This window comes from Gordionus sp. m RMFG-2023, chromosome 1 (genome assembly GCF_954871325.1).
Source record: "Gordionus sp. m RMFG-2023 chromosome 1, tfGorSpeb1-WG-v2, whole genome shotgun sequence".
Taxonomy (NCBI): Eukaryota; Metazoa; Nematomorpha; class Gordioida; order Chordodea; family Parachordodidae; genus Gordionus; species Gordionus sp. m RMFG-2023.
In genome coordinates this window covers 19,842,269-19,986,447 of record NC_088775.1, presented here as the reverse complement: position 1 = coordinate 19,986,447, position 144,179 = coordinate 19,842,269, and the positions used below count along the sequence as shown (strand labels likewise).

Below are 144,179 nucleotides of genomic sequence, written 5' to 3'. Positions count from 1 at the left end.
AAACCCTTATTTGTTTGTGATTAGCTTACTTTTGTCTATTAAAATTTTAAGTCTTGAGATTTCAATAATATGATGTAGGAAGAAAACTTGTATATATTAAACAAATAAAATTTATATAGGATATTAAGAATTGTAAAATAAATAAACTCTTAAAAAATTATATAAAAGAATAGAAAATCATTTAAATCTATTTTAAATAAATTTTTACAAATCGAAAATGGCCGCCAATATATTTGAAGCGATGAAGAATATATATGTCGTAATTTTTAAAGGGATTATGATTATCGGGGATCTTCACGGGATTTAAAGGGATCCCTTTAAAATTTCAATTTTTTAAAGGATAAAGAACTATACAGTATTATCACTGGGGCAGTGATTGACCTCCAGTTGAATAAATCTTTTGATTAGCTATCGAATGATACCCTATACTAGACATATCTTATATCATAAGGCCAAAAAAAACAAAATTGAAAATTAAGAACGCAACGAAACTCGTGGAAAACGCTTTTAAAATAAGATTCCTCTTTATCTCGATTAATACGTGATAATCCCGTATTATCAACCCTAATTTAGTTATCCCTTTAAATCCCGTGAAGATCCCGGATAGTCATGATTCCTTTAAAAATTACGACATATATAATAAAAAATATTTTATAATTTTAATGGCCGCCAATATACTTGAAGCGATGAATAAATATATAATAATATTTATTTTAAAATTTTAATGGCCCCCAATATATTTGAAGCGATGAATAAATATATAATAATAAATATTTTAAAATTTTAATGGCCGCCAATATATTTGAAACGATGAAAAATATATAATGAATAGATATTTTACAATTTTAATGGCCGCCGATATATTTGAAGCGATGAAAACATTCCTTAAAAATCAATACGGTATTGATTCTACAATACAAAAATATCAATACGGTTTTGAATCTACAATGATAATATCAATACGGTATTGAAACTACAATGGGTATTGATTTCACAATCCTACACCGGCTTAGCCCAAAATTTGTCCGGCCTGGTCTGATTCTGATCCCAAACAAATTTTTTTTTATTTGTCCCGAAAAGCCCGATCCGAAATAAAAATTATCTTCCCGCTAGGCCCGAATTCATTTAAATATAGAAGAAAAAAAAAATTTTAATTGTAAAAAAATATTCTACAATTAAAAAAATTGACACCTTGTCAAGAATATTAAAATCTATCAATTTATTTAACAAAATTGAATATACTAAATTTTAAAATTTGAGCATAACCCGGCCCCTATTTTTTAAAAAATATTAGGTCCGGCCAGACCCGGAATTATTTTTGAAATATTCGCGAGCTCGCCAGGTCCATATTTGCAGATCTCTAATTTGAATATTTAGTTGTATTATTTTTATTTATGATAATATTGATAGACGAGTTATATATATATATAATATTCATTTGAAGATGCAAATTATAAAAGTTTCATCACTTTTGGACAAGAAATTTTTATTCATCCTTTTTATTTTAGTTTAAAATCTAAATCGCGATCGTTTTGTTAATGAACGATCTTTCGATCCTTTTAAAAATTGACTTTTTCACATAAAATATATAGATTTTTTAAAATAAAAATCTATATCTATCATAATTTATATTAATTAACCGCTCATTTTTCGTTTAAATTTTAATCAAGATAACATTTATTCACAGCAGAAGTTATTTCATAAGTTTTTTTAACCCTTTAACGTCTCATGATTTGTTTTGACACCATATAATATTAATATATTTTTTAAATTTATAAAAGCCTATAGATTTAATTTAACATCATATAATATAAATATAATAAAAATACTTTCGCATTTTCTTAAATTAATAACGTATATTTTTTTATTTTTAAATTTGAACCAATTATATTTTCATAATTTTTTTTTTCCATTTTACTGAATTTTAAGATTTTATAACGACAATAAAACAAATTCTGTGGAAAATATATATTATTCCTAAAATTCTTATTAATTATTAAAGGTAAGAGTATAATATTATGATCAATTATTTTATTAAAAATGACTATGCTCTTTTTTATATCAACTCAAAGTGCATGATGCCAAAATAAGTCAATGGGATTTTAGAATACAACTTTTAAATATTTTTTTTCGTTTTATATTTATAATGGTTTTCTATAGTTATAATTAAATTTTACCATAAAATGTATTCTAAATCCAATCAGACCATACCATTTTTGAATTTGGCATTCATAAGACCTATATCTTCTGACTTATATTATAATTTTACATTTATTATATTTTTTAAAATGATTCTATATAATTTATAGATGGCAAATAATTTATTAATAGTGGAGGGAGATATTTCGGAAGCTGATATCGATGAATCAGATCTTAATTTGCATACTCTCTACGATAATTCCCCTTCAACTTCATCAACTCCAATACCTAATAATCTTCAAATCGAGATAGAGGATAGAGAAATGAATGATAACATTATCATTCAAAATAATATGAAATGGAGAGTAGGTGATATACATCAATTGGACACAAATTATGCTAATAATTTTCCACTTCAACCAATATATTAACTCCGTATCAATACTTCAAATTATTTATTTCAAATAATATTCTAAATAATATATGTGAACAAAGTAATTTATACAGTTTTCAGCAAATAAATCGATCGCTAAATCTAGATATAAATGAATTAGAACAATTTATAGGCATACATCTTTTTTCTTCTTTGGTCAAAGTTCCTTCATATAGACAGTATTGGTCTGCAGAATTAGCGTTCCCTCAGGTTACGGAAACTATGTCTCGAACCAGGTTCCAAATATTGCAAAAATATTTACATTTTAATGATAATTCTCAACTTATCCCAAGAAATCAAGATGGATATGTTAAATGTTTTAAAATTAGGCCATTTATTAAAGAGATTCAAAATAATATGCAAAAATTAGAGATGGAGGAAAGAGTCTCACAAATGGGGTATCAAAATTTTTGCATTAGCTGGATCCTCCGGTATTGTATATGATTTTAAGATTTATGCGGGAAAGCAAACTAATCCAACAACCTCAGAATTAGGGATAAGTGGTGATATAGTCCTCCAATTGGCTAAAAATATCCCGAAATTTCAAAATCATAAACTCTTTTGCGATAATTATTTTCCTTCAATAGCATTGGCTAAAAAATTAAAAGAAAAAGGTATATTTATGGTAGGGACTATTAGAAGTAATCGTTTGAATGATTGCAAGTTAAAATGCGATAAAGACTTATAATCTTTGTATTAATTTTTTTTAATTTAAATTTTCATCCATTTGCAACTATGTCCAATCTAGTTTAAAAAAAGGATGAAGTATAGTTGCCAAAATATTTTCATCTTCAAAAATTGTCCCAATAAACCTAGAATTATTAAATACTGATTATTTATTATTAATTTATCTTCAATTCCTTTAAGTAAGGCATTTAGAGTGGTAAACAAAATTTCAGGTTCATTTGTTTAAAATTTTTCAATTTAATAATGAGCTGGGAAATATGTTTACCGGCGATAGGCACTCCAACAATTGCATATTAACGATGGTTCTATTAGTCTTTTAATGATTTTTTTCTTTTCATTCTCCCATCTTTGGGAAATTCTAGCAACCACTCTCTGTCTGCAAATTATATTTTTTTTGTGGAGCTAATGTTTTGATCATTTTTATAAATGATGGAGCAACAATTGAAAATGGCTGAATGCTATCTATAATAAAATCAGATATTAAATCATCTAAAATGGTTTGTTAAAGTCTGAGGTCTCTTGAAAAAAAAATCAATGGACGATGAGCCTAGTCGAATATTTTCTTTAATAAATTTTTTCTCCTTCCCCTTTTTTATTTGGATTAAGAGTGTTTGATGTTTTCTCTTAAAATTTAAAATTGTAAACATTTATTAAGTATCTTTACCCTTAATTGTTTTACAATGTTGCAAGCAGTGTTGTTAAATGGCTCGCTTTGAGCCGATTTTTAAAAACGGCTAACTCAGTATTTCATTCAGGATAGTATTACGCAAGCCTGAAGATTTTGTTTGTAGAAGGAACAAAGGTTTGGACATCTCTTAGCGAAATCTCGAGTCTTAAGTAATTTTTTTCTGGCTAAAATATTGAGTTAGTCGTTTTTAAAAATCGGCTCAAAACGAGCCGTTTAACAACACTAGTTGCAAGTTGAGGTAATGCTAACTGAAATTTTCATATTTTTTGGACATGGCAAACATTTTACTAACAGAGATTTGTTTTCTTTATTTTGAGATATTATTTTAAAATATAGTCTATAAATTGGCCATGGAATGTCGTCATTTTTGTCATCAATATTAATCTTAAAAATTAATATAATAGAATAAAATAAAATACCAATTCCATTGCAATTAAAAATGGCAAATTTCTTGAGATGGATTGTAATGTCAGAATTTGCTTGGAATTGATAACTCGGATATAATATTTATCAGAGTTGTTAAAGTATCTAGATACAAGTATCTAGATACTGTATCTAGATATAAAAATGTAGTATCTGTATCTGTATCAAGATAGATTTTTTAGAAAGGTATCTGTATCTGTATCTAGATATTTTTTTAGAGGTATCTGTATCAGTTTTTAGATACTTTTTAAGATACATTTTATATACCCCTTTTTTTATTATAAATAAAAATATTTGACTGTAAAATTTATTTTATTTCATATGAGCTTATGAAATAAATAAATATATTATATATTAATATTTATTAATACTATAATAAAGAATTATATATACATAAAATATTAAAACTTATATATAAAAAATATATATAAATATTCATTAATTTAAATATTATGTCCTAGTTTATCAATAAACCATACAAATTTTAATATTACAATATGGAAATGGTAAATTTTATTTAATAACTAAATTTTTAAGTTTATATATTTATTTAGATCTATATCGATGAAGAAGAGGAAGCAACAAGTTCTATTGCTTTACCATGGCCAAATTGAGCATATTTTAAAATAATATCTCAAAACAAAGAAAACAATTAATTCTCTGATGGTAAAAGGTTTCCCGTGTCTACCTAAAAATACAAAAATATCCGTCAGTATGACTTCAACGTGCAATATCGTGAAGCACATAAGGGTATAGATATTATATATTTAAAATTCTAATTAAAATTTTAAGAGAAAATATCCAACCTTGTTAACAAAAATAAAAAAGGGGAAGGAAAATAAATTACTAAAGAAAATATTGGCAAGGCTCATCCTCCAATAATATTTTTGCTAAAAGACCTTTGACTTAAACTCAAGGCACTTTAGATGATTTAATTATTGCTTTTATTATAGATGGCATGCAGCCATTATAAAAGAAAACAATTGATACAAAGATTAGCTGGTGAATTATCAAAGTCATCAACTGACTGCAAGCAAATAACCTGCCAAAAAAAAAAAAAATTTAATTTCAGATTTTTTTCAGTACCCTACAGCAGATATAATTTCTAAATCAACAAATTTTAAATAACTTTTTCAAAAAAAAATGTAGAGATTTTAGCATTTTTAAAGAACTGATATAAAATTGTTATTTATTAAATATAACACTACAATTCCTTCAAGCGCCCCTGTGGAAAGACTATTTAGTGTTGCTAAAAATGTCTTCACAGATAAACGAGGATGCCTAAATGATCAAAATTTTGAAAATATTTTATTACTGAAATCTAATAATTATTTAATCATATATTTTCATATATTATATTAAAATTATAATTTTAGTTATATTCTGATAAATGTTATATCGCGTCAATAAATTTTTAGCTCATTTCATGAATTTTTACAATATAATATTAATTTAGGTTTATGCAAACCTATAAGAGCATAAAAAAATGTATCTATATACAGATACATTTAAAAATTGTATCTGTATCTTGATAACTTTTTAGACGCTGTATCTGTATCTAGATAACTTTTGAGACTATGTATCTGTATCTGTATCTAGATCCAGTTAAAAAGTATCTTTTAACAACTCTGATATTTATATATTCTTTTTTATATATAAGTTTTAATATTTTACATATATATATAATTTTTTAATATATATATTAATATTAATTTATATGCTCATATGAAATAAAATAAATTTTATACTCAAGTATTTTTATTTATAATATAAAAAAGCGTTAAATAAAAGTATATCAAAATGTATCTTAAAAAGTATCTAAAAACAGATACAGATACCTCTAAAATAATATCTAGATACAGATACCTCTAAAATAATATCTAGATACAGATACATTAATCAAAAATTTATATAGATACAGATATCACATTTTTATATCTAGATACTTTAACAACTCTGCTAATTTGGAAGATCAACTTGATCAACAATATCAAGATTCGAATTCCAATAATAATCATACACCGTAGCTCTGTTTAGATAAGACATTCCTAATGAAAAACGTAGGCGTTAAAATAACATTCAGATTTTAGAAAAAATATATGCATTATACAAAAAAGATCGCATCCTTTTAAATTTTTTTAAATAAAGATCGTGATCATTAAAAGGGATTAAAAAGACTGTTATAATTAATAAATGAGTTAAAAAATGGTTACATTATTACTCTTCTTTTGGTTTCCATTTTTAGAATAAACTTAATTCAGGAATTTGATTTATTGTATTACATGTTAAGTAGAGATCTGTAAAGCCCAGCCTATCCGAAAGCCCAGTCCTTGGCCAGAAATTTAAAAAAAAATTAAAATAAGCTGGGCCAGTCTAAAAATAAAATAAAAAAGATCAGGATGGGCAAAAAATTTAACGGGTCAGGATGGGGAATTCGCGCAAAAAAATTTCTAGCTAGGTCAGACAATTTATATACGAAATATCATATTGAGTCATGCAAGATTTTTTATAAAATTTAGGCCAGCCTGGGCATTAAAATTTTGATTTATTTTTTAAATTTCAAGCTAATATTTTGATAATACTATTTAAAAATAAATAACTAAATCTAAGAATATAGCAAATGAAATTATAACTGTTATATATATATTAATTTGTAGAGATTGGGGGGCATATAGATTCTTTTAACATTGAATATTAATCCAGTGGGAAAAGATGATTTCGCTAGATGTATTGTGCAGATATACAAAGTAGTTTCCTAATTAGTATGTCTAAGAAGTTTCCGCCGATTTTTTTCCCTTAGTGCATATTGTTATGGTACAGTATGTTGGTTGAGTAAAATGTGGCATTCTTGCTACAGATTACTAGTGTTATGATAGTCTTTGCTTGGAAATATTTGTTTACTATTTTAGATATTAACTTCAACTTGAATCTCATTCTCATGGTGCTTTATAAGTTTAAATGTCTAATTAATAATTGCAATGATGTTGTAAAATATGAATTTATTGAACCAATTTTAACATCTTAAAATCTTTAATCAAATAATTTTGCTAATTACTAATTTTAAATAAATGTTTATTAATGAAAATATTAAATAAAAAATAATTACATAAAAGAAATTACTTGCAGTTCTGCAATTGGGAATCCATGGTCAAACTTTTTTGCAAATTTTCTTCTAGACAAATGATAGCTGAGCAATAAAATTCATTGATCTATTTCTATTTCACTGCGAAATAATAAACATAAATTAATTGTTGATCCATTTTGGGAGGTAAGAAATTATACAGTATCTGAATGGATTCAGTGACAGGGTTGCCATGTCTCACCCCATCAGCGGGAGACTACCCCATCAGCGGGAGACTCCCGCAATTTTTCAGAAGCAGACATCTCTCTCCCGCAAATCTACCGCAATTGGAAATCTCCGGCAAAAATCTACCGCAATTTTTTTTTAAGTATTTTAACGTTTTCAATATATAAATAATAATTTTGAGAGACATTAATTGATTATTTTTATATTTTTAAAATAAATTTTAAATATTTATTCGAAAAACATGTCTAGTTTGTAAATTTCTTTCTATCCTGTTTTATTTTTATCCAATAATAAATCAACATCATTTCATTCATACAAGTCAGTCAGGACAGGGGAGTATATCAACATCGATTGCAATACAAAAATATTCTCAAAAATAATAAATAATACAGATGCAACTACATTTGCGGAAATCGTATACATCTATCATGTAGTTCAACATTCGTAGAGCTATATCATCAGAATGTGGGTCGAATCTTTTACTCATGATATTTAACGACTCCAATATAAGTGCAAACCTTACTTGTGGCAGAACAAAAATGAGCACAAGTGTTTTAGTACCTGAATCCTAGAGGTCAATTCTAGACGATTTGAAAGATGGGCATCCATATGCAATTCTAATAGATGCATCTAATAAGGGAAATATTAAAACATTTCCATCGATCCTTCGCTATTTCAACAAGAATAAGAACATTTTCATAAAACTCTTAAAATTATTTCTTCGGATAGTGAAAAATTCAACGATGTAGCTAGCCACATAATGGTAAATATAGCTGATTTAGGGTTATCAATGATTTGCATGTCAGCTTTCTGCGCTGATAATGCCTCTGTAAATTTTGGCCAAAACTAAAGTTACCGAATTGAGACAGCACAATAATGAATTAATACCAATTGGCTGTATATGCCATATACTACATAATTCTTGCAAGAAGGCAGTGAATGTACTATCTGTGGATGTCGAAATAATTGTGATGAAATGTTTTAACGAATTTAGTTCATCAATTAAATGAGTTAATGAATTAAAAGAGTTGGTGAAGTGATCTGACTTGGAATGGCGTGAGTTGTTGCGATATGTACTTATCAGGTGGTTATCATTAATACTTGCCAATGTAGAATTAAAATTTTACGAACCCTTAAAAAAATCTTTCTTAAATAAAAATTTTAAAAGCTGTCCTAAAATTTTGAAAAATTTTTTTGAAGATGAAATGGCAGAAGCTTATTTGGGATAAGTTTCACATGTAGGAAATCTACTTCATACAGTTAATATTCAGTTGCAATTAGAATATTCTTTATTAAAAAAGATTCACAAAATCATGCTACAGCCCTGTTCATCTCTACAGTTAAAAATTGATAATAAATTTTATGACGCTATTGCTAGAAATATTATATTAAAATGTTCAAATAATACTCTAATTAATACATTTTTAAATGAAGCAGATATTTTTGTTAAGACAATTTTAGAATATTTACAATCAAGATTTTAATAACTTTACAAATGTATAAATATTATGACCTTGGAACAGAAACCATCAATTGATGGTTTTTATAATTTAATAAATATATTAAAAATACCGAAAGACATTGATGTCTTGTTTGAGGAGATTGTAATTCTCTCTATTTTTTATGATTCGCCAAAATACTTAAAGGTTGATGGTCTAAAAGCAGAGAAATGGGTAGAATATTTTCGTAATAACGATAAATCCCCATGCTTGGAAAAAATATGCGAGTATGCCTTCTCCTTACCTCATTCTAATGCCTCTTCCGAGCGCATTTTTACCATGATGAGGACTGCCTGGAAAAAGGAGAGAAATCGGATTGATTTAACATTAGATGCCGAACTAATGGTTAAACAAATATATAATATGTCATGCCAGGAATTTAATAAATATCTCAATAACGACGGTAAACATTTAGTTCTATTATTTAAATCTCAAATAAAATATAATTAAGTTTTAGCAATGGCACCATAAAATTTATTGTCAATTTTTAACTGTAAAGATGAACACATCTGCAGCATAATTTTGTGAAACTTTGTTAAGATTCTTCTGACTGCAGCTACACATTAACAGCATGTAGCAGATTTCCTACATGTGAAATCATTCCTAAATATACCTCTGCCATTCATTATTGAAAAATATTTTCATGTTAGGATAGCTTTTATAATCTTTATTTAAGAAATATTTTTTAAAGGTTTATAAAATTTTAAAATTCTATCAATGGCGGGTATTAGGAACATATCGCAACCTTGTGCTGACTCAATTCTGTAAATACATTCTGTTTTACCAAATTCACTGAGGCATTATCAGATCAGAAAGCTGATATGCAATTTATTGATAATCTCGAATCTGCTATATTTACCATTATGGTTAGCTATGTCTTAGGATTTTTCACTATTTGAGGGGAAAAAATTTAATAGTTTAATTTTGTTGAAATAGCGGAGGATCAAGGTATTATAATATTTCCCTTATTAGATGCATCTGTTAAAATTGCATATGTATGCTCATCTTTCAAATCGTCAAGAATTGACCTCCTGGATTTAGGTATCTCTGTGAATGTTGTACTACAAGAAAAGTGATTACAATTGCCGCAACTGTAGTTGCATCTGTATTGTTTCTTATTATTTTTGGAGTATCTTATTATGTATTTAAACGTGATAACTAATAATTAAGCGCCTATCCCTATAATGTTATACACACACGGTAGATCTCTAATTGTGGTTGTTTTGCGGGACATTCGCATAAAATATATTTTTAATTGTAAAATTAAAATCTTTTTTTTTAATAAAATTTTATCTTGTTTACATTCTTTTATATTTAAAAAAGATGTTTTTTTTATTATAAATTATTATATTTTAATAAATCAAGATGTTATTTTATTTTGAAAAATAATTACCGACTTTGTATTTATATAAACTAATTATTAAAAATAGTAGATGGATATTTAAGTCAATTCAAAATCCCGGCTGGCCCGCAAAAAAATTTATTTTAGCAATTTTTATATTTCTACCGCAATTTCCATATTTCTCCCGCATAATACCAAATTTCTCCCACAATTTGAAAATTTTGACCTGGCAACCCTGTTCAATGATGTGAATAGTTAGTGAACTAGATCCCAATCAGTATTGGAAAGTTTTAATGATTGTTTCCTTATTTTATTTATCTTATTTATAGGATCATGGATATTTTCTGTAAAGTTTAAAATATCTTTCTTAACTTTGTAAAGTTTTTTCACATAGAAAAACTTGTACCAAGAATTATATATTTATATCCTATTAAAATAAGCTATTAATTTTATAAAAACAAATAAATTAATATTATATAATTATAAAAACACTTTCTAGCATAATTAATATGCTGCGTGAATAGATAGGGAATTAAATTTAAGGTTTTATATTAATTTGATCTGATTCTACATTGAAATTTATATTACAAGCATCACCAGAGACATCAAAGTATGAATCAGAAACAACACCATCTAAATGGCCAGTTTTATAAATTGATTGCAGGCTTTATAATGCTCAACCTCAATTTCACATTTCATTCATCTACTTGATATATGAAATGACTTCTCTAGTTTTTTTTTTAACATGATTAATTCTTGTATTTTTTATGCCATCAACTGTTATTAAATTATGTAGGACCAGAGTACAGACCGAATATAGGAAACGATCATTTGATTCCACCTTCTATAATTTAAAAAATGGGTTTTATTGCATTTCAATAAAATTTAGTTTTGTTCAAAAATTTGATTGTTAAAGCATGTCTTCAAAAATTGGTCATTGTCTAGCAAATGGTTTTACTGAATTTATTACTAGTCATTATATAGTAATATAATTTATAATTTATTAATTTGAATATTTAAATTTTAAAATAAAATTGTAAGAGCCAGGGGCATAGCCTATCTTAATCAACAGCTTTACCAGCATAAGCCAGTGGTATAAAGATGGTTGACTTTTCATTAATGGGTCATGCTGGGCCTGAATTTTCATAAGCAATTTTTTTTTAAAAATTTAATGGGCAAATAATTTTTTGGCCAGGCTGGACAACTTGTGCAAAAATTAACAGTCTAAAGTGGACTGGGCTAGACTTTGCAGACCTCTAATGTTACTATGAATAAATAATTAAATATTACAAATCCTAAGATTACAAAATTGAATAAATTGTGATCTGATCATTTCTAACCTGTATATAAGGATCTGATATCAAGGTTCCATATATAGTCCAACTCAATGAAACAAGAGAAGCAACCATTGAAAATGTAAAAGACATTGATTTAACACTTTTTTCTTTGAATACGGTAAGCTAATAACTTTTATAATATGGTAAATAGTTTTATGTATAGTACCACTGATGCCAAAGGAGAGGCAAAAAATATTAGTGCCAATGTACATGAACTAATACCCAAATATTGAATAGCCAGGTATTCATTTTGTTGTTTGATATGAAAAACATATAATGATATTAAGCCAATTATCATCAAAGTTAATCCAGTCATTTTTAATAATTGTTTCTATAAATTCATTAAGAAAATATAACAATAGTTAAAATACCTTCTGCATTGAAAAAAATATATATAATACAACATAGCTTGATTGACATATTATACCAAATACATTAGTACAGATTATAGACTTATCATCTTTATATATTCCATACTCAAAATTAATTGCAGCACTTTAAAAGAATATTAAATAACAAATGATTTTATTACCATAATAATCCAAATATAAAAGGAAACGGGGATATACCATCAGTATTTTTTTGTTTTTTAATTTTAGAACAGGTGGTTCTATAGATAAAATTTATATATAAATACTAGAATAAAAGTAATTAATTTTTACAATCCAGCGCTATAGAGGGCAAATGTAGCTAGCACGCTTACAATTCCAAAAAACGTTAATAGAAGCATGGTTTATGTAATAGTTTGAAAACGTCAGATAAAAATATGACATATATTGATAATTCAAATTTTCGGGCAATTAACAATTTGCTAAGATAAATCATTACTAAAATACAATTAGAGTAAAACCTATTTATAATTAATATATAGAGAGATGATTATTATAGGCTTCCATGTAAACTCAGTTCAGAAAAGTGATTTTATAATATTAAAATATGTTGTTTGCTAAGGAGATAAAATAATAGATTTAAATTATTAATTAACATTATTCTTTTTTAACATAAAAACCGTGATAATTATAAATGTATGTAGTAATATTGTTTATTTTCAGCTAGTTTATTTCTATAATATTATTTTATCTTTAAATTGTTTATTTTTTTTTATTATTTTTTTTTTATTTTATTTTTTTTTATATTCGACTTTTTTATTATTTTTTAAAAAAATTTTATAAAATAAATTATATAACTTACAGAGGATTAAAAAAATATATATTAAAAGATACTATAAAAAAAAAATCTTTTTATTAATGGTATGATAAATTTTATTTAACGAATAATAGGTTAACTATTTTTTATACAATTGGCTTCCATATTAACAGAATGAAATAAATTGTGTGCGATTGTATTGAATAATTAAGGAAGAATGATGATTTTATTTTTAACTATGATCAAAAAAACAAAAGGTGAAAGTAATCATGATCATTTTAGTATATATACAAAATTAACATCTATTAATATATAAATTTTGAATATTAAAACTTATACATTTTTCAATTTAAATTAAATGACCTTTTCGAATTCTTTCTTATACTTTTTATAAAATATAAGGAAGACCTTGACGAAATTCTTTTTTTTATATAACCTTTTAAAAAACTTATTATTTTTAATATGTATATTTTAAGTCAAAACAATAGATTCTTTATTATAAAATTGTTTCCTATATATAGACTTTTATAATTATGTCATTTAACTACAACTAATATGCAATTACATTAACCTCCATAAGATAATATAAAATGTAAGAAATATTTCAAATAGCGTAACCTTTTAAAATATATATAAACCAATGCATTGATATAAACATTCAAATATAACATATCTTCTTTCCCACCAAGTTAAGATCGTCTATCAATCTTTTTATTACCAAGTTCAAGTTCATCTATTAACCTTTTTGTTGGTTTTCGTTCCCCTTGTTGGATAACGCGGTTGCCTTCCTTTTTGACTTGGTTCAATTGGTATTATTGATTTGGTTTCGTCTGGTTCTTCCCTTATTCGTAGTTTATCTGCGTGTTTTCATACTATTTTATCTTTTTTCTACGTTATACGAGAATTTTGCTTGTTGATTTATTATTTTTCCTTCATGCCATCCTTTTTCAAGTGGATTTTTTATCCAAACTAATTCGTTTTCTCCAAAATCTCTATGTATGCCTTTGTTTAACTGGTCGTGTTTTACTACAGAGGTTTCTAATTTTTCAGAATTGATGGTTTCACCCAGTCTAATAAAGTATTTAGTCTTCTCCCCATAAATAGTTTGGCAGGTATTCGGCCCCTTGAGGAATGTTCGGAATTTCTATATGTAACTAATACTTCATTAAGGCATTTTTCCCCATCATTTGTTCTCTATTAGCAAAATACCAATTTTTTATAGTTTGTATGCATCTAATCCGTTACTTCTCGGATGGTATGGTGTAGTTTTTATGTGTTGTATATTCTTATTTTTGCACCATTTGTAAAATTCATTTGAAATGAATTGTGGACCATTGTCTGTGACAATTTGACGTGGAACACCATATCGTGTCAGTCATTTCTAATCTATTTATTAAATTTTTACTTGTGGTATCTTTGATTCTATTGATCTCTATCCATTTTGAATATGCATCGATTCCTACCATAAAATCCGTCTAGTGGTCCGGCAAAATCTAAATGTCCCTTTCCCAGGGTTGTGCTGGCGGATTCCATGGATATACGGCAACTTCTGGTATATCTCTGCGATGTTTTTGACACCCAATACAGCGGTTGACTAATTTTTCGACATCCCTATCTAATTTTTCCCACCATATATAATGTCTCATAATGGATTTCATCGATACCGGGATGACCTGTATGTAATATCTGTAAAACTCGTTTTTGTAGTGAATATGGAATTATTAAGCGACCATTCCAAAATAGGATACCGTCATCATTTTCTATTTCATCTATTCTTGTTCTAAAAGCTTGTAATTCTGGTGCTTGATTTTGTATATTTGTCCCATTTAATAAGATTTTTACTCTAAAATTGGATCTTTCGCAGTTTCATCTCTAAGTTCTTTTCTTGATAGAGTTAATGTGTCATAAGTAAGATTTCGTATATATTTCAATGTTTTATTTTCAATTTCTACTTTTAAAGGCAACGGTACTCTTCTAGCTGGCAATGCAATTGGTTTTGTATTTTCTTTCAATTGTAGTTTTACTGGTTCGACATTTTTTATTAATCCTTTTATTGTCAAACACCGTAGCAATTCTTTATATAGTTTGTCAATATTCACGTTACCATTATCATTATTATTATATTTATTGTTAATCATATTGATTTTTACAATTGTTGGTAACGATAAATCAAATTCTATAGTTCAATGAAATCCAAATAGTGATGCATCATTTGTTTTTGTAACTAATAACGGAAGCTATTTTATTTTATCATCTAATTGCACTTTAACATAAGCTTCGCCCATAATTTTTATTCTATTATCTCCATATGTAGTTGGAGCTCTAGCCATTCTAAGTTTTGGCCTCCCAATTTTATTCCATATTGTTGCATTAATAATGGTTACTGCTGAACCTGTATCATATTCCATTTAATTTCGTGGTTGTTTATTAATACCGTAATTGTTGGGTGCTGTCCATATTTGTAGATTTTTCTTATTGAGAAATCTGAATAGTCGTCATTATTATTGTAATTTATACCGTAAATTTTTCCTCTAGTTTTACAACACACGGCAAAGTGGTTTGATTTCTTACATTTGCTGCACCTTTTCCCAGATATGCTGGACAATTTCCAATAGCATGAAAACGATTACAAAAATTGCACGGTTTTCTCATATTATTTTTATTTGTGTGGTAGTTATTATACCCTTGCAATGGTTCTCTTTTTACGTATGTTTTATTATCATTTTGATAGTATCTTCAAATACGCATCTTCGGGCTAGCTCCTTTATATTTTTTAAATAGCTCGTTACGGATTCAGTAGGGCCGCGACTTAATCTAATGAAATCAATTCTAGATGCCAAAACAGTTCTTTCATCTTTATAAAGTTGTTTTGCAATTTTGTATATATCTGCCCATACTACATCATCAATTTTTCTTGAAAAGAGTAATTTTTTTATATCAGTTTTAATATTTATTCCTCCATAAGCTATAAATATTTTTTTCAAAGTGGTGTCAGTTTGAGGAATATTATTAACATTCAATATGTATTTTATATAGTCAATGTAGTCGTCAATAGAACATTCATCTTTTTTAAAATCATTTAATATTATTTTATCCATAATTTCTAAACAGATCTAATATTTTTTTTATAAACAAAAAAATATTTATAATTCTATATATTATTAAACTTGACCGAAGACCGAAAAACCGCGCGACTTTATTATTTACATCGTCGTCATTTTTTGTAATCAAAACAATCGGTTCTTTATTTTAAATTTTATAATTATGTAATTTAACTTCTAATATTATGCAATTATATTGACTTCCATAATATAATATTAAATGTAGGAAAGTTATAATAATATAATATACAAATAACGTAACCTTTAAAATATATAAGATATTAAAATATAACAAATATAATCTAGAATTTTGGGTGAATGTCAAAATACACAACAGCAATTTCAGAATGGAATTAGATATCTGAGCTGGGGTAAGCATAATTAACGAAATAGATTGGAAAAATAAACTTAATTGTCCTGGATTAACAAATTGCATTCTAAAACCTAAGCTATACAGGAACCAATATACCACTGTAGTAAAAGTACAATATAAAGGACGAACATTAGAACTACTCTTATTGTTAATATGACCGATTAATACTAACCTTTAAATTGTTTTTTTTAATGTTTATATAAATAGTTTTTTTTATAAATTGTGTAGATTGATTTTTTTTATATAAATTTTGATATATTAATATGAAAATTGTTATAAAAAACCAGATTTTTTTAGTTTGATAAAAAAATGTAAAATTTTAAAATATATTGTATAAAATTAAATTATTAATTTAAAATAAAATAAACAATCTTTATACTAGAAAACTCGTATCATTACTTCAAATATATTAGAAGTATTTATGGTGGCAGTTCCGCTATATATTCGAGGAAATCGTAAATAAATAAATAAATATGAAACAGATTCCCAATAATAATGTTAATATAAATATTGAATTTCCAATATACGCAGGCAATGGCGATCTTTTTTTGAGTAGATTCGAAGACATCTTCAAGGACACTCAGATCTTGGACATCGAAAAAGCAGGTTCTTTTACAAGACTACCAGATGAGGTATATATCAAGCTTAAATCGATATGTTCACCTACCGACTTCATCAATCCATCGATATTGATTGAAAAATTCAGGTTATTACACCTGAGGAAATCCACAAGTTCCAACTTATTATTATTTAACGCAGCTTTACAAGGTAAAAACAAAAGTTACATCAATTGGGTAGGTAGATTATGCATTTTAAAAATGAATGTTTGCTAAGTGATAGTAGAGTTATTGAAAAAGTAAAAATTTCGTCAATCAGCAAAAATATTAGGCAGAAAATTACGTTAAAAGAAAACATTACAATAGAAGAAGTTCTTACTTTAAGAGATGATTTTGAAGAGTTAGAATTGAAAGAAAATATAATTGCTAAAGTTGAAAATATTTCTTTAAACGAAAAAACAGAAGATGATACAACCGTGAAACATGTAGAAAGGCAAAAAGGCAGGAAAACAGAAGAAAATAAACAATTGGTGAGATATGGAGACCATGATGAACGATAAAATTTACAATCTAATTACGATAACAGACAACGATGGACAACAAGAGGCCATGACTTTCAGAGAAATATTTATCAAGGAAATAGTTATAACCCCAGATATCAAGGAAATAATTACAACCCTAGATATCAGAATTATAATGCGAATTATTACAACAACGTCTGAGCAAACTATCCAGGATCGTACAATAATTCTTCGAGATTTGATAATAGAGCTAGTTATAATAAAAATGACTATAATAATAATCAGAGACCTGCAGGCCCGACCCTAAACCCGGCCCGGCCGTATTTTAAATTTTTTAAATATACCCGGGCCGGGCCTAAAAAAACTTTTTAAACATATCCGGGCCGGGCCTAAAAAAATTTTTTTTAATATATCCGGGCCGGGCCTAAGATTGTTAAACCCGGGCCGGGCCGGGCCTTAATATTTTTTATAAAAATTTTTACATTCTTAGTAAATGGTTATAAGATTATATTATATTATAGTTATGATTAATATAATATTGGGTGATGGTTAACACTACCTAACAACCCACAGATCGAAAAGTATTAATATATTTTTTTTTATAATTCATATCTAAATTTTTACAACATATTTTACCAAAACAATCAAATAAAGGAATATCTTAAATAAGCCCCAATATTCAAGTATTATATATTTTTTTATAATTCATATCTAAATTTTTAGAATATATTTTACCAAAACAATCAAATAAAGGAATATCACTTCTTAAAGTTTGTAATACCCTTCAAAGCGAAAAGGAGAAATAAAATTGATTTTACTTAATATAAAGCATTTTTTAATTGTAAAATTTGTTTTACACAAGTATCATTTTATTTCTCTTTTTCTCTGTCCCAAATTCAAGCAATTACGTATGTAGTCAGGGACAGATCGCAAAATGACGGAAAACTATATAAAAGATTATATTAAATTACAAGAGGCTCAGGAAGTAAATGAAATACCATCGACCAGTCAAATTACGACTGTTGTTAAACAAACTGAATCGTTTTATGACAAATGGGGCGATGGTAATTCTGGTAATATGTCAATACCTGATGATGAATATTATAATTGCATAAATAATAGATAAAACATTTAAGGTGGATAATTTGTTAGAGTGGTGGGCGGCTCATCAAAGCGAATTTCCAATTTTAGCAAAATTGGCAAGTGCAAGCTGTGAGCGGAATTTTTCCACTACTGGGAGAATTCTTGAAGAAAGAAGAAGTAATCTTCAACCTGAAAAGGTAGATATGCTTCTCTTTCTTCATGATAATTTGTGAATTTTTAATATCTTTCTTGAGTATAGGGTTTCGTCAATCATGCTGGTTTTTTACTTTGCAAACTGTCAAATATTTATTGCATTTATTATATTTACCTTGAGTCATGAAAGTTTTTAATCCAACATTTTTCATTATTTTTTTTTACAATATTATATAATACAATTATCTTCTTTTGTTAAAAATTTATATTATAAAATAAATTATATTAATATTGTGCAATTAGATTATATTTTCAAAATACTATTTATTATACATGCATTTTTTTAAATAGCGATTTATTTTTATTTTATAAATTAAATACAATATATTATATTCTCAAAATATTTTCCATTTTTATAAATTAAATATTAGTTTTATTTTTTTTAAATGTAATATAAAATATAGTATATGACAAATATTATTACCATTTTTATGAATATTAGTTATATTTTTATAAATGCAATATAAAATATAGTATATGCTCAAAATATCCATTTTTATAAATAACAGTTTTATAATTTTTATAAATTCAATATAATATTCTCAAAATATTAGCTTTTTACATGTATTTTTTAAATAATAAGCGATAATACTCGCTGAAAAATATGGTAAAATACCTCATAGGTGAATTTTTGTATATACCAAGTCGAATATAATTTTAAAAAATTCCGAGCCGGGCCTGAAATTTTTAAATCCGGGCCGGGCCGTAAAAATTTTTTTTAAAAAATATCCGGGCCGGGCCTTAAATTTTTAAATCCGGGCCGGGCCGTAAAAAATTTTTTTTTAAATATCCGGGCCGGGCCTAAAAAATTTAAAACCGGGCCGGGCCGTGCAAATGGTACCTCCGCAGGTCTCTGATAATAATAGATTTAATATTATAATTATAGATATAACAGACATTATAACGATTCAAGATGTATTCAAAGATATAACGATAATCATAATATTGGAAATCGATGAACAAATCAAGTATGCAATTGTAAATATCATAACAACGACAATAATCAATTACGATATACAAATAAAGTAAACACTGTAAATATAGAAGAGATAAAAGAAGATGATAATGACAAACTAGAAAGAAAAGAATATAATTTATACAATTTAGACATAAACAATATGGATACCGATAATAATTACACAGCTAACGATGCTTATATCTATATTTGAACGACATGCCTATTTTGATGCAGATTGATACCGGCTCGCGGTATAGTATTCTACCGATTCATATCGCGAAAAAGATTGGAGTAAAAATCTTAAATAAATCAGATATTAAATTAACTGGATATGATGGAAACACAATAAATGTATTAGGTACTACCAAAGTCAAGGCAAAATTCGAGGACAAAAGTCAAATCTTAACTGCTTATGTAGTCCAGAGTGATAAGATTGCACTGTTAGGAAGGACCTGGATAACAGTTTTTGGGAATAACTAGATAAATTTGTGAATATTGTCGAGGATGATTATGATAATACCATACAAGAATTAATCAAGCTTTGCAATTTTAAACTTAACAAAAAACCAATGCTACGCAGCTATGTCAAATTAGGTTTAAAACACGATGCCACACCGAAAATCATACCGCCAAGGCGTATACCATATTCTAGAGTTGATTTGATTTGATAACAAAAGAACTTCAAATAAACGATAAAATTATTGAACCTGTTGAAGATATTAGATGGGCTAGTCCTCTCACTCCCGTTTATAAGAGCGATGGCTCACTTAGGCTCTGCGCCGACTTCAAAAATACTATCAACCCTGCTTTACAAGATTTCAAGTATCCTAAACCACGTATAAATGATTTAATCGCTTATTTCATTAATAATGGTTACTGCCGAGCCAGTATCATATTTAATTTTAATTTTTTGGTTGTTTATTAATACCTCAATTGTTGAATGTTGCCCATATTTGTATTTTCTTATTGAGACATTCAAATCATCTTCTTTTTTATTGTAATTTGTTCCGTAAATCTTTTTTTTAGATTTACAACATAGAGCGAAGTGGTTTGGTTTCCTACATTTGCTGAACAATTTTCCGTAGGCGGGAGAATTTCTAATAGCATGAAACCGATTACAGAAATAGCATGGTTTTCTCCAATTACTATTATTATTTGTACGGTATTTATTATACCAGGGCACTTTCACTTTTTACATACGCTTTATTATCCTTTTGATAGTGCCGTTTATCATTATCATTATTATTATACTGCCGATTATTTTTATCATGTTGATTTACCCGATTATTATTATCATGTTTATTCGGCTCTTTGATTTGATATACCATTTTAGCAGTATTATTTATTTCTAAGTTAGGCTCGTTCCATCGCTAAAGCCAATTCTACCACTTTGTTTAAGCTTAACGGTTGGTCTTCGTCTTTAGTATCTGGATATCTTAATCGTAGTTCTTTATCCAGTTATGACATCTTTAGTCCAGCGATTAATTGATCTCGAATTCTCAGTTCTACATTGTCTTCAAATTAGCATCTTCGGGCTAGCTCCTTTATATATTTTAAATAGCTCATTACGGATTCAGTAGCCCCGCGACTTAATCTAATGAAATCAATTCTTGATGCCAAAATAGTTCTTTATCTTTATATAGTTGTTTTGCTATTTTATATATGTCAATCCATCCTACCTCCTCTATATTCCTAGGATAGAGTAATTTTTGATATCAGTTATAATGTTTATTCCTCCATAAGCTATAAATATTTTTTTTAAAGTGGCGTCAGTTTGAGGAATATTTTTCACATTTAGTATATATTTGATATAATCAACGTAGTCCTCGATAGAACAATCTTCCTTTTTAAAGTCCTGGAGAATAATTTTATCCATAATTTCTAAATATATAAAAAAAAAATTTTTATAAACAGAAAATTTTTTTTATAATTCTATATATTATTAAACTTGACCGAATACCGAAAACCGCGCGACTTAAATTTTTTTTTTATTTCGTCGCCATTTTTTATAGTCAAAACAATAGATTCTTTATTATAAAATTGTTTCCTATATATAGTCTTTTATAATTATGTCATTTAACTACAACTAATAAGCAATTACATTGACCTCCATAAGATATATAAAATGTAAGAAATATATAATTCAAATAGCGTAACCTTTTAAAATATATATAAACATTCAAATATAACAGTAAAAATGTAAATTTAAAATGTATATATATAGAGCACAAAATGTTAAATATTTTAGTGTTAATAAAAATAAAATAAATTTAAAATATAATTTTTAATTTTTATAGCCTTCCATTAAATTATTAACATGAATTTAATATTTAAATAAAAAATCATTGTATAACTTTTCAAAACATCAATTTAATATTAAATATAATATAATATATCGTTTTAAACCTTAAGTCTTCTACAATACAAAATCCATTAATAAAATTGTTACTTATATTTAACAATAATTGAATTACTTTACTTCATAATATCATCAGTTATTTTGTATTCAATTACATTTAATAAAAGTTTGTTTAATTACATCTTAAAATCCCTTCATAGTGGAGAGAGGCACCAGCTTGTACAAGCTGGTGGAGAAGAAACTCCTTATATTCTACACTTGTATTAAACTAAAGACAATTTAACGATTTGACATGAAAATAATTCCCATCCATTTCTGTACTCGCATGGAACTAAGGTCGATTAACTGCAGCTTGAATGCAATTTCAGCACTCGTATGGGACTAAAGACGAATAGCTGCTACATAAAAATAATTGTATTCATGATATTCATCTTTCCCTTTCCCTTTCTAATTAATTTTATACATTAAATATAATAATATTAATATAATCGAATTATGATAATGTGAAACCATTTCAATTTTAATATTTCCTGGAATCTTATTCTCAATATATTTTTTTTATAATCTCTTTGGTTTTCCAGCTATTTCAATATCATATTTTATTTTTACCTTAACAATATTCCAAAAATTATTATAGGGTACAATTTTTAATATCCAATTCCACCCCATAACTTAATTATTTCTTCCAATATCCATAAATCCAAAAAATGCACTGTATCTTCATCAGCACATTTAGATTTACCCTTCCTAATAACACAGTTATAAACCCATTTAAAATGTTTTACAGCCATTTTAACTTTTATTATATATTCACTTGGCCACAATTTATTATCATCACTATTCTTTAATTTTTAGACAAATTTATAACCACGATATTTTTATATTCATTAAATTTATAACGATTATTACTTAATTAATTATATAATATCCTATAATGGATAAGGAAACTTTTGTAATTGTAAATACGAGTAGATAAGAAAATTCTTGTAGAATTTATTATAGTACTAGGGATATTCTATTTTAAATTTAGAAGTAACGCCGCGGATGGCGATATATTTTGATACTTTGCTATGATAATTTTTTTTCTTTTTATTCTTTTGAAATAATTTAAAACATAAATATTTACAAATAATCAAGTAAATAATCTTACAATTTCTTTTAAACTTAATAAATATAATCAATTGGCTCGATATTAATACATCTTTTAAAATAAATAATTTTATCAATTATAATATATGTAATATTAAATCACAACCTGTCCACCTTTACTAAACCCGAGTGTTAGGGGTAATTGATAAGAGTTAGGTAGGTCCTCCGGAAAAAAAGAATCTAGATACAAATTCTTTATAAAAAATCTTAGCTACAAATACTAGTATCTTTTTCAAAATATCAAAAAGATACAAGATAAAAGATACATGTATCTTTTGCTACTTAAATACAAGATACTTTTAAATTATCGTTACCAATTAAATTTGAATAGTTTATAAAATACAGTTTTTATTATTTATTGTGAAGAAATACGCATATAATAAAAATGAATATTTAAAATAATTAATAAAATATTTATTGATAAGTTAATTATAATATCAGGCATTTTAATATTAGTTTTTGCCCATTAATATCATAAACAAGAAAGGGAGAATAATATATTTAATGCGAGTTGAAAATTTTCAATTGTGTAAAAATAAATTAAATCAAATGATTATTTTTTAAAATAATCAATTTTTCAAAAAATTTATCATTGAACCTTTGTTGTTTTGGCATATAATAGGAGCTGATAAAGGTATGGCAGTAATATATTTTTAAATATTTCCTTAATTAAAGGATAAAAATTAAGCATTTCTAGTGTTATTCAGCAATCTTTAATATAATTTAAAACCTCCAGCTCAATGTTGTTTGTATTATTGAACTCAACAACATTTGTTTCACCAAAAGAAAAATAATCATCATTTTCTTTATTAAATATTAAATCTTTTGGTGATACAGCTTGAACTTTATCTATACTATTTATGCTAGATTTAAGGCTTCGTTTAGTAATATATTTTGAAAATATTTTTTCTATCATCAGACTCAATGCATATGGATGTGATCGTGATGCCAAAAAGGCCTCATTATATTCATCATAAGAAAAAATTTCCTTAATCTTTTGCCCATAGCATTTAGCTTTTAATAAAGGTATACAATATTGTGAACTTGAATGTTCAAGTTATCTAAGTTTCTTTTAACCACAAATAGTATAGGCGCTAATTTCCCATAAAATGTACTATTCTGCCCTCGTAGTTTGCCTAATGCAATTGCTATAGGGCCTGAAACTTTACAATTCCTCCATATAAACAATATCCATTTCTTTTAAAATAGGACAATCAATTGTTTTAAATAATAGTTTTAAATTTGATTTATATTTTCATAATGAAGTCATACTATCATATAAATTGTTCCACCTCGTTATGCATGGAATCTTTATCTGAATACCACTTGTTATCTCCTTTATCTTTTCAGAAGATTTGGGGCTTCCATATGCATTCCATAATTTTGTGCATTTCCCCATTACTCCATAATGAATCCTTTCAAGATTCTTTGAGCTTGATATTGATGAAATAATATCTTTAGTTGCAATTAAGGACAAAGTGTTATAGGCACACCTAATGTGCTTGGGTAATTTTATTTTGTTTATATCATCTAAATATAAAGATTTTAAAAAATCTGTACTAACCATTATTGATTTTATTAAACTCTAATAGGTCACCCTCATCCTCAAAATCGTTGTCAAGAGCATTTAATTTCACAATATTCATGTGACTTGACAAAATTATGCATTATCTGTGACAGTAGTAATTAGTTTATCAGAAATCCCATACTCTCTATAAACTTATTCCAATATCTCAGCAATTTAGTTAAGTGAATATGTGCCAGGTATTCCTCTACACTCCAAGGCTTATGATTGCCTTTCAAGTGTTTCTCATTCTTAAAATAATTTTTAAATTTTTTTTAAAATAAGGTATTAATATTACCCAGTGAGCTGTTATTTCCATAAAACTTCGGGTTTTTGTAGACCCCAAATCTGCTGTGTTGTAGATATATGATTGGGCTTTTAAAATACTTTATAAAGTGTACATGATTTCAAAATTTCCTCTATTCTTCTCGTAAAAGACTTCCTCAAAAAAAATTTAAATGATCCAATGTTACTATGAATATTTAGAATATCATATCAATTTATATATATATAAATTATCTAACCTTCCATCACTGTAACAAATTTAGGCTGTTCAACTAGATCAAAGAGTGTAAAGACTAACAAAATGTACATATCAATTTATCAGATTTTTTGGGGGTAATTGTTGGTCTTATTTTATTAATTGCATTAAATGATTCTGATACTAGGTTGAATAATTTTTTTCATGGTATTTGAATTTGTAGGTTTTTTCTGTGCTGTTTTAAATATAGCTTATATTAGGCATATATGCCTAAATGGCATCTCTAATAAAAAAAAATATACTTGTTTATATTATTCTTTATCTTTAATAAGTATATATCATTACTTGTTTTTGATATTTATGTATTTTATAAATTAGTTTTATTTTCTAATATGACTCATTATTCTGTGTTTGTTGCTGCAATTAATGTTAAATTAAAATGACTAAACTACGAATTGCCGTAATTAATCTTAAATTAAAGTGTCTTAATTGAGAATTGCAGTAATTAATGTTAAAATAAAATGACTAAACTACGAATCGTATTTAATGCTAAATTAAAATGAATAAACTAAAATTGACGTATATAATGTTAAATTAAAATGAATAAACCAAGAATTGCTGTAATTAATCTTAAATTAAAGTGTCTTAACTGCGAATTGAGGTAATTAATGTTAAATTAAAATGACTAAACTACGAATTGCCGTATTTAATGTTAAAATAAATTGTCTAATCAATATATGATGTTAAATTAAAATTAATAAACTACGGATTGCCATATATAATGTTAAATTAAAATTAATAAACTATGAATTGCCATATTGTTAAATTATAATAGTGTTGTTAAATTGCCGGGTCGGGTCGGCTTGGCCAAAAACCCAGCAAGGTTTGAGCAGAAAAAAACGACCCTAAACCCGAGCCAATCAATTTGGCCATAGATCAGACCCTACCCGACCCAGGTCTCATGAGCCGACTCATCGGGTCGGCTATGTGGGTTGGCCTGCTGGGTTGGCTGGCTGTGTCGGCCTGCTGAGTAGACTTGCTGGGTTAGCTTGATGGGTTTGTCTGCTGGGTCGAATTTTTGGGTTGACCTGCTGAGATGGCTTGCTGGGTCGACCTTCTGGGTTGGTTTACTGGGTCGACCTTCTGGGTTGGTTTACTGGGTCGACAAAATATATAGAAAATTAAGCTAGTTTGTTTTAATCTGGGTTTATTGTTTTTGATATTAAAAAAATGTTCAAAAATCTTTGGTTCTAGTAATAAATTGGTACTGCTATTATATTTTACTCCACGAGGAAAAAATAAATTGTGAAAACTTTTTAAAAACATATCTAGCCTAGTTAAAAGTTTTAGATACTTGAAAGATGTTCCTAAACCTTTTGGTCTTGTAATAAATTGGCACTGCTGTTATATTTTACTCTACAAGGAAAAAATAAATTGTGAAAATTTTTTAAAAATTTATCTTAAGTCTAGTTAAAAGTTTTTGATACTAGAACGATGTTCTTAAATCTTTGGGTCTTGTAATAAATTAGCACTGCTATTATATTTTACTCCACGAGGAAAATTTACGAATTTTATCTAAGACGTTGTTTTAAACCTAGTTAAATGTTTATGATATTAGGAAGATGTTCTAAAACCTTTGGGTCTAGTAATAAATTTGCACTGCTATTATATTTTGCTCCACAAGGAAAAAATATATTGTGAAAATTTAAAAAGAATTTATCCTAAGCTTGGTTAAAAGTTTTTGATACTAGAAAAATGTTCTTAAACCTTTGGGTCTTGTAATAAATTGGCAATGCTGATAATTTACTCCACGAGGAAAGAAATTAATGAATTTTTTGTAAGACGTTGTTATATACTTAAATTGTGATATTAGAAAGATGTTCTAAAACCCTTGGATCTAGCAATTAATTGGCAATGCCATTATATTTTACTCCACAAGGAAAAAAAAGATTGTGAAAATTTTTTTAAATTTATTTTAATCCTAGTTAAAAGTTTTTGATAGAAAGATGTTCTTAAACCTTTGGGTCCTGTAATAAATTGGCACTGCTATTATATTCTACTCCACGAGAAAAAAATTATGAATTTTTTAACACGTTATTTACTAATTGAGCACTAAATAATGGCAAAACCTGATGTTTAGTACTACTATAGTTTATGTTTTGGCACGTCGCCATTATTTGGGTTTTTCGCAAATAACTTTTTATTCTTAATTTCGGCTACAAAAATGATTCAAGCACTAACCTCTAGAAGGATATAAATTTCATCGTTAATGCTTTCATAATTTTCTGGCCAAAATTTGACCTCTAAACATTTCTTTAACGTATTACAATTTTTTATAAAGACGGTTAACCAAATTAATTATGGAATTCAAATTTACTAATTGAGCACTAAATAATGGCAAAACCGGATGTTTATTACTAATATAGTTTTTGTTTTGGCACGTCGCCATTATTTGTTTATTTTTGTTTTTTTCGCAAAAATCTTTTTATTCTTAAATTCGGCTACAAAAGTGATTGAACCACTAACCTCTACTAAGGAAGCCCTAAAGAAGTGTATAAATTTCATCGTTAGTGCTTTCATATTTTTCTGGCCATAATTTGACCTCTAAACATTTCTTTAGCGTATTACAATTTTTTATAAAGACGGTTAACCAAATTAATTACGGTATTCAAATTTGCTAAGCACTAAATAATGGCGAAAACCGGATGTTTAGTAGTACTATAGTTTTTGTTTTGGCACGTCGCCATTATTTGTTTATTTTTGTTTTTTTCGCAAATAACATTTTATTCTTAAATTCGGCTACAAAAGTAATTAAACCCCTAACCTCTACTAAGGAAGCCCTAAAGAAGGATATAAATTTCATCGTTAGTGCTTTTATAATTTTCTGGCCATAATTTGACCTCTAAACATTTCTTTAGCCTATTACAATTTTTTATAAAGACGGTTAACCAAATTAATAACGGAATTTAAATACACTAATTAAGCACTAAATAATGATGAAAACCGGATGTTTAATACTCCTATAGTTTTTGTTTTGGCAAGTCGCCAATATTTGTTTAATTTTGTTTTTTTCGCCAATAACTTTTTATTCATAAATTCGGCTACGAAATGGATTGAAGCACTAACCTCTACTAACGAAACACTAAAGAATGATATAAGTTTCATCGTTAGTGCTTCCAATCGACTTTTAGGCGTGAAGTTGGCACAAATTTTTATTTTTGCCTATAACTTTTTTTTCCTTAAATTCGGCTACTATACGGATTGAAGCACTAACAAGCACTAACGAAGCACTAAAAAATGACATATGATTCATCGTTAGTGCTTCCAATCGTTCGGCCAACTTCACGGAGCTGCTGGGCATCACCAAATTTTATTTAAAATTTTTTTTATTTATTTGTTATAAAATATCTATTAATAAATATTGTAATAAATACCAAAAAAATATCTTAAATCATAAATCATATATATTAATCTTAGAGAAAAATCTTTTAACTATGATAATCTAATAGATATTTTTATAAAACAGTAAATATAAATTAGACAAATTAATTAATTTTATTATATAAATAAATAAGATAAAACAAACTAAACATGCGCAAATACAAAGAGGAATAAAATAACACATAAATATAATAAAATTCATACTGTTTATGTTTAAAGAGATATAGAAAGGAAAACGAAATTATTTTCTAATATTTCAGGATTTAATTTAGTTCTCTGCGCAGAGAGTATAAACTTAAGGTTAGAAAATTCTCTTTCTACGGATACCTGCTGGAACTGCTAGGACAGGTATAGCTAACTTATAAATTTCTGGCTAACTATTTACAGTTTCCCAATAATTCAAAAGATTAGTATTTTTTTCTAATCTATATATGACCGAATTAGGGGTGACCGGGGATGATTGGGACATTTTTCTTTCAAACCTTAATAATTTTAATATTAATAAACTAATCTGAATAAGTGAAACATCTTCTGAATCCCAAAATTATAAGCTATTAAAATAATTATTATATATTTTATAAAGAAAATATTTTTTTAGAAAATTGGATTTAAAAGATTTTTTTGTCCTAACCATGACAGACTATGGATGATGTGAGTATTTCTGATTTTATCTTTTATATAAATGCTTTTTTTCTACAAATTTTAAATTATGGTCATTATTTCAAAAATTACAAATTCTTCAAACATTTTTGAGAGAAGAGGTTGCGAATGGAGGGATGGTTTAGAAATTTTTTATTAGCTTGAAATTAATTTTATTAATGCTTTACTTGAGTTTATTTTAGGCTTATTAAGGAAATGCAAAGATATAATTTCGTTTGCAACAATTTTAATAAGTGATTTTAAAAAGAGGATGTCTAAAAAAAGTATAGGTATATATTAAAAACTATATTATGAAATATTATATATATTATTTTATATTTTTATTTTTGTTATAAAATCGCCTCGGGAGTCAACTCGAATCGGAGTAGTTTTTTCGACTAGAAACTAGGCTCAAGTCGCAGCTAAGTCGACTCGGCTTAGCCATTTAACAACACTAAATTGCACAATTATAATTATTGATTTCACTTTTAAAATTATTACATATAGTACTATAAAATTTAAATAATACAAATCATATTAAACCTTTAATAAGATTGATTGTACAAAATCACGCATCCAAATAGAATTTAAATAAATAAATAAATTAAAAAAATGATAAAATTCTTAAAACTATTATATCTCATTAATTTAGAACTTTAGCGTAAATAAAGAAAATTATTTCTAGCAACAATTTACTAAGGATTTCAATAAAAAATGTATTGTGGTCTGATCTTGTGTTGCATAAATGACGAAAAACTATGCTAATTAGGCTTAGTCTAAAAATATAAAAATTTAAATCATGAAAATTTCCTTTCAAAAGAAATGAAAACAAGGATTACATTAAGTGACACACAATATATTGCCAACAGAAGCTCTTCGTTACATTTTAAAAATGGGAAAATAAATATTATTAAGGTATGTAATTTACGATATTTTAAAATTTTTTCCCAAAATCTGCACACAACTGATTATAATAATCTAGATTATTTTTATGAATATTTTAACATTATAATTTACGGTTGGTATAACTTTCATATAAAAACCTTTCATATAAATAATTGCGACTATTGTTAATGAGTGAATGTATGGAAATATTCTAAATACCAACCTAATTTTCTAAATACCGACCAAAATTTATTAAAATGTAATAAAACTCTTATTATTTAATATATTAATACGGAATCAGGTGGTCGAGTCCGGCCTCCTATATATTATCCCCACAAAAATGGAACCACCAAGTTAGAATAAGAAAAAAACATGACCATTTCCGGGGTTCGAACCCGGGACCATGGGAAAAGTAAGCCAAGCTCTTGCCTACTAGGCCATAGAGGCTTTCCAAAAAGCACGATTTTTCAAATATATATTATAAATACGTTTAATTTTTTATAACCAATGGGTATAAAGTCGCAATTATCACAACCAATCATAAAAAAGTCGCAATTATTCTCAGTCGCAATTTTTTATATGAAAGGTTTTTATATGAAAGTTAGGGAAACGATAATTTACACAATTGAATTGTGAAAGAACGTTTAGTAAATTTAAAATAGGCTTAGGGCAAATATGAGATGTTGTTAAACGGCTCGTTTTGAGCCGATTTTTAAAAACGGCTAACTCAATATCTTAGCCAGAAAAATATTGCCTAAACCTCAAGATTTATATGTGTAGACCCTTGTTCCTTCTATGAGCAAAATCTTCCTGCTTGGGTAATATTTTTCTGGATGAAGTATTGAGTTAGCCGTTTTTAAAAATTGGCTCAAAACGAGCCGTTTAACAACACTATGAGATACAATAATTTTAAACTAATTAGGCATTGGCTAAGGTTTTCTGCTAATTATGCGTTAGCATTACACAATTTTTATTTATTAAAAATTATTTTATTTATATTTATAATATAACACTGAGGGTGATTAGCAGAAATCCCTATCCGATGTATAATTTTTTATTAATTAGTTTTGGCTATTTTTTATCTATAAACAAGGCTGAGGTTAAACAACTTTGATTAGAAAATTTTTTTTATTATTCAAGGATTAAATATTTTATTTCCATCCATTTCTTCTAGAGAGTCTGACCTGATCCACTCATTTCATGCAATGTCTCTCATAGCATCTACTTGGATTTTTTATCCATTTTTATTATATTCGTTTTAAATATTGCATTTACTTTTATTAATGGAAAAATATTTTATTTTTCTTTCGGTTAACAAATATTTTAATGATTTTGAATTAGATACTTTAAACTAAGTTTAAGACAAATTTTTTTAAAAATTAATAATTTAGTTCTTCGTGGAGTAGAATATAGTGAAAGTCCAATTCACAAAGGTTTTAGACAATCTTTCTAATATCACACACTTAACTAGGTTTATAACAACGTCTTAAAAAAAATTAACAATTTTATTTTCCTTATGGGTTAAAATATAACAGGAGTGCCAATTTATAACAAAATCCAAAGATTTAGTATCAAAAACTATTAACTAGGTTTAAGTAAATTTTTAAAAAATTTTCAGAATTTATCCTTGTGGAGTAAAATATAATGGCAGTGAAAATTTATTACTAGATCCAAAGGTTTTAGAACATCTTCCTAATATCATAAACATTTAACTTGGTTTAAAACAAAGTCTTAAAAAAATATAAATTTTTTCCTCGTGGATAAAAATATAACAGCAGTGCTTATTACTAAACCCAAAGGTTTTAGATCATCCTCTTAATATCATAAACATTTAACTAGGTTTAAAACAATTCTTAAAAATAATTCGCAATTTTTTTCCTCGTGGAGTAAAATATAACAGCAGTGCCAATTTTATACAAGACCTAAAGGTTTAAGAACATATTTCTAGTATCATAAATTTTAACTAGGCTTAAGATAAATTTTTTAAAAATTTTCACATTTATATTTTCCTCATGGAGTAATATATAATGGCAGTCCCTATTTATTACTAGAACCAAAGATTTTTGGATTTCCGTGCCTATGATCGTATGGACACTTCATCGTAAAGTTTCGTCCAATTCTGTGATTGGTCCATTAAAGTGCGGGAAATACAAAAGTGTAAACATATTAATTTAGTTTTAATTTTAGAAAACAAAATTACTAATAAAAAATCCAAAAGAGGACGTGATATTTTATGTTTTAATGATTTAGAATATACCATCCATAGAGTAATAAATGCCACATCGTATTACAGGTGTAGACAAAGGAGTTGCTTAGGACGGGGTATTTTACAATCAGGTAGGTTCACAGAGATGCAGGATCATACCATAGAACAGTGTAAAACACATATTGGTAAATATTTTTATAAATAAATCACTAAATCAATTTATTTTTAGGCAATATGTTTACTCCATGTCCCCTTAGTAACACAGAACATGCAACCTGTTAATGCCATATCAAGTTTCACAAATTAAAATTTCTATAATCAATTTAATTTTAGGCAATATATGTGCCCCATCTCAACTCTCTGTAGCAAACTACCAAACAACTATAACTAGTTTCATCAATTTAGGCAATATGTTTACTCCATGTCAACCCTTAGTAACACAGAACATGGAACCTGCTAATGCCATATCAAGTTTCACAAATTAAAATTTCTATAATCAATTTAATTTTAGGCAATATATGTGCCACATCTCAACTCTCTGTAGCAAACTACCAAACAACTATAACTAGTTTCATCAATTATTTTATTTTTATAAACAGTTTATTTTTAGGGAATATGTTTTACTCCATGTCAACCCTTAGTAACACAGAACATGCAACCTACTAATGCCAGATCAAGTTTCACAAATTAATAAATTTTATAATAAATTAATTATTATTAGGCATTATATTAACTCAATCTCAGCTATTACCAGCATTTAATATACAACCTACAATATCTAGTAATTTTTTATAACTTATTTTATTAAATTATTTTTTAAATAGGTACAGAAGATGTAAATAATGCCCAAATGCTATTAGAATTACAATATGCTAGCATCCAAAATTCAAGTAATAAATTCATGATTTAATTATTTTTATTTATATATCATAGATATTCAATACATTAAATCCTCAAAGGGTAATTATTGCCTTTACTATCAAGGATTTCTGTACATAAGAGATTATTGTAGGAAGGATTCTATATATTACAAATGCCGTCAAAATTTATGTAATGGACGTGTAATATTAAGAATCCAAGATTCTAGAGTTGATATTAAAAGGGAACATACACATGAAGAGGACAAGGATGAATTCTTGGGCCTTGAAACAAGAAACAGTCTTAAAACTGCAATGCAAGCAAACCCATTAGAATCAAGAAAGACAATATATAATCGAATTTTAACAGAAAGGCTCCATAACACTCCAGATATCTCAGACTTCCCTAATGCAATTCCACCATTTGAATCAGTCCAAAAAACAATGATTCGAATGATCAAGCAGTCACGGCCAGCTTTGCCTCTTACAACAGGTGAGCTAATATTACCAACAGAATACATCACATTTGAAGGGGAACCATTCCTCTTAGCCAATGATAATAATGAGATCCTAATATTCTCAACACATGAATTTATTAGAATCCTTGCAGAGGCTGAAACCATCTACATGGATGGCACCTCATTTCCCCCAAAATTTACAAACAATTATACACTTTTCATATTTATTATAAAGAGCATATGTTAGTAACCATATATGCTTTATTGCCAAATAGTAAAGCTACTTATATAAAACTCTTCCAAATGATAAAGAAGATATGTGAGGACTATAATTTTATACTTTGTCCAAAATATGTTCAATTAGATTTTGAACAGGCAGCCATAGAGGCCTTGTATGATGTATTTATAAATATACAAATCAAAGGTTAATTGATAATATTCTTTATATTTTTTTAATTTTATAATTAGACTGTTTTTTCCACTTTACCCAAAGTGTTTGGAGACAAGTCAATTCCTTATTGCTAAAAAAAATATATCATGAAAATCCTATCGCCAGAAAAATTGTAAGGAGGATGTGCATTTTACCTCTTCTCAAGCTTGAGGATATTGATGATGTCCTAGATATAAGTAAAAGTTTGGCCCAAATAAATAATATAGACCTAAATCTTTTGTTTCTATATACGGATAAAACCTGGACAGGTAAAATAAAAAATATATATTTTTTTCTTTATAGGGCGTAATTCAATGTTCTCAAGGGAGATCTGGAGTAGATATGCAATAGGTGGCCCGCGCACAAACAATCACCTTGAAGGATGGCATTCAGCCTTAAATAAGTTGGTGAAGTCATCTCACCCAAATATTTATTCCTTTATAACGCTAATACAATTGGACCATAGGAACCTCAAGCTAAAGAAGGTTCAAATTGATCTAGGGATGATGCTTAAGAAAACAAATACTAAATATATATTAAAAGAGAGAAATTTGGAAAAATTGACTGTACAATACAATAATTGTATCATTAATAAATTAGAATTTGCTGATAAAGCATCAGCTTATATTAAATTAATATATAATTCAAATTTATTTGATAATATATAATTTTTATTATTGTATTTTACATTGTAAATAATTTATATTTGTTTTATACATGCGTTGTTTATATTTTTGTATTCGATTTATACATTTGAAATAATTAACATATGTCATATACATTATAAATTTGAATAATAAAATAAGCTTCTTAATTTGCTGTAAAAATTGTATCCTAGGTTGTTCTTTTGATATTGTGTAAGAGCTAAGATAAATTGTTACCATTTGAAACCTGCTAAATATTCTATATTTGAATAATAATATATATTAAATTTTACCATTTTAAACCTATTAATCTTCTTAATTTGCTGTAGAAATTATATCCTAGGTTGTTCTTTTGATATTGTGTAAGAGCTAAGATAAATTTTTACCATTTGAAATCTGCTAAATATTCTATATTTGAATAATAATATATATTAAATTTTACCATTTTAAACCTATTAATCTTCTTAATTTGCTGTAGAAATTATATTTTGCCATAAACCTGCTAAATATTCTATATTTGAATAATATATATTAAATTTTACCATTCCAAAAGAATTATTAACATTCCAAAAGAATTATTAACATTTAACGTAAGATTGTGGTAAAAAATTAAATTTTACCATTTCAAACATATTAATCTCCATTTTGAACGAATTGGACGAAAAATACGATGAAGTGTCTTACTATCAAAGGCACCCCTACCGATTTTTGAACATTTTTATAATATCAAAAACAATGAACCCGGATTAAAACAAACTAGTTTAATTTTATATATATTCAACAAATTGACCCAGCAAGCCAACCCAGCAGGCCGACCCAGTAAGCCAACCCGGGTCGGCTCAAAAGGTCCAATGGGTCGGGCGGGTCGTGGTTGATTTTTCGACCCTGGCTCAGGGGCCAATTTTTACGACTTCGGCTCGGGGTCGTGGTCGAAAAAAACCAACCATTTAACAACACTAAATCAATGACATATAATAATACCTAGACTGACGATTCATTCATTAAAAGTGTACATCAATACAAATCAGCTAGAGACGCCATCTTGGTTACTGTAATAAATATTAAAATTTTAAACGAGAGCCTAATTTTATATTATATCTGATGCAAACTTTATTAAAGAATTGCCTGTTCATCGAGATAATAAGAAAGTAAGTTATCAAAATATTAGTTTTTAACATGAAAATAATTATTATAAAGGTTACCAGGCGGGTCCAGCTGATTTGCTTTTAACGACGCTTAAAAATGCATTTTAATGAATGAATCGTCAGTCTAGGTATTATTATATGTCATTGCACTAAATTATATGACTAAACTACGAATTGCCATATATAATGTTAAATAAAATGCCTAAACTACGAATTGCCTTATTTAATTTTAAATTAAATTGTCTAAACAGTATATGATGTTAAATTAAAATAACTAAACTGAGAATTGCCGTATTTAATGTTAAATAAAAATGATCAAACTACGAATTGCCATAATTAATATAAATTGCGAATTACCGGTAAATTTTAAATTAAAATGGCCAATTACTAATTGACAATGTTAAATTAAGATGACTAAACTGTGAATTGTTGAAATTAATGTTAAATTAAAATGACCAAACAGCGAACTGCCGTAATTAATGATAAATTAAAATGACTACACTATGAATTGCCGTATTTAATGCTATATTAAAATGGGTAAAATACAAATTGCCGTATTTAATGTTAAATTAAAATGTCTTAATTGCGAATTGCTGTAATTAATGTTAAATTAAAATGACCAAACTGTAAATTGCCCTAATTAATGTTAAATTAAAATGACTAAATTAAGAATTGATATAAAATTAATTTAGACTAAACTAATAATTGTGGTAATTAATGTTAAATTATAAATGACTTAACAATATAGTATTTAATGCTAAATGAAGATGAGTAAACTACGAATTGCGATAATTATCGTTGAATTAAAATATCTTAACTGGCAATTGCGATAATTAATGTTTAAATTAAAATGACTAAACTGTGAATTGTCGTAATTAATGTTATTTAAAATGACTAAACTACGAATTGCGGTAATTATTGTGATATAAAATCACTAAACTACGAATTGTCATAATTAATATTGAATTAAAATGACTAAGCTGCTAATCGATCTAGTTTACCCTGCGTTTACACTACCTTTAAAACAAAATTTAACTATCAACATCTATTAGTAAAGTATATTACTACTTCTTCATAAGTATTAATTGCAACAAGATAATTATGTTATGATGGTAAATTTTCTTAATATAAATATTTTATTGCAAAAATATATATTTAGACTAGTGTTGTCAAACGGCTCGTTTTGAGCTGATTTTTAAAAATGGCAAACTCAACTTTTTAGCCAGAAAAATATTGTCTAAGCCTTGAGATTTTGCAAATAGATGTCCAAACCTTTGTTCCTTCTACAAGCAAAATCTTCAGGCTTGCGTAATATTATTCTGGGTGAAATATTGAGTTAGACGTTTTTAAAAATAGGCTCAAAACGAGCCGTTTAACAACACTAATTTAGACCTAATCCTTTTTATTTATTCAAATAGATATAATTTACATTTAAAAATTAAGATATTAAAGAAGTATTTATTTATACAATTTTAAAATATATAAAATCTGAAAAATAATATAATTAGTAAGGATTTTTATTTTATTTAATAAAATAAATTATAAACAACAAGATTAAATATATATTTGTTTAGGATGGATTAAATATCCTCTGCTTAGATCCTTTTGAATTCTTTACGATTTAGTGATAGGGAACGTTATGTCGCTAAATGTTAAATACAGCATTTATAAAATTATATTTTATGTTATACTTATTAAATAGAAAATGAATTCTACGATAGCAATTTTTTCACTTGTTGAAAGCTCGGGTTATCCATAGTTCTACTAACAAATTAAAAAATTATATTCATAAGTGTCAAGACTCTATCTCAGTTTTATTTTATAAATATTAAATTAGTAAATATAAATAGTTTAGTATGGAAACGAACGTTTTGAAATTAAGTCCTCTTATTACTCCTTTATCATAAAATAATATTTATAAACCTGATAAATTATCTTAAATTATTAAAATATTTTATTTGTGAAATATACTTTCATTTAACATAATCAATCAGTGAGCTAATAATATTCTTAGAATTAAAAAAATTTAAATATTAAACCTCAAAATGTGAGATTTGATTAAAAAGTATTGGTGCTAATAAATTGTTTTTTGCGATGTTCTTCTGAATTATAATTTTAATATAGCATAGATAGGACCCTGTCAGCTAAAGTTCTTTATATAAAAATGTTAAATCTAAACCCTTACGATTTTTGGTTAAGAATGGGGGTTTTTCTTTTGAACAATATACAGCTGAAAACCATTACTAGGAATTTATTATTTGCATTTTTAAATACAAGTTGAAACGTTAAATATATGAGCACTATAAGAATCATCTACTTATATTAAAAAATATATTTATAAATATAAAAGAATTTATATCATATATATAATGACCAAGGCAACGAACGTTTACATATAATCGTTAACCAGTTATAATACTCGCGGTTATGATTTATATTTAAACAGATACACACGACAATTCTAAAAATTCTGTTTCTTCATAGATATAGAATTTCCTATTTAATGATTCGTAACACTTAAACATATCTTTAAACTTTGGAATTGAAAAAAGACATCACCAGAGTTTGGATTGGTATACGATAATATTCTTCATCAAGGGTGCCAGTTAGCTCAAACAATAAGTCGCAACTGTATATGGCGGAGGGTATGCTCAAGATTTTAAATATATACATCGAAATAAGTATTATGAAAAAAATATTTTTTTAACCTTTATATAAGTTGTTATCATGTTAATTTTCCCCACTAAAACGAATTGGAAGAATTTAAAAAAATTTAAAAAATTATCCGGAGAGTTTTTTTCACGGACCGGGGCACCATGCTAATATGGTCTTATAAGAGTTAGGTAAAGGTAAAATGAATTATATTATTTTATTTTCTAAAATATTATATAACTATTTTTGTAAGAAGGATCACTGGTATTTATTTATAAAAAAATTTGTACAATTTAATTTTTTTTTATCTTTAAATATAATTAAAAAATCAAAATTCCACCTATCCATGCACCAAGTCTTTAGTCCTGTATTCACAGCTTTTTATAAGGTTATAAATAAAATAGTAATATAGTATCTAAACAACTATCAGTCCTTGATCATATTCATACCATGCTGCAATAATGTCCTTGGATCTTTCTCTCCCAAACTAGCAATAACCAAGCTTTTAGCTCTTTATTCACAATCAGCTGTTTATAAGTTTATAGTATTTTTAGGATCCTGCTATAGCTATATATGAAATCTAAACAATTATATTATCAACATGAATCATTCATTTATTATCATACCTACATAATTTTAAAAAATAACCAATTACTCAAAAATTCTCCTGAATTCTTATCATTATTAATGAATTTATTCAAAATAATCAATAATAACCTCATCATTCAAAATTTTTGCTAGCCTATAGCTATTGTATGAGTCAAATTAATTTTTTCTACTACATGAATATTTAATTTACCATTCTCTGTATGTCATCATCACAAATCTGTCCCTCTTGTCAAAAAACAGTACATATAAGGAAAAATGGATGCTTACAAGTCCATGGTCCTCCTTCACTCAGATGCTCACACTCTGGCCACGTTCCTTTTTTCTTACCAATACCTTGATTATCCCCACAGAAAATTCTGTTCCACTTCACCACAATTCAAATTCCAGCTTCTCAGATATTTTTTTTGATCATTCCAAACCAAATATTATTTCAAGGATCCCCAACCAAATATTATTTCAAGGATCCCCAAAGGTCCTAGATTGTCTGTTGCTAAATCTTTTGCTGACTGCCTATTTTCTCTTTTGCAAAACTTTAGTAATGAGCAAGAATGGCTAAAATTCCTATATTTTGGATATAATACTTTCAGAGTGCCTGACAAAAATTCACCTAAATCCCTCACTCAGCAAATCAAGGATGCTGCTTCGATGAAGACCCCCCATCTTCATGAAAACAAAATCTCACAGTCAGTCTTAAACAAAAGAAGATTCTCACCAATAGAGTTGAAGGCCAATTTGATCTGCAAGAAAATTGACAACCTCAATATTAAAGGAGCACTCAGATTGGTGTCCACACATGACTCTTTAGCTGAGCCATCCATGTCTACCTATTTATGGTTATGTAAAAAACACCCCTTAGCCTACATCATCCCTATTTCTCCTCAACCTCACTCCACTTGCGCTTCTCTTTTTACTTCTGAAGAAGTAAGGAAAGCCATTCTCTCCTTTCATCGCGATTCCGCTCATGGGCTTGATGGCATATGTCCCATTTTTCTCCAGGAAATCACTTCCCCCTCTACATGCTCACAAACATCTGTTCTCCCCAAACTAACAAACTTCTGCAACAAAATTTTAAACTGTGAGGTTCCTAATTTCGTTTCACCTATCCTTTTTGGTGCTAGGCTAATTGCACTTCAAAAACCTAATAATGATATCAGACCCATTGCCATTGGTTCTACCTTTCGTCGATTAGTAGCCAAGATGATATCATCTCGAATTAAGCATGATGCTTCACGTTAAGTCCCTTCCAACTTGGTGTTGGAATCCCCGGTGGCTGTGAAGCTGTTGTACATTTGTCCAGATTATATCTTGAAAATTTACCTTCTAATGAACCCTTATAAAAATTGATTTCTCTAATGCTTACTACAACACACTCTCCCGGAACTCCTTTTTGAGTTCCTCAAGTAATCTTTTTCCCAGTTACACTAAGTTTTTTTATTCGTGTTATCAACAGCCCTCCACTCTTCTGTTTGATACCTTTAAAATCCCATCCGTCGAGGGCATTCAGCAGTGAGACCCCCTAGGTTCCCTATTCTTTTGTTTAGGTATTAATGACATCATTAAATCCATTAATTCGGTCTGCTCATTATCCTTGCATTCCTGGTACATTGATGATAGTATCCTTGGAGGATCCAATGTTGAAGTTAATAAAGCTGTGAACATTATCAAGGAGGCCGGATCAGCTATAGGACTCTCCATTAATCCAGAGAATCAGAATTTATCCCTATCAATACAATCGAACCTAATACTAACAAATTCAAACTCACGACTCTTGACGGTCTCTATCATCTGGGAGCCCCTGTTGGTGGTAACTCTGCTATTTCTTTCTTTCTTCAGTCCACTTTGGATACTTTATTAGAGCTGGAAGATTTATTTTCCCTTCTTCCTTCTCATAAAGCCTTTTTCCTGGTGAAAAATTTTTTCAATATTCCCCGTATTCTTTACGCACTTCGCTCAACTGCCATATTTAAATTCCCCATTCCACTTGGAGTTTATGATAATGGGATCAAAATCCTTATCGAAAGCATTCTAAATCTTAAATTCGATGAAATTGCTTGGACACAAGCTTCTTTACCCACAAAGATGGGAGGTCTGGGCCTCAGATCTCCATCCGATCTCGCCTTAACGGCCTTTATATCCAGTTGTCTACTAACTAAAAACATAATAATCCCAATTATTTAAATCCCGAGTCTTCTTTTAATGATGCAATCATCGGACACGAATTTATGCGGTTCACCCCCTTCCTGAATCTAATAAGCAGGAGGACTGGGATAGGCCTATTATTGCACTCTGCGTTGAATCACTCCTTTCCAGAATGCAATTATCTGACCGTCCCTTATTCTCTTCTTTGCTTAATGGTTCAGGCCATGAGTTTCTCGAGGCCATTCCGTCTATTAATCTGCAATTACAACTAAATAAAAACGAGCTCTCACATGCAATCGGTATCCGTTTAAATTGCCTTATTACCCAACCCCACATATGTTCAGGTTGCGGCTCCGCAGTTTTGGGCAATGGAAGACATAGTCTTCATTGTCGCTCATGTAAAGGTCGAATTGTAAGACATAATCTATGCAATTCGATCATTCTTAGAGCTCTTAGATCTGCTCAAATCCCCTCCACTCTTGAACCATCCGGTCTTTTCAGATCTGATGGGAAACGGCCTGACGGTATTTCGCAAATTCCTTGGAAGCGCGATCAATTCCTGGTCTGGGACTACTCTTGTATTGATCCACTCGCTCCATCAAATCAAACAGTCAATATACTCGAGAAAAAGGAGACACTCAAAATAGCGAAATATTCCGAAATCTCTCAAGAATATATTTTCATCCCCATTATTTCCACTACCCTTACTACTTTTGGGAAATATGCCTTATCCTTTTTCAAGGAACTCAGCTCCCACATTCGTCAACTAACCGGTGAACCCCGCGAGGGCTTCTTCTTAAGGCAAAGACTCGCCATCGCAATACACAAGGCTAATTATATTAGCTTCATAGGCAGTCTCTCCCCACAAGATTATCCTTCCTAACCTCAATATTTTTTTTTAACACCGTCACAAACATATCCTCCAATACTATATTTATTTATTTTCTTAAAATGTTTTTTTTTTATATGTATATAAATATATATACAAATATTAATTATTATATATTTTTTTAAATTAATACTATCATTAATTTAAATACAAATAATGATTTACAAAAAAATATAAAGTTAGTTTTACAAATAAAAAATAAGAACAAGTCAAATCTAAATAGATAATAAAATATAATATAAGTTTTATACAAGAATAAAAATTTAAATTTAGGATTAAGAATTTGACTATTCAACATTTTTAACATTATATACGTAAATTCGTAGTTTAATCATTTTAATTTAACTTTAGTTGCCGCAATTCTCAGTTTAGACATTTTAATTTAACATTAAATACGGCAATTCGTAGTTTAATCATTTTAATTAAACATTGAAGTTGTTTAGTCATTTTAATTAAACATTATATATGGCAATTCGTAGTTTAGTCATTTTAATTTAACATTAATTACCGCAATTCGTAGTTTAGTCATTTTAATTTAACATTAAATACGGCAATTCGAAGTTTAGTCATTTTAATTTAACATTAAATACGGCAATTCGAAGTTTAGTCATTTTAATATAACTATGACAATTCGTAATTTAGTCATTTTAATTAACATTAAATACGGCAATTCGTAGTTTAGTCATTATAATTTAACATTAATTACCACAATTCGTAGTTTAGTGATTTTAATTTAACATTAATTACCGCAATTCGTAGTTTAGTCATTTTAATTTAACATTATATATGACAATTCGTAGTTTAGTCATTTTAGTTTAACATTAATTACCGCAATTCGTAATTTAATCATTTTAATTTAACATTAATTACCGTAATTCGTAGTTTAGTCATTTTAATTTAACATTAAATTCGGCAATTAGTAGTGTAGTCATTTTAATTTAACATTAAATACCGCAATTCGTAGTTTAGTCATTTTAATTTAACATTAATTACCGCAATTCGTAGTTTAGTCATTTTAATTTAATATTGTTATATAATGATAACTATGGATTCGGTACTAAAAATTCATTATATTAATAAAACGTATTTTTATTATATTATCTAACTAATAAAAAAACTAACTAACAATGAGGTATATATATATTACAAAAACAATTTTAACAAAAAAAAGTTACAGGTTAAAATAATCGTAACATATTAAATAGGTTATGTTCAAATTATACCAATTGTTATATAAAATATCAATACAAATTTAAATATATATAAAAAAATCAATCTCAATTAACAAACATTATATATGACAATTCGTAGTTTAGTCATTTTAATTTAACATTATATATGGCAATTCGTAGTTTCATTTTAATTTAACATTAATTACCGCTATTCGTAGTTTAGTCATTTCAATTTAACATTATATATGGCAATTCGTATTCTAGTCATTTTAATTTAACATTAATTAGGGGAGACCGGGGTACATAGAGTACAGGGGAAAGTTAGGACACTCTAATTATAATTTGAGCTATTATTTTATAAGACCGGAAATTTGAGCCTAACATATATAATTACGTCATACATGATTGGCTAAAAAAGATTTGAAAAATATTAAGTATTTTAATTTTTACAGAAGAAAATATGTTTTGGCATACCAAAAGTAATAAAAAATATTTGCAAACTTTAACGTTTATATTTATAAATAAAGCTTTAAAAATCATAATAAATAAATTTTAGGAAAGTTTAAACCCTATTTTCCAATCTGGCAAACTTTCAGAATCAATAAACATGAATTAATATAATTTTGGATGATATTTATAAAGTTAGTGGGCTCGGTCATAGTTGGTCATAGTGTAGTTGGGACACGCCATTTTAGCTCATTTTATCATTTACTAGTGATGCGGAATTACAATAAAAAGGAAAGAAAAATCTTTTGTACAGAAGATTATCAAAACGCCTTAATTTTATATCCAATAGCCTCAGACAGAAAGTTATCATTACTGTTGCATTATGATAATTTTTATTACAATATAAATTTTATTTTTGTTATAATCTAATTTTTATTATTTGATTTTTATTATGTGTTATAATCTAATTTTATTTTATAAACGGTGTAACCTTACTTTTTTATATTATTTTACTTTTTTTATATTTCGTTTTATATTCTAATTTATTTTTTAGAAAATGTATATATACCTTTAGAAAAGAAAAAGAAAGGAGTTAATAAAATATATTTTTTATTTAATAAAGTTAATAAAACTTATTTATTATTTACCGGCACATATTCATGTTACTCTACATGGTGCCTCCAGTTTTGGCAAAAGAAACTCGCCTTATGGAAATTTTTTTTTAAAAATAAAATTTTTTTTCCCTTTGTAAATATGGTTAATAAAAAAATTATAAAATGGTACAAACAATTCTATATAAGATGGATAAAAAAAAGGGTAAGTCATTTCAAAATTATTTTCATCAATTATGTTCGCCTTCAAACTACTAAATGTACCCCATCAAATCTCCATCTACGATATTTTATTTGAGTTAACTTATAACTCTGATGTCAGCTTTTATAGGATAAACGGTACGGAGGATGTACTGTTTGAATTTATGAACTTAAGAGACATGATAAATTGCTTTGAATTATTAAACGGGAAACACTATATTTACGGCGATAGTGATTTCATTGAATTAATTTGTATATTCGTTAAATCATAAATAGTTATACCAAAACTTGAATTAATAAAATAATAAATGTTATAATTGCTTATTTATGTGTCTTATTAATTAAATATGGAAATTAAACAAGAATTTACACATAAGATCCCAAAGTTAGTGGGTCCTCTTACTGAAATTTATTTAGACAGAATATTAAATTACTTTTCGACCAGTACATTATCGGACTCTATTAAAATTAATACTTTGCTTAATAATTTATCAGACAAAGTTTTTGATGACATTAAGGCAATTTGTTCTGATACCGATATTTTAGATCTTAAAATTGTGATTAAAAAGTTAACCTATCTTTTACCAGCGCTAAATTTAAATACTTTAATTAATAAATTTAATCTTCTTCAACAAAACTCATCAGAGAGTTTTATGTTGTGGAACATTAGAGTATCGAAACTTCATAAGAAATGTAATTTTTTGGACGATAGTAGATTAAAAGAGAAATTACGGACATCTACTTTAAACGATAAAATTAAATACAAATTCTCCAAAAATTTTGACCTTACATTGAATCAGATGGTGGAATTAGGGGTGAAACTGGACTCTAGTAATATTAAGTCTGAGGATAATGAAATAAGTTATATAAATAATGATAAAAAGTCCGATAAAGATAAAAATTTTTGCAGTAGAAATGATAATAATTTTAGAAATAATTTTAGAAATAATTATGATAATAGATATAGAAATGGGAATTACAATAATAATTTTAGATACAATTATGGTAATAATAATTTGCGATACCACGATAATTATAACAATTATAATTATAACAATTATCGCTATAATAATAATAATCAATCGAATTATGGTAGAAATAATACATGGTATGATAATAATCAAAGAAAACAAATCCAATACGGTGACGGAAATCGTAACAATTACCAATCTTATTACAACAACTCAAATAATTATAGAGGTAATGATAATAATCAGAGAAAGCAAATACAATATAACAACAACTCAAATAATTATAGAGGTAATGATAATAATCAGAGAAAGCAAATACAATATAACAACAACTCAAATAATTATAGAAGTGGTGACGAAAATTATAGAAAGCAAATACAATACAATAATGATTACAACATGAATATTGAAGAAATTATTGAAGAGAAAGTTGATTCTACAAAGAACAAAGATGATAATAATTTTAATATCAACAATTTATCTGGCGATATGATTAATGACAAAGAACGCTTTTATGACTACTTTAAAAGTGAACGACGTTGTTACTTGTATGCAAGTGGACACTGGATCCAAATACACTATCATACCTCATGGTCTGGCTAAAAAACTTGGTATTAGAGATCTTAAGAAATCCGAGCTACAACTTACTGCTTATGACGGGAATTTAATCAAAATCATAGGAACTACTCAAGTTAAAGTGACTTATGATGGTATTTCGAAATATTTACAAGCGGTAGTGGTTGAATCAAGTAAAAATGCCTTGTTGGGACGTACGTGGATCAATGCTTTCAAAAATATTTTAAATAAATTTATAGCAAATATTGACACTAATTACGAAGATGAAATAAAAAAATTGATTAAAGAGTGTGAATCGAAATTAACTAATGGGCCAATCAACAAAGCAAGTGTCAAGTTACATTTAAGAAGTGATGCCCAACCTAAAATTATACCGCCTAGACGTATACCTTATTCAAAAATTGATCTTGTTAGTAATGAACTCAAAAAATGGATACATGATAAAATAATTGAGCCGGTGAATGATGTCCGATGGGCAAGTCCTGTTACCGCTGTCTATAAAGAAGATGGGAGCATTAGGCTTTGCGCTGATTTTAAGGATACTGTAAACCCAGCTCTAGAAGACTTTAGATACCCTCTACCACGAATTAATGATCTAATTGCTAAACTTTCGGAAGGAAAGAAATTTACGAAGATTGACTTTAAAAATGCTTTCTTACAGATTCCAATTGATAAAAGTTGCAGAAATATTTTAACCATATCTACGCATAAGGGATATTACCAATTTACTAGACTTCCTTTTGGGCTTAAGACCTCATCTGCAATTTTTCAACAGATTATGGATCAAATCTTCGGTGACATGGATGACGTTATATTTTATATTGATGATTTACTTATAACTGGAAAAAACGATGAAGCCCACCTTAACAACATAAAAAAAGTATTTGATAGGATATCATCGTATGGGCTAATACCTAACTTTAATAAAAGTGTGTTCTTTAAAAACAAAGTGAGGTTCCTGGGTCATGATATTGACGCTAAGGGGATTCATGCTAATCACGACAAAATTGAAGCAATAATTAATATGCCAGAACCAAAATCAGCTGCTGAATTATCAACATTTCTGGGAATGGCTGGCTACTATAGAAAATTTTTGAACAATTTTGCGGAAATTGCCGATCCTCTTTATAAGATTGTCAACAAAGAAAAATGGGCTTGGAACCTAGAACACTCTAAAAGTTTTAATGATCTAAAGAAGTTAATTAGTCTTCCACCTGCTTTGACATATTTTAACCCTGAATTACCTATAGGGATAGCCACTGACGCATCAAAATGTGGTTTAGGAGCTGTACTATTTCATATTGAAAAAGATGGTAAAGAAAAACCTATAGCTTTCGCGTCGAGAATTTTATTAAAATCTGAAATGAATTATACCAATATTGAGCGTGAGGCTCTCGCTATAATGTTTGCCATAAAGAGATTTCAGGAATATTTAATCGGCACAAAATTTACAATTATTACTGACCATAAGCCTCTAGTTCACATCTTCACCAAGGGTCTTAAGGATAATAGCACCATGTCGTTAAGACTCCAGGAGTGGAATATTACATTAGGAGGATATGATTTTAATATAAAGTATAAAGCAGGTAAATATAATGTTGTTCCTGATTGCCTTTCGAGATTACCACAAGAATGTCGTGATGAAACTATTGAAAACGTAACCATTATAAATGAATATGAGGATTTACCTATTAACTTTGATCAAATTCGTGATGAAACTTTAAAAGATACGGAATTAAAACAAGTCATAAATGATATTAATAACAACAGACCTATAATGAATAATATTTATAAAAACATTGAATTGGAATTAAGTATAATTAAAGATTGTCTTTACAAAAGCAATAAAATCATAATTCCGTCTAATATGAGAAAAACTATACTACAGTCATTACATGAAGGTCACTTGGGAGCAGGAAAAATCAAATCCTTAGCCAAAGATTACATGTGGTGGCCTGGCATAAATAATGATATTGTTATGGAAGTGAAAAGTTGTGACGATTGTAATATATATCACGATAATCCTATAAAGATACAAAAACCATGGGTTTCGGCAACCAAACCGTTTGAAAGGATACATATAGATTATGCGGGTCCGTTTTTCACAAAAAATTGGTTGATAATAGTCGATGCCTACAGCAAATTTCCAATTATTATTCCTGTTAAAAATATTACACTATTTCGCTATACGGAATACCTGAAACTATAGTTACTGATAACGGCACTAACTTTACGAGTAACGATTTTGAAAAATTTTGCAACAATTTTGGTATTAAACATGTGCTTACATCTGCTTATCACCAGCAATCCAATGGCCAGGTTGAACGCATGGTTAGAACGTTCAAAACACATATGAAAAGGAATATTAAAATAGACCCAGATATCGCACTTAGCAAATTTTTACTTAATTACAGAAATACGCGTAATGATACTACAGGAGTTACACCATCACAGAGAATGTTTAATCGAGATATTAGAATTAAATGGGACTTATTAAAACCGATGGAGGAGAAGAAGAATAAAATAAACGTTACTTTACCACCAAGTATAACTTTTAATGTAGGAGATTTTGTTTGGTATAAAATACAAGGTGATGATAAATGGTGCAAAGGTATGATCACACATAAAGAAAGTGATATGATGTTCCAAATTAAGACTGAGAAAGGTATTTTGAGGAGATATTTAGATCAAATAAGAATTAGAAACTGTTTTAACACAATTATTAACTATGACTCTAAGGATTCTTTTAAGGAGGGAAGTATGGACAAAAATATAAAAATTACGATAATAACGATATAACACCTATCTCTAGACCTGTGCGAATAAAAAAAAAACCTGCTTATTTAAAAGACTATGTAACTTAAAATATAAAATAAATGTTAAATTGCATAAACTAAATTAAATATTAAAACGCTTACATTAAAACGCAAAAAAAATTAGAACGCTAAAAATATAACAATCTTATTGATTTATCATTCTTCATTTATTCTTATGATGAACTATTATTTCTTATTCGCAACTTATTTATGATAATAACAATTTCGGAAAAATGATAATAACAATTGAGTACTATCAAACAAGCTATGATTAATGGAGACAATTTACGATATGGATATCAAGCTTGTGATTAAACAAACCAACGTGCAAAATCGAATTGATCAAACCAACGATTGGGACAAGCCAACGTTATGATGATTTATGATACAACTTGATTACCAAAATGATAAACCACTTGGACAACAAACTCTCTATGACTTCTCCGATGGAATTATCAGAAGAAGGAGAATGTTGCATTATGATAATTTTTATTACAATATAAATTTTATTTTTGTTATAATCTAATTTTTATTATTTGATTTTTATTATGTGTTATAATCTAATTTTATTTTATAAACGGCGTAACCTTACTTTTTTATATTATTTTACTTTTTTATATTTCGTTTTATATTCTAATTTATTTTTTAGAAAATGTATATATACCTTTAGAAAAGTAAAAGAAAGGAGTTAATAAAATATATTTTTTATTTAATAAAGTTAATAAAACTTATTTATTATTTACCGGCACATATTCATGTTACTCTACAATTACTTACAGGTAAGATTATTTACATTATTATATATATTTTTTAGGCATTCCAAAATCTAATATAGCAAGATATTTATCAAAAAATAGGAAAAATGAAAATAATGTAATACCCACAATGGGATATTCAAATCACAAATGTGTTTTTAATAAAGTGGAGGAAGACAAAATAGCTAATTATATAAAAATCCTCTAAAAATTTTTATGGGCTTACCAAAAAAAAGGTAAATAAGAGCATTTAATTACTAGATTTTAATTTAATATTTAATATGTAATTATTAAAGTACAATTATATTCTATTCCTTTAGAGGCTTAATGAAATTTATTTATTCTTATCATGAGATTTCTCATCATTTAAAATAATATCATTATTAACAATAACAATACTAAATAATTCATTATTCACAATACCAAATGATTATTTATTCACAATACTAAATTATACATTATTCATAATGCTAAATTAATTATAAAATTGTTATTGTTAATAATGAATATCATTATAATTATTAATTTAGCATAGTGAATTATGAATTATTTAGTATTGTGAATTATGAATCATTAAGTGTTGTGAATAAAGAATCATTTAGTATTGTTAATAATGAATCATTTAAAATTATTAATTTAGCATTGTGAATAATGAATCATTTGGTATTGTGAATAATCAATCATTTAAAATATTCATTTTCATACTTAAAATTTATTAACTTGTTTCTCATATTTTATTATTAATTTGAGAAATAGGATTATCAATGATATCATTGTGATAATCCCATTTTTCACCATTAAAATTTTTTTTTATAAATCATTTAATTTATATATTATGTATTTTATTTAGGTTGAAGAATTGGCCTATCAATTAGCAATAAAATATAATAAAAAAATTCCACCCAATTGGGACGAATTTAAAATGGCCGGAGATGATTGGTTTTCTGGATTTATGAAAAGACATCCACATTTATCTATACGAACTCCAGAAGCTACAAGCTTGGCTAGGGCTTCTGGTTTTAATAAATCTAGTGTAGATTTATTTTTAGCCTTTACAGAGATATTCTTGATAAACATCAGCTATGACATCTGCTGAGAGAGGAACGCTTGTAACAATAGCTCTCGCTATTAATGCAGTAGGAAATACCATACCACCAATGTTTATTTTCCCAAGGAAAAAATTATTTGATCACTTTATAATAGATGGGCCTAATGGTTGTATAGGTCGCTCAAATGGGTCCGGCTGGATGCAAGAAGCTGAATTTATGGTTTACTTAGAACATTTTGCAGATCATGCAAGGTTACTACCTGAAAGGCCTGTTTTATTGATTATAGACAATCATAGTTCGCACCAATCTCTTGTGCCATAGATTTTTGCTTAAAATCTGGTATTATCTTACTCCTTACCTCCACACACCACTTATAAAATGCAACCTCTTGACAGGTGCATTTTTGGGCCATTAAAAAAATATTATAATAACTCTGTAGGCTACTGGATGCGCAGCAATCCAAATAAATTATTTAGTATTTATGACATTCCAAAAATAGCTAGAGATATATTACCTCAAGCCCTAACTATTAAAAATATTATTAAATCATTTGAGGTAATCCTTATAATTCTGATATATTTGAAGAAATTGATTATTTAAGACAATAGTCAGACATCATTAGAAAAATCAACAACTGAACCCCCTGTAAATTTAGAAAATAATATCTCTTACTGGCCTCAGAGTCAGAGCCATAAGAACTACAACTTCTCTAAATTATAATGATAATAGTCAATACAAACAAGATAATTTATTTGATATTGAGAATATATATCCACTTCCCGAAATTGTGAGAAATATAGGCAACAAAAGAAGAAGAAAATCTGAAATATTTACATCTTCGCCTTATAAATACTATTATCAAATATAAATAAAAAAAGTAGAGCTAAAATCTCAAAAAAACTTATATTATCTCTGGGTAATAACAAAGAGAATGAAAAGAAAACAAAAAATATTAAAAAAATAAATGAAAATATTTGTATTTTATGTCACAAAAAATATAAAAAAAATTATGAAAAGGAAGATTGTTACCAATGCATGGGTTGTAATGGATGGGCACACAGAAGTTGTGCCAAATTTGATAATTTTTTTATGTGCAATAAATGTAATTAAATACTTATCTTTCACTATATTTATGATTAAAAAAAAAATTTTTTTACATTTTTTTTTTACAATTTTTTTTTCCCCAAAATAAATTTCCTAAATTTTGCTAAAATTTTTTTTATATAGTTATTGATTATGAATTATAATATTATCAATAAAATCATATGTGTCATAGTCTCTAGTCTTACTGGATTACTGATTTTAAATTTTTAAATTTATTTAGACCTCTATTTCACGAGTGTCCTAACTATCACATATGTGTGTACCAATGTACACAGAGTCTGTCATGGTTGGGACAAAAAAAAAATTTTTTTTTAATTCAATTTTCTAAAAAAATATAATTTTCATAAAATATATATTAATTATTTCAAATAGCCTATACTTCTGGGATTCAGAAGATGTTTTAATTATTAATTATTAAGGTTTGAACGAAAAGTGTCCCAACCATGGTCTCCCCTACCGCAATTCGTAGTTTAAACATTATATATGAAAATTCGTAGTTTAGACATTTAATATGGCAATTCGTAGTTTAGTAATTTTAATTTAACATTAATTACCGCAATTCGTAGTTTAATCATTTTAATTTAACATTAATTACCGCAATTCGTATAGTCATTTTAATTTAACAATAATTACCGCAATTAGTAGTTTAGTCATTTTAATTTAACATTAATTACCGCAATTCGTAGTTTAGTGATTTTAATTAAACATTAAATACGGTAATTAGTAGTTTAGTCATTTTAATTAAACATTAAATACGGTAATTTGTAGTTTAGTTATTTTAATTAAAGATTAAATACGGCAATTCGTAGGTTAGTCATTTTTATTCAATTCGTAGTTTAGTCATTTTAATTTACCATATACGGTAATTCGTTGTTTAGTCATTTTAATTTAGCATATACGGTAATTCGTTGTTTAGTCATTTTAAAATAACATTGACAATTCGAAGTTTAATCATTTTAATTTAACATTAATTACCGCAATTCGTAGTTTAGTCATTTTAATTTAACATTATATATGGCAATTCGTAGTTTAGTAGAATGTCAATCAAAAAAGGAAAATTCCCATTCAAAAATGGAAAATCGTAATTTTTTAAATTTTTTCACATTTTTATTTATTTTTCTCATTCCTCCTTATTTTTTATTCATAAATTAGAGAATATAGTCTTAAATATAACTATAAAAAAAGTACTTACTTGCTAAAAGGTGCGTCTTGAACAGTGGCGTAGCCACGGGGAGGGGGTGTTTCGGGCTTTACCCCCCCCCCCCCCCCTAGAGCAATTTTTTTAGATTATATGTTCAAATGACTTTATATCAAATAAATACAATGAATATTAATATTTTGTTTTGATGTTTGTGGAAGGTTATTATATTACTATTGAAATAATTCTGGATAATATTATTATTTTAAGTCATTGAGAATAATCTATTTAATTATAATAACATATTATTGATGCATTTAAAAAATATGTTTATTATATATTATCACTAATTAAAATGATCAATAATTCTAGGACTTTTATACGGGTAAAAGGGCCAAAGGCCCGTTAAGAAGTGGTATGGGGGCTTTGCCCCCCAGATTTTTATATGTATGAACCCCCTTTAAGGAAAACTCGTAGCTACGCCACTGGTCTTGAATAAATATTAAAATTTTAAAAATAAGAATTTAAAAATGATAATATTTTATTAATTTACATATCGATCGATTAGCATTTCAGTTAAACTTATTTAATTTTAAAAAGGTACATTATAACCAAACGATTAATTTAATTTAGCAATTGTAATTAAATTTTATGTGTAAAAATGGTCTGCCAAAAAAAATTAAATAGTATAATTCTTAAAAATAATTATCAAAAATTAGAAGAAGAAAAATTGAGAAAATATCAAAAAAATTAAGATTAAATGACTTAAAGAGATTGAAAAAGTTAGAAATGTATGTAATAGATTACAATATAAGGAGAAAAAATCATAAAAAGAATATTGTATGCATGGTGAAAAAAAGTGAAGAATTGTTAAAAATAATGAAGCAGAGAGGTGAAAAAAAATAAAGGAAAATTTAAAAAATAATTTTAAAAAGACAAAAGAATTATCAAAAATGTGATAAAAAATAAATTTGAGAAAAGATACCAATAAAGTAAAGAAATCGCAAAAAGTTAGAAATAAAATAAGAAGGAATGACAAAAATAAATACGGCAAGATCAGAAGGAGATCCGTTACCTAGTTCATCCTTCTTGGTGGGTAAAGTGGGTTCGAGCTATTTCACTTAGTTTAAGGTTTAAAATATTTTCAATGAATTGAGATTGACACTTTTCCTTTCTTTTTGGGAATTTTCCTTTTTTGATAGCACTTTTTCCTTTTTTGTTTGACACCTTTCCTTTTTTTAATCGGACTTTTCCCTTTCTTTTCAAGGATTTTCCTTTTGATTGATTTTCCTTTTTTGATTGATTTTCCTTTTTTGATTGATTTTCCTTTTTTGATTGATTTTCCTTTTTTGATTGATTTTCCTTTTTTGATTGATTTTCCTTTTATGATTGACCCTTTTCCTTTTTTGATGGGATCTTTTCCTTTTATGATTGAAACTTTTTCTTTTTTGAATGGGAAACCTGTAAATAACATTAAATACGGCAATTCGTAGTTTAGACATTTTAACATTAATTATCGCAATTTGTTGTTTAGTCATTTTAATATAAAATTATATACGGCATTTCGCAGTTTAGTCATTTTAATTTAACATTAGTTACCGCAATTCTCAGTTTAGACATTTTAATTTAACATTAAATACGGCAATTCGTAATTAAGTCATTTTAAAAAATATTATATATGGCAATTCGTAGTTTAGTCATTTTAAAATAACATTATATACGGTAATTAACAGTTTAGTCATTTTAAAATAACATTATATACGGTAATTTACAGTTTAGTCATTTTAATTTAACATTAATTATCGCCAAACAGTAGACAGGAATATTCAGCTAGGGGGGGCCAGCTGCTTACTTGAGGCGGCCACTATTTTTTTTAAATAAAACAAATAATTAAGCATTCATAGAAATTTTTTGCTATTTTTATTAAAAATTTATTAACGTAATACCAATACAAAATTATACTATAATATGAAAATACAAAATAATACTCTAATATAGTGATCTGCATCGGGCCTAATTTTTCAAGCCCGGCCCGGCCCGAATTTTTTTTATTAAGTTTTGTCCGGCCCGAAATTGAATTTTTTTTTTAAATTTTGCCGGCCCGGCCCGAATTTATTTAAATATAGAAATTAATTTTTATAATTACTCAAAATAAAAGACATATGTTATATGGCGTCTAGTTCTATAAATATAATCAAATATTTTTATTTTACATAAAAAATTCAATATAAAATTGATAAATTTAAATATATATAAAAAAAATTCTAATGCCCGACCCGGCCCGATTTTATTTAAAAATATTAGGCCCGAGTCCGGCCTGAAGCCCATTCGGGCCGGGTACAGCCGGGTCTTCTTTTGCAGATCTCTACTCTAATAAAATAAGACTATTTTTATTTTTCAATTTTAACATAAATGAATTATAGGATAAATTTTGTGTTATTTTTTTTCATAAGCTATCAGTACTAAATTTAGCTTACGTTGATCTTTTATCGACTCTCTAGTGCTATATAGAACTCTCTTATTGTAAAAGAGGCCACACGAGAGGCTGTTGCTACCCTAATGATGATAATAGCGGCTGAGTAGCATTTATACAATTCTTTAAATGCATGATGATATTTTTTTAATATGTAATATTTGGGATATTTTCAAAGTTATGTGTTTCTTTAATTTCTGCAGCTAATAATAGCTATTTTCATTTCATGATGTAACGTTTCCATATTTAAGTTAATAAGAATTCTAATTGGGCCATTTTATCCGATAAAATAATCAGGGTAAAAGGAGGACAATGTATTAAAACATGATAGAGGATTATAGTCATCTTGTGTAAATTTATCTAAAAAACGATCAACACAAAGTAATCAATAATTTCAAATAATTCCTTTTTAAACAACTACAATTGAAGTCTTTTTCACAATCAAATTGTAATTTAGTCTCGATAAATCTTCAAAATTTATAGGCGTTTTACGTACCCTTGATGAATTGTGGGTAGTGAGATTAAATTTTGCTAAAGGTTTATCAGCCTTAATTCTAATTAAATCAAAAGAATTATCGATTCTTTTATTTTTTAATATATTGATAGTGGAATCAATACAATTTTTAGTGAAAAGGTTGCAGAAATCAAAGGCAGAGATCAAAACGTATATTACGTCAATTTATTGATATTTAAATTTAAAAAATATAATGATCACATAATTCAAAATAGTTTCCTATATATATTGACAATTTAATTAAATAAATTGATCTTTTTTTTTAAAAGTTAAAAATAAAAAATTGAACATTAGTTTATTAAGTAAATTGATTTATAAAATATAAAATTTAATATTAGTTTATAAACAAATTGATTTTTAAAATAAAAAAGTTGTTTTTAACAAAAAGAAAGAAACAATTCTTATTACATTTGAAATATATTAAGTTACGCCATAAATAGCTTAAGGATGTAAAAAAAAACAATTTTTTAAAGTTAAGATAAAATACATGAGTGTCACTGTTTAACATATCAATTTTTTAAAGTTAAGATAAAATACATGAGTGTCACTGTTTAACATTTCACATTTTTTTTTTTTATTTGCCCTCTGTCTATAATTTTGTCGTTTGTCATTCTTGCTCGTTATCTTTTTTTGTTGTACGTATTATCTATTTAGTTCCACACACACAAAAAAACTAATTTTGTTTTAATATAAGGAAGAGGAAAAAAAAATTTATTATCAAATTTAATTCATTATAAAATTTTCAAATTTTCTAGGCAACACACTATTTCTAACTGGTCTTTGAACGTTGCGATTCTGATCATTCACTTGTACATTTTGGTTTCTTGGTTCATCACTTCCCCTTCTAAAATCAATGTATAAGGTGATGCATTATTATTAACATTCGCTTTAAAAACTGTTGCACCATTAGAAGAAAGTTCTACATTAGTTGATCTTTTTTTTATTTGGTCCAAGTGTCTTTTTATAATTTTGTTCCCAGTATCTATATCATACAACAAATTTCCGTTTTTGCGCATTATTGTACCTTTTTCCCAATTATTATCTTTAAAAGTTTTATACCATATGCTGTCTCCTATTTCTATATCCCTATCTATTGATATCTTGCGATTTAGTATATGATCTCTTTCATCCCTCGGTTTTATCAACTCCCATTTTGTCCTAATCATTCTGGAGAACATTACTTCGCTTGGTATTTTGTTGGTCGTTGCGTTAGGTGTATTACGATAATTAAAAAGAAACTTTTCTAGAGCTATGTCTACGTCTATTTTATTATTATTTTCCATATTCCTTTTCATATTCATTTTCATTGATCTAATCATACGCTCACATTGGCCATTGGACTGTTGGTGGTGAGGTGCGGTGAGTAAGTGTTCGATTTCGTGATCTTCGCAAAATTTCTTAAATAATTTACTAGTAAAGTTAGTTCCATTATCACTGACTATTCTATTAGGTATACCAAATAAACTTATTATTTTCATCAATTCTTTAATCGTTGATTCCGTAGTTGTGTTTCTCATTCTCCTAATAATAGGAAATTTGCTGAAGGCGTCAACACATATCATAAAATTATTATCTTTGAACTCTGCAAAGTCTATGTGTACGCGCTCGAATACTTTCGTTGCTGTTTCCCATGGGTTTTGAATATTATGAGGATTGTCTGCGTATTTATTGCAAGCATCGCAATTCTTTACCTCCTGATCTATTTCTACATTTAAACCAGGCTACCACAGATACTCTCTCGCTAATGATTTTGTTTTTCCAGCACCGAGATGCCCATTATGCAACTCTTGCAAAATCTCTTTTCTCATACCTTTCGGTATTATGATCCTATTCTCTTTAAAAAGGCAACCTTTGATTAAACTCAATTCCAATACCATATTTTTATACGTTTTGTTCTTTATCTGCTCATGATTCCTTATATCGTTGATTACTTCCATTAGTTCTTGATCAATATTAGTTTCTTTAACTATTCTTTTAAAATTTATTGGTGTGTCCCAAAAATTGTCATCAATTATTTCGTCATCTAACTTTTGTACCATCTCTTCTGTATTCATTAGTGGTAATCTGGACAAACAGTCTGGTACAATATTTCGTTTCCCGGGTCTATGAACTATCGTAAAGTCATGCGCTCCCATAGCCAAGTTCCATTTTTGGAGTCGCATTGATATGGAAGAATTGTCCTTGAGTCCCTTCGTAAATATATACACGAGTGGCTTGTGGTCGGTAATTATTACAAATCTTGTGCCTATTAAATACTCCTGGAATTTTTTAACCGCGTAAATTACCGACAAAGCTTCTCTTTCGATATTGGTATAATTTAACTCTGATTTCAATAGTGCTCTTGACGCGAAAGCGATGGGTTTTTCTTTGCCATCACCCTCAATATGAAATAAGACTGCGCCTAAACCTTTCTTTGAAGCATCAGTTGCAATGCCCACTGGTAGATCCGGGTTATAAAAATTTAACGTAGGCGGAGTGCTTATGAGTTTTTTTAGGTAATCAAAGCTTTCTTGATGTGTACTATCCCATGACCACTTGTCTTTATTTACTATTTTGTATAAGGGATCGGCGATGTCAGCAAAATTGCACAAAAATTTTCGATAATAGCTCGCCATCCCCAAAAAAGTTGCCAACTCTTCTTTTGTTTTAGGTTCCGGCATATTAGAAATAGCCTTTATTTTATCTGCGTTCGGATGGATTCCATTGTCGTCTATATCGTGACCTAGAAACCGTAGTCTTTTCTTCAAAAATATACTCTTTGTGAAGTTTGGTGTAAGCCCATACTTTGATATTTTGTCAAATACCATTTTTATGTTGTTCACGTGAGCTTCATCATCTTCCCCAGTAATCAATAAGTCATCAATATAAAACACGACGTCTTTCATGTTCCCGAAAATATTATACATAGTTTGTTGGAATATTGCTGACGAAGTTTTTAATCCAAACGGAAGTCTTGTAAACCTGAAATAGCCTTTATGAGTTGAAATAGTGAGAAAATCTCTTGATTCTTTGTGTATTGGAACTTGAAGAAATGCATTTTTAAAGTCGATCTTTGTAAATTTCTTGCCTTTCGATAACTTTGCCATAAGGTCATTGATGCGTGGAATTGGGTACTTGAAATCCTCTAACGCAGGATTAATAGCATTCTTGAAGTCAACACATAGCCGAATTGAACCATCGCTCTTGACAGCAGGAGTGAGAGGACTGGCCCATCTTACCTCTTCAACAGGTTCGATTATTTTGTCACTTATCCACTTCTGTAGTTCTTTTGTAACCAAGTCAATTCTTGAATAAGGTACACGCCTGGGAGGTATGATTTTCGGTGTAGCACCTTGTTTTAGATGTAGTTTGACATAATTGCGTAGTATTGGTTTCTTGCTAAGTTTTGACTCGCATTGTTTGATCAGTTCTTGAATAGTATTGTCATAATCTTCTTCGACTAAGTTTACAAATCTATCTAGTATATTTCTAAAGACTGCTATCCAGGTCCTTCCTAACAGTGCAATCTTATCACTCTGGACTACATAAGCAGTTAAGATTTGACTTTTGTCTTCGAATTTTGCCTTGACTTTGGTAGTTCCTAAAACATTTATTGTGTTTCCATCATAACCAGTTAATTTAATATCTGATTTATTTAAGATTTTTACTCCAATCTTTTTCGCGATTTGAATCGGTAGAATACTATACCTTGACCCGGTGTCGATCTGCATCAAAATAGGCATGTCGTTCAAATATACCGTGACCTTATAAGCATCGTTAGCTGTGTAATTATTATCGGTATCCATATTGTTTATGTCTAAATTGTATAAATTATATTCTTTTCTTTCTAGTTTGTCATTATCATCTTCTTTTATCTCTTCTATATTTACAGTGTTTACTTTATTTGTATATCGTGATTGATTATAGTCGTTGTTATGATATTTACAATTGCATACTTGATTAGTTCCTCGATTTCCAATATTATGATTATCGTTATATCTTTGAATACATCTTGAATCGTTATAATGTCTGTTATATCTGTAATTATAATCATTATTAAATCTATTATTATTATAGTCATTTTTATTATAACTAGCTCTATTATCAAATCTCGAAGAATTATTGTACGATCCTAGATAGTTTGCTCTGACGTTGTAATAATTCGCGTTATAATTCTGATATCTAGGGTTGTAATTATTTCCTTGGTAACTGGGGTTATAACTATTTCCTTGATAAATATTTCTTTGAAAGTCATGGTCTCTTGCTGTCTTATCGTTATTCGATCGTGGATTATGTCTATCGTCGTATCTGACCACCTGTTTGTTTTCTTCAACTTTTATGCCTCTTTGTCTTTCCAAATGTTTTACGCTTGTTTCTTCTTCAGTCTTTTCATTTAAAGAAATGTTTTCAATATTATATTTTATTTTAATTCTGTTTCCTCAAAATCATCTCTTAAACTAAAGACTTCTGCTAACGTAATATTCTCTTTCAACGTAATTTTCTGCCTGATACTTCTGCTATTTAATGAAATTTTTACTTTTTCAATAACTCTACTATCGCTTAACGAACATTCATTTTGTAAAATACATAATCTACTTACCCAATTGATGTAACTTTCATTTTTACCTTGTACAGCTGCATTGAATAATAACAATTTCGAACTTGTAGATTTCCTCGGGTGTAATAACCTAAATTTTTCAATCAATATCGATGGATTGATGAAATCGGTAGGTGAACATATCGATTTGAGCTTGATGTATTCTTCGTCTGGTAGTCTTCTTGTGAAGGACCCTGCTTTTTCGATATCATAGATCTGAGCATCGTTGAATATGTCTTCGAAACGACTTAGAAAAACATCGCCATTATTTGAGGTCTGTTTCATAATTTATAATTTACAATATCCTTGAATTTTTCTATTTTATAGTATTGGATTTTATAAAAATTTTAAGAAGTTAATTTATATTTAATATTTTAGAAAATTTTAATCCACCATGAAAAGGTTGCAGAAATCAAAGGCAGAGATCAAATGTTATAAACGTATATTACGTCAATTTATTGATATTAAATTTAAAAAATATAATGATCACATAATTCAAAATAGTTTCCTATATATATTGACAATTTAATTTAATAAATTGATTTTTTTTTTAAAAGTTAAAAATAAAAAATTGAACATTAGTTTATTAAGTAAATTGATTTATAAAATATAAAATTTAATATTAGTTTATAAACAAATTGATTTTTAAAATATAAAAGTTGTTTTTAACAAAAAGAAAGAAACAATTCTTATTACATTTGAAATATATTAAGTTACGCCATAAATAGCTTAAGGATGTAAAAAAAAACAATTTTTTAAAGTTAAGATAAAATACATGAGTGTCACTGTTTAACATAACAATTTTTTAAAGTTAAGATAAAATACATGAGTGTCACTGTTTAACATTTAGCATCCCCTAGATTAGTACCTACTTAATGTAGATACTTATTTGGTTGGATCTATTGTTATTACATGTCATAAATTATAATGGCTATTATAAAGTAATTTATATTAATGCATTGAGATTAAAGACCAGAAGCTTCGACTAAATCATGATTGGAAACCTATGAATTAAGAGTTCTATTAGAAAAGTAAAATATACTCCAATAGCCTCAAAATTCTCATAAATGATGGGAGATGCTTCTAAATGACCAGTCCATCTCTGGTCTAAAAATCTTCTGAGAGTAAGGCCTGCATATTTACAGGATACGTCAAAATGCCTAAAAATTATACAACGCATTGGATAAATTATAAAAATTAGAAATGATAACAATACAAATTTTGAACAACTAGATGCAACGTGTGGTTGTAGCAATGTATAAAAGGAACTTTTTTATTAAACTTTTTTGAAATAACGTTCACCTCATAATTTGCCTGGCTTATTATATTCGTTGAATTAATATTTGACTCATTGCAATTAGTAATGTTTTCAGCAGAAAAACACTGTAAATTAATAATTACTCTTATATTTTTTGAACTTCTCCAGAAGAATAGATTATCACAACTTTATACATCTTTTGTCTCATCAGCCTTAAGACAAATAAAAGGCATCTCACGGTTGTTATATTTATCTGATATATATTTAAGCACCATAGCTGCCATATGATTTATTATTTAATAAAAATAAAACAGGATAGAAATAAATTTAAAAACTAGACATGTTTTTTGCATAAATATTTAAAATTTATTTTAAAAATATAAAAATAATATATTACAAATTTTTTATTTAAATTTGGTGGGCCAAGTTTGGGGACCTAAAAAAATTTTTAGGGGGGGGGCTGGACTCTCCTGTGGCTACGACTCTGATTACCACAATTCGATGTTTGGACAATTTAATTATACATTATATAAGGCAATTTAACATTAATTACGGCAATTCGTAGTTTAGTCATTTTAATATAACATTAATTACCGCATTTAGTAGTTAGTCATTTTAATTTAACATTACGACAAATTCTAGTTCAGATATTTAAATTTAGCATTAATTATCGCAATTGTTAGTTTAGTATATTTTAATTTAACATTATATATGGCAATTTGTAGTTTAGTCATTTTAATTTAACATTTTATGCGGCAATTCATAGTTAAGTCATTTTAATTTAACATTATATAAGGTAATTCGCAGTTTAGTCATTTTAATTCAACATATGTTAGGGCAATTTTCGGTTTAGACATTTTAATTTAACATTAAATAGGTCAATTCGTAGTTTAGTCATTTTAATTTAACTTGAAAATTCGGAATTTAGTCATTTTAATTTAACATTAAATACAACAATTCGTAGTTTAATCATTATTTATCATTAATTACCACAATTCATAGTTTAGTCATTTTAATTTACCATATAGAGCATTTCGTAGTTTAGTCATTTTAAAATAACATTATATACCGCAAGTCGCAGTTTAGTCATTTTAATTTAACATTATATATGGCAATTCGTAGATTAGTTATTATTTTAATATAACATTAATTACCGCATTTCGTAGTTATTCATTTTAATTTAACATTAATTACCGTAATTAGCAGTTTGGACAATTTAATTTGACATTATATACGGCTATTCGCAGTTTAGACATTTTAATTTAACATTATGTGCAATTCGTAGTTTAGTTTATTTAATAAAACATTAATTACCAAATTTCGTAGTTTATACATTTTAATTTAACATTATATTTGGCAATTAGTAGTTGAGTCATTTTAATTTAACATTATATACTGCAATTCGCAGTTTTATCATTTTAATTTAGCATTATTACCGCAATTCACCGTTTGGACAATTTAATTTATGTTGAAACATGGATTATTATTTTATTATAATGGTTATTATATAACGCAAATTTTTATATGTTACATTCATTTAACACCAGTTATATTAACTTAACTTAATAGTTTCATTTAACTTAACTTAATAGTTTCATTTAACTTAACTTAATAGTTTCATTTAATTAGTTAATAGTTTTGCTTATATATATAAAGGATACAGGCTTGTTAACCGATCTTTTTAAAACGATCGAATCCCGATCACAATCTTTTCAAAAAAAGAGGATCGAAATCCAGGATCGATCTTTTTTTCTATTTAAATTTCTGAAGGAAATTTCTGACCGATGCAAAATTAACTAATATATGTTATAAATTTATTGTAATTGAATAATAATATAATATAACCGATGCAAAATTAACTAATATAAAAATAAATTAAATATGGTAGAAATTTATTGAAATTGAATACTAAATATAACAATTATAATATATTTATTTATAATTAAAATTAGCTTTTAATAATAAAATTTTTTCTAAATTATCATCATTTAAACATCCGCGTCTTTCATTTAAAACATGTTTAGCTTTACTAAACAAGGCAAAGGTGTATTATATTCAATAAATATTTTTTTAAAATTAATATAAGTATTAAAAATATTCATGGAATCATCATTTGAATAAAAGGAACAAGCATTTTGTACAGTATTTTTCCCAAAAAAAGCATCAATGTCATCCATACATTCATTTGAGGTATCCGCATATGGTTGTTCCTGCATATTTTCCAAATAGGCAACTAATCTTTCTTTTACCATCATATTTTGTGGCAGATTAATATAAGGCCAATTAAGTTTAAATTTAGGGTGAATCATGGCTGCCAAAATGTTACTGTCTTCATACAGTGAAGGAAATCTATATTATGAAATGATAATTAATTTATTATTAAATAAGTGTTCATTTTATTCATATAAATCAAATCAAGTATCTGCAAAACTTAACCCTTTTAAATTTTACAGTCAAGTCTGGCACATCATCTGTATGGTATTTATTTATATTTGGGTCATATCATAAATATTGATTAAATGTAAACAATACTTAATATACAAAGAAATTAACATTGTAATTTATATACAACGAATATTACTCAAAATATTAACTCAAAATTCAAATAATCTAATAAATTTTTAATGTCTTCAAAGGCCCATTAATATTTTACTAGATATCAGAGGTTTAGTAGAACTGGCCTGTTATAAATATTTTACTAAATTTGCCAGATCTTTGCAATTTTTTAATATATTTTGCAGATATCTGATAATATAAAATAATTGCATAAAAAAATATTACCTTTTATCAATACCTCTAAGAACACTATCTACAAGGGGCTGACAATACCGCAGGCAGCTAAATTTCGTTAATTTATCTATTAATATCGATAGAACGGGAGTTAGATATCCCTGCTCCATATTATACTCCCGTTCCAAGATTTTTAACGAGATCGCCAAAGGTTCAATAACCTATAAAATTTAAATTTATTTAGAGAATATCATTGTATTACTGTTGCATACTCTTTAACAAAAAAACATTACTCTTGCCTAAACATTGCAAATTCAATTTGATCACATACTTGTTCTACTTCTGAAAACTTTTCAGAAAGCATCTTATCTATTAATTTCATGGATTGGTAATAAGAATTCCATCTTGTCTCGTTGGGAGCTATTAAATATCTTCCCAATTTCTCCAATAAAATATCCGCCATTTTTGACGACATATTTTGTTTATTAACTAAAGCAAAACATTTTGCAAAAGTGGATCTAGATATTCGTTTATAATTGAGATCACTATCTGCCATCTCCGCATCTGTTGTTGCAATAAGGTTAAGATTATGGCAACAAAGTTGATGTTTTGGTAGGCTGATAGTAGGAATAATTGGGTCATCAACGGATAATATGTCATCCAAATTTATCAATTCCATATCCTCACTAATATCTTCTTCATTTTCTCCAAAAACTCTAGAAAAAATAAATTTATTTAAATATTTTTTGCTAAATATAAATATTAATTAAATGCCTTGACAAAGTTGGTTCCATTGTCAGTCACCATCTTCACCACCTTTTTATGAATTTTATAGAACTTGTGGATACCCATGATTTCGTTGGCCAAAACATCATGTTTGCCTCCCAATTATCCTCCTCAGTGCCAAAGCGGCTGACCTTCTCTTGAGGGTTAACGGATCCAGCCAATGTGCAGTAAGTCCAATAAAAGCCCTAATAAAATCAACATTATAAAATTTATATAAATATAATATACCTTCGATGACCACTCCAACAATCAGCAATGGTGCATACATAAGAAACTTCAGATAAATCTCTTATAAGATTTGTCGTAATATAAGAGAAGGAAGTAGATATCCTGTTGCCCAGTGTTTGGCGATAAATAATTTTTGTCGCAGGAGAAAAAGTTTTAATCATTTTTTTAAATGAAGGATCATCAACCAGAGACAGTGGTTGGAAGGTGTCAATAATAAAATCCATGATAACCTTGTCTGCTGTTTTTTGCGATACAGCTGGAATGTTTAGATTGTTAAAATTTAATTTAGATTGTCTGGATTTGCAACCAGAACCACTTTGGTTTTGCAGTGATATATTTTTTTGTGTAGAGAATTCGTTGATGTGTTTGGTAATCTCATTTTTAAATTCACTGTGCTTTTTCTTTATAAAAGATGAAAATAACTTCTCCTGAATCAAATTTCATTTTTAAAATTTTATATGGAAATTTAAAGTTAAAAAAAACAATGTACAGGCTGAATGTAAAACCTATATTAACAAAAAAATGATAAATGGTTTAACACAAATTTTGTTAAACATATTAAAGTATATTATTAAATTTATATATGGTTAAAAAAGGTTCATATAGGTTATTTTAAATTTTAAGTTTACAATATTGTCTTTGTCTATCATTGTTAAAAGTTGCCCAAGATGATATGGGCTAAAGATTTTGATAAAATATTTTCCTATATATGAATATAATGAGCCTTTATGGCATTTAAGAACTATGGATGGGTTCAACAAATTTTGTTAAACATATTAAAGTATGTTTTATTAGTAGTTAAAAGGGGGATCTTAAAAATTTAAGTTTACAATATTGTCTATCATTATTAATAGTTGCCCAAGATGATATGGGCAAAGATTTTGATAAAGTATTTTCCTATTATGAATATAATGAGGCTTTTTGGCATTTAAGAACTTATGGATTGAGTCAAATGATACAAAAAATACTTTCAATTCAAAATATATTATTAAAAAAAGCCCTAAAAATGTTGTCAAGAGGATTATATAATCAAGCTCAAACTGAAACTATAATACTAATTGATTAGATTTAACATATTATAATAAAGAAATAATAGAATAGATATTTATTTTTATTTTGGTGAAACATTGCTAAGTTCAATATAAATAACATTGAACTGGATGTTTTAATTATATTAAATAAAGTCAAAATACATTATAAAGGCTTAATTATTAGTTATTACACTTCCATTTATTATAAATACTCTTCTTTTGAAAATTAAACTAATATAATAGTAATATTAAAAAATAAATGCCTAATTATTATATATAAATTACAAAACCAAGATTAACTCTTCATCAAATATTTTATTAATTATACTGTATCTAATAATTCATTTTTTTTATAAAGAATCTGTATCTAGATTCCATTTCTGTAGGACCTGCTCAACTCAGGAATGTAATAAATTAAATTTAAACATGTTGACATTAAGATTATCAAATAAAAAAATTTAAAAGAATTACTTGTAAATGTCTCTTTAAGTTCGAGGATGATATTTTGGAAGATGATATTATCTTCTTACAGAGACGGCATTTGGTGCTGATCATATTATAAGAGTTGCTTTCATCCATTTCATATAAAGTAAAATATTTACGTAATTTCAAAAATGGTAAAAGATTCTAATTCTCACTTATATCTGCTGTTACATCAATAGTAGAAGCAATAGAATATTCTAAATCTATAATGGACATTTACATTTACCTATTAAAATAAATATTAATATATTATTATAAATTTATATTAAATAACTTGTAAGAGTTCTAAATCTCGTAAAATTTAGGAAATGAATAAATATAACTATAAAATAAATGGTGGAATGGAAGTTGATAATGAAAGTTGATAAAATATGAAGATAGATATTTTTTTTAAAAAATTATATTTTAATTTAATTTTCAAAATTTTTATTTTATTTATTGCTTTTTAAATAAAAAATTAATTCTTAAAAAGATCGGGATCGAATTTTAAACAAAATTATCTCGATCCTCAATTTAAGTCAGAATCATAAATCTCGTAAAATTGACAAATTTGCGATCGAATCCAGGATCGTCGATCTTTTGATTCGATCTTTTAACAACTCTGAAAGGATAAAATTTTTATAGTTTTTCAGTGATATTGTAGTTAAACATTTTAAAATATATTTATTAAATAAAAAATTTGTCTTATCTTCCTTACTCCCTGCTAACCTTAACATGGTGGCAGCGGAATTTACAATTTTAAAATCTTTTAAATTTATTTATTTTATACAAAATAGAATTTAGATCAAATGGATAAATCAGCAACGAGTACAATTTTTAAACTAGATATCAAACTAGACGAACTTATTAAAATTGGGCTATGATGACTCACAAAATATTCTAAATCCATATACAATATAATTTTAGCTACTGGTACATAATCAAATTGATGAAAAAGTTCTGATTTCATTCTAAAAAAAAAACATGTTAGAAATAATTAATTTGAAAAAGTAAAAAAAAATTTATTAAAATTTTAATTATAAAATCTCTAAAATATTTATAAATAAACATATTATAAAAATAAACTATGATATTATCTTTTCCGGAGTATAGCGGCAACATGCAGTCTTATATTGCTTAGGCTGAGAATTTTTTTAAAGATAGTAAGATCAACAGTAGTTGTGAGGCTATGCTATTAACTGTTAATTTACCAGATAATATCTTTAGCTTAATTAAAGCCATGTCGACAGATGAGGAGTTTTAATCTCCAGATGCTTTACTGAAAAGGCTCAAATGGAAAAATTGATGACATAAATCTTATAAATAAAAATATTGATAAACATATAATTAATACTTATAAATTAAAGGAAATTGTTATTGACATAATATCATTTGAAATAATTTTAGTATCTAAATATAAAAATGATGAAAATATAAATATAACCATAAGATCACATGGTGAAATTTTAAAAGAGTATTATGACTGTAAAAATAATGATATAAATCTTAGTATTGAAAAAAATAATGAAAATGAAATAGATGAAATTCCCATACACAAAAATTTAAAAAAAATAGAATCCAAATCATTAAAGCTTGACACGTACAAATATAAAAAAAATCAAGAGAATAGACAATACAAATAAACATTTACCTTATATAATTAATGATAAAGTGGACGAATCTTCCAAATTTAACATTTTAAATACAATGAAATCTAAATTATGTTTTAAGGACAAAACATGTGTAAGTAATAATGACTACTTTAAAACATTATTTTTATTGAAGATAAAAGAAAACAGTAATTTTGAGTTATTATTTGATTTAAAAAATAAGGGAGTAAAATTTAAAAAATAAAAATAATTGAAATATGATATTAATAAAAAAAAAATTTTATATATAAAACGCTAAAATTCAAAATATTCCATTATTCTATATCCCAAATGATAATTCTTATTCCATAAATGATTCCTATAAATTATTTTTATCCCATTATTTCTATTATTCCGAAATTATTTCATTTGAGTTAAATTAATCATGATTATAATATCAAGTGATAAATAAATAAAAATGATAATAAACAACGAGATGATGGTCAAGCAAACGATTAGACAATCAGAATAAGAAGCTGAAAATAAGCCAAAATGATACTGAACCAAACAAACAACACATCACTATCGATTATTTTTTGCAACAGCACGGATACTTCATAATTTACCAGATGACAATTTAAAGATAAACAAAGAATTAGACGAAACTGACATCGAAAGATATATACATAAAATTGTTATCAAAGAAAATACACACTCTGATCTAAAACGTTTGGAGGGAGCAAGACAAGATAAGATGCCATATTTTTCAAGACAAAACTATGACAGAAGATGCCACATTTTTCAAGACAAAACTATGACAGATTTTATGATCAAAATAGATGGGAAACTCCTTGAACACGAAAGATTTGCATTTAAAGAGAACTTAGGCGGGGTTCCTGTAGAGGGTGGAATGTTGAACATGGATTATTATTTTATTATAATGATTATTATATAGCGCAAATTTTTATATGTTACATTCATTTAACACCATTTATATTAACTTAACTTAATAGTTTCATTTAACTCAACTTAATAGTTTCATTTAATTATTTAATAGTTTTGCTTATATATATAAAGGATAAAATTATTATAGTTTTTTCAGTGATATTGTAGTTAAACATTTTAAAATATATTTTTTAAATAAAAAATTTGTCTAATCTTCCTTACTCCCTACTAACCTTAACAATTTAATATATGTCAATCGCAGTTCATACATTTTAATTTAGCATTACATACGGCAATTCGTAGTTTAGTTATTTTAACAAAACATTAATAACCGCCTTTTGTAATTTAGTCATATTAATTTAACATTATATAAGTCAATTCGTAGTTTAATCATTTTAATTTAACATTAGTTACCGTCAGGGTTGCCTGTCTCCCCCTATCAGCGGGAGACTAGCGAAATTTTTTAGTTTACACGCAGATATCTCTTCCGCAAAACAACCGTAATTGGAAATCTCCCATAAAAATCTACCGCAATTTTTTAATTTCTCCCGCAATTTTTTTAAAAGTATTTTAACGTTTTTAATATGTATAACTAATAATTTTGAGAGACATTAATTGATTATTTTTATATTTTTAAAATATATTTTAAATATTTATTTGAAAAACATGTCTAGTTTGTAAATTTCTTTCTATCCTGTTTTTATCCAATAATAAATCAACATCATTTCATTCATATAAGTCAGTACAAGGGAGTATATCAACATCGATTGAAATACAAAAATATTCTCAAAAATAATAAATAATACAGATGCAACTACATTTGCGGAAATCGTATAAATCTATCATGTAGTTCAACATTCATAGAGCTATATCATCAGAATGTGGGTCGAATCTTTTACTCATGATATTTAACGACTCCAATATAAGTGCAAACCTTACTTGTGGCAGAACAAAAATGAGCACAAGTGTTTTAGTACCTGAATCCTAGAGGTCAATTCTAGACGATTTGAAAGATGGGCATCCATATGCAATTCTAACAGATGCATCTAATAAGGGAATTATTAAAACATTTCCCTCGATCCTTCGCTATTTCAACAAGAATAAGAACATTTCAATAAAACTGTTAAAATTCTTTCCTCGGATAGTGAAAAATCCAACAATGGAGCTAGCCACATAATGGTAAGTATAGCTGATTATCAATGATTTGCATGTCAGCTTTTAGCGCTGATGATGCCTCTGTAAATTTTGGCTAAAACCAAAGTTATTGAATTGAGGCTGCACAAGAACGAATTAATACCAATTATCTGTATATGCCATATATTACATAATTCTTGCAAGAAGGCAATGTATGTACTATCTGTGGATGTCGAAATGTGATGAAATGTTTTAACTCTTTTAGTTAATCAACTAAAAGAGTTAATGATTTAAAAGATTTGGTGAAATGGTCTGGCTTAGAATGGTGTGAATTGTTGCGATATATACCTATCAGGTGGTTGTCATTAATACCTGCCATCGATAGAATTTTAAAATTTTACAAACCCTTAAAAAATACTTTTTAAATAAAGATTTTAAAAGCTGTCCTAAAATTTTGAAAAATTTTTTCGAGTATGAAATGGCAGAAGCATATTTAGGATTCGTTTCACATGTAGGAAATCTACTTCATGCAGTTAATATTCAGTTGCAATCAAAATATTCTTTATTAAAAAAGATTCACAAATTATGCTACAGCTCTGTTCATCTCTACAGTTAAAAATTGATAATAAATTTTATGGCGCTATTGCTAAAAATATTATATTAAAATGTTCAAATAATACTCTAATTAATACATTTTTAAATGAAGCAAATATTTTTATTAAGACAATTTTAGAATATTTACAATCAAAATTTGATTTTAATAACTCTATTTACAAATGTATAAATATTATGACCTTGGAACAGAAACCATCAATTGATGGTTTTTATAATTTAGTAAATATATTAAAAATACCGAAAGATATTGATGCCTTGTTTGAGGAGCTTGTAATTCTCTTTATTTTTTATGATTCGCCAAAATACTATGGTCTAAAATCAGAGGAGAAATGGGTAGAATTTTTTCGTAATAACGATAAATCCCCATGCTTGGAAAAAATATGCAAGTATATCTTCTCCTTACCTCATTCTAAAGCCTCAATCGAGCGCATTTTTAGCCTGATGAAGACTGCCTGGAAAAAGGAGATAAATCGAATTGCTTTAACAACATTAGAGGCCGAGCTAATGGTTAAACAATAATATGTCATGCCAGGAATTTTATAAATATCTCAATAACGAAGGTAAACATTTAGTTCTATTATTTAAATCGCAAATAAAATATAATTAAGTTTTAGAAATGGCGCCATAAAATTTATTGTTAATTTTTAACTGTAAAGATGAACACATCTGCAGCATAATTTTGTGAATCTTTGTTAAGATTCTTCTGATTGCAACTACACATTAACAGCATGTAGTAGATTTCCTACATGTGAAATCATTCCTAAATATACCTCTGCCATTCATTATTGAAAAAAAATTTTCAAAATGTTAGGACAGCTTTTATAATGTTTATTTTTTTTAAGGCTTATAAAATTTTAAAATTCTATCGATGGCGGGTATTAGGAACATATCGCAACCAACATTGTGCTGACTATAATCTGTAAATACACTCTGTTTATACCAAATTCACTGAGGCATTATCAGATCAGAAAGCTATGCAATTTATTGATAATCTCGAATCTGCTATACCTATATTATAATTTTCCGATGTCCTCACTACGTCATCTTGACGTCATGTCATCGCAACGTCATGTCATCGCAACGTCATGTCATCGGTACGTATTTATTTTTATTTTTTTTATTTGTTGATTTTATTTATTTATTTTATACAAACAGTTGAATGGAATTTAGAGAATTGATGGTGTACACATACCTAACATGGATTGAGAGATTTGAAAAATCGTCTTGGAATTGATATAAACAATATTCTATCAACTTTCTAAATATGAATGAAATAAATGATGTGAATAAAAAGATTCAGGCTAATATTTCACTTAATCCTTTCTTTATTTTTTAGATTACCTTATCAATTTTCATCTCCTATTATCAATCACACATTAATGAAATATCTACAAGATACTCAACTTGTATATTTATTTTGTACATACTCACAATTTTTGTCAGTGCTTACATTACAATTTTTTATACTCATATTTTTCTTTCATAACCAACAATTAAGAAGATGATCAAGTATATTCAAATATTTAAATATTCTTATCCTAACTTATTTATAAACTCTTTCTTTATTTTTTTTCCCCTCCCTTAATTAATTTATTTATCACTAAATTTTATTATCTCATTCTTTTCTTTCTATCTCTATTATCTATTAACCACTATTTCTCAAAACCTTATCAATTCCTTTAATTTAATTTAATTTAATTTTTATTATTTTTATATTATAATAATTTATATCTTCTTTTTCCCCCCTTTTTTAATCTTATTTTTTAATTACCTTACAATTAATTAACCTCTTAATTACATTACATTCATCATGTTATTTTTTAACTTTTAGAATATCATAATAGGCTTGATAAGTCCCCCCAAAAAGCCCTCCAACTACTAGAAATATGCATCTAATATTGACCCATCTACCGGTTTTACATTATTTTAATGTTTGTTTAATTTCAACAATAGTTTATTTATATTTTTGCCTGATTTCTTTATTTGTCTAGGCTAACCCTAATCCCTCACATTGCTACAAAACTTGATGAATCTATTATTAAAGATAAGCAAAGAAAATAATGACGATTAAACAAACGCCTTAACCGTTCTAGAGTTACTGGTAGACAAAATAATAAAGAACTACGCTTGAAATGAACTCATCTGGAGGTTTATTTTGTTTTTTTTATCTTATGTTTTATATCTATGTTTATTTTATTTTCACCCAGTTCTCCAAATGATATTTTTATCACCACTACCACAATCCCTAAGCCACCTCCGCCTATTTTTTAACAAATTTAAACATTTAATTCTGTCCTATCATTCACTTCACTAGGAGTTAATATAAATATTACTTTATCCGATTCTCTGAGAAACTTTCATGAATATTTAGAGGAATGTTCAAACTTGAATGTACAGTACAGCCAATTTCATCAACTTTATTAATGGAAAAATATGCAGTAGTTCTGTCGTGGCCTTTATAACAATACTTACGACCGTTTTATGGTTAAGTTAACATTGTCGTTCATGATTCTATTTTAGAAGGGGATACCAATGCTGACATTGACAGAAATATCGTTTTGAGTTTTACTTTTACCAGTATCCCAAGGCATAGGCATATCACCTTTATCAGGACGCAATGTGTTTTGTACACTGCTTTGTTAATCCGTCATTACTTTCATCTACAACCCTAAATGATATAAAATTATAAAATTATTATTTCCTCTCCAGACGACCGCCCAGATTAATTTTGTCACTTTTTCCATCAAAAATTAAAATGTCAACAAGGATTTGCTCTTAATTTTATCAAATACATAATAAATAATCCTCATTATTTTTTAAAAAATTATCCTAAATTTATATGTCAATAAAAAAAAATATCATAAAAAAATATATAAATAATTTGCATATAAATTTCATTAGTGTTTAATGCCATTTTTGTAATTTAAATAGACAGCATTTTTTTTTACTTAATAAAAGAAACTAAAAGAAACTATTTAAATTATTTCTTTTTTTAATCAAATTTATTATTATTTCTTTATATCTAAAAACATAGTATATATATAAAAAAAAAGTTAATTGAAAAATATATAATATCACGTTTTTGTGAATAGTTAAATTATATCAAACACATCAATTTATAATATAAGATTAACTATTCAAATTTAAGATTAATTCTTTAAATTTATATATGATCAATCAACACTTAACATGAAAAAATATATATCCCTTATCAAATTCTTTGACAAATAATTTCAGAAATACAAGACATACATTAAATTTATCTGAAAAACAACAATAACCTTATATAATAAACAACATATTTTTTAGATATAATTTTAATTGATCATATTACAAAAAAGTATAAGAGTCGGTTATTTTAATTTTATTTGTCATGATTCTCTAATAAGTGGTTACCCAGGCCTTCCCAGTTTCCCTTAATATGGAATTTACATGTTTTTTTTCCATATTAGACTAATTGGTAAATAAGATATTTCCCATTCATGTGATGATATTAAAAATTTAACTATCTCCGAGGCGGGAAAAATTTTCAAAATTATAATGGGTAAGACTGGGCTTGAAACCTCAAAATTAATATTAGCTTGCACCTGACTTGGGAATATCTTTTACAAATTATTAAGGGTTGAGCTAGGCTTGATAAACTCCTAATATTGTGAGCTTGAACCTGGCATGACGTCTATAGTAAAAAATGAATAAAAATCTCATTTCCCGCCATTTTTGACGGGCTTTCTACTAGTTTACCATTATATGGTTAGCTATGTCTTTTGATTTTTCATATTTGAGGGGAAAAAATTTAATAGTTTTATTGAAACGACCTTAATTTTGTTGAAATAGCGGAGGACAAGGGAAATATTTCCCTTATTAGATGCAGCTGTTAGAATTGCATATGTATGCCCATTTTTCAAACCGTCAAGAATTCACCTCCTGGATTTAGGTCCTAAAACATTGATGATGGCCTATTTTTGTTCTACAAGTATAGTTTTCATTTATATTAAAGTCGTTAAATATTATGGGAAAAAGATTCTACCAACATTGTGATGATAATCTCAGTGAATGTTGTACTACAAGTTAAGTGATTAAAATTGTCCCTACTGTAGTTGCATCTGTATTATTTCTTATTTTTGGAGTACCTAATTATGTATTTAAACGTGATAATTAAGCGCCTATCCCTATAATGTTATATACACACACGGTAGATTCAAGCGGTCTTTTTGCGGGACATTCACATATATTTTTAATTGTAAAATTAAAATCGTTTTTTTTATAAAATTTTATCATGTTTACATTCTTATATATTTAAAAAAGATCGTTGGTTTTTTTATAAATTAATATACTTTAATAAATCAAGATGTAATTTTATTTTGAAAAATAGTTACCGACTTTGAAACTAATTATAAAAAATAATAGGCGGATAATTAAGTCAATTCAAAATCAACGCAAAAATTTATTTTAGCATTTTTTATATTTCTACCATAATTTTCATAATTCTCCCGCAAATATCAAATTTCTCCCGCAATTTGAAAATTTTGACCTGGCAACCCTGGTTACCGTCGCCGTTAAGACATTTCAATTTTACATTAAATATGCCAATTCGTAGTTTAGGTATTTTTATTTAACATTGATTATGGCAATCAACAGTTTATACATTTTATTTTAACATTAAATACGACAATTCGTAGTTTAGTCATTTTAATTTAACATTAAATAGGGCAATTCGTCGTTTAGGCTTTTTAATTTAACATTATATATGGCAATTCGTAGTTTAGGCATTTTTATTTAACATTGATTATGGCAATCAACAGTTTAGACATTTTATTTTAACATTAAATACGTCAATTAGTTTAGTCATTTTATTTAACATTAAGTAGGGCAATTCATCGTTTAGGCATTTTAATTTAACATTGATTACGGCAATTAACAGGACATTTTATTTTAACATTAAATACGGCAATTCGTAGTCTAGTCAATTTAGTAACATTAAATATGGCAATACGTAGTTTAGTCATTTTAATTTAACATTAAATACTGTAATTCATAGTTTAGTCATTTTAATTTAACATTAAATACTGCAATTTATCGTTTAGTCATTTTAATTAAACATTAAATACGGCAATTTGTAGTTTAGTAATGTTTATTTAACATTAATTACCGCAATTCGTAGTTTAGTCATTTTAATTTACCATATACGGTTTTTCGTGGTTTAGTCATTTTAAAATAATATTATATACGACAATTCAAAGTTTACTCATTTTAATTTAACATTAATTACCGCAATTCGTAGTTTAGTCATTTTAATTTAACATTATATGTGGCAATTCGTAGTTTAGTAATTTTAATTTAACATTAATTACCGCAATTCATAGTTTTATCATTTTAATTTAGCATTATACACAATAATTCGTCATTTAATTATTTTAACAAAACATTAATTACCTCATTTCGTAGATTAGTCATTTTAATTAACATAAAATACGGAAATTCGTAGTTTTGTCATTTTAATTTAACATTAATAATAACTTTTAGCAGTTTAGTCATCCTATTATACATCATTTTATCATAATTTAACATTAATTTCCTCAATTCATAGTTTAGTCATGGCTATTCGCTATTTACCTGGAAATTTGTAGTTTTTAGTTATTCGTATTTTAGTCATGAGTCTATAAAATAATAATACTTCAAAAATATTAAAAAAACGCATGCTGATTGTTAAGGATCATTATGACAAAGTTTAAAAAATAATGTGTTCAAGAGACATTTAGCGATATTATAACTAAGAAATTTTGTAAAGATGTAATAGATATCCTATAAATCCCACAAAAGTTTTAAAGAGGGTTAACTATATATAAACTATAATAATTATATAACTGAATGTAGCCAGGATTTTCCTAAGGGGGAGGGGCAGACCCCATTTTGGAAGGGCCTTTGGCCCGCTTTCCAACGGTCTTCTGCCGGGTTACCTTAGTCTATATATATTCATAAAATATTTTTACAAGAGAGTAGGTTATTTTTAATAAAAAAAAGAATCCAGGAACAAATATGAAATATATTTTTATTAGTTTATATAAAATATAATTAATTACTTGTATATACATTAATATAAAAGGTAATAATTTATTCCAAATAAGTATAAGAATATTATTTATAAAAAATAAGTACACATATAGTTGATATTCCACTATTATAAAGAATTGGTTACAAAATACTAGTAAAATTCAACTTTTGAAGACATATTTGACAGTTAAAGAATATATTACAGTTAATATTTAAAAAAAATTTACTAATAAATGCTTTTGATAATAAATATAGCAACAATTTGCATTGAATTATTTAACGCTATCTATTTATTTTAAATAAAAAATGATATTAAAAAATAATCTTCATATTATTCATCCATTAAAGATTTTTTCTGATGTCCTTATCAATATTTTATAGTTTTCTGTAAAATATATATTTCGCTATATTGGTAAAAAATATTTGAAAGTCATATGATAATTGATAAAATTAGATAGTAAATCTACGACATATAATATTCCATTGTTTGTATTGTGTTTTAATTTTTTAATTTAATTTATGATTTAATTTTATCAATAGTTTTATAATTATATTTTACTTTTATTAAAATAAGTAAATTAAAATTACTCACTTTATAAAAAATTATATTTGATATATTATATTATTTAGTAATTTTATGGATCTATTATTAATAATAATTATAATACATTTCACTTATGTTTTAAGACTTATCTTTGGCTTATATTCCATTTCTTGAAAAAACATTTTTGGTTCATTTTTTTTATTTATAAATGCTTTTTCAAAAATGTATAAATTATGATGAATTGAATAGTTTTATAAAAAAATATCAACTACATTCTTTCTTTCAAATTATTGTTTAAGATATATGCATACATTTTTGGGGGTCAGAGAGTGGGAAGGAGGACTAAGGGGGATATTTTTTTATTAGCTTAAGATGATATTCATAAAAAGTGATAAATTTCTGAAGGGGGGATTTCCCCTTGCCCCCCCCCTTTGGTTACGCCTAGGAGTGAATTTAACATAGTCTAGAAGAGAAAAAATAAAGTCAAATTAACTTCAATCAAAAGTACACCAATTTGAACAAATATTTAAATGTTTAGAAAATGAGATTAATTTTTTCTTAATTTTCATTTATCCGAACCTCGGGTTTGAACCCCGGGTCTAAACCACAGGTCTGAATCCCGGATCACAACCCCGGTTCTCGGGGTTCGTGCTCAAAGCTGGTTTAGTAGATTTTTAGACCCAAATCCCAGGTCTGGGTTTTACATAACCAACTAATTAACAACATTTTATTCATGTTGTAAATTTCTAAATGTAAAATATTTTCCTTTCAATTATTAAATTTTAATTGAAAATTAAAATGAAATTCGAATTTGTTATAAAAATGACATCTGTCATTGTTATGTGAACTTATATGTATAACAGGATTTAACTTCTTTCTGGGTTACTTTGAATTCATAGTGGCGCGATTGCGATTTAGACGCGATAAATACAAAATACAGTAAATATGATATGGCATTCATAGTTACCGATCGCGCGATTTGATACGCGAAAGCAAATCGCCGCGATTTTTTCAAAACACAAATCATTTTGTGTTTATCGCGAGATTTTGAAATAGTGCTTCGTTAAATACAGATTTTGGTGAATATAGCTCAAAATTTTTGATTTTGTGCTACTTTTAAATTTAGCGCTAATTTTTTATTAATTGAAATGAATTCAATGACAACCTTTTTTGATGATATAAAACCAAAGGATCAAGTTAAAATTATGATTTAAATTTAATTTTTTTAGAAAATAGATAAAATAGCTTTTATAGATGCAAATGATATATTAAATGAAATAACAGGAGGTATACATGAATGTAAAATATATCATTTTAATTGATAAAATTATTTAGGTGATCTCATTGATAGTGAGAATATATCAGATGATATATTTATTCCCAAAGATTCTGCAGCACTAAATCTTAGTAATGATTCTGGTAATTATTAATATCTAAAAATTTATATTATCTTTTATATAGAATCTATGTCCTAAGAGAAAGAACAATAATATGGGTAATTAATATTTTTTGATTTATTGATAAATTTTAAATAGATGACTATAGGAAATTAATGAAAATAAGAAGCAGATAAAGCATTAATAACCTTGGAAGTGCTTAAAAATAAATCAACAGAACATGCAATATGTTTAATGTTAAAAGAAAAATTAGATGATTGTACCAAAGAGGAAAAAAAAGAAATAACAAATAAAATACTTGATATTATAAAAGATTGATTAAAATTATTTTGTATATATTTTTGTTATTTGAAATATATATTTTGTATGTATTTATATTATTTGAAATAAACATTTTGTGAAATACATTGAAGATATAATTATTCCCAAAAGTCCTGCATTAATTAAGCCTTGTACTGAGTTTGGTAATTAATAAGGTCTAAATATATATAATTTATAATGAATGATCTTTATCTTAGAGAAAGTTTAATGACATTGGTAATTTATGTTAACTTGCTTTATAAAAATATTTTCTATAGATGAATTTAGAACTATATAGCTTTTTTAGTGACATTCCTACATATATATTTTATGAGTTTAGACTATATTAATAATAACTTTATTTTTTATTATAATATATATAAAATAAAAAACAAGATATTTATAAAAATTAGATGATTGTACCAATCAGGAAAAAAAAGAAATAACAACTAGAATACTTGATATTATAAAAAATTATTGACTAAAATTATTTTGAATATATTTTTGTTATTTGAAACTATATTAATAATAAATTTATTTTTATTATAATATATAAAATACAAAACAAGGTATTTATATAAAATACAAAACAAGATATTTATATAACATACAAAAAAAGATATGATTAAATCTATTATTTTTTTTTTTCTCTTTAGCTTTCACCTTTTCTGGTGGTAAGCTCCTTCAACATCTCTCTCCACTTTATGTTATTCATACAATCTCTTTTATCTATTTTATACTTCTTTATATTGGCTCTAACTTTATGGCCCCATTGAAGTTTTGGCCTTCCTCTTTTACGTTTGCCCATCACTTCCAAACTTTCAACTTTATTTCCTATGTAGTTCATAGGCCTTCTCATTGTGTGCCCATACCACCTAAGTCTGTTTACCATTAACTTAGTCTTAATGGGCACTACCTTTAAACTATTTAGTATTCTTGTACTGCGCACCTTATCCTTTCTTGTTACCCAAGCAATCATCCTCAGCATTCTCATCTCCATAGTTTGTAGACTTCTCTCGTCTGATTCTTTGGTTGGCCATGTTTCCGAACTATATAGAATAGTTGGTTGTACTATGGAACTGTAAATTTTTCCCTTAAATTAGTGTGGGATTCTTTTGTCAAATAGCACTCCAGATAAAGATCTCCACTTTAACCACCCTTGATTAATCTTATTTTTTATCTCTTTTTCTATTGTGCCGTTTGTTTGTATAGTGGAGCCCAAATATTTGCAGCTTTTAATTGCGGATATCTGCCAATCATTTATATCAATACTCTCCGTTTCATCTCCTCCTATCACCATATACTCCGTCTTTTCTTTATTTACTTTTAATCCGTGCGTTTCTAGGATATTTATCCAATTCACTAACCTTTCTTTCATTTCATCCTTGGATTCGGCAAGTATCACAATATCATCTGCAAATATCATATTCCACTGGACTGTTTGAGGTATAGACTGTGCTAATACATCTATTACTGTAATTAAGAGAAGTGGGCTGAGAGCCGACCCTTGATAAACTCCTTCGGCTATTGTGAAGCCTGCTGAAGTACCTGTTGTGCTACCGACCATTGTTGTATGTCCCATATACATATCCTGTATTATTCTTATATATTTTTCGGGAACTTTTTTGTGGCGTAGCGCCCACCAGATAAGTTTTCTTGGGATTCTATCGAAGGCCTTTTCTAGATCGAGAAAGACCATGTGTAGCTTTTTGTTCTTTTCTCTGTATTTTTCACTCATTTGCCTAATTGCATGGATAGCATCGGTTGTTGATCTTCCAGGCATAAAGTCAAACTATGTCTCTCCTATTTCGATTATATCTCTTAATCTTTTTTCTATTATTTTTTCGTATAGTTTTAGACAGTGTGACATTAGTTTTATGCCCCTGTAATTTTGACAATTGTGTGGATCCCCTTTATTTTTGAAGATAGGAACTAGATAGCTCTTCCTCCATTTTTGGGGAACCTCTTCATTTCCAAGTATTTTATTGTACAGATTTGTGAGGAGATGTATTCCATCATCTCCTAGTGCTTTAAGGCTTTCTATTGGAATATCGTCTGGACCCCTAGCTTTGTTGTTTTTCATATGCTTGAGGCATGTGATTATTTCTTGTTCCGTAGGGGTGTTCATCGAGATGCAATATGTGGGAATTAAAGTTGAGAAGCTCCTGAAAATATTCTTTCCATCTATTCATTATTTCTTTTTCCTTTATTATCAATTTCCCATCTTTATTTTTGATTACTTTCGGAGCTCCGATCCCTAGAGTTCTTTTCTCGCTGTTTGGCTAATCTGTATATTTTATTTTGCCCTTCTTTGGTATGTAGATCTTCGTACATGTCATCGTATGCCATAGATTTGGCCCTAGCCACCGCCTTTGTAGCTAATCTCTTGGATTTTTTGTATCTTGACTTGTCATCTGCATTTTTGGATTTGTACCATATTTTATAAAGGGCTTTTTTCTCCTGTATAGTGGTTTGTACCTCTTGATTCCACCACCATAGTTCTTTGTGTGATTTGTTGCCTCCTCTTGTCAAGCCTAGCGTCGATTTTGCAGTGTCTATTAATCTGGATGAAAGGCCTGTCCAGATTTTTTCACTGACTTGTGAGCAATTTATTGTTTCAATGTTTGCATTGATTGCAAAGACATCTGTCATTGTTTTTAATTTGCCCCATTTGATGCATGGTTCCAGTTTTATCTTATTTTGAGTGGATTTATTTGAGATTTGTAAATCCATGATTAGTAGTTTGTGTTGTGCGGCGATATCTTCTCCTGGGATGACTTTGCAGTCTATTACATCTTTTAATCTTCTGCGAGAGATTAGCATGTAATCTATCTGTGTTTTCCTAGTACCACTTTTATATGTTATTAAATGACTGTCTTTTTTCCTATAGTAGGTGTTGGTTAAGGCAAGGTCGAAGGCTTGCGCAAATTTCAGTACGTGCTCTCCTTCATCATTTCTTTCTCCGTATCCAAAACCACTCTATTATATAGGACTTTTATATAAATATAAGCATAATCATGGAATGAATCAGAATAGCAGTGTTGATTTAATACTATATGAATCTTATGTTGCTAAATACCTAAATAAAAAATATATTTAAATAATAAATTGCTTTATTTTTACCTTAAACTAACCATAAGGCTTTTCTTCAACACTTATAGGATGTTTTATAAAATTGGTACATTTGGTATGTAATTAAGGTTTTACAAGTTTGAGTATATAATAAAAGGTTTCCTAAATTAAAATGAATTATAGATAAAATAGAATAATTACTTTTAGTCATTTTCAAATAGTTGAAAAATTTAGGCTCATTTTAAAGGATAGTATCTTCTCTTCAAGATCATTCTGTAAAAAAATAATAATTTGAGATGGATACCATTTTGAATTAATAACGCTTTGCACTGCACTATAATGAAAATCTGCGATAACACGGCGAAATCGCAATCGCTCTTCACTATGAATTCAGGGTTAGGAAAGAGGACATAAAATTCGCCCTCTTGCGATATCGCGGCGAAATCGCAATCGCCCTTCACTATGAATTCAGACTTGAGCATATAAATTTTATGCTTATCCGAAATTTACCGAAAAGTTTACCGACAAAATACCTAATTATAACTAAAAAAATAGTAGGCGGTACGATACGTCTTTCTGTTATATTGAATAACCTTTTATTGTTGGGCATTAAAATTTAAAAAAAAATTTATAAATGGGTATTCTTGAAAAAATTACAGAAATTGAGAGAGAAATATCTCGAACTCAAAAAAATAAAGGCATGCATAGATTTTTAGTATATTTTCAATATTGTTTTAGCCACAGAATACCATTTAGGAGTTTTAAAAGCCAAACTTGCAAAATGCAGACTCCAATTATTAGAACCTTCTAAGAAGTCAGAAAAAGTGCTAATATAATTTATATATATTTATTATTCTAACCTAATAAGGGCGAAGGGTTTGATGTTATGAAAAGTGGTGATGCAAGAATAGCATTGATTGGATTTCCTTCTGTTGGAAAGGTAATAAATAATGCATAATATAACATTTGATAATCCAATTATAATATATATTGATCCCTTTATTTCTTTAATGCTATTATACATAATCATTAAAATTAATTATAAATATATAAATTAGCCTGAAATGTATATTCTTTTTAATTTAGTCAACTTTTCTTAATACTGTGACAAACCAACATAGTGAACAAGCTGCTTATGAATTTACCACCTTAACTTGTATTCCTGGAATTATAAATGTAAATTAGGCTTTATGTTTTTATATGGTTATCATTATTAGTATAATGATGCTAAAATACAACTACTTGATTTGCCTGGGATAATTGAGGGAGCAGCACAAGGAAAGGGAAGAGGCAGACAAGTTATTGCGGTAGCAAGAACTGCTGACCTAATACTTGTAATGCTTGATCCTACAAAAGGTGATACTCAAAAGTAAAAAAAATAACTATCATAAATTCAGGTATGACTTAAAATGCAAATATTATATAATAATATAGATTCCTATTTAGCTCTTTAATATGATTTAGAAAATGTTTTTAGTCAGATATTTAAAAAATTTTTTTTTTACAAAACTGAGAATTCCCTAATAAAAAGGCCTCAAATTAAAAATAAAATATAGATTCTACTAATACTAGACCTTTGTGCTGACAAAACTATTGGTGGCTGGTGTTTCAAAAAGTTAATTTGTGGCAAGTGGCACACCAATTTTTAGCAGTTGTCAACATAGGTAGCGTAAATTGGCTCACCATTATAAATTTTTTATAACATATTTTTTTATTGCTAATTAATTTTTTTTAATTAAAATTATACACTACAGATATCTCGCATATTCTTAGACCTTTATTGAAAAGAAAACTCATTATAAATTCAAAATCAATTTTGTAATTTTTTGATTATCATGTGTAAAAATTATTAATTTTATTTAAATTTTATGGACATATTGATGATCTTGAATCCTACGTTAACCCAATGGTAGAGAAAACTCTTTCAAATGCGCCAGTTTCCAAAACACAAAGAATATTTTTTAGCTAGTATGGAAATATTATGAAGTTCAATCCTCTTGTCTCCCAAGAAATTTGGAACATCCATATCTTGTTAATGGCATTTCCCAAGAAGAATATGCCATTCTTGTTCTAAATTACATAAAGTGGCATAATTTGTACTGTTGAATGTGTTAATTGCTAATTTTGTCAAATAATATGAATTTATTAGTGCTGTAAATGTTATTACAAAAAAGAAAGACATTACCGTTACTTGGGAAAAAGAAATGTACTCGTTACCTTTTTAAAAAAGGAACGTGCATTACTGACTATTCAAAAAAGTAACGGGTTACTTGTTACTTAAAAAATTAAATATTATATATTTTTTTCTTATTAGCTATCACCATTTCTGATGGTAAGCTCCTTCAATATCTCTCTTCTTACTCATGCTATTTTTATCTAATTTATATTTCTGATCGATTCCATTTGGATCTCCCATCGGAGTATTGCTATCAAGGCCAAAGCAACTTGATCTCGCACTGAAGTATCAAATTGACAGATATCCCACCGGAGTATTTTTATCGATTCCATTTCTTCCACCAGAGCATCAATCCCAATGGATCTCCCACTGGAGTATCGTTATCAAGTCCATTGCAGCTTGGTAGACATTGAACTTGAATGGCCCCTGAGGTCACCATTATCCTAGTGCTGGCCACAAAATTGTTATCATCTTTTAATGACCCACAAATTCAGCTGGCTGTCTTATTTCGTTTATTGGACAAGTATCCTAGCACCCAGCTGTCATCCTGTTGGTGATCGGGATGGCATTTCTCAACTCAGAAATTTATCATATCATGTCTATACACATCTGTCATCAAAGAAAAACTTAAAATTTTTTAGTTGCTTACCAGGATTGAACCTGGAACCTTTGGTTTCCAAGCCTACAACACCACTGGAAATATTATATACAAAAAGAATATTTATTTTTTTCCTAGAATATATAATATAAATAAAATTATAATATAAGAATATATAATAAGATAAGATCTGTTTATAAAAAAAATTTTCATATATATAATTATAGTGTAAATAAAATTATACCAAAATAATAAATTATATATAAGATAACATCTTTTTGTAACAATTTTATTGATTTTCAAAATTTTGACCAGACAAACAAGAGTGCTTAGTACCCAACAAAGCTTGCTAAACACAGGTTGAATTGGTGTAGAGGATGGGAGAGTTGTATTATATTTAATAAAAAAATTTACTGGGAATTTATTAAAATTTTTTTAAAGAATTATCTTTATAATGAAAAAAGCTTAATAGATCATCTTCACAAGGATCTTCATTCATTTACTCAAAAAAATTTTTAATATTCTGGTATGCGTGTTAGATAAAGGAAAGGAATTACGTCTGCTCTTTCTTTATCAATATCTTTTCTCAAACTGAAAATTAGTTCTAGCATTCTTCCTTTGTTGACCTCTAATTTGATCCAGGGCCAATCCAATTTAAATAGCGGGTGAATTATTGCTGATAGTATATATTCAACTTTATAGATGTGTTTGAATCTATTGAAAATAAATTAATAAAAATACAAATTGTAAGCAATATTTGAACTGTATACCTTTTATCTACACCTTCCAGGATTGAATTAATAAGTGGCTTACAAAACTTGAAATTATTCAAAGCCTTTTGTTTAAGTTTTAATAATATAAAAGTTATTGTGGGAGTGAGATATCCCAAATGCATTTTTTTTTCGCTCTCAAAAATTGAAAGAGCCGTAGCAATCGGTTCCATAACCTATAAAATCATATTTCTTAATTAACACTAACCATACAATATTCATCCATGAACGTGTCATTATCTGAAAATCTCTGTAATTCAGATAGGATTCGTCAAATTTTTGACAATTCTCCTTAATAAGACTATTAATTTCACGTTATAAAAAGATTTCCACCTTGTTATAACCGGTTTAATCAGATATCTTCCCATATTTTTCTTAAAAATGGATGCACAGTTTGAAGATTGTCCATGTTTATTCCACATTAGCTTACAATTACAAAATATAATTTTTGTAATGTTTTTAAAATGGACATCGACCTGCCTTTTCAATGTCAACACTTGCTATGAGATTTAAAGGTGTGTTGAACAGGAATGATGCTTAGGTAACTATACACTACTACTATTATAATTAGTATTTTGATTTCCAAAATGATCAAATAATGGCAGAGGAACTATTTCATCATCCGATTCCTCTCCTTGTTCATATACTCTAATAAACTTTTAATAAATATATTATATTTTTTTTACTTGAAAGTTTTACATAATTTCTAGCCTTGTTCGTAATGCATTTGGTCACTTTTTTTTGTATTTTATATGGTAAAAATTTTAAAGATTTTTTTTGCTAGATAATTAAATATGTTTGGTTTAGCCTTTTACAAGCTAAGCAGACTGAAACCCCTCAAGAGTGTCTAGGTGTAGCCAGTGTACCGTCATCCCTAAATAAGAACTTTTTTGAAAGACATTATTATCAATATATAAAATTTATTTTTTATATACCGATGATAGTTGCAAAGACAATTTTTGGGGTACATAATAAATCCACTAATTTCTTTGCCATGGTGTCATAAGCTTTGTTAATTTTTAATACGAGGGTAGACCTAGCTAGACATCACATTTTTAGTTGGCTGCAATTTTTAGATAATATTAATAAATGCAGTACTTTCTACAATTGAAAATGGTTTTAATTCTTTAATTACAAAATTAAAAACTAAATCATCAACAACTGATTATTACTATTCAAATGTTCATTAATCTTTTTCATTTTTGAGGAATGTACAGTTACAGTCTATAATTTTTTAATTAAAATATTATTAATTCCTGAAATTTTTATTAAAAATAACTTAACTTTATTAATAATTGAAGATAAATCTTTTAAAAATTTTTAATTGCATTAATCTAGTGCTGTAAACGTTACTACAAAAAAGAAACGCGTTACCGTTACTATCTGAAAAAAGGAACGCGTTACCATTACTCGTTACCTTTTTAAAAAAGGAACGCGCGTTACCGACTTTTTAAAAAAGTAACGGGTTACTTGTTACTTAAAAAAATTAAATATATACAAAAATAATATTTATTATTTTCCGACAATATATAATAAAATAAAACTATACAAAAAGAATATATAAGATCGTTTTATAAAAAAAAATTTCATATATATATAAAATTATACAAAAATAATATATTATAAGATAACATCTTTATGTATCAATTTTTTATTTATTTTTAGCAACAATTGATTTCAAAATTTTGATCAGACTAACAAGAGCGCTTAGTGCTCAACACAGCTGGTTAAATATATTTATAATATTTTAATAATAAATAAAATCTATAATGAAATTATCTGTAAAATTTTATTATTGGATAAATCCTGGCTACGCCACTATTCCATATATATATATTATTTAAACAAAGTTATTCTTTAAATTTATTAACAATTATAGTCAAACCAATAGCAATACTAAAACATGAAATAGAAGATATTGTTTAAAAAACTCAATATAATACTTTGAACCAAAACCAATATTTTGTTAATCTTGGGTTTTTAATGTTGGTCAGCCCAATACTGCAGTATAATTTAATTGCTTATATTTAGGGCTGTGCCGATTTACACATTTTCACCGATCCGATCCGATATTGCTCCAAAACTGATGCGATACTGATACCGATTTAATATTTTAACACCACTCCCCTTTTAACCAAAAAGAAATTAATATTATTTCTACAATTAAGACTATAATTTAAAAAACATATATTTGATAATATCTCCATTTTATGTTGGTATGAATTATAAAATTGTATTTTAATATATAAAATTATAGTATATTAGATTTTTTAAAATAAATACGAGAGCCTCTAGATTTTCTGGCAATAAGCTTCTACGATATGGAGTATCTATATCCCCTGCCGTACTGAAGGTAAACTCAGATGATTCCACAGATAACCATTTTGCAAAATTATCTTTGTCTCTTGTAAAATATTTCCATAATTCAGATACCATATTTAAAAAAATTCTTTTATTTAAAGTATAAATAATAAAATTGGCGTTATTATTTAAAAAGATTTAAAATAAATAAAACTTTGGGTGTTCATTTCTATTTTTATAAAAAAACTTTTAAAATACTATAAATCTATTTTAAAAAAGAAATAAATTTAGAGGGTGTTGTGCATTTGCATTGTTTAAAAAAATATTATTTAGAAAATATTATAATAACGTAAAATAAATATACATAACTTAAAATAACAAAAAAAGAAAAGTAAAAAATCGGATCGGTTTTTTCCGGTATCGGCCAGATCCGATATTTTTGGAAAACGCTAAATATGGGCGCCGATCCGATATTTAATATCGGACAGCCCTAATTATATTTTAATTCCATGATTAAGCTTTTCAAATTATGAAAGAATATTATTCTATTATTAAAGTAATGTTTAAAATAATGATATATTAATTCATGTTTTACCTATGCTTTTTAAGTTTGAACTGCTGGATATTGAGGTTGAAATATTTACGTTGGGATATAATTTACATTTACAAAGTGTAGACTTGGTACCATTAATTTTCTTTATTGGTTTAAAATATATCAAAATGGGCCAAGGAAGGGGTAAATCATCTTCATCTGAAGAAGTAAGTACTATGGACATAATATTCTTAAAATAAATTATAAGAATAATAATATCATTATAAACATTTACTTTGAATTTTGATTGATTATTAATTTCGACAGAAAATTTAACAACGAGAATTTAAAATAAAAATGAAGGAAGTGTTGATATTAATTAAAACTCAGCTTAAATTATTAATATTAAGAATTAAAAAATAAATAAAAGTAATTTTATAATACAATGAAGTATGTTTTTCTTTTTATTGATATTTTTTAAGAAAAAATATCAAGTAAGGAGTAACGTTTTGCTTTATCGTTACTCAAAAAAAAGAAACGCGTTACCGTTATTCGTTATTAAGAAAAAGGTACCGAATGGCGTTCCTTTTCTTTAAAAAAGTAACATGGTTAGTAACGACGTTACTTTTTCGACGTTACATCACAGCACTACATTAATCCTTCACTAAACTTATTATCTTGCCAAAAATAATTTTTCAATATCATATCTATTTCAGAATTCAGAATTATCATTTAAAAGGAATTCAGGAAAAATATCTGGATTCAGTTCTCCAAAACAATATTGCTTCATAGTTTTATTTCATATATATATTTATTTAAAAATACTAAACAAAGTTTTTTTTAAATCACTATTTTATTCTTTAAATTTATTAACAATTTGAAGTTAAAGCAATAGCAATCTAAAACAAGAAATAGAATATATTCTTTAAACCCAATAAATATTTTAAACCAATAATATTTTGTTAATCTAGGGCTTTTAATGTTTATTCTCAGCCCTATACTATAGTATAACTTAATTGCTTTTATTTTAATTTCATGATTAAGCTTTTCAAAATATTATGAAAGAACACTTCTTTTAATAGTTATTGTATATACCCATGATTTAATACTATTATTATAGTATTGTTTAAAATATTTATATATTATATCCTCTTTTTACCTTCATATGCTTTTTTAAGTTTGTACTGCTGGACATTGAGGTTGAAATATTTGCTTTGGGACATAATTTACATTTACACAAAGTGTATACTTTATACCCTAATTTTCCTTATTGGTGTAAAATATGTTTCAAATTGGGGCCAGGGAAAGGGTTGAATCATCTTAATCAGAAGAAGCAGATACTATGGACGCAATATTTTTTAAAATAAATTATAAAATAGAATAATAATATTATTATAAACATTTACTTTGAATTTTGATTAATATTAATTAGATTAACATTCAACTGAAAATTTAACAACGAGAATTTAAAATAAAAATGAAGGAATGGTGGTTATAAGAATTAAAAAACTGGGCTTAAATTATTTATATTAAAAAATAAATAAAAGTAATTTTATAGTTACAATAAAATCAGAGTTGTTGACGATCCTTTTTAAAAGTAGCTAGCTCCCGCTCCCGCTCCTACCTTCTCAAAAGGAGCTAGTTCCCCCTCCCGCTACTACATTTTTAAAAGGAGCTAGCCTCCAAGTAATGGAGTCCACTCCATAACCGTTTGATTTTCATTTTTTTAGAAGGTATACGAAACAAAATCATATTTTTTTTATCTAAAAGCTTTATTTATATTAAATGATCTATCAAAATATTTATAACCTTTTGTTAGCTTTTAAAAGTAATAAATTTTCTAAATTAGAATTGTTAGAAACGTAAGAAGTAGTAAGAAGGCAATTTTTAATCTTTAGGATTTTCTTAGAGTCAAATACGAAATATTTTTTAACACACTTTTATTTTTCTTTATTATATATATTTTTCACAATTTTTAAACCAAAAAAAAATAATTATTTTTCTTTTACAATTTCGGAAAAACATGAAAAAAAAACTATGTATCAAAATTATAATATCAAAAAAATATATCAAAATCGCGAGCGAAACTATATATATAATCATAAAAATCAATAATATCCAATCGATATATATATTATTCTTTACACTTTAATCGATAACCTAATTTTGACAAAAAATCAATACATTTTCATATCATATTACAACATGTACCCCCTTCTAAGGATAAAATCCAGGGTACCTACTAAAATTTATTTATATATAAAAAAAAATATTTACAATACAACAAAAAAAATCATGGGACCGGAGCGTTTATGAGGGATTCCTCTATTGAATCACTCATTTCCACCTCCGTTCCATTCAGCTCCTGTCCATTAATATTAAAATCTATATTTTTTCTAACCAATGACACCTTTTTATTTTCCGCTGCTTGACCGAATTTATATAACCAACGTCTTTTTGCAACTTCTTCTGCTTCCCTCGCTATTAATCGTGCATCGTCCATTATTCTCCGCTGTTGACCTCCAGCCCAATGATCAAGCCCATTATTCAACGTATAAGATGTGCTTACCCCGCTTGCGCAATCCCTAGCTTTATGTCCCCGTCCACCACAATTGAAGTAGTTTATGTTGGTTCCTCTCATCCCCAGTTGTCGCATTGGAATAGTAGCCGGTCCAGACGCGTATTTTGCATGTAACGCCACCTTTCCTTGCGAGGACATAGTACCATACGAGTATGTTTGTGTTTTATTAAAAAGGAAGAAATAATAATAATAGTATTTTATTAATTTTGTGGGTAGTAAAAAAAAAGAAATTTTAATTAAAAAAAAAATTATTGTGTAGTATTTATTTGTGTAAATTGTTGTGAGTTTTTTTTTTAAATCAAGAGAAAGAAAAAAATTTTGAATCTATGGAAACCTATTATATAAAGTCCAATAGAACTATGATTCAGGTGAATTCTTTGGATATGTCTAACCCATTGGCTGACAAATGGCATAATTTGTAGATTGATCAACAAACAGGAGAAAGAGCAACACAAACATACTCGTATGGTACTATGTCCTCGCAAGGAAAGGTGGCGTTACATGCAAAATACGCGTCTGGACCGGCTACTATTCCAATGCGACAACTGGGGATGAGAGGAACCAACATAAACTGCTTCAATTGTGGTGGACGGGGACATAAAGCTAGGGATTGCGCAAGCGGGGTAAGCACATTTTATACGTTGAATAATGGGCTTGATCGTTGGGCTGGAGGTCAACAGCGGAGAATAATGGACGATGCACGATTAATAGCGAGGGAAGCAGAAGAAGTTGCAAAAAGATGTTGGTTATATAAATTCGGTCAAGCAGCGGAAAATAAAAAGGTGTCATTGGTTAGAAAAAATATAGATTTTAATATTAATGGACCGGAGCTGAATGGAACGGAGGTGGAAATGAGTGATTCAATAGAGGAATCCCTCATAAACGCTCCGGTCCCATGATTTTTTTTGTTGTATTGTAAATATTTTTTTTTTATATATAAATAAATTTTAGTAGGTACCCTGGATTTTATCCTTAGAAGGGGGTACATGTTGTAATATGATATGAAAATGTATTGATTTTTTGTCAAAATTAGGTTATCGATTAAAGTGTAAAGAAAAATATATATATCGATTGGATATTATTGATTTTTATGATGATTATATACATAGTTTCGCTCGCGATTTTGATATATTTTTTGGATATTATAATTTTGACATATAGTTTTTTTTTCATGTTTTTCTGAAATTGTAAAAGAAAAATAATTATTTTTTTTTGGTTTAAAAATTGTGAAAAATATATATAATAAAGAAAAATAAAAGTGTGTTAAAAAATATTTCGTATTTGACTCTAAGAAAATCCTAAAGATTAAAAATTGCCCTCTTACTACTTCTTACGTTTTATTTTTCTTTTACAATTTCGGAAAAACATGGAAAAAAAACTATATGTAGCAAAATTATAATATCAAAAAAAATATCAAAATCGCGAGCGAAATTATATATATAATCATCATAAAAATCAATAATATCCAATCGATATATATATTTTTCTTTACACTTTAATCGATAACCTAATTTTGACAAAAAATCAATACATTTTCATATCATATTACAACAAGAATCTAACAAACATCCACGCCTCTCCCCTAAGACCTGTCTTGCAATGCTAAATAGGCACTCCACAGGAGCACTAGAGGAAAGCATGGTATTGTATTTTATAAAGATATATTTTAATTCAGGGAATTTATCAAAAATAGTAAGTTTGGTATCATTATTTAAAAAATATTTGTCCAATATATTATCTTCCTGATGATCAATTTCATGGAATCCAAAAAAATCTTCTAAATTAATTTGTATTCAAAAGAAATATTTTTTACTTTTAGATGCTTTTTTAGATTGAAGCTGCTCACTTTTGAAAATTAAATAGTTTTATTTAAACACAAAAGACATTTTGCCCTTAAATTTGTTTGATCATTTTGATCAACATCTTTTAGAAGTTTAAAATATTTTTTGTATGATGGAAATTCGATTTCTTCATCTATGATCTCTAAATCCATAATATCTAAAACTATTTTTTAATATATATCTATAAAATGAATATTAATATGACTTACAAGATTTTCCAAAAAATTTCAATATAAAAAGGAAAACTTGATGTTTAATATTTAAAATGATTAGATGAAAAACCAATATAAAACTCGGCTAAACATTTAATAAGGGATAAATTTAAATTAAATAAAATTTCATTTTTATTGAATTTTAATTAATAAAATATTATTAATATTTAAAAAATTATTTAATTTATACATTAAATTTAAAGGAGCGTGGAGCGGCGCTCCTCTACTCCAGCCCTAATAGGAGCTAGCTCTCACTCCAGCTCCCCAATTTTAAAAAGGAACTCCAGGTGTTTTTGAAAAAATGTAGCGGCGTTCCAGGAGCGTCGCTCCATAACAACTCTGAATAAAATATGTTTTTCTTTTTTTAATATTTTTTAAGAAAAAATTTTAAGTAACGTTTTTCGTTACCGTTACTCAAAAATAGTGTTATTAAATGGCTCATTTTGAGCGATTTTTAAAAACGACTAACTCAATATTAGCCAAAGAAATATTGCCTAAGGCTCTAGAGTTCGTTAATAGATGTCTAGACCTTTGTGCCATCTATGAGCAAAATCTTCAGGCTTGAGTAATATTTCTGAATAAAATATTGAGTTAGCCGTTTTTAAAAATCGGCTCAAATCGAGCCGTTTAACAACACTACTCAAACCAAGAAACGCGTTATGTCGTTTTCTTTAAATAAGGTAACGACATTAGTAGCGACGTTACTTTCTTGACGTTACTTTACAACACTAGAATTTATTATTTCTCTTTATTTGCTGCCCTAATATCATCATGATCTATACGTTTAAGATGTTTAATAAATTCTGACGCTGTGTAATTTTGTTCTATAATATACATTGACACAATTTTCAATTTTTAAAATCTTAAGCCTAGAGAAGCCAACACCTAAATTATTTTTGAAATATATTAAATAAATGAACAAACCTATATATTATTATTTAAAGATCACAAACCTGAAAACGAAAATTATTTTTATGATTTCTGATCTATCATTATCATTTGCTCTTAATTTGTTTTAATTTGACTTTCTAAAAATGATGACAAGTTTAAGGTATGCCTTTTTGTACAGTTAGAAATTCTACCTTTTCTTTAAATTTTGAAAGAAAAGTTAATAGTTCTTCTACTTAATCTGATTCATAGTTTGAGATAGTGTTTCCAATCAAAACGTTATTAATTTAATTTTTATTTGCTCCAGATATGCTTTCAAGCATAATTAATTTACTATGCCACCTCGTTGGGACATTTAATATTAACATTTTCATATGTGTGACATTATTGTTATTATCATCATTGGATGCCAATTTGAAACGAGTATATCAATATCTAGCATATCTGATGTTAGATCTATTGTACTTATTTTCTTTGATCTGCCTCGAACTCAAATTCAATCTCTATAATTTTATATCTTAGAGCAGTAATCGTTCCTCTTTTTGATAAAATATTCAACAAAAGGCACCCACTGTAACTGTGTTGAAACCAATTTTTATTATAAATTTAACAACTTTTACCTTTTGTACCGCAGTATATATATATATTTTACAAAACAAACAATTAATCGTCGTACACAATTAATAATATATATATTTTAAATTCATCATATATTTAATTGCCTTTGAGGCTAATTGTTTCTATTACATCTATTCTCTCCTTTTTTGGGCTCTCGATTTGAAACGGTATAAATTGTTTTCTTATCCGTTTTGGATAAGGGCTGCTTGTACTTTCGTTCTCTACCACCGTTTGCTCATTACTGTCTATTTTCATCTTATCATTTATGATGGTGTCTTTGTTTATTGAGTCTTGTATTGGGTCCATGTCTTTGGTCACCAATTCGTGTATAGGATCTATGTCTTTTGCTATCGAATTTTGTATATGATCATTTTCATTCATTTGTGGTGTAGTTTGCATCGTTTCTTCTTCTCTTCCCTCCTCTCTATTTTTTAAATCGGAGTTGTCGAACCTATGTTTTAACTGATTAATATGTCTTCTCCATACCCCTAATTTAGTTTCAACTAAAAACGTCATTGGTCCTGTTCTTTTAACGATGATACCTGGTATCCAATTATCTTTTTTAAAATCTTTTGCATATATTTTTTCATTTATATTAAAAAAACCTGGTAACTGAGGTATATATGGATGAGGATAAATTGGTTTTATTAATTGTAAAGGTCCTATGGGTTGAAATTTAAGCATAATTGAACTTGGTGATTGTTTTGTGGTTATTTGTGGCGTATTTCGATAATTAAACAAAAAACCTTGTATTTTATTATAATCATTATGTTTTTTTAAAAAATTTTTAAAAGTTTGTACTCATCGCTCCGCTTCTCCGTTGGTTCTAGGGTGGTATGGGGCACTATATACATTTTTAATTGATAATTGTTTGCAAAATAAACTAAATTCTCTACTTTGAAATGGGGGGCCATTATCCGTAACAATCGTATTGGGGTAACCGAAAATAGCAAAAAGTCTTAACAACAATTTTCTTACTTCAGTAAAATTATTCGTCGTCATTTTTTGTATTTCAGGCCATTTACTAAAACTATCTATTATCACTAGATATATATCTCCGTTAATTGGTCCGGCAAAATTTAAATGAATTCTTCCCCATGGTTTATTTGCGGAGGGCCATTTCCCTATGATCGTTTTATTGCCAGGATTATTTGTTTGACATAATTCACAATTCTTACCGCGTAATTCGATATCTTCGTTAATATTCGGCCACCAAACGTTCTCTTGTGCCAATAATTTTGTTTTAGTATAACCCTGATGCCCCATATGTAAAAAAGACAAAATATTTACTTGTAATTTTTTTGGAATTATGGTTCTTAATACCCATAATATACACCCGTTCATTTCGGCGCTGGAAAAACGGTTTTAGATTTTCCTCTATTATCTTTGGTCATCCAGTTGTAAGGTAACGTGAAACCTTTGATAATATCGGGTCATTTCTTGTGTGTGCTTTTATATCTAACGCTGAAATAAATTGTGGAGCATCCGATACTATTAAATTAATATCTAACTCTTCCCAAGCAGATGGTTTACCGTCAATTGGAAGCCGGGAAAGCATATCCGCATTGCTATTTTTTTCGTCCCTCGAAGTTGCAATTCATAATCATAATTTGCTAGTAGTAATGACCATCTTACTAATCTTGATGACATATCTGTTATTCTTTTATGTGGATTAAATAACGATATTAGGGGTTTATGGTCAGTAATGATAATGAAATGTCTGCCAATTAAATATTGTTTAAATTTAATTAATCCATATATAATTGCTAAAGCCTATCGCTCTATCTGACTTTAATTTCGTTCGGTAGCATTTAATGTTCGAGACGCGTATCCAATCGGTTTTTCCACGTTGTTAATGATATGAGATATAACTGAGCCTATTCCATGTTGAGACGCATCAGCATCTAGAATTATCGGGTTTTCCGGATTATAATGTGTTAAAATTGGTGCTTCTGATATTAGTTTTTTAAATTTATTAATCACAATTGTTTCATTATTTGTCCATTTCTATGGCACATCTTTCCTTAAAAGCCTATATAATGGAGCGGCAATAGTCGAGAAATTGTTTATAAATTTTTGATAATAATTTATTATACCGATAAAAGCATGTAATTCTTTGACGTTTTTTGGTAATGGTGCGTCTAAAATTGCATTGACATTCTTATTTGTTGTCGTAATTCCCTCTTCGCTAACGGTATGACCTAAGAATTCAATCTTTTCTTTAAAAAAATCACATTTTTTAAGATTTAATTTCATACCGTTTATTTATAACGTCTTTAATACATTTATCAAATTTTTCTTATGACTCTCAATTGATTCCCCCGTAATTATTATATCGTCCAAATATACCGCTACTCCAGGTAATCCCTTTAATAATGAATCCATTGCTTGTTGAAAAATCGCTGGCGCTGAGGCTACCCCAAACGGAAGTCGTGTGAAACGATACAATCCACTAGGCGTGTTGATTACTAACAGCTTTTTTGCCTCCTCATCTAGCTCTATTTGAAAATATGCTTCGGATAAATCTAATACTGTATATTTACACCCATTACCTAGTGTGGCTAATAATTCATTAATTCTGGGTAAAGGATATTTATCTATCAAAATATTTGCATTAACCTTTTGTCTGAAATCACCGCAAATTCATAAATATCCATCTTTCTTCAATACGGGCACAATCGGAGAAGCGATATTCGAGTATTTTAGTCTTTCTAAAACTCCCATGGATTCCAGTCGTTGTAATTCCGTTTCGAGTTTTGCCTTCCACGCAAATGGTATCGGTCTACTTTTCATACATTCTAACTGTGGGTTGGATTTTACCGCTAAACTGGCCTTAAAATCTCTTGTAAACCTAATTTTTTAGTGAATAATAAGGAAAATTCATGTACAATATTATCCTCCCAAACCTCATTAACTATATTACATTGATTTATTTTTATTAATTTTAATTTGTTTATTAGGTTTCTACCTATCAAGTTAATCCCATTGTTTACAATAATAAATTCATGATATATAACTTTATTCATATAATTAACGGGTAATATACACTTACCTTTAATATGATCATTACATTATTATAAGATTTTAAAATAATATCCGTTTTTGTTACTGGTATTTTTAAACGGTAAACGTCTTCTATATTCAAAATGGAGACTGCCGATCCTGTGTCAATTAAAAATTTAATATAAATTTTATCTATCAATAATTTCACCTCAAATTTTTCTCGAGACTCCTCTGGAAATTCCCAATCCTCAAAACTTTCTCGCTCATTTTCTGGAACATCTATCGTTCGAATATATTCTTTCTTCCCACGATTCCTTCTGCATACTTTTTGTAAATGTCCTTTTATCCCACAATTATGGCAGATGGCATTCAAATTAGGGCACTTAGGTTTTGTGATCTCCTAATCCACAACAATAGCAAATAATTTTTGATACTGGTTTGTACTTGTCATAATGCTCCCTTGTTATTGTTTTTGAGATTTTATATATCTCCTTCCCTGCATATTATTTTTCATACGACATCATTTCTGTAGTCTCCATTGCGGTCGCGATTTGTATTGCACTTTCCCATGTCAAGTCCTGCGTGTTAATTAATTTCATTAATATTTTCCCATTATTAATTCCTGTCACTAATTTGTCCCGCAATACTGTATTACACATATCTTTAAATTCACACATCTTTGCCTTTATCTTTAATTTATTATGGTTTCATCTTTTTCTTGTTCCATTTTAAAGAAATAATATCTTTCTAACATGAAGTTTGTCTTCTTCATATAATAATTTTTTAAAAGTTTAATTATGTCATCATATGATATTTCCTCTAATGTCTTTGGTAAACACAAATTAAATAATTTAGAATAAACCTCTAATCCAATATTCGCTAATAAAAATGATTTTTTGTCTTCTATTTTTGCGATTTTAAATATGAATTCCATTTTTGATAAATAAACTTCCATATTGCACTCCTTTATATTATATTTCTCCATTTGAAACGACTGCGCCATTGTGATGAAACCAATTTTTATTATAAATTTAACAACTTTTTACCCTTTGTACCGCAGTATATATATATATTTTACAAAACAAACAATTAATCGTCGTACACAATTAATAATATATATATTTGAAATTCATCATATATTTAATTGCCTTTGAGGCTAATTGTTTCTATTAGAGTAACCATATTATATAAACCACGAGCCACGGTGTTCATATTCACCTAATCAAATACCTTTTCTAACATCGGGTCTCTATTATAAAAATATGTAAAATTATGGTAACTTTGGAATTTTAGACTTTTGATGATTGAATTCTAAAATGATGTCAAAATTTTTAAATTAATTTTTACAATTTATGAATCACATTGAAGAGATAAACTTGATTCAATTTTAATTTTTTTTATAATAGTCCATAATTAGCCAGGATTCTTGGAATCTTATTTTAGTCATGAAAAAAATATGTTTTTTCTAATATATCGGTTTTTTTTAAAATGAAAAAATCATTTTCTAAATCATATTGAAGAGCTAAATAGGAATATATATTATTTTTTATATAATATGTTCATGTTTATTAGGGGATTCTTAAGGATTCTTAGTTTCTGGTATAGCATATTTTAGTCATACCCATAGATTCTCTGATTCTGTTTTAATTTTCACTTTAACAAGATTGATATTATTATATCCCTTTTTCTTTTAAATAATGAATTTTTTAATGATATGCTGGAGGGATATTTCTAACATTTAAATTTTTTTTTTAAATGACATAAAAGGCATCTTTTAGAAAATGAGCTTGAGAGTGTTGGAATAAGATTAAACAAAAGACCTCCAAACATCTATTACAAAGTAATCTAAATAATTGGTTTAAATCTATATAATTATTATAGGAGAAAAAGGCCGGTGGAATATCATTCAACTCAACCGTTCCTTTGACGAAATGTGATGAAAAAATGGTGTTCAGTATTTTGCATGAATATAGTAAGTAATTTTGTTCATTTTTTTATGAAGATCTCCTACTTAATAAAATTGAATTTTATAATCTTAAAAAAAGTTAGACTTGTTTTATAACTTGTAAAGATTATATTGGGCAATTTTAATTGAGGAGATGGGAAACTTCATTATCAAAAAGATTGAGTCTCTTATCTCTATATAAATATGGAGTATTCCCGCAAAATATCTTAGATTTTTAACATACTGTCCAAAGAGTTGGGTGGGCAAGGCAACTTTAAAGAACAATCCTATCTTTATTTTTAAATATTATTATTTTTTACTTAAATGTGTATTTACAGGTTTTATAATAATTTAGGCTTTTGCTACTAAAATTTAAATTGACAACATTTTATTTGCTAGATCTTTGAAAACAAATTAAGTCCATGAGATGCAGACACAATGCATTCGATAATTAGATATTTAATTCTCACAAGTGTCCAGACTTTCTTCATTACTTTCATTATTTATTATAATGTTACTTTTACAAATACTTTAATAAATTCACTAGTATATATATATCCCGTATGCATATTGGTCCCTGTTTCAATTAAATTATAGAAAATTGGACTTGAATTTCTAAAATAAAATTTATAATACATTACACTCTTATATTTGTCCACCCAACATTAATCGGTACTATATTTTTAATCCTTTCATATCCCTGTTTAGCAAATTTTTACTGAGTAAATATCTCATGAGCATTTTAAATGCTGTTTTTAAAGATAATTTAATTTCTTCTAGATACACTGCATTATGGGGAATGAACAATTTAACATAAAATGGTATTGCGAAATTATAAATATATTTTTAAATTATTTTCAGAAATTTATATTATTATTAGTTAAATTAAAATTGGAAGAGGAAGTTGGCCTTATCCAATATCTCTTTAACCTTTAATCCTATTCCTTATCCTTATTTCAGCTATTATTAAAAAGTTGAGCTATTATTATATTATCGAAAATGAACGCACTTACAAAAGTAAAACAGAATTATGATATATGTACTTTTATGTTATTTAGTGGTTGTCAATGTTTATTTTTAAGGCGTTATTTTTATATGGTATTTTGTTCGATTGTGATGTGTTAATTTGACATTAGTTTATGTTCAATTGATTTGAAATAAGCTTATTTTGTAAAGCTAAACATTGTAAAAAGAGAGGATATATTAAAACTTATTGAATAAAAAACCAATATTTATTTTTATACCAATTCTAATTCGATTGCAATTCTCGTAGTGCAACATGGTGGAGGATAGTAATTATATCAAAATAAAAGTTCTATTAAAAACCTTGGACTGAAATTCTTAACCGAGAATATTGTTGATGAAGCCACAAAAAAATATAAACTGTTTGAAACGATAGATAAAGAGACGGCGGTTATCATATGGATAATATGGACAATTTATCGTATCAACAAAGAAAGATTTAATACAAAAAAAAGTTGAAAAAAATAAAATAACGCGTATCTTTGATTTAATTCAAAACCTGACCGACTTGAATCTTCCTGAGAATATCTGGATTGACCGAAAGGCTGTAGTTCGGGGCTTAATATGAAATTGATTTCGGTACAATTCATGATTAACTGTCGTAATGAAAAACTTAAAGTAATATTGATAGATGAAAATACGACGGATCTAAACATTATTGACGATATTGTGGTCAAATGTCAATCGATGGAAATAACTGATATTTAAATACGTGCAGAGTAAGATTAATGGAGAAGAGATGATGGAGTGAAGTGGCAAGGCAATTCGGTATGGAAAGAAAATAACTATGATTTTAAGGGTACGGACAACAACATCAAAAGGCAAGAGATTGTACAGATACCGTATAATCTGAGGCCACGAATATGAATGATTTTATCATTGATATAATCTCAATTCTTCTTTTATGATAGATACTGGTTCTCCGGTGACATCCTTGCCGATTAAAGATTTCGAAAAGCTTACGAATCATGAAAATATTGAATTGAAAAGTTGTTCTAGGAAATTATTCTCTCATGAAGGTTCTCCCATCACAGTAGTTGGGAAAGTCATTAATTGTAAGGTTAAATGGTTAAATATTATTAAATATTAGATTTTTATGTATTAGATGGGGCGGGACCACCCTTATGTGGTCAAGATTGGATTAAAGAATTTGATTTAATCGCAATTTTGAGATAAACATGTGTAATAAACAAGAGATAGGTGATAGATTAAATTTTTTAACTTAACAATTTGTTTTCATATAAAGATAATAAATATTTGTTTAAGTGTAATACGTGTACACCTACATTACCAGGAGTGAGGTCGGATAGTTTAAGAATAAATTGTAGAGAATTAACTTTAGGTAACTCAGTGTTTGTGACAGTGAGCTCAAATCTAGAATGGCAAGTGGGTACTGTCATTGGTAGGATCAGTAATATCTTGTGGGAAATAAAAACAGATAATAAAGTTGTGATTGCACACATTAATCAGATTAGAGATCTTTGATAAATTTGTTAATTATATGTTAATTATTTAACAATGAATTGTCTTAACATTTTGTTTTTTTTGTTGAATATTTACCAAAATGTTATAAATTATGCTTAGTTTTTATTGGACTATTATAAATAACTTCATTTCCCCTCCTTTCCTCTTTATAATGTACTTATTGATTGTATTCCAAAATTAAGGATACAACAATATTACAAGGATACATTTATTCCCCTCCTTTCCCCAACTTTAATGATTGTATTCCAAATAAGGAAATAACAAATTATAAATTATTGCAATAATTTCCTTTCTTACATTTATTCCCTCCCCATTTTAATGATTGGATTCCAAATAAGGAAACAACAAATTATAATAATGCAATTATTCCCTTTCCCATTATATTTATTTTACTCCTTTCCAATATGTTACATTACGCGTTCATCTTAATATTCTTTTTTTTGTATATTTTATATTCAGATTTGATTTTATATATTTTTACGTAAGCTTTTGTTAACTTACTTTTACGTAACCTTTTGTTAACTTATTTTTATCATATTTATTATTCAAATATTTATTTTTATAAAATGTATATATATGCGATGCAAGAGATGAAGAGAGAGATAATAAAATTAATGTTAAAATAATTTTACCACTTTTACATAATTAACATGCCCTGGGTACCTCTTAGTGGGATATACTTAAAAAAAAGACTCTTCAGCTTCAGTCCCACTAAGATTTGTGTAACATGCAAAAATAAAAAAAAAATTTTTTATAACATTATATAATAAAAAAAAATCTATATAAAGGTAAAAAAATTTTTTTATTATTTATTTATATTTTAACATGTTCTCTTTTAAAATCATTAATATACCCATAACGTCCATTGAAGATATACTATTTGAATTAACGAAAACCCCGACGTTGATTATTTTCTTGGGTCCAACTCAGGAGACCTCATCCAATACTTTGAAAAATGGGAAATTTTATGTTTTTAGCGACACTGAATTTATTGAAATCTTATGTATTTTTGTTATAGAATAAACGATTTACAAAGTTATTAATGGATGTTAAACCCACTGAGTTACCGTATAGATTTCTCAGTAAAACGGAAATTTAACTGACTTGTATATAGACCGTGTACTTAATTATTTTACTAACAGCACATCATCTGACTTTGTTAAGATTAATATATTACTTGCTAATTTAACAGATGATGTGTATGATTAAATTAGATCCATGTTTGGACATTGAAATTTTGGACCTTAACTTAATAATAAATAAACTTAGATATTTAATACCTACACAAGATATAAACATTTTAATTAATTAATTTAATCTAGCCGCCCAAGGCACAAATGAAATTTTTTTTGATTGGTACTTAAGATTATCCAATAATGACAATTTTAGAAACAACTATAGACAAAATTATGACAATAGATGTAATAATAATTATAATAGGAATAGGAATTACGATAATAACAATTTTAGATACCATGACAATTATAACAACATTAACTTTAGAAACCATCGTCAATATAATGACTATAATAAATAATTATGGTAGAAACAATACATGACATAATAATAATTAGAGTAATCAGATCCAACACGAGGATCAAAATCAATATTTACCAATCCTATAAAACAACTTAAGTAATTATGGAGGAAACAACATGTGGCATGATTACAACCAGAAAAAGCAAATATATAATGACCAAAATCAATACAACAACAATTGTAACATGAATATTGAAGAAATTGTTGAAAATAAAGTCGACACTACAAAAGATAATAATGCTAATGATCTTAACGTTAACAACTTAACTGAGAACATGGTTAATGATAATGATAATGCTTTTATGACTACTTTAAAATTAAATGATGTTACCACAATGATGCAAGTCGACACAGGCTCTAAATTCAACATCATACCTCACGAAATAAGAGAGTTGGCATTAGAGAAATTAAAAAATCCAAGTTGCAACTTACCGCATACGATGGAAACTTAATTAAGATCATCGGTACTACACAAGTCATAGTAAGTTATGAAGGCATCACAAAATTTATAGTCATTATATTGACGATGGTTTCTAAAGTTACTGTTATAACTGTCATGGTATCTAAAATTGTTATTATCGTAATTCTTATTCCTATTATAATTATTATATCTATTGTCATAATTTTGTCTAAAGTTGTTTCTAAAATTGTCATTAGGTCTATATATAATAATTATTATTCTCATTCCTGTAATTTTATCTAGGAAAAGTATTTTGGTTATAAGATGTAAGAATTTTTTTTATTATATTATGTTCAGAAAATTTTTATTTTTGCATGTTACACAATTCTTAGTGGGACTGAAGCTTAAGAATCTTTTTTTTTCCATATCCCACTAAGAGGTACCCGGGGCACCATGTTAATTACGTAAAACTATTATAACATTAATTTTATTATCTCTCTTTTCATCTCTTGCATCGCATATATATACATTTTCTAAAAATAAGTTAACAAAAGATTAAGTAAAAATAAGTTAACAAAAGGTTACGTAAAAATAAGTTAAAGGTTACTTAAAAATATATATAATCAAATCTGAATACAAAATATACAAAAAAAAGAATATTAAGATGAACGCATAACATGTTACAATAAGATAAACAAGGTTGGTGAATTATATTATTTTATTCTTAAAATTAATTATATTTTTCTTGTAAGTATTAACACTATATATACTAAATATAAATAATATTTGAATAAAGGTTAAATAAAATATAAAATAAAAAGTAAAAATATGTTGAATAATTGAGATTATACCTTTCGGTCAAAATTTTGTATTAACATTTTTTTATATATCATTTTAATGTGACATTTTTTTTATTCACTTTGTATTTAAATTTAATCGGTGAAAATTTTATATTAACATTTTTTTATATCATTTTAACGTTACATTTTTTTTAATATCAATTTGTATTTCACACATTTTATTTTTTTATTGTTTAAAATAAGATATATAAAGAGAAATTGTTTTTGTTGAAAGGGATAAAAAAAATGTAATTTATCATTGAAAATAAAATGTAAATTATGATTAAAAATAAAATATAATTTATAATAAAATAAAATATAATTATGATTAAAATAAAATATGAACGAGAATATACACAATTCTTACAAGATAAGTCAAATCTGAATAGCTATATAATAAGTGTCTTAAAAAATTAGAATATTAAAGTAAAGACAATTTAATGAGTGCATGATATAAAATTTCAACTTAATACTATAACCAAATATATAATATTTTAATTTATTAATATTCCTATTATATAAAATTCTCCCTCTTCTAAAAAGCTTTCCTATAATTTCATGTAAGCTGTCATCGAGAGCTTGTTGACATCGTTTTGGCTGTTCAAGTTGTTGCATAAGTCATTGTAATCGTTACATTGGTTTGTCCAAATCCTTTGCTTGATATCCATATCGTAAATTGTTTTCATCAATCGTAATTTTGTCATGTTAGTGCTTGTGGTACTCGGTTGTTATTATTATCAATTTACAAAATTGTTTTCATCATCAGTCAGTCGTGAATAATTAGGAATAATAATTGATCAAATTGGATATTAGAATAAGTAAATTATCTGAATAATATATGAATTTGGAATAATGTATAGAATATAATATTGGAATGATAAATCAATAAGATTATTATATAATATTTTTAAATCGAATATTGGAGTGATAAATCAATAAAATTATAATTTAATATTTTTAGCGTTTAATTTATTTTTTGCGTTTTAGTGTCCAATATTTATTTTATATATTAAGTTATATAATCTATTAAATAAGCAAGTTTTTGTTTAATTCGAATTGGTCTAGAAATTGGTATTATATTATTTTTATTAATGATTTTTTTTATTTTTATCCACACTTCCCTCCTTAAAAGAATTTTTAGAGTTAGAATCATAGTTTATAAATGTGTTAAAACAATTTCTTATTCTTAATTGGTATAGTCTCCTTTATACACCTTTATCTGTCTTAATTTGAAACATCATGTTACTTTCTTTATGGACCAATCCTTTCCACCATTTTTCATCAACTTGTATTGTACCAAACAAAATCTCCTACATTAAAAGTTCTATTGCGTGGTAATGATACGTTAACTCTATCCTCTTTTTCCTCCAACGGTTTTAATACAGGGTTTCCCATCAGTGGCGTATCCAGGATTTTCTTATGGGGGGGGGGGATTTTTTTGGGGGCTTAGCCCCCAAACCACTCTTACCTGGCCTTCGGCTGGGTCTTATGTTTTAGCTATTCTATTAAATTATTCATAATTTAATAATAATTATATTTCTATTTTTTACTATTATTTACTAATTCGTGCTTATGGATATTACAAGCCTATTTTTTATTATTTTAAGTTAGGTATATTATATTTAATAAAATTTTTTAAATGTAAAGTTGAAATAAAGTTTAATGTCATTTTTTTTATAAAATTTGCTTTAAAAACTAGCCTCAGCTTAAATTCTCATACAATATAAGCAGAATATAATTTTTTTATTGAAAATACTAATAGTAGTGTGTATAAAATATTGACTAGAAAATAATTTAAAAACAAGTTTTTTTTAACATCTTATCAAATACAATATTATACAAATTTTTTTATTAAATACTATAATTATAATGTGATTTTCGTACTTTATTTGCGATAAAAAGGTATCTAAGAATGGGATGATAATGGATATTTTATAATATTCTTCAGTTGAGCCAATATTTATTTTACATCTCAATATTTGCCTAGGTGCTAGACGAGGTTTAATTAATGTTATATCATAAAATTTAGCCTTCGGTTCAACGTCTAGATAAATATTATGAAAATATTCATTCTTATTGTATCTACCTGTTCATATATATTTTCTGCCAAATCAATAACCTGAACCAAATCTAAATTTGGTTTTTGTAAATTTCTACAAAGTAGTAGGCTATAGGAAAAAATTTATTGATGCAACTAGCAGCAATGATAAACTCTGATTGATCAATTGAATTCAATAATGATATCGCTTCTGACGATACATTACTTTTTTTCATGCTCAGCCTTATTTAACTTTTGTATTTCTATTTCTTTTGTTCTACAAAATGGAAGTAAAAATGAAAAATATTTAAAAAATTATAGATATTTATTAATAATTAAAATATTATTAAAAATACTTATTGATTCTAACTCACTAATAATTTTGAATTTCATAAAATAATTATATATAATAATAAAATAAATTACCGTTTGATTTCAATCTCTTTGACTAAAAAATTTTCCATTTTATTAATATTTTTGAATAATGTTATTGTACTCACAAAGAAAAGAAATTTTAATAAAATTTATTTATAAAAATAAGTTTTATGCTTGAAAATTGATATTTAAATATTTGTAAAATTTTGATCGGGGGTGGGGGGGAGGTGTAAAATTTTTATTAGCTTAAAATTATATTTATAAAAACAGCCAAATTAGCAATGGGGGGGAATTCCCCCCCCCCTCATTGGTTACGCGCCTGTTATAGAATATTTTTTAATCACGGAGGATTGCTAGCACGGTTGAAGCTAGATGAATAACCCAGCAATTCATATTTTTCGACTCCCAGAAGGTCATTAATGAAGTATCTTTCGTGACTCTTTCAACTTATAATAAGAATTAATTAGGGAACCTATCCTTCTATTCTTATTTTCAATTTCAAGCCCCACATCACTACTTAGACAGTTTCTTGAAAAGGCAATAATTTTTTTATTTCATCAGCTGAATTTATTTTATTTGGCATAGTAGGACAGTAATTTTCCCAACTTCCCCATTATGAAATGTGGATTTTCCGCCATATCTTGCTCAAGTGAATTTTGGCCGTTCCCTTTTCATCACACGACAAAAGAACTTGGTGTCTAGAATCATGGTATATTGCAAAACAAAACGCATCTTTTTTATATTGATTTCTTTTGTTTCAATACAGGAAGCCAGTGATTTTTCAAATGGAATGTTTAATTTTTTTGCTGACATTTATGGTCTAAGTTGTTATATATAATCTCGATTCAAAGCCATTATAAAGGTTCGGTTCTTAGCTATTTGGCATAAAGGTTCGGTTAAGATTTAAAAAATTATAATGTTTTATTCCGGGCTATAATGGTTTGGTTCGCTCCAGGTCCTTGATACATACTTAACAGAAACCAAGAAGATAAATATAAAAAATTGAATAACTTCATTTTTACCCTAATAGCCACATCCACCAGTGGAGAATTTTGTCTGAACATCCTTTTGAAAACGTTGGCTCATAAAATTCCAATATTGCATGTTAAAAGAATTTTTTTTTAAGAATAAAAGTACAAAAAGAAATTTTTAATAAAACTATTCCTAGGGGCTCAGTTATGTTTTCCCTAATTGTGCTCCATTCCCATTTTTTCAAATATTTTTTTTGGTTTTTATATTTAAATTTTATATATAGTTTATTTGTTATTAAACTAACTAATTTCATATAGTTTTTTATTAGGAAAACCCTATGGCAGGGTTGGGCAGCATTTTTAAATACAAGATACTTTTCATTTTGAAAAAATATCTTTTATCTATATCTTAAAAACTTAATTTAAATCCGAGTTAAACTATTATACATTTTTTTTTAAATTTCCCCCCAAATAATTATTATTCTAATGATATCTTATGAAGTTAATGAAGTTGAACTGGAAATATTAAATTAATTAAAGATGATTTTCTTGATCCCAACAACTTACATAAATAGCCATATCAATTTTTTTTTTAAATATAACACTATTTTATCCTCTTCAGTCAGCCCCAATTAAACGGCTATTTAACTTTGCAAACCTAATCAATGGGCATAGATTGTCAGAAAAATTATTTGAGAAATTAATTATATTAAAAAATAATGATTATTTACAAAAAAATTTATGTATTTTTTATACGAATTATCACATTGTCTTAATAAATTACTGGTCCAATACTCTATAATGCTATTTTTAATATTTTTGATTAAATGTATTATTTATTATTATATACATTTTTAAATGTTGCTTATCAATTTAATTGCATTATAATAATATAGTATAAAAATTTTATTTAATTTATTTCTCTGAATTTTTAGGAAATAATTAATCAATTTTTCAGAAATGATATTTTTTGATGTGATCTATCCGAGAATATGTTAATTTTTAAAAAAATTAATATCACTTTTTTTAAACATTGAAATATATTTATATTTTAGCCTTTAAATATAATATTTCCTATTTTCCAGATTTTTTTTGTTTTTCATTGTTAAAATATTAAAAGTAAACAATCAGGTATACCAAAGAAAAATTAAAACTTGATGAAATGTTTGTTAAAAGGTAGGCTTCATTAATAAAAAAAAATATATGCAACAAATACAAATTTGCAAAAGGTCATTGAAGAAACTGTTAGTGATATATGCCCAAGAGTAATAAGTGATCATATCTTAGACGAAGAACAATTTTGGATAAAATATTTAAAGTTTTTAGATATATTAAAATGCGGGCTATGTAATTGTTGAGAATTCAAGAAAAAAAATGGACTTTATTCCAAGTAAATGAGATACCATCTTTAGAATAACATATTATTCAATTATGCCATGTTCCAATATTTTCTCTATCAGAAGAAGAAAATAATAAATATGTTTAAATAAGAGATAAGGATCTAAATTCAAAAGCTCAATATGGTGCCTATTTACTACTATATCCCCAATATCAAAGACAGCATCTACAAATAAGAATTCTAACCGTTAATCAGATTTCAGCATCAAGCTGGAAGATGGGAACCTTTTCAGAAATAATTGATCCTTTTGATAATATTCATACAAAGAACTAAAATCCATTGAAAACTTTGACTACGGGAAAATTAGTTAACGTTTATCATAATTTACGATTAATTAAAAACATAAAAGAAAATGATTATTCAATTGAACTAGGAAAGTACTCTGTCTCAGAAGGTGAAAATAAAACAGTATTTCAAGAATGAATCAAAATATTACCAAATTCAATAATATTCATTTATTTATTGATATATTTGTTATTATCTGTCATAAAAACATTTAATTGAATTTAACCATATTTGGCTTGTCAAATATCGGTCAATTGATTGATTAGTATTTGACCGGTCAACTTAACCCTGAAATAAAGTGTTTTGTTTAACATTATGTCTTAATTTTTTAACATAGTGTCCTTTATCTTATACTAATTTATTTGAAGTGTCTGTATAGATACCCTTTTTCTATTTTTTATCAAGTAATTTATATCTATATATTTTATTATTAAAATTTGACATCCCTGCCCTATGATAGTTATTTATAGCATTTTATAATATATCATTAAAAAATCCCATTTGGATATCAATAAAATGAATGGTTATTTTTTTATAGAAATATTTAATGCGGAAGTGGTATTCAGGGGCGACCACAATGCCGATGAATTGATAGACGTGGTTATTGGTAATCGGTCTTATATTCCTTGTCTATATGTAAGATTTATTCTTAATTTTGATAAATACGTAAAATAACGGGACCTACGTGACTACCATTGGGATAGAGTTAATTTATATGAAATGAGATTAAGACGTGGTAAGTGTCATGTTTTAAAAAAGTAAAAACCCAAAATAATTTTTTTTAAATGTAGTGGACTTAAAGATCTCCAATAAAATGTATGAGGACCCCCCACCCCTCACTTAATAGTGCTTACTCTCTTAGCAAAATCCTGGATATGCCTATGCGGTTGGTTATGAAAAGGGACTGATATTGGCTATTCTATTAACCCATATTAGATTGCTAATGTTACATTAATATATGGGAATGGTAGTGACGTGTCCCTTTATTTTACCCGCTTACTTTAATTTTCTTTGCCCATTTTTTATATACCTATTTCGTATTTTTAAGATAAAATTTTAAAAAATAACTTTATATTATCTAGATATAATATTTTCTTTTTTAAATTTCATATTAATCACTTTTTTAGCAATTACAATGTAATTTTTAGGATAGATGGCTCATATACCATTACTTTAAAGCAGAGTTTTACAATTTCACAAAATTAAAGTTAAACTTAGATTTTTAAAGAAAGTTCCGCTAGTTTTTGATCACATTATTAAAAAAAACTAATCGTTCATTGGTAAAAAATCGAATATATTTGCATTAAAATTTTTTTGTAAAGAAAAAGGAACATGATCAAATTCTGCGTAAAATATATTTTTTTAGATACATTGATAAAATTTTTATCCGATCAAGAACGTTTTATTTAAAACTAAATTTTCTACAATAAAAACGCGTTCCACCAGAATGGGTATTGGTGTTTTATTAAGTGAACAATGATCTTATTTCTAGAAATTTATTGAAAATATTTAATGTATTATCTTTTGTTACGAAAGATTTTGATAAACAATCATCGTCTGAATCTTCTGACTTTCTGTTCGGAAGCTTTACATTTCTTGATTTTCTTTTCTACGGTTTCTTTAAATATGATATATTTTTAATGATTTCATTCATTTCTGAAAGCCTTGTCCAAGGCCATTAGATAAATACCAATATATTATTAGGAAAATAATATACTCATCTTCAGATACTATATATTATATTGTAAGCATCAAATTACCCTAATGCATGTATCTTTAATCTAAAAATGTGGTGGCTATTTACTCCATGATCTATTACAATACTTTAAATTCATTTTGATGTTTATTAAAATCAAAATACATAAAGATAAGTCCAAACTATCAGATATATCTACATAAAATCATTTATGAACTTTAACATAATAAAATATAAACCATTTTATAATAAAATAAAACCGTCAGAAAAGAAGACGTGCTGAAAAATATTTGAAGGAAACAGCTAAGTAGGAAAATGAAATATTTTATTTTTAACTTTTTTAAAAGGAAAATTCGAACTTTTATAAATGAAAATGTAATCGTTTTATTTAATGAACGTAAAAAATGAATGTTTGACATAAAAATGAATAATTCGACGAAAATAAACGGAACGCCCGCGATTTTCCAAAAAGAATTTTATTTGCATGCGTTCTTTACAATACTAAAGAAACATCCGTTGCGAATAAATCTTTTTATTAATATAATGTCTGTTATAGATGTTAAATAAAAACAATTTAATAATTAAAATAAATTTAAAAAAATATAATATAAAATTAATGGAAACACACGATGAATAAAAATTTCAAAATTATTTTAAACATAAAAAAGTGTGTATTAATTAAGATTTTCAAAATTATTTTACAGAAAAAATAAAGTATATATCTAAACTATAAAAAAAGGGAAAATAAAAGGCGCAATTATAAATTAAAATTAAATTGGCGTAAAGTGAAAAAAAGAACGTTTTTGTGGAAACGAGTTGTGTTAGTTTTATCGTACATAATTGGGGATAAAATCTACCCCCTATACTTCCCGAAACTCAAAATATATCTTGGGATGCAGGGTGGTCTCCCGGACCCAACGGTCTAACTCATATTTTCGGATCACCTTACTGAGGACTCCTAAAGTAAGAAATCCAGTAAAGTGAGAGAAAACACAAAAGCCATATGTTTTTACTTTCACTGTGTTTAACTTAAAACAAGAGAGGGACCAAAAAGAGAAACCTTTTTTTAACTTTCATTTTATTGTAAATAAAGGAGGGGTATTAAAAAACTTTATTTAACTTTAACATAAACAAAAGAGGGAGATTAAAAAAAATTCACAATAAAAGAGGGGGATAAAAAATGGCTTTAAGAAAACTATTTTATTAAATTTAAATTGAAGAATTACATTATGTTCCTATATTTACATATTTTCAACTTTATATAGTATTATAAAATAATATAAATTTGAAGATAAAATAAATGAAATAAGTTAGTAAAAATCGTCATATATTTTATAAAAGGTCAAGTAGAAATATTGATATATTTTATAGAGGGTCATTCGAATATTATAATAATTATAAATTATTTTAATTAATTTTATAATTTATTTTAATTAATATTACAATTTATTTTAATTATTTTTACATTATCTTTATATAATCACCGTAATCAAGAAATGAACGTTTTCGTATAATCTTAATTTTTATTTTTCCTATCAACTTTTCTATCATCTTAATGTTAATTTTTATTTTTTCTATCAACTTTCCTATCTTCTTAATGTTAAATAAATCGATGGAGACTATATATCTCTAATGTAAAATTTTAAGAAAATTTTTTGTACATCACGGGATTCGAACCTATGACTTAACGTTTTAAAGGCAAACGTTCTTCCCACTCAACCACCTTCTACAGTATTAATATGATTTGTTGTAACACATTTTCATAATGTGAAAAATAAGTTTTTAAACTTTATTGAAGACTAATATCAAAGTTATGAATCAAATAGTTTTTTTTGGACACAAGTTTAAGTGGAAAAATGAGAATTCAAAAAAAAAATTTTAATAATAAAGTTCTTAAACTTTAATGAAGACTAACGTCAAAGTTATGAATCGAATATAGTTTTTTTATGTTTTGGACATAAGTTTAAGTGGAAAAATAAGAATTTTAAAAGATATTATATAAAAAAAAATTTCTAAGATTTTTACAATACCTTTTTTAAATTTAACGAATTATTCCAATATTTTAATTTTACTTTTAGCTATCCAAAGAATGGAAATCAGGATAAGAAATTTGAATAATTTCTTAAATAAACATGAGTGAAAACTCGAATTTAGGGTTTTCAGATAAATTTATTATTTATTTATTCTTTGTAAATAAAATATTGCACAATATAAATCAATTACAAATTCAATCATTTAAACGAATGCATCGAATTCCCTCTTCAATAAACTTTATGGTGTGAGAATAAAAATTTGAAAAATTATATGTAAAATAATTGCCTAAAATACTCGTAACAATTGAAATAACTTCATTTCGGTTATTGGGTTTAAGAGAATTTGATCTATATTGATTTTTAATTACTCCGAAAAAATTTTCTACCGGATTTAATTGCGGCGAATAGGGTGGCAAAAATATGATATTTGGATAATTCTCACTAATTATCCTCGCTCGATGTATAGGAGCATTATCCATTATAAGTAATGAATTTGATAATAAAAGTGTGAATAATTCATCCAGGTATGCCTTGAATTTTATCGCAGTAAAAGCCCCATCTATTATTGTGAATTTTTTCAATCCACTTATTCCTATTGTGCATAGGTTACCAGAAGTTTTTAAAAATATAATGTTTTTCTCAAAATTTTCTTTCAAGTTTTAAAAATTTTTTTAAAAAAGGATGTATTTTTCTCTACTAGTTTTTACAATAATTACGGAAAGTTAAATTGAAGTGTAGGGGCTTACGTTATGGGTAGAATGGTTTGTGGCACATCTCGATGATTTTTGGTATGCGTCATTTTAGGTTAATAAAAGCAACTACAACAATTAAATTTTAAATTTTATTTAATTTTAAAACCAAAAAAATAGGAATTATCTGAAATCCTTAAATTCGAATTTTCTTTCACTTATGTTTATTAAGAAATTATCAAATATCCTATCCTGATTTCCATTCTTTAGATAACTAAGAGTAACATTAATATATTGTAATAATACTTTAAATTTAAAAAAAATTTACAATGCATTTTAAAAAAAAATTATTCTAAAACTTAGAAATTTTTTATTCTCATTTTCCCACTTAAACTTGGGTCCAAAACATAAAAAAATTATATTGTATTCATAACTTTGACGTTAATCTTCATTAATAAAAACTCTTATTATTAAAAAAAATTTTAAAAAATTATATCAAAAATCTTTAAAAATTTTATCAAAATGTTTTTACAATAATTATGGAAAGTTATTTAACTATATAAGAAAGTTTTTTCACATTGTGAAAATGTGTTACAACAAATCATATTATTACTGTATATTAAATTTTGTAATATAATCTTTCTTATATATGTTATTATTTTGCTATTAACATTTATTTTTCAATTAATTTATATAATTTAGATCTTATTGTGTTATATTAAAAAGAATACTAATCTCACCTCAAATTATGGTAAAAATAAAAATGAATATTATTAAATTTAAAATAGCAAATTAAATTATATTATATTTAGGCAATTGAAAAATAAACATTTATCTCATATTAATTTTAGCATAATATTTATATTATTATTTAATTTTAATTAATATTAAAATTTCATTTTATTTAACATCTATAATGGAAGGGATTAAATCGCTAAAATATTTTGGGCGAGAAAATTGTCAAATACTCATTGAACACTTTTTGTTAAAACCCTGCTTTGATGAAACTTTAATAATAATTTACATTTATTTTCTCATTAATGTAAAAAATTTGTTTTTATAGGTTTATAACAAAATTGATCAAATATCTATTGAAGAAGTTGATATAAGAGCTCACGAATACAATTCAGTCGTTTTAAGGTGATAAATACTATTATATTTAATTTTTGTGATTTCCAAGGTCTCGTTTTTAATTTATTTAAAATAAAAAATGAATAAGTTGCTGAGGTGCGAAGGATGCTAGAAATAAAACACGCTATATAATCAAAATCATAAGTCTCATTATTTGATGAGACCAATTTAACTTTAAAATCAGGGATCCGAACCTTACAAAACCGAACATGAAGCGTTAAATAAATTTCGCCCTAGCCTCTAAGAAAGTTTAAAAAATCTTTGAACCCGTTTAGCCTTCTAACAACTAAGTATTTTATATCAATTTTCATTGATAAGTATCAGTCGCCATTTTTTAAAATTTTATATATTGCTATTTGAAGGTGTCACTACCCAATTTAGCATATAGAAATCTATTCTTTCTCCTTACAGATATAATTTGACAGAAGAGAATCTTTAAATTATATTTGTACGGCTCAACAGTATTTTTTTAAGAAAATAATTTCAATAATTAGTTATATTGTATTTAGCACTCTTTAATTGTTTTAATTTATAAAATAGTTGTCATTGTATATGCGTTAACAGGGCCCCACCGATATTTTTTGCTGATATTAAAATGACAGTTATAAATGTTTATATCTCAGAATTAGCAGCTAATTTTTAATGCATAAACATCCTGAAGTATCGATGTAACATGACAATTCGTTATAAAACTAAATTATTTTTAGGAGGCTTTAGAATCGGACGATTTAAAAGTTGTTCACAATCGGATCGGCAAATACCGATCCTAAAGATAGACTGATCTTATTTGCCGCTACTAATCCCTTCCTTAAAATATTTCCATTTGATATTGATTCCATGTCAATTCAGCGAGAATTTTATAGCGAATACTTTTCCGCGAAGACAATATAGCGAAACAAATATCGCGAATTTTTTATCGCAAAACCTTTAAAGCGAATACATTAGAGCGAAAATTTTTAGCGAAGTTATTATCGCGAAGGCAATATAGCGAAAACTATTTCGAGAAATATCGCGGCCTATTACTATTTATTTATTTTTATTAAAATAATTTATTTTTTTATATTTAATGTAAATATTTTATTTATCAACAAATAAACATATGATATGATTTATATTTTTTATTTATATTATGAAATGAAATGAATGGTAACTCACTGAATCACGGGGAAATTTTTAACATTATTTTTATTTATTTATTTTTTTTTTTAAATTTAAAATTTTTTTTTTATTGTTTGGTCTGGTAGAATGAAGTCATATTTTAATTTTAACAATTTAGCTATAAATTGTCTAATTTGGTATTTTAATTTGAGCGATACAATTTTATAAAATTATAATAAGAAAGCAATATTATATATAAGAGTATCAATTAAATTATATTTAATTTTATGGGCCATTCAATTTCAACGATTTTAAGCCCAACAATGCCCAAATTAAACAAGTGCTCACTTTTAATTTATAAATCTAAAAATAACTATTTCTTTTCTGAAATATCAACCTTTTTCACAAAAAAAAATTTATTCTAAAAATTGATTAATAATATGATTTAATAGTCATAACTTAATAGCTTCATAGAACACGTCTTGTTTTTATTGTGAAATTAAAGAATATGAAAATTTTCACAAGTTTTTTTAAAATTTTTAAATATACTCCGTTTTATTGTAAAATTAATGAATTATGATTTTCCACCAAAATGCAGATGATCATTTATTTATTATTATATGTATAAAAATAATATTAAAAATTTCCCCGTGATTCAGTGATAACCAAAAAATGATATGCCTATTGTATATTATTTTTTTACAATTTATTAGTGATTTTCACGCCCAAGATTTTAAGTAAAAAATATTTCTTGAAGTTCAAGAAGATTTTTGAACATATTTTGATAAAAATTTTAAATCTTCTTTGTAAATATATCTTTTTTGAGGTTTGTAAATTTATTATAAATATACAATTTTTAGGTGAAATATTTTAGTTTTTTTTATCATTTTTGTAAAATTATCTATTTTAAGTATATTAAAAGAGGTGAGTTTTTCTAAATCATTTTTTTAAAATATTTATACTAGACTATTTTATGTTATTTTATATGATCTTTTTAAGGAAAATAATTTTATCTGACAATTTTTATTTTCGTTATTGAAGATGTTCCTTGGAAATATGACAATTATTATATTCGGTATATTTAAACATATTATATTTTTTTACGGAAAAATGTATAACATGTTAAATTAAAATCAATTAAGATGCACCATATAAAAGTTACAATTATCATAATCGTTATTTTTAAAGTTTTTTAAATTTTTCTGACGTAAATGGGCTAAAATAAGTATTGCTAACATGTTTAAATAAAATTTCAGTGAAGATGTACACTAGATAATTGACAATTGTCATGATCGTTATTTTTAAAGTTTTTTAAATTTTTTTGACTTAAATGGGCCAAAATAAGTATTGATAACATGTTTAAATAAAACTTCAGTGAAGTTGTACCCAAGATAAATAACAATTGTCATAATCGTTATTTTTAAAGTTTATTGAATTTTTTGGACCCAAATGGGCAAAAATATAAATTGCTAACATGGTAAAATAAAATATCAATGAAGATATACCATAGATAAGTGTCAATTGTGATAATCGTTGTTTTTAAAGTTTTTTGATGCATGGGTAAAAATATAGATTGTAAAAATGTCAAATTAAAATTTCATAAAGATGTACCATATAAAAGATAAAATTATCATAATCGTTATTTTTAAAGTTTTTAAATTTTTTTGCCAATAGGTTAAAATATAAATTGCTAACATGTTAAAATGAAATTTCAGTGAAGATATACCCTAGTAAATGACAATAGTCATAATCGTTATTTTTAAAGTTTTTGAATTTTATTGACGCAATTGGATAAAAATATAAATTGTTAACATGTTAAAATAAAATTTCAGTCGAAACAAAAAAACAAATCGATATTTTCATGCTCATAATCGTTGTGCCTTTGCTTAAAATTTGATAAAAATATGCAAAGTGATGATTAAAGATAGTTATAACCTTCTAAACTTTTAAGATATGGATTCACAATCTTATTCCTTTAATTAATAAATTTTGATTCTACATTATAAAAATGTATAACCCTGCATTCAAAGTTAGTAAATATTTTTGTATACTAGTGGCAAAATAGTGCTGAGTCTGAATTCAGGGTAGGATTTTTAAAAGAACTTAAAAACCATATGAATATTATTTAGTAATATGATACAATCAACATCCTATAAATTTAATGTTTAAATTTTTTTTTTATAAACATATGGTTAAAATGGATTACAATCTATATTTTAACCCATTTGTATCAAAAAAATTTAAAAATAACGATTATAACAATTGTCACTTTTCAATGGTACATCTTGATGAAATTTTAATTTAGCATGTTTACAATCTATATTTTTCCCCATTTGCAACAAAAAATTTAAAAAACTTTATAAACAACGATTATGACAATTGTAACTTATCTATGGTACATCTTCACTGAAATTTTATTTTAACATGTAAGCAATTTATATTTTTGCCCATTTGCATCAAAAAAATTCAAATAATTTCAAAAATAACGATTATGACAATTGTCACTTTTCTATAGTACATCCTCATGAAATTTTAATTTAACATGTTTACAATCTATATTTTTACCCAAATTCAAAAAACTTTAAAAATAACGATTATGACTGTTACTTATCTAGGGTACATCTTCACTGAAATTTTATTTAAACATGTTAGCAATACTTATTTTAGCCCATTTACGTCAAAAAAGTTATAAAATAACGATTATGATTATTGTCACTTTTCTATGGTACATCTTCATGAAATTTTAATTTAACATGTTTACAATCTATATTTTTACCCTTTTGCGTCAAAAAAATTCAAAAAACTTTAAAAATAACGATTATGATAATTGTCACGTATCTAGGGTACATCTTAACTGAATTTAAACATGTTAGCAATACTTATTTTAGTCCATTTACGTCCAAAAAAGTTATAAAATAACGATTATGACAATTGTAACTTTTCAATAGTACATCTTCATGAAATTTTAATTTAGCATGTTTACAATCTATATTTTTACCCATTTGCAACAAAAATTTAAAAAACTTTATAAACAACGATTATGACAATTGTAAACTGAAATTTTATTTTAACATGTAAGCAATTTATATTTTTCCCCGTTTACGTTAAAAAGATGTAAAAAACTTTAAAAATAACGATTATGACAATTGTCGCCTTTATATGGTACATCCTAATTCAAATTTTAATTTAAGATGTTAAAAATACATATTTTTGCCCATTAGTGTCAATAAATCTAATATGTTTTAATGAGAATGATAATTATAAGGCTTGAATATTTAATCTAGAATGATTGTTATAGTAAATTGGTATTTTATTTACATAATTTAAAACGAAAGAAAATACAAGTTATTATCATATAAGAAAAATAAGTTATTGGTAAAATGAATAAGAAGTAATCGCAAAATGAAAATATATATTAATTTCTATATATATTATGTTGCCTTGAGATATATATATAAATTATTTAAGTATTTAAATATATAATAGTTTAACTAAACTTTAAATATAAATTATTTAAGCATTTAATAATATAATAGCGCACATGCAACATGCTCCCTCCAAAAAAAATATAAAAAAATGAATACTGGAATAAAAAGTGAAAGAAACTACAATTTATAGGGAATAAACGCTCGCTTGACATGCGGGAGGTAACTCTTATAATGTTACATGCGTAATAATGTTAATATTTAATGTTACAATAATGATATCATTATTAAAATAATACCCTATACTTACATTAAGATTAACAAGGAATTATATAACAAATAATATATATACAATTTTAAATCTTGAAAACACAACATGGTACAAATGGGGAAAGAAAGAACTCGTTTGGCATGCAAGAGGTAATTTATTTTTAAGAATGAAAATATATGTATCAAGGGGAATTGGCACCATAGTTGTACATGATAGTTTTTTATGTAATTACCCTTACAAAAGGTATAAATTACAGAGTTATCTGTATCTGTATCTAGATAGATTTTTTAGAAAGGTATCTGTATCTGTATCTAGATATTTTTTAGATGTATCTGTTTCTGTTTTTAGATACTTTTTAAGATACATTTTATATACCCCTTTTTTTATTATAAATAAAAATATTTGACTATAAAATTTATTTTATTTCATATGAGCTTATGAAATAAATAAATAAATATATATTATATATTAATATTTATTAATACTATAATAAAGAATTATATATACATAAAATATTAAAACTTATATATAAAAAATATATATAAATATTCATTAATTTAAATATTATGTCCGAGTTTATCAATAAACCATACAAATTTTAATATTACAATATGGAAATGGTAAATTTTATTTTATAACTAATTTTTAAGTTTATATATTTATTTAGATCTATATCTATGAAGAAGAGGAAGCAACAAGTTCTATTGCTTTACCATGACCTTTTCACAATATAATATTAATTTAGGTTTATGCAAACCTATAAGAGCATAATAAAAAATGTATCTGTATATAGATACATTTAAAAATTGTATCTGTATCTTGATAACTTTTTAGACGCTGTATCTGTATCTAGATAACTTTTGAGACTATGTATCTGTATCTGTATCTAGATCTATTTAAAAAGTATCTTTTAACAACTCTGATAAATTACACTATCGATAGGTACAATTAACACTATAGGTGGTCAATAAACAATAAATATATTTGGAATAAAATTAATATAAAAAAAAATTTGGAGATGGTGATAAAAAAAAATATAATAAAAGCATATTATCATAGAAAACAATTATAATTAAAGAACCATTATGATCTAAATGAATAATTTTGACCTTAGAAAATTTGAATTTAAAATGACATTACTGATCCTCTCAGTGACAATACCCCCACGCCATAATTGATTGATGCTCACTTTGAAACGGAGTTGCGTAAAGTTAATTCTCAAAATTTAATTCTTTTAAAATTAAGGTAGTAAATCAAAGTCATTGTCATTTCTTTTAAATTTAAGGTTATAATCAAAGTCATTGAACAATCAACCGATTCCTATTCGAAGCGATAACCGATTATAAAAAGTTAAAAAATTAACCCTATCTCCTATCTCTTTAGTATTAACAACTTCATCCTTCGTAAGCTTTTCAAACTCTTTCATGGGCAAGGATGACACCAGAGAACCAGTATCTATCATAAAAGAAAAATCATAATTATTAACTTGAAGGTCAATCATAATATCATTAATTTTATTTATTGGTCTTAAATTATAAGGGGTTTGTATTATCTCCGTCTTTTTGAAATTGTTGTTGTTGTTGCTGCCGTTGTTGTTGTTGCAATTGTTGTTGTTGCAATTGTTGTTGTTGGTGTTGGCCTTAAAAGTATGCTTGTTCTTCCAAGACGAATAGCCTTGCCAATCGGTTCTATCCTCTCTTCTCCAAGAATCTTTCTCTACATATGTTTTATTATTATTGATCTCCAACGATTGAAATTTGTCAACAATGTCCTCTATAATATTAATCTCTGTAGTATTTTCTTCAATCAACCTTGTTTTTAGCTTTTCATTACGACAATTCAACATAAAATGCACGGACAAAAATTCAGGATTGAGCCTCGAACCATACCCTTTCAGTCTATCGAAATACTCTCTGGAAGACTCAAGTGTGTCCGGTTTTGTATTGAACAACTCCAAAATACGCGTGATCTTTACATCATTCCTATCCTCCACCATAATGAGAATGATAATTATAAGGCTTGAATATTTAATCTAGAATGATTGTTATAGTAAATTGGTATTTTATTTATATAATTTAAAACGAAAGAAAATACAAGTTATAAGAAAAACAAGTTATTGGTAAAAAGAAAAAAAAGTAATCGCAAAATGAAAATATATATTAATTTCTATATATATTATGTTGCCTTGAGATATATATATAAATTATATAAGTATTTAAATATATAATAGTTTAACTAAACTTTAAATATAAATTATTTAAGCATTTAATAATATAATAGCGCACATGCGCACATGTAACATGTTTAAAAATACCGATTATGATAATTGCCATTTTTCCAAGGAACATCATTGATAATTTAACATCTTTACAATATAAATGATATTTTTACCTTTGGAGTCAAAAAATTTCAAAAATCTTAAAAAATAACGAATATGACAATTGTCACATTGAAATATTATCCTTAAAAAGATTATATAAAATAACATAAATAAGTTAAATATACTTAAAAAATGGATAATTTTACAAAAATGATAAAATAATTATAAAAGATTTCACCGAAATATTGTATATTTATAATAAATTTCACAAACCTCAAAAAAGATATATTTACAAAGAAGATTTAAAACTTTTATCAAAATATGTTCAAAAATCTTTTTGAACTTCAAGAAATATTTTTACTTAAAATCTTAGGCGTGAAAATTATTAATAAATTGTAACAAAAATAATATTACAATAGTAGCATATCATTTTTTATTAAAAAAACATCAAATAATAAAAAATATATATGTTGTTTTCCTTTAAATAAATGCATTCACAATATATTTATTGTTTCGCGATAATGACTTCGCGCAAACATATTCGCTATAAAGTGTTCGCGTAAAATGTTTTGCTAAAATGTATTCGCTCTAATAAATTCACGGTTAAGGTTTCGCGGAAATAAATTCGCCACATTGGCTTCGCTATAAATGTTTCGTGGAAAAAAATTCGCAGAATTGGTTTCGCGATTCTACCTTCGTTATAAAACTTTTCGTGAAAAAGTGTTTAGCGATAAAAGTTTCGCTGAATTGACCTGATACGGTGCAGTTCTCTACTCGGATCCCTGCTTGAAATATAATCTTTAATATTTTTTATTTTAAACCTTATTACTAAATGTTATAGTTGCAATTTAAAATTAAACGTCGATTATTTATTGGAGGTTCTCTGGGATCAATTGTCTCTAGTTCGAATTTATACAAAAAAACCTGGATGTAAGTCATACAATACCTTTATATTTTTTTTAATCTATTTGCATATCATGCAATTATTTGAAAATAGCTAATTGGAGTGGTGAAATAAGCTAAAAGGATTTTTTTTATTATTTTATTTCTACTTTTTATTTGAATCTTTGTTGTTCTACTGAATTATAACAAAAACTTTGGTTCAAAATTTTTATATTTTATCAGACCTGTTGACTGTCCTGTCAAAGAAACTCCCCAGAAACCTATTTATTAAGGAGTAAAAGTGATCTGGTTCAAATTTTACTAAAGTTTAAAAATTTTTGCCGATTCTGATGTCTTTTGTACTTACTCACTTGATCTGCCAAGTGGCAACAATATCAAATTTTCTTAGTTTTCAATACCAATATAAAATCAGATATTGCATTTATTTTTTATTTATTAAATATAATTTAATGTATATTTTTAAATAAGTATTTGTGATTAAAAATGAAAATCTTTTTTTTGATCTTCTTTGAGAATGCTCAAGAAGATTTTTGATTAAATTTCATCTAAAAATTCTAAATCATTTTTTGTTAAAAGTCTTTTTAATATTTGAAAATATTTTAGAATTTCTTAAATATAATCTATTTTGTTATTTGTATCCATTTACTATAAATATTTATAATAACTTCGATAAAATAATTAACACATAAAAAATATAATTATAATTTATTAAAATATTACATTGTTCCACAAATTTGATGATGGTACCTTTTAGAAATTAAGAGTTATTATAATTATTAATACAAATCAATTATAAGGATTACCTATTTAATCAGTTCCCCGCGATAACCCAACTCCAAATAGCTTTGCATATGATTATAAAAGTTAGTAAAATCATAAGGAATAAATCCGTACAAGAGCTGAATAATTTTTCCAATAATTTCATCTCTTGAATTAGGGCGGGGCTTGATTGCTTGATATTTATTTTTCAAGATCCCAAAAAAATTTTCGATGGGATTTAGCTGAGGTTAATATGGTGGTAGGTATTCAATCCTATCTTTATAAGCATCGATAAGATGACTTCTTTGGATAGAATCATTATACATTATAATAATTGCATCTGTTGGTAAGACACTGATAAGCTCTGTCATAAAATCACGGAATAATAACCCATTATAAGTTCCTTCGATTATTTTATAATGGATTATCCTTCCAATTCCAATTGTACAAAGTATGCTTACATTTTTACCATTAGAGGATGAGATTTTTATTATGGATGGACATTTTATGGCTCCCAGACGTAGATTGGTACAACATGCTAGTTTATTCCACTTTCATCTAAGAAATATAATTTTTCTCGTGGGATATATATTTAAGATCTTTACACAATAGATTTGACGAATATTCATTGCCCCAGGAGTGTTTCTTCTATCAGGCTCCTTGCCAGCCCTTTTTTTCGACCAACCTATATTTTTGATATATTTACTAATTGTTGTTTTCGTTTTTGGACTACCAGGGGGTAAATTTTTATTATCTCCTGGATGGTAAGAGTGTTATTTTCCATTAATAAGCTTATGATGTATCTTTCAATTATGGAAGAATCTTTTTTTACTTCCTCTTTTTTGAATAGTGTATTCTTTTAAAGGATCTCCATTTATATCTGGGAATGTGTCCCGTCTAAATTTATAGACCGATATTTAGACATTTCGACGTATTTTGCCATGTCTTTAATTTTCATTTGTTCTTTTTCGGGCATTGATAACATTTTAGTAACTATATCTATTTTTTCTTTATTCCAATATTTGGGTATTCTTTTTGGTCTTTGAATCGACGAAGATTGGGATAGTATTACTATGATTATATATTAAACATTTTTTTTTAGTAATTTAAGAAAAATTAATAAATAACATTTTTTTATTTTAAATTAAATTTCTTTTCAACGATTAATCTTGTTAATTGCTTGTCCATATTTAATTTCAATATGTATTAAATTAAAATAAAATCTTATTATGTTTACCCCCTTTTATTGTAAGTTGATTATTAACACTCGTTTCATTGTAGCGAAATTATTTTTTTCGATATTTAAAATTAAATGGAGTATATTAAGCTTTGAAAATTATAATAATTTAAATTTGGTTGATTTAGTATGGGATACAACATATGCTTTTTTTACCTGTAAAGAAATTAGCACATTATTTATAATAAGCTTATATCATTATACACCCACCTTGGCGACTATTTTTAAAAATTTTATTTATTTCATATACGCACAAATTTTGTACTGACTTTTTTTTGCCTAAATAATTTATTTTTATATGAAGTAGATGTTAATATTTCCGATTTTTTAAATAGTGTTTCTAAGGAAACAGTGAAAATTGAAGTATAGACGCAGGATTGAAACTATGTCTGGGCCAGACAATAATAAAAATGGAGTTCAGTCCATGCAGGCCCAAAATTCAGTATAAATAGATAATTACCTAAGAAATAGTTTCGGGTCAGGAGGCTCTGTTCAGAACTCTGAATTAAAGGCTGCTTTATTAGTGTAGCTATGAAGGCAACAAAGTAGCATTTCACTATAATCTTGAACTTCTTCATTCATAATTTTGACGTAACTATCATCATTTTGAGTATTTAAAATATTATTTATATTTTTAACCAATATAGAATTATCATCAATGTAATAGAGTTTGAACCATTAAAAATATATAATCTTTATCTGATAAAAAATCTAGGTTTATACCATACATCCTAAGCGAATTAATTAAAATTTAGATGTTACTGTCTCGTTTTTATTTTTAATACTCAAGGAATATTTTAACTTAACAAGGTTGGCCAAAAGTATTTCTCATGTCGATGTCAAGAGTAATGATGCATAGCGTTAAACGTTATTAATTTTATATGTATTTAAAATATTAGATAGCATTGTAATTTTATCCTTATTTACAAAAAAATTTGATCATTTTGAGAAGCATATGTCTAGTCGGTTCAGTACGTATATCACAATCCGATGGTTCTGGGTTTGAATCCAGTAATGGTCATGTTTTTTTCTTCAGTTAACTTGTTAGTTCTGTCCATATGGGGGGGGGGTTGATATATAGTAGATCGGACTCAACCACATGATTCCATCAATATATATTAAAAAATATGGGTCTTATTGCATTTTAAAAAATTTTGGTAGTTTTTTAGCAAGTGATGTCATATATCATTACCCAAATATCAAATGCACAACTTTTCTAATCGCCCATAAACTTCTCAAGTGGTTGAAAATTATGAGAACGTTATTGGCCATGTCGGCCTGGTAAAAAATGAGGTGCACATGTCGATGTCCAATCTATTCTGGTATTAATTAAGACAAGCTGGAGAAATAATTTCAAAAAACGTTTTTCAATAAGAATTTATAATCTTCAAAATTTTTAAAATATTAAAACTAATATATGTTTTTTAATTACATTTATAGGCGCGCCCGATTTTTCTGACTGCATAATCTTAAGAAAAGGATGCACTATTGAACATTTGGTATTTTTCTATTTGTTAATTGAATGTTAGGTTTATTGGTTTTTGACATATGAATTATCAATAATAAATAATACATTAATTTGAGATTTTATTTCACAGCTAAGTTTAATCGGTTTTCTAATATTTTTCCCTATCAATTTTTTCATTCAATTAATTTTATATACTCTAATGAATAAATCTTAAATTAAATATTTTTTAGAATTATCTTATATTTTGAGAATTTTTATATTTTACCAACGTTCCATATAATGTTCAAGCACATCGCTGATAATTTTTTATTTATTTTCTTTTTAAAATATTTATTTTCTTTTTAAAATATTTATTTTTTAAATTAAAATAAGCTAAAATATAATAGGAATTTTATTAATTAACAAAAATATGTTGAATATTTTCAATAACTCGTTGTGTATCATTCTTTTGTCAAGGTATGTAGAGCCATTCTGGTAGTGCCACTAGTTCTTAAAAGATAATTTCTAAAATATTAACAAAAAATCGCTCTAAAACACCTGATTTTTGTTTACTTCTAAAATAGATTGTAGACGGATATTTTTATAAATAGATTTTCTGTACATCAAAGGGTCATTGGCGTACGCAGCGGGGGGGGGGCAGGGAGACAAATCACCCCCCCCCTCCCCCCCCAAAGCCAAAATGCAGATACCGGACATATTTTTATATTTTATTATAATTATTCATATCTATTTCTTTTTAAATTTTTATATTATTACCTTTTTCATTTACTAATTTACTTTATCAATTAATTTCATTTTCAAGTTTTCCTTGTGGCGTAATATTTATCTATTATTTTTAAATTTCCCGGTATTATAATTTTCAAATTTCTAGTCATGGATATTAGACTTTTTTTAAAAAACGCTGAAGGTGAAAATCATGCCAAAAAGCAAAAAAGTATAGTATGATAATTTAATAAACAAAAGCTGTGAACTGATGATTTCCTCAAAAGAATCAATTCAAAAGGGGATGATTCCCATTTCATCAATAATTGATAAAAATAGGGTTAAAATTGCAAAAGAAAATAGAGGCAAGATAAAACTAACTATTGAGGCTATTTTATATTGTGGCTTGCAAGGCCTAGCATTTCGTGGCCACAAGGATTCAGGATTAAATTTTAATAATAATGATAAAGAAGGTAATTTCCGTGGACTTTTAAAATTTAAAGCATTAGGAGATTCTGTATTAATGGAGAGCCTCATTAGTACCAATAAAATTGCTACTTATCTCAGCCCTAGGATATAAAATGAGATAATTAATATTTGCAACAATATCATTTTAGAAAAATTGATTGTTGAAATCAATTCTGCCCCATGCTTCTCAATTTTGGCAGATGAGACCACGGACATTGCTGGCATTGAGCAGATGTCGTTGTGTGCGCGATATGTAGATACTCATAAAAACATTTACAAGAAAATGTTTCTCCAATTTTCCTGTTTCAAGCATGACTGGGTCTGCTTTAGCTGATGTAATATTTGTGAATCTTAAAAAATTAAAAGTAATAATTAATCTTATTATATAATTATTTTAAAAAATAGCTAAATATAAATATGATACGTGGACAAGGGTATGATGGAGCACGTGCAATGATTGGACAATTCAATGGGCTTCAGGCATTTATTAAAAATGCCCAACAGCTATATATGTCCACTGTGCTGCCCATTCACTCAACTTAGCAATATCGGATTCATGTTCTTTACCATTGATATCAAATTGCTTAGGTTTTTAATTATTAAATTAAATTTTTTATATTTATATCAGGTAAAATATCTAGCATCTATGAGATGTTTAGATACCCCAAGCGTCAAAATATTTTGAACAGAATTATATCTGAAACTCCTTGCCCAACAAAGAGAAAAAAATTGCAACTTGTCCAACAAGATGGAGTCTTCGACATCAAGCAGTAACAGCTTTTATCGAGTTAAAAGAGCCGATTATTAATGCTCTTATAGAAATATCACAATGTCTGAAAAAGATATTTCTTCAGAAGCAAGCAAGTTACTGGATTCAATACTTATACCAAATTTGTTTTTCGCATTAGAATGTATTAATAAATTATTTAATTATACAACTATTTTATGTAATACTTTTCAAAAACCTGATATTGATTTGATTGAGATGATGAGAATAGCAGAGACAATTTTATTAGAACTCAAAGAAATTAGAGCTAATGCTGATGAGGAATTTCATATTTTATATGTTAATGTTGAATCAAAAGCAGAGCTATACGAGTTCAATATTTGTCTCCCACGGCTTACAGTAAGGCACACTTATCGTCCAAATATTAATATAGGGTCAATAGAAGAATTTATAAAATAAATGTCTTTATACCTCTTTTGGATACATTTATAACCCAAGTAAATGAAAGGTTTTTAATTTAAGAAACACTTATCAATCTGCCAATATTACTTCCGCAAAAGCCTCTGAACTTTTTTCAGATGGTGATAGAAAAAAAATAAAATAGTTGGAAGATTTTTATCATGAAGACATTAATGTATCTCATGATGCTTTATTAGCTGAATGCCAACTATGGTATAAAAGATTAACTATGGTTGATATATTCCCAAAAAATGCTCTGATGCTTTGCATCATTTCAAACATCTTTTAGATTATTTTCCCAATATATTGAAATTATTATATATATTAGCAACTCTTCCCATTAGTACTGCAACTAATGAGAGAACATTCTCTTCTTTAAGAAGATTAAAAACGTACCTAAGAATTACAACTTCTGAAAGTAGGTTGAATGGTCTGGCCCTTTTGAATATTCATAGGCATTTGACGCCAAACACGGATGAAATAATTGAAAAATTAGCTCCCTCCCAACGAAGATTGGATTTTACATTATAAAAATATAATGTTTCTATAATATTTTTTGTGCAATCATTGTTTAATGTCTTATATATTTTTCTTTTACATAAAAAATATAATTATTCATATTTCCAACATTTAGATTTTTTATACTTTATATATAAATTTTAAAAGCTCAAAAAAATGTAAATTTCTATTATGGATTATTTATTTTATAGTCATCATATCCTGGTTATAACTTAATATTTTATAATTCAGATTTATTTAAAGTACTTATATGCCGCCGGTTATATTCGTTTAATATTTTTTAAATCAAATTTATTTTTATATATCGGTTTATATATTTAATTTTTTATAATTCATATTAATTTAAATTTGTATATTAGAAATAGTTATTAGTCCTAATAAATTTATGCTTGATATTTTTAAATAACAATAATTTTATTTTAAAAAATTTTAATTATCCCCCCTCACACCAAATTCCTGCGTACGCTACTGCAAAGGGTTAATAAATATATTAACTTAAATTAATAGTAATATACAGGGTTTGCCATTGTTTTTGAACAGAAACTCTTATTATAAGACAAATAGTTAAACAATTCTTATCAATCTATATTAAATGTAAAGTTTATATAGCAACACATTCATTAATATAAAAATTGCCACTTGGCTAAATATACCAGTGATTTCAATTTTACTTAATTTCCACAGTATTTTTTAATACGTAAATTAATTGTCGGTTTTATACGGATTAGATTCAACGAGTTATATAGAGCAACCTTTTTTAAATCTCGTCATTGTATGAAATAAGTAACATCCACATTCTCAGAAAATAAGATAAAAATTAAATTTAATCAATAAGAAAAAACTTAACCAATGAAAAACAAAAAAACTATTTGACATGGAAAAATGTTAAATGATTATTTTTTTTATAAATTAATTAATAAATATATTTATAATCTTTTAAAATTTAAGTGTCACAGTATTCATCGAACATTAGCGTCCAACTATAAATATGGCATAGTTTGGGTAAATATTATTTATTCAATCCTGTAATTTTATTTGATAATTAGGGTAAAAGTGTGAAATTCAGTCCTCAAAGAGTAGGGCTACAACATACTCTAGCTGATGAAGATGTCGTCCAAATAATAAAAAAATGAGTTAAAAAAAATATTTGCATATAATATTTACTATAATTGAAATACATTTTATTAAATAAAATGGCGTAAATTATCATGATATTATTCACTGATATAAATATAATGCTGCAAAAATAATTTAAAAGTTAAATAACTTTATTATAATGAGCAATATTTTATTTATATATATAATAAAAAGCAGCTCTTAAGTTTAAAATAAAATAGGATACCTAAATAAATTAATCATTTATAAATAAAAAAATTTTTACAAAATAATTTAAATAAAAGAAATTATGTAAATTAATTTATCTGATTAGACACATCATTAGACTTATCTAAAAAGTGAAAGCAAAAAATTATTTTTTTAAATTATATATTTATTTTTTACAAAAAAATACAAAGTTAATGATTATTATTTTTTCATTGCTCTATATATTATTAAGGTTTATTCTATTTTTATTATTAGTTCATTCCTTTAACAACATTTACTATTTTTGTTTCTATTAATGTTATTGATAAGCGAGGAAGCACCAATTTTAATCTTATTGTTGGCAGCATTTGAGTCGTGGCGGGAAGATGAAGATTGTTTATTTTTATTATTTGATTGGTTTTGTTGATTTCGGGCTATTTGTTCTTTTTTGGTTTTTAATGCCATATGAGTTATCGCGTCGAACATCTTTTTGTTATACAAAAAAAGTGATGGCTATTAAAATTTTTTAAATAACTCCTTATTGTAAAAACGTTTAAAAAAAATCAAGAACTGGAATGAATAAAAATTTTTGAGCAAGTTATTCAACAATTCATTTTTTAAAAAGCGTACATTGAAGTCCGCCGGTATTTAAAGAAAGTGACTGATTTATATATATGTACACTTTTAATAAATAACTCGTCAATTTAGGTTAATATTAATGTCATTGATTAGCCAATACCACCGATATCAAAAGTATATAAATATTTAATGGAGAGCAAAGATATAATTCATCAATATTGCCATTTTTTTTTTATCATTTATAAATTATTTTAGGAAATTCATAAAATTAAATTATTTTTTAAATTTATGAAGGTTAATTATTAGTATTAACCAATACTGACAGATAATTGGTGCATCTATGGAAAAATATAATATATCAGAGGTCCATGCCATACCTTTTTTATTATCAGTTTCTGTTAAATTGAACTGATTTAAGAATAGGTATTTGAACTCTTTCAAATCTATGGTTGTTACAATTTTTGCTTTCGGGGTATTAATTGCAAAAGTAAAATTAAATTATTTTTTAAATTTATGAAGGTTAATTATTAGTATTAACCAATACTGACAGATAATTGGTGCATCTATGGAAAAATATAATATATCAGAGGTCCATGCCATACCTTTTTTATTATCAGTTTCTGTTAAATTGAACTGATTTAAGAATAGGTATTTGAACTCTTTCAAATCTATGGTTGTTACAATTTTTGCTTTCGGGGTATTAATTGCAAAAGGTGGATACGGGCCTAATTTTTTATTCACTACCAGGCTTACTCATGTTTGTACTAAAAAATATCACCAATAATATTCTTTTTTTTGCCCGACTTCCCCATTCAAGAAAAACAAAATTTTGATCGTGCTCGTCACTCCTAAAAAATCATGAACTATTTTAAAATTCGATTCTGTTGCATGTGCGCTTTTGTACGCTATTATTTTATTACTTATATTTAAAATGTCAGTTACACTTAATAATATATTATTGTATTTTTATATACGAAGCCTTTAGTCACAATTTATTTTACCATAAATTATATATTACGATATATATATATTGAGATTTGGTTAAAACACACAAATAAAATAATCACTTTCTTTTCTTATATTTTAATACAATCACTCAATTCGATTATAATAAATTATTCTGGATTAATACTTTATAATAAAGTTATTCTAAATTGAACACTACCATATTTGTTCAATATGGTGGAGGATAGTAATAATAACATAAAAGTCTTACTCAAAACCCTTGACCTAAAATTTATTGCCGAAAACATAACTGATGAACCTACTAACAAATTTAAACTGTTCGAGACAATTATTAAAGATTTGGCGGTGAGTATAATGGATTCGATTGATAATTTATCTTATAAACAAATGAAGGATTTAATTCAAAAAAGGTTAAAAAGAACAAAATTACACGTATAATGGAAGTTTTTAGTACTAAACCAGATAGATTAGAGTCATCCAGAGAATATCTGGATAGGCTGAAGGTGTGCGGATCTGGCCTTAATTCAGAATTGATTGCAGTTCAATTCATTATTAATTGTCACAATGAGAGATTAAAAACAAGATTGGTAGAAGAGAACACGACAGACTTGATTATAATTGAGGAGATTGTTGTCAAATGTCAATCATTGGAGTTTAATAATAAAAAGTCCTTCATTGAAAAAGATACATGGAGAAAAGATGACAGATATGGTGCACAATTCTATACGTCATGGAATGAAAACAAGCATAATGGTAGGACCTACAACAACAACAAAAACAACAACTACAACGATAACAACAACAATTTAAAAAAACAAGAAATTATACAAACGCCATATAATTTGAGGCCAAGGAAAAAGATAAATTTTATTAATGATTTTATGATTAATATGCAACTTAATAATCTTAATTTTTCTTTTTTTGATAGATACGGGTTCTCCAGTAACATCATTGCCCATTAAAGATTTTGAAAAATTGGAGAATTTTGAAGAAATTGAGTTGGAAAATTGTTCTATAAAATTATTCTCTTATGAGGGTTCTCCTATCACAGTCGTTGGTCAGGTCTCGAATATTAAGGTTAAATATTTAAATACAATTAAATATTTAAATTTTTATGTATTGGATGGGGAGGGACCACCTCTATGTGGTCAAGACTGGATTAAAGAATTTGACATAATCAAATTCAACGTTGATGTAAACACTATTATAAATAATGAGATAGGAGATAGAGTGAATTTTTTAACTTTTAATAATCCGTTATCGCTTCGATTAGGAATCGGTTGATATAAAAAAAAATAATAAATAATAAAACATTTTTTTTTAATGACAATGACTTTGATTTACGACCTTAATTTTAAAAGAATAAAATTTTGAGAATTAACTTTACACAACTCCGTTTTTGTTAAAGTGAGCTTCAATCAATTATGACGTGGGGTATTGTCACTGAGAGGATCAGTAATGTCATTGGAAATTCAGATTTTCTAAGATCAAAATTGTTAATTTAGATCATAATGTTTCTTTAATTAGAATTGTTTTCTATGATAATACGCTTTTCTTATATTTTTTTTTATCACCATCCCCAAATTTTATCATATATTTTCATGATTGTTTTTTTTCTTCATTATATTAATTTTATTCCAAATATTTTTATTGTTTATTGGCCACCTATAGTGTGAATTGTACCTATCGATAGTGTAATTTATACCTTTTGTAAGGGTAATTACATAAAAAACTATCATGTACAACTATGGTGCCAATTTTAAATAATTTTCTTCATTATATCAATTTTTTTTCCAAATATATTTATTGTTTATTGGCCACCTATAGTGTGAATTGTACCTATCGATAGTGTAATTTATACATTTTGTAAGGGTAATTACATAAAAACCTATCATGTACAACTATGGTGCCAATTCCCCTTTATACAAATATTTTCATTCTTAAAAATAAATTACCTCTCGCATGCTAAACGAGTTCTTTCCTGCCCCATTTTTTCGTACCATGTTGTGTTTTCAAGACTTTAATTTTTTTTTTGGAGGGAGTGCATGTTGCATGTGCGCTTTTGTACGCTATTATTTTATTACTTATATTTAAAATGTCAGTTACACTTAATAATATATTATTGTATTTTTATATACGAAGCCTTTAGCCACAATTTATTTTACCAAAAATTATATATTACGATATATATATATATTGAGATTTGGTTAAAACACACAAATAAAATAATCACTTTCTTTTCTTATATTTTAATACAATCACTCAATTCGATTATAATAAATTATTCTGGATTAATACTTTCTAATAAATTTATTCTAAATTGAACACTACCATATTTGTTCAATAGATTCTATTATCTAACAAACGAAATAATAAAAGCTTCTTGTAAATCTTTGTTATAATTAAAAATTCACTACTCCATCTCATTTATATATAAATAAATAAAAATGAAGAATGCCAATATTTTTTCATTTTGGTTGGGTTTGTCTTCTTCTAATAAACAATTATTGGCTATGAAAATAATCATTCGCTATAAACATAAATTTATGGGCTGTAAAAATTTTGTTAGAATTGACAAAATTCGCAAACTTTAATGAAAATAAATAAGCTTTTTCTAAAAACAAAATATATTCAAGTCCATTTTTGAAAAATTTAGTTATCCAAATTTTTTGAATTTTGTATAAAATGACATTATCTTTTAAATAAGTTTATTGAGGGAAAAAATGTTGTTTTTAATAAAATGTGTAAAGAAAACGATTTAAAATTGAATTTTCCGAGATTAAATTTTAGTTGGTAAGATTCTTTTTAACGAACCCATTTTGGGTTATTTGATAGAATTGTACCTTATTACTCTAAACTAAGATAAAATACAATAGCCAGTGTGTTGCCCTGTAGGATTCCCGTATTTACAAGAAAAGGACTAAATAAGATTCGAATTGTAGAAACATTGTATTGCTTAATATAATATCTGAAAAAATTCCGATTATTTTGTATATCATATTTTCTCTGTTTATTAAATCAAATATTTGCTGAAATCAATAAAAACCATGTAGTGGGATTTTTTTTAACTGTCGGTTCTTTATTGCGTTAATCTATTTAACTCCAGCGTTCCCCTGTAATTTGTTAGCAAGAATAGATTTTCTTTTTTATGAATTATAATGGTAATATAGATTTGGAATTTCAGATAAAATTTGATCAAAAAACTTGTTTAAGTAACTGGATTGAGAACTCCATCGCTTAACTTTATTTAGATATTCTATAATTGCTCACCACTGCTACAGATCATTCCATCACACGGAGCAATCTTTTCACTGAAGGTTTCATAAGATCCCCTAGGACTTATTTTCAGTAATTTTTGATCCAATGGACATTTTTCGGTTTGATTTATGAGGATTGTTCCTGTAAAACGTAAATATTTTTCTATTAGTATTCTGTTTATATTTGTGGAAGTAAAATAATTATCAAAGAATAGTAATTGTTCTTGAACATTTGAAATAACAGCGGTCAATTTTGTCATCACTCTTTCACCAAAAGGACTAGTTCATTGTTATCCTTCCCATTATAAATATCAAATGCAATTGGATATACACAAGATGAAGATAAACCCCAAATATTTACTGCCTTCCTAGATATAGTTTGGTTTCCATAATAGGAGATCATTTGTTCATCCAAACTTAAGTTTTCTTTGAATATCCCAAATTCTTATAGATTTCGACCAATAATATTATTATTCGATATCGAAATTGTTGGCCAGATGTAAATATCGTTTGATATCTTGAAAACGATTTTTAGACATTTTTTTGGAGATAAAATATGAACTTGCATCTTCATCTTGAGACCAATATGAATTTTCTTGGGGAAGAATATGATATCCATTATATAGAATAATACCTATAAATCCAAAACATGTCAAAGAAATGATATAATTTTTGATTAGCATATAATTTCATTTGATTCATTATAAGTGTATATATGTCTTCATCAAAAAACATAGGAAATAATTCTGGGAAGGGGGGGAAGGGAGATTTACTTTTATGTCAGGGAAAAAATTTTCTAACTGAATTGGTTCTTTTGAAATCATATTGTAAAGCTTTTAACTATTTTTCCCATTTTATATTGGAAATTTTTATTCTCTTAGATGGTTGTATATTGTTTATAATATTCTGACTACTCAACTTCTCTAGCAACATCCTCTAATTGTTCTGACGATATATCTTGATCGTTACCTTCTTCATCTGTGACATTTCCTATATTATCTGGTGGTAAGACGTAATTTAATTTTCATCATCATCCGAATTCTCTAATAATGACATGAGTCTAAAGCTGTTTTTAAATTAGTGTAATTCAAGCTGGCAATAAAAAATCGAAAATATTACAAATTAAAAATTGTTGGGAAAAGAATACCTTTGAGGCTAACATTTTAATGAATTATAGTTAAGAATATGAGTGACTAAAATATATATTTTTTTTAAGTTTTTTATGCTCGAAAAAAAATTAAGATATCTTAAATTTTGAATATAAATTTTACAAAATAAGTTCAAAACATTTTTGCTTGTATTTTTAAAAAGAGAAAAATATGGCGAAACAGGCCACACCCTTTTTTAATTTATAAATTATAAAACAAAAGAATTATTATGCCAAAGTTGATGTTCCAAAAACCAAACATTTGTGATTAATGGGTTAAAGGAATATTAAAATTGTATTAGTATTTTAAACCTTCAGAAATGTAAATGATTTTAAAATATAATACTTAATGGCTTGAAGCCTATTTGTAAAAACGGTGTACTCAATATTTGATCCAGAAAAATATTACGCAAGTCTAAAGATTTTGCTCATAGATAACACAAAGGTTTGGATATCTATTATCTAGAGATTTAGGCAATATTTTTCTTGCGAAAATATTGAGTTAGCAGTTTTTGGAAGTACATTTGCTTAATTCTGTAGCTTAGACATTATTTTTAGCTAACAACATCTTGCTCAGTTTGTTAGCACAATTTTTATTCTTGACCTTTTAAATATATTCCAATATAAATAAATCTTTGACATTTAACCCTTCAGTACAAAGGTGGGGTAAATATTACCCCGTGGCTTTTATAATCTTGGTAAAAAAAAACTTGAAGATATTTTAACGTGGTTTTTATAGTAGTTTAATATGTTTTATAAAGAATACATTACCAAATTTCAAGATAATTGATTTGATATTTTTTAAAATATCAATTTGTTGAGCTTGGGGTAGTATAGGCCCCACCTTTGTACTTGCGAAATTTTTTATTATTAATTAATATTATTTTATATTACAAACTAATGTATAAAATTGGAAAAAGAATATTTATTTTTATAAATTTTCATTGTTATATTGTGAGCCAAAATTTTAATTTTATATTATTGCATATGGAAAATTTAATATCATTAAGTTCTGGGAGTATTTTCTATTTTATATTTATAACATTCTATATAGGTAAAGTAGATGTGAGTCAAGTAATGATTATTTATATGACAGCAATCACAATTCGAAACAGAGGGGGAAAATAAAGATAGTGATGAATGTGAAGATAACTATAAATATTGTTGCACTAGCCTTTAATAAGTTATATAAAAATATTAAGGTAAAGATGACAAAACCAAAGTTAAATCACATGCAAAAAAAAGCATAGTCACCATTAACTATAAATATTGTTACAGTAAATTATACTAGCCTTTAATAAGTTATAAAAAAATATTAAGGTAAAGATGGCAAAACCAAAGTTAAATCACATGCAAAAAAAACAAAATCTCCACTTGAAAACTTTAAATTATTATCTCACCTTCTATTACAGATTTAATTTTAAAATAGACAAATTAAAAGATAGAGGCCCTTCAAAAAGATGATTATTTATCATATTAAAATGAATGAATGTGAAGTTAATGCCCTGGTTAGTTTGCTAATGATAGCTGGTGTTTATAAATCCAATCATCAAAATATAAGAGATTTATGGAATAAGGATGGATTTGGTGTAAATATATTTAGATATCCATGAATATAAATAGATTCCAATTGATTCGATGATATGAATACAAGGAATACGAGGAAAGCAAATGATAAAGTCACCCATATTAGAGGACTTTTAATGATAACTGTTGGACAACATGTTACTATTGATGAAATGCTTCCTAAATTTAGAGTCAAATGTCGATTCAGGCAATATATGCCAAATAAACCATCAAAATATGGTCCTAAAATCTATGCTCTAGTGGATGCTAGGACTTTTTACACATTAAAAACGGAATTATATACTGCCAATCAGCCAGAAGGACCTTACATTGTCAAAGCCATTTGATGTAGTTGAAGGACTTATTTTACCAATTTTAGATACTAATAGAAATATTACAACTGACAATTGGTTACAAGGTATGAATTAGTCAATCATGTTAAATTCACATTCCTTAACCATAGTGGGAACTATAAAAAATAAATAAAAAGCAGGTACCTGCTTTCTTTTTAGGTAAAAAAAGAGATATAAACAAGTTTATTTGCATATAGAGAAAATACAACTGTAGTTTTATACATACCAAAAAAGTATAAGAATTTAGTGTTGCTTTCTATGCTATATTATTTAACAAAAGTGATGCATCAACTAGTGAGTTGAAAAAATCAGAAATTAAAACGTTTTATAATTTAACAATAACTGGAGTTGATGTAGTTGATCAAATTTGCTCCATATACCAAAAAATCGAATAGATGGCCATTAAACATTTTTTATACTATGTTAAATATATCAATAATAAATGCACTGATAGTTTATAAAGCCAATAATTTATTGAATATAAAAAGATCTTATAAAATTATTAGCAATGGAACTCATAACTCCATATATGATCAGCAGATATAAGAACCCTCGTATATGTAGATTATTACGTAACATGGGGATGTTCTCAATATAATTGATGAAAAACATATTCCATCAAATAAAAAGGGATGTTATGATTGTCCAAGGGTGAAGGAAAAAAAACAACATTTATTTGTAAAGATCATATGAATTAGAAATCTACAAAAGTAAGCCCAGCCTGTAGGGGCTTCAGGTTGGGCCTATTTTTTTTAAAAAAAAATCAGGTTCAGGCTGGGTCGGGCCTAATTTTTTTTAAAAAATTCAGGTTCAGGCTGGGTTGGGCCTAATATTTTTTACAAAAATTTAAGTTCTGGCCTTGGAATTTTTTTTAAAATATATCTAAATTTATCAATTATATGTTGAATTTTTTATGTAAAATAAAAGCATTTGATTTTATGTATAGAAACTAGACGCCATATAACATATAACTTTTATTTAGAGTAATTATATTAATTTTTTTTTAAAATAATCAGGCTGTTATATTTATTTTACAAAAAAATTTGAATTTGGGTTCAGCCAGCATAACATTTTTATTTGGGCTGGGCAGGCTTGAAAAATTAAGCCCAATGCAGATCACTAATATGCATACATTTTGTCATGAATATTATTACAAAAATTTACATGATATTTGGTGATTAATATTTTTTTTGATATCTGATATTTTTTTACAAAATTTATGTAATTATCATTATTCAACATTGATTTAATAAAATATAAATAAAATTTACATTTTTTAAATTTTTTTGGTGATAATACTAGAATAAAGGAAGGTCTCAAAAATTATTTCAGCAACTTTAGGAAAATTTGCATAACTTTTTTTGAGTAAATATTAATCTAGATTATGAATTTATTATCTCCAATATTTTTTAAATATATATTCAAAATTTTAGATCTCAATTTTAATTTGGTCTAAGATATAGCTAATCAAAATTTGGGGTAAAATAGATCCCACCTTTGTAGTTATGTGAGTTTTTCCCACCTTTGTAGTAAAGGGTTAACAAAACTAAATACGTTTTTATTTGCTTCTGGCACCTACATATATTAAGATTTATTAGCAACTGACTTATGAGGTAGATCTAGATCTAAAAAATTAGTTGTCATTATCACAGGTTTTTGTAAATATAGGGATTACTATGTTACCATTTTGTAAATAAAAAATACATTTTTTAACTCATCTTATAAAGCTAAATACGATTCTATATTAATATAATTTAAAATTAAGCTTCTTTAATAGGTGGTGCATATTTTAGTCATGCCCATTTTTATTGAATTAGGATTATAAAATATATATTATATCAAATAAATTAATGTAATAATAAAAATATGTAAGCAAAAATTAAGTGTTGGCAAACCAAAAGTCCCCTAAAGAGAAATCATACTTTAGAATTATTTGAAAGAAATACTCATAAAATTGATTATTTTTTAGAGGAAAGGAACAGAAAAATTTTATTTATAAATTTATCAAAATTGAAATTCAATTTAAGATTCCATGCTCTACAAAATATTTCAATGATTGATATCAATAATACCTCTTCAACGTTTGTATTTGATTTTGCACTTGTTTCAAAAAGCCTAATCTTCATTTGATCTGCAAATATTTTAGCTTCTTTATAAGATACTACCCTTTTATTAGGATCATCAATTTTATTACCAACTAAATGATATAATTTTTAACAAATATTTAAATTAATATAAAACCTAATATTCTATTAACATCATCACAGTTTTGGTCTATTTCATGCAACCAGCGCTTAACATTGATAAATGAATCCATATTTGTTACATCATATACAATGATAACTCCATGTGTACCTCTATAATAACTATTAATACAAGTTGTAAATATTTTATAGTTTGCAAGAAATATATAAATTATTACGTTGAGGTAATTGTTCTAAAGCGTTCTTGACCAGCAGTATCCCATATTTGAAGCTTAATTCTTTCTCCGTCTATATTTACAGTTCGAATTTTAAAATCGACTCCTATAGTTGTGATATAACTCCCTAGTATGTTATTATGTTATTATATTTATTATATAAATATTACCAGAAAAGGTATTATCAGCAAACCTTAAAAGTAGGCTACTTTTTCCAACCCCTAAACCTCTATTATATTTTGATTTCTAACCATAAAAATTTATACCGCTATCCCCGATGATAAGAAGTTTGAATAAATGATCATAATCCCGTGACATTTGAATTGTTTGTTATAAGATGTTTTTAAACATTTTCAATAAGCATTGTAAATATAACCCAACCTCAAGAGTACGTTAATCTTTTCGGCTTGTGCTAAACCATGATCGATCAAAAATTTTATTAGATTAATTATAATAATAATTAGATATAATTCAAAAAGTGTGTTGTGGAAGGGGGGGGGGTGTTTAAATTTTAAAAAACTGGATATATTAATTAATAAAATAAAATAAAATGTATCAAACAAATTTATAAATATCATTATTTATTTTTTCAATATTCATTTCCTCAGGACTATCTTCCAGATGCAACTATATAATAAAAATTTTTATCATCGTCTCTCTTTATATTTGCAGAAATATTGGAATTTTGTTTGGTTGATTACGTCGAATTTCTATTAAATCTACACTAGAAGAATTAACTAATTTAATTTTAACTTTGACAGTGGTTATGTATGAATTGAGGCTATATCCAGTGAAAATCTCGGTCTTCATCTATCTTCTGAATATTTTAGATATCAATTGGTTTTTTTACTAGTTGCAATATGGTCTCTCCTTTCACATGTTCTCTGCAACTTACTTCAGAGTTGAAGAAAATAGACACCACCTATTAAACTGTCGATTCTCTAAAGGCGTTCATCCTAGATTTAGCGCTGTCAACAATATAATATTTAAATTAATAAGAGACAACAGTCTATGCAACATCGAATTCTTAGATCTAAATACTTCAGATAGATAAAGACCACTTGCTTTAACCTTAATTCCATGGGAAATGGCATCACTCTAACTTGGGATTACATTTTTGTATGTATTCACTAATTTATCAATCATGAAATCACTTTTCGATGGCCAAATAAAAAAAAAACAAATATTCAGATTAATTAATATTAAATTTATACCTGTTGCCACATCAACCCTTATAAATTCCGGCCACGAGGCACTTTCCTTCCTGAAAAAGATAGGAAGAAAAATTACCCATCTCATTGTTAAATTTGTTATCAATTCATGGCTCCATGTTGACCATAAACATTGATTATAATAGCATTTTTATTTAAGTCTTTTTAAAAATATGTGTATATATATATACGATTTGGACAAAAGCTCATCGTATTAAGAAATATTGAACACTTTTTTGGTTAGTTTATTATTTCATATGTATATTTCATATACTTTATTTCCACGTGATTCAATTTTAACAAAGACAATTAATAGTAATATAATGTCTTCTCGAAAATATATTGAAAAACGTCCATATCTGTTCATTGCTATCTTGTATCTTTTTTAAAATTTTGGAAAGTATCTTGTATCCAGTATCTAAGATACATATTATTTAAAAGTATTTGTATCTTAACCAACTTTGTATTCAAAAAGATACAGATACTTTAAAAAAAATTTATATTAGTTAATTTAAATAGTATTAAAATTTTAAATGATATTGTTTTAAGATTTAAATAAAAAATTTAATCAAAATTTAGATATTTTAAGATAATTTTTAATATATGACGTTGGTCGTCATATAGCAATTTGCTAATAATTAGAACTACCATATTTGAATCATTTTATATCTGTCTATTTTAAAATTATGGAAGAAGAATATAGAATAATATGTTTATCTTCGTCTTCAGATGATTCTTCAACCGAAAATTATAACA

The 144,179-nt window shown here is 26.6% G+C and overlaps 3 protein-coding genes and 1 long non-coding RNA gene across 6 annotated transcripts in view; 1 reads left to right on the top strand and 3 right to left on the bottom strand.

Annotated features, from left to right (window-relative positions):
• LOC135922695 (sugar transporter SWEET1-like) overlaps positions 1 to 12,633 on the bottom strand; it is a 16,528-nt gene extending 3,895 nt beyond the window's left edge. Inside the window, exons 1-5 of the mRNA XM_065457132.1 lie at positions 12,518 to 12,633; positions 12,388 to 12,465; positions 12,227 to 12,350; positions 12,022 to 12,186; positions 11,859 to 11,978 (exon numbers count right to left, since the gene is read on the bottom strand). Of these exons, the coding sequence (XP_065313204.1) occupies positions 11,859 to 11,978; positions 12,022 to 12,186; positions 12,227 to 12,350; positions 12,388 to 12,465; positions 12,518 to 12,585 (555 nt within the window). The 5' untranslated portion in view covers positions 12,586 to 12,633. The remainder of the gene's footprint in view (positions 1 to 11,858; positions 11,979 to 12,021; positions 12,187 to 12,226; positions 12,351 to 12,387; positions 12,466 to 12,517) is intronic.
• Positions 12,634 to 16,103: 3,470 nt separating this feature from the next.
• On the bottom strand, positions 16,104 to 25,276 carry LOC135931977 (uncharacterized). The gene is made up of 3 exons (XR_010573236.1): positions 25,178 to 25,276; positions 20,736 to 21,688; positions 16,104 to 16,243 (listed from the first exon to the last, which is right to left on the bottom strand). It is a non-coding gene; the product is annotated as an uncharacterized LOC135931977 (long non-coding RNA).
• Positions 25,277 to 83,510: 58,234 nt separating this feature from the next.
• On the top strand, positions 83,511 to 131,914 carry LOC135922529 (developmentally-regulated GTP-binding protein 2-like). 2 transcript variants are annotated; one of them, XM_065456900.1, is made up of 13 exons: positions 83,511 to 83,597; positions 83,638 to 83,723; positions 83,768 to 83,839; positions 83,986 to 84,075; positions 84,117 to 84,268; positions 100,187 to 100,259; positions 100,301 to 100,391; positions 111,257 to 111,354; positions 116,200 to 116,276; positions 124,223 to 124,311; positions 127,721 to 127,779; positions 131,572 to 131,625; positions 131,670 to 131,914. In XM_065456900.1, exons 1-13 carry the CDS (start codon positions 83,534 to 83,536, stop codon positions 131,754 to 131,756), a joined length of 1,092 nt encoding a protein of 363 aa, XP_065312972.1. In that variant the 5' UTR covers positions 83,511 to 83,533; the 3' UTR covers positions 131,757 to 131,914. The 2 variants fall into 2 exon arrangements, with proteins under 2 accessions (XP_065312972.1, XP_065312973.1); XM_065456901.1 differs by lacking the exon at positions 83,511 to 83,597 and having other exon boundaries at positions 83,658 to 83,713; positions 131,670 to 131,911.
• Positions 131,915 to 132,135: 221 nt separating this feature from the next.
• On the bottom strand, positions 132,136 to 142,613 carry LOC135922530 (ras-related protein Rab-35-like). Of its 2 annotated transcripts, XM_065456902.1 has the most exons (6): positions 142,479 to 142,613; positions 142,383 to 142,433; positions 142,216 to 142,339; positions 142,035 to 142,159; positions 141,866 to 141,990; positions 132,136 to 132,411 (listed from the first exon to the last, which is right to left on the bottom strand). In XM_065456902.1, exons 1-6 carry the CDS (start codon positions 142,528 to 142,530, stop codon positions 132,211 to 132,213), a joined length of 678 nt encoding a protein of 225 aa, XP_065312974.1. In that variant the 5' UTR covers positions 142,531 to 142,613; the 3' UTR covers positions 132,136 to 132,210. The 2 variants fall into 2 exon arrangements, with proteins under 2 accessions (XP_065312974.1, XP_065312975.1); XM_065456903.1 differs by lacking the exon at positions 142,383 to 142,433 and having other exon boundaries at positions 142,479 to 142,587.
• Between the last annotated feature and the right edge of the window lie 1,566 nt (positions 142,614 to 144,179).

Excerpts from the sequence above, each read along its gene's own strand:
- LOC135922529 (XM_065456900.1), top strand. The coding sequence starts at position 83,534 with ATGGGTATTCTTGAAAAAATTACAGAAATTGAGAGAGAAATATCTCGA. Across the intron at positions 83,724-83,767 it reads CTTCTAAGAAGTCAGAAAAA|GGCGAAGGGTTTGATGTTAT; the intron begins GTGCTAATATAA and ends TAACCTAATAAG. Across the intron at positions 124,312-127,720 it reads TTATACAAAAAAACCTGGAT|GCGCGCCCGATTTTTCTGAC; the intron begins GTAAGTCATACA and ends TTACATTTATAG.
- LOC135922530 (XM_065456902.1), bottom strand. The coding sequence starts at position 142,530 with ATGTCACGGGATTATGATCATTTATTCAAACTTCTTATCATCGGGGAT. Across the intron at positions 142,434-142,478 it reads TCTTATCATCGGGGATAGCG|GGGTTGGAAAAAGTAGCCTA; the intron begins GTATAAATTTTT and ends ATAGAGGTTTAG. Across the intron at positions 132,412-141,865 it reads CAAATACAAACGTTGAAGAG|ATGTTCGACGCGATAACTCA; the intron begins GTATTATTGATA and ends TATAACAAAAAG.